General features: G+C 37.0%; 1 protein-coding gene across 3 annotated transcripts; it reads right to left on the bottom strand.

The window, feature by feature from the left end:
• Positions 1–227: 227 nt before the first annotated feature.
• Positions 228–108,038, bottom strand: PPP4R4 (protein phosphatase 4 regulatory subunit 4). 3 transcript variants are annotated; one of them, XM_063091765.1, is made up of 25 exons: positions 107,919–108,038; positions 106,304–106,377; positions 71,292–71,394; positions 51,842–51,989; positions 51,271–51,344; positions 49,335–49,441; positions 48,170–48,277; positions 42,175–42,296; positions 39,470–39,592; positions 37,744–37,913; positions 37,284–37,403; positions 34,897–34,974; positions 33,919–34,002; positions 28,261–28,443; positions 24,556–24,661; positions 22,791–22,938; positions 18,814–18,958; positions 16,430–16,471; positions 16,261–16,335; positions 6,372–6,441; positions 5,843–5,929; positions 5,440–5,533; positions 4,308–4,378; positions 2,972–3,116; positions 228–252 (listed from the first exon to the last, which is right to left on the bottom strand). In XM_063091765.1, the coding sequence occupies exons 1-25, from the start codon at positions 108,036–108,038 to the stop codon at positions 228–230; spliced, it is 2,622 nt and encodes an 873-aa protein (XP_062947835.1). The 3 variants fall into 3 exon arrangements, with proteins under 3 accessions (XP_062947835.1, XP_062947836.1, XP_062947837.1); XM_063091766.1 differs by lacking the exons at positions 228–252; positions 2,972–3,116; positions 4,308–4,378; ... (17 more) ...; positions 51,271–51,344; positions 51,842–51,989 and adding exons at positions 55,619–55,682; positions 55,787–55,890; XM_063091767.1 differs by lacking the exons at positions 228–252; positions 2,972–3,116; positions 4,308–4,378; ... (17 more) ...; positions 51,271–51,344; positions 51,842–51,989 and adding an exon at positions 55,811–55,879.
• Positions 108,039–144,179: the final 36,141 nt, after the last annotated feature.

Here is a 144,179-nt window from a genome sequence, read left to right on the forward strand (position 1 = left end):
GAATTCTGTAACGACATTATTACTCAAGAAATACATATTATACCACCTAGGGAATCTAATTTCAAATGTGGAAAGTTTAACATCAGCTGCAATTATGTCTCTTTTCCCATTCATTGAAAAAAAAAAAAACTAAAAAATAAAAGGTCTCAGCCTTTGCTTTAGCTTTTTTCCACCAATCACATTATCTCCGGCTGTCTTTGTTTTGCCTCCTTCATCAAGCAGTTGATTTAAGGATTGGATTTTCTGGATTTTCTTTGAAAAAGAAGGAAGGAAGGTTGGGAGGGAGAAAGGAAGGTAGGGAGGAAGAAAAGTGGGGAAGGGGGACAGAGGAAGAGAGGGAGGGAGAGAGAGAAAAAAGAAAACAAACAAAAAATTTTATCCATATAATGCTTACCAAGTAAGTGAAGAAATATAGATGATCTACTCTGTATAAATCTAATATAAGAAAGAATTCTGATTAAGGGAAAAAATGAATTACGTGTTAAAAATTACTTAGAACTACCTTAAATTACCAAAAATCTTGTGTGCACCTAACACAGCATTGAATTTTATTCATACAACTTTTCCTATATTTTAAATTTTTTATAGCCATAATAAAAATCACACATACCCTAATGTATCAATTGTCGGGCCTTAAAAGACAAAGATATAATGCATACCTATACTTCCTTTAAGACATTAATACTGCTAGATACTAGATGTGTCATCTCCATGACACTGAATGAAAAGTTGGAGAACGTACTGCATAGAATTTTTTTAAGAAGCAAAAACAGATAATACTTTCTGAAATCACTTCATAGGCTTATTTTAAATAAAAAGGACGTATTTTCATTTGGCTATGGCATGGCTCTGAACTGAGAGTAATACTTCACAGAAAAAAGACCAATATAGAAATCAATCACCTATTCCAGCTGTGTGGCAGTGCAAACTCGTGAGAAAGTCCAAATTAGAACCACATTATATGAAAATGTAGTTATAGACTTGTATATCCAGTCACATGTTTAAAAAGCAGCTGTGGATACCAACTTTCTTCTTCTTCAGAATATTCAGAAAAGAAGAAACAAATCAGATATGATTTGCTATCAGAGTGTTTGTTTCTAGGTTCATCTTTTAATGCACCAATTATGGAAGGATTCTATTATCGTGTAGTTCTATTTTTCCACAAACTTTTTGAAGTACCCTTGTATATAATTGATTATATAAATAATTATATATTATATATATTGAGCAAGAGAAAATTCAGTCTATAAAAAGGAAAACCATGCTCAGCAATGAAAGATAAAGATAGTAATCTGCAATAAAGGAGAGCTGGTTTTAGTGGTCTTTACTTTTAAAAATGCCTATGGCATGTAGAAAAATAAGTGGAGAAGAGAAGGCATTGCTTCTCATGTTACTAAATATGTTCCTCAACAGAAGAATTCCAGGGCAATTGTTTGAGAAGATGAGGACCTTGGGTGACAGAGAGGAAGAACCTTAGGATGCCAGGACTAGAAGGAGGCACCCTAGAGGATGAACCATGAGTCAGCCCTGCCATTTTACTGATGTGTACAGTGAGGCCCAGAGTGCTGAACTGAACTGTACACAGCTAATTAGCTGATACTGAAACTGGGACACAAGGATCCCAGCTCAGTGCTCTCTATAGACCCCTGCCCTGTCCTGCCTCTACTCTCATGACTTTTAAATAGAACTTCCATAGCACAATCATTGAAGCAATAATTGTATGGGTAAAGAGTACTAGGGTACTTCAGAAAGTTCATGGGAAGATATGTGTTTTCTTTTAATTTTCTCCATGAACTTTTTGAAGTACCCTTGTATCCTCTGTAAATTATGTACCCTCTGTATTAACACTACCAATCTGTAATATCAATATTACTTTTTTCTATTACTATTGCTTTTTTGTAGTATATAGTCCTACTCTGTCCTTGAACTCCATTCAATAAATTTATTTCTAAATTTTGAAAGAAGTTTGATATATACACCTATATTTGTATATACCCAATGGCCAATTAAAATTTAGAATAAATTACAATATAGTTGTTAGTTTAGTTCCTAAAAGGGACTCCAGCATGAAGTTTCTGCAAAAAGATACATTTGATAAACTTTATGCAAAAATGTCCATAAATTAAGTGGTATTTGTTTAAAAGAAAACCTGAATCTTGTTTAAATTCTGTTCTAATAAGAAAGTTCAGGTCTCCCAGATGGAAGAGGAAACTGTAACTATACTTTGGACACCCTGGCTGAACCATTTCTACCTTGATATGGTCTCATGGTGATTTTTATGGTACTACCCTCTTAAATGTTCAAGCTGAAAGAAACAAAGGTTCCAACAATTCAAACAAGATACATATAGAACATAAAAAGAAACCACAGGGGAAAAGGAGAATAGAGGCCCTTTATAACATCAACTTCAAGGCATAGGTATAGTTTGTAAATATCTCCAGTTGACTGAACCCACAACTCTGGGTTCTATGCTGTAGCAATTTTTCTTAAGTGGCATCAGTTGTACCCATCTTTTCGAGCACTCAGTGATTAAATACTGTATACTTAAGCTAGACGTTTTAAAAGGATACATTTACACTTGGTGTCTCCTTAGATATAAATTTCCTGAATGCAAATATTTCACAGAAAAAATAGTAGATATCAGTTATTAGTGGAAGCCATTTAAATGTTTCCTGTTGATTCCCTAAGGTCACATTGTCTTTGCCATATACAAATCATCTTATATACACTAGCATAACAGTCACAGGTGATAATAACACCTTTTAACTTATAACATTCCCTCATTGTAGACATCTTCTATTCTTTGGAAAGTACAAGCGTACTTCAAAAAGTTCATAGAAAGATTTATATTATCTTTTAATTCTATTTTTCCACGAACTTTTTGAAGTACCCTCGTATTGAACTAGGAAGGGAAATGCACTGAGAAAAGAGTAGGAAAATACACTGAGCAGTACATCAGTTGATTACTTACAAGGTAGCCTTCCGTGGTTGTGTATCTTTACTTCCACTGCTCTTCGGATCAACTGAGTTACCTGTTCCACGGGAGGTACTTGGTAAGGGGCTATTAGAATAGGAACTTGTAACACTACTGGCATTACGAGTCCGGAATGAGTCATCTGAAAGTAATACATGCAAAGTCAGACATACTGAATATACTAAGATGTTAATCTAAGGAAAGAAGAAAAGGTTAGTGATAGCTGACTCTTTCTCTTTTACATCAGTTTTATGAAGGTATAATGTATACACAACAAATTGTATACAGTTAAGGTTTTGACATACGCACAGTCCCATGAAGCCATTGCCACATGAACATGTACACACACCCATCACTACCAAACGCTCCCTTGTGCCCACTGCAATCCCTCCTTTTCCTCCCTCCCCTTCCCTCGCTAAACCACTGATTTGAATCCTGTCACTACAGATTAGTTTGTGTTTTCTAGAATTTTATATAAATGAAATCACACCCTTTTTGTCTGGCTTCCTTCATTCAGCATAATTATTTTGAGATTCATCCATGTTGTGTATATAGATACTTCATTCCTTTTTATTTCTGAATGGTATTGTATGGATATGCAAAAATTTGTTTACTCATAGTATCTGTTTGGATTTTTTTTCCAGTTTTTGACTATTACAAATAAAATATTCATGAACAAGTATGAATATTCATGTACAAGTATGAACATTCATGTACAAGTATGTGTGTGGACATACATTTTAATTTCTTCTTAGTAAATACCTAGGAGTGGAACTGCTGGATCATATATCAAGTGTATATTTAACTTCATAAGAAACTGCCAAATTGCTGTCCAGAGTTTTTCTCTTTTCTTTTCTTTTTCTGCATTTTCGCCAGCAATGTAATTGTGACAGAGACCAATTTAGCCAACAAAGCCTAAAATATTTACTATCTGGACCTTCACAGAAGTTGGCTGACCGCTGGCACAAACTTTCAAATATATAATACTGTAAATGTTTATCTATAGATGATTTACAGTGAAATCCTATTGTTATTAACTTACTTAAAAATTACTGCAAAAACTTTCTGTCTGCTTCAGCAGGACATCAGACTATGGTAAAACCTGTCCTATCATTTTGTCCTTTTTCTCTTTTAAAACCATTAAACTCTGGGTCTTGGCACAATGAAAACAAAATAACATAGACAAGTATTTTCTCAATTGCTAGGGGAAAGTTTAATTTCTTAGGGATTTGAAAAACATATAAATTTAGGAAAAATACTGTATTTAGAAATATAGAAATTGGTCATTTAAACAAATTTAGCAAGTTTTTGAAGAGCTTCGGTTATTACTTACCAGTTAGTGAAAGCACAGAAGTCTTTGCTAACCCTGAGGTAGAAGGTGAATATCCTGCTGTAGAACTTTTACTAGAAGAGAACATGATTTAGTTTAAAGTACAAGAAAATGCTTTTTTCACTGTCAGACATCTAACACTTTTTTAAATGCTTTCTTCTACTTCTTATGAAACATGCTTATTGCTCTTAATTTCTCATTTGTTTTTTACTTTCCATGCCTCACAATACTTACTTTGACAATAACTTTAAAAAAGCATTTCCTTAAACTTTTGCTTCATCAGAATTACAGTTTTTCTTTTGATGCTCAGCCAAGACAGGTAAGATGGGTAAAATTTTCTTGGAAATAACTTAACTTTAGTTATAATCCCTTTTGTCCATCTTGAGATCAGCCTATTGGCTAGGAACTCTAGATGGATCTATTGATAATGCCCAAAAATACAGCTGAAATTCTGGAATAAGCTATCTTTAATAAAAGAAAAACATGTTTTTGTTCGTAATATATTATTTATCTGGATAAATGAATAATAAATGAATCCTTTTAAAGATATTTATGTTTTCTTAAAATTACTTTGCTTGTCAGTTGATATGCATTTGTTAAATACTATATGTGTACAGCCATATAAAAAATCATAGTAATTTAATTTATGCTGATTCTCAATCTTAACTTTATAATTTTATCTTCTCAGCTAAAGGAGAAACTAGACATTCATCTTTTCTCAGGAGAATTCACATATGAACATGCCAGTGGCTTCTTTATAGACAGAAATAATATTATTAGCAAATGGATGTCCACAGCCATTTACCAAATGGGGCATCCTCATACCCATTTAGAAGTTAAGTGGCATACATGATACAGCACTACCTTCCTCCTAAAATGGTATATGGATCCATGATGCTATTATATAGTGTCATGGCAACATCCTTCCTATAATGCCAAGATACCTATTTTTATGCAAATTGGTAGATTCTATTATTTTTAAATATCATGGTCTTTACAGAAGGAAACTGACAAATTATTGGCCTATAAAAACTCAAAATTAATTCTGATTTTTATAATAATGTACATATTTTACATAAATAAAGATGTGTGCCTATAAAATAAAGTTTAAAAGTGAATAGATGACAGATCATACCTAGCACACTTCTCTAAGTTGCCATATTTTGCATGAAAAGCTTGATTATTAAAAGACTGGCTTCGAATCAGTTTAGATTTCTTGATTTCTTTGCCTAGAGTAATAAGCAGAAAAAGGGAAAATGCATTCACTTCGTCCTTAGCTGTCCCAATCCCCATTCCCTCCCCAACTACCACCATTTTCAGTAAAACACAGATGGGTCTATCTTTCTTTCCTTAGTTTGAGCTGATTGGAGTATCTCATACCCATAATACCCATTAAGAACTACCAAAACAACTAAAGATAAAAGGCAAAAAGTACTTCAGAATAATATACCTGATCTAATAGAGTGACTTCCCCTGAAATTAATTTTTATCAAAGGAAAAATTTTTTATAAAAAAAGCATAAAGAGGTTATTTCTTACTTGTTGATGGGGTGACAGAAGAAGGTCCAGGAACAGAAATGGGAATGTTCTTGGGCAGACTCTGCGTAGGTGTCTTAGTGTCTCTACCTAAAATAAACTCTGTTTTAAGTTCTATCATTTCCTCTGAGTCCCTACTAATCTCCATAAATATACAAGACAACACAGAGAATATGGATCACCATCCTTAGCTAGGCAGCACTCTTTCCCAAATATTCTTACTTTATATATTTACATATTTCAATCTTTGTTATTCAGTGACCAATTTCACAATCTTACAGCTGCTATTAAACTTTAAGCTTTCCTTTTCAAGAATATGAACCTCCACACTGGTTCCTACCATTTATTCATGTATTTCTAACATCTGTACCACATTAAGCAGCCAATTTTTGAAGACAACTTCTGAAAAATGAAAGAAAGTGAAGCAACTTTTCATATCAAATTAAAAACTCAGCACGGTCTTTCAGAATACCAGGATGCATGCAACATTAATTATGTAACTGAGTGGTGAAGACACAGGAAAACTACTTACGTTTCTTTTCAAAGATTTTATCACTCATGGGTCTTCCATCATTCTGTTGCTTCTCTTTCTCTAATTGTTCCTGTTATTAAAACAGTGTCTTTGCATTAAAGATATTCTCATAAGCAAAATATTTGTTACCATTGACTATTACAATTTCTGATTGGTAAATGGCAAAATAATATTTTTCTTTAAAAAGAATGAGAGAAAAAGAAATGGTCTCTTGGATACTTTTTAAATGTCTTATTGAAATACACAGAGAAAGTGCATAAATTATAAGTGAAAATAGCTCAATAGATTTTCCCAAAGTAAACACACCTGTATAACCAGCTCCAGTAACAAGAAACAAAACATTACCAAAACTCAGTAGCCCCTTATCCTAATAGAACAAATAGGCAAGAAAATCAATGAACATAGCAAGTTCTGAACAAACTTGACATAATTGACATGCATAGAACACTACACTCAACAAGCAGAGAATAAATATTCTTTTCAAGTGCACATATAAAAAAGAAAAAGATGGAGAAAATCGACAAGACAAAGAATTTCCACATAGAATTGGGCTGTATAAAAAAAGAACCAAATGGGAATTCTAAACTTGAAAGTGAAATATATAAAATTTAAAAATATCTTTAGGTGTGCTTAACACAGTTATCTGCTTTCTCCATCTAATCATAGCTATCTTGAAGTCCTTGTCTGCTACCTCTAATATGAGGTTCATCTGGGCGTATTTTTCTATTGTCTGTCTTTGTCTTGGGTTTAGCTCATTTGGTCCTAAAATTTCTTGAGAGCCTGCTTATTCTCTACATCTTCTACCACTGGCAATCCTGAACACTAATCTTTGTCCTAGAAGACTGCTGAAATAAGGCACTTTGCTTCTCAGAGGATTTCCGCTTACATTTTTAATGTCTCAGCACACAAATTCTCAGCAGAGAAACAGAAAATATAAAAAAGAACCAAACGGAAATTTTAGGACTGAAAAATACAATATCAGAAATAAAAGAATCACTAGATAGGCTCAGCAGCTGAATGGAGATGACAAGTAAAGAGTTGGTGACACAGGATAGATTGACAAAAGTTATTCACTGAGTAGCACAGAGTTTTTAAAAAAACAACAACAACAAAAAGCTTCATGGATGCGTAGGACAATAATAAAAGATCTAACATATATTTAATTGGAGACCTAGAAATAAGAGAAAGAGAGAAATTGGAACAGAACACATATTTAAATAAACAAGACCCAAATCTTCCAAATTTGGGAAATGACACACATTTACAGATTCAGTAAGATGAGCAAATCCAAACAGGATGAATTCAAAATAAATCATGCATAGATACATCAAAAACAAACTGCTAGAAACAAAAAAGAAAAGAAAAAATCTTGGAAGTGGCCAGAGGAAAAACAACATTACATACAGAAGAACAAAAACAATTCAAATGACAGCAAATATTTTATCAGAAGCTATGGGGGCCAGAAGACAGAAATACTTTAAAATACAATAAAAAAAAAAGGCTGTTGGGGCTTCTAGTCAAGATGGCAGAATAGACTGTCCCCAGCATCACTCTCTCCCACAAATCAACCAATTTACAACTATAAAAAAGCAACAACAGCCAAGTGGGGGCTGCTAGAGCTCAGGGGAAGAGTAGCAGAAACCTACAGGGTGTATGAAGGTTGGAAAAGCCACGATGAGAGAAAGAAAAAATTGCTCAAACCATTTTGTGCTGTGGCCACTTTAAGGCTGGAGCTGCTGAGTGCATGGAGCAGGAGCCAGCAAAAGCCGCAGCTGTGCCCTTCGGATGAAGTTGCTTGGAGGCGGCAGGAGAAAAAAGGGACTTGGTGACCCCCAGGACAGCAAGACCACTAATAGGGTTCATACCCACACAGGAGTGAGGAGCCACAACAACTGAAAAAAGGAGCCACTCAGAGGTTGGTGAGTCATCATAAAGGATCAGCACACAGCCCGTCCCATGGGAAGTATTTGCAGCACAGGCAGTAGGGGAGACAGGCCCACTGGGGGAACACTGGGGCACAGCAAGGGCAGCTGACTGGCACCCCAATCAGCAAAGGACTGCTCAGAGGAGACTGGTCAGGAATATAGAATTGCATGGAGTGCAGTTTGATAAAAAGACTCAAGCCCAGATCAGAGTTTCTACACAACCCAGGTGCACTGATCTCTTGAGAGCTGGAAGTACCCATAAGGTCAACCATGAAAACCTGAGCTGCACAAAAAGCCTTCCCTAGGGAAACAGCAGCCAAACTGCAATTGCTAACCCACACAGCTCAAGTACTGGTTCCCACAGGAAGTTCCCCCATTTTAGAAGTAAGCAAAGGACAAAAATAGTTTCAGCCCAGGCACACTGCCAGCTCCACAGGGCCCGCCCAGGGACTGGAGGTATGGAGCCGGGGACTGGACAACCCCCCCCCCACAACCAGGCACACTGCCAGCTCCACAGGGCCCGCCCAGGGACTGGAGGTATGAAGCCAGGGACTGGACCTCCCCCACCCACAACCAGGCACACCACCAGTCCCAAGAAGCATGATAAAACATCACCTCCATGTGTGGCCCACCACAGCCACCACAATAACCACAGCTGCTGTGAAAGCAGCTAGATGCCACCACCACCATGCAGATGGTCTGCCAGCCACTGCAGTGCATTGACACAAGAAGAGTCATTAGTAGAGACCAAAGAAAAGAAGAGGATGTCTCTCTCCACAAAGCCCATTCCAGAGTGACAGAAAAAGTATCTGCTCTCTGATAATATTGGGGGACCTGAATACACCTGTCAGCACTGGACAGATCATCTAGGCAAGAAATCAACAGAGTAACCATTACTCTTTCAGTAGGAGAGAAGAAATCTAGGGTAATTAAAGGGGGAAGGGGGGAAGGAGAGGGGAATTGGGAGAGACTGGACAAGGGGCATAAAGAATAAGTACGATTTGTAACAATATATATGCTAGTAATATTGATTTGATCAACATATGTCAATGTTGAACCCCCAAAATATGTATAATCAATTATGATTCAATAAAAACAAAAAAATTTAAAAAAGAAAAGAAAAAGGCTGTCAACCCAGAATTCTATACATAATGAAACTATCCTTCAGGAATGAGGGTAAAAACAAGACATTTTAGATAAAGGAAAAGTAAGAGAAATTGTGGCCAGAAGGCATGAACTATATAAGATCTGCTAAAGAAAATTCCTCAGGCTGAAGGGAAAAAAATACCAGAGGAAAATTGGATCCTAAGCAGTGAATGAAGAGCACTGGAAATGACAAACATCCAAATAAATATAACAGTTTACTCTCTTAAATTCTTCAAAATACAAATGACAATTTAAAGCTAAGTTGTCTGGTGGGGTCTTCAATACAGATATAACTCATATAACAACTACAACATAAAGAATGGTGTGGAGTCATACACACACACACACACACAAACGGGGGGGGGGAAGAAGATATAACAACCACAATTATTTGAAGTTGATACAACAAGCAAACAGAAAGGACATTGTTGGGGGGGTGGGGGGGAGGGAGAAGGGAGGGAGGTTTTGGTGATGGGGAGCAATAATCAGCTACAATGTATATCGACAAAATAAAATTTAAAAAAAAAATTTATTAACTCTAACCTGATAAAAATAAATAAATAAATAAAAATTAAAATTAAAAAAAAAAAAAAAAAAAAAAAGAATGGTGTGGAGTGGGTAAGGGGAACCATATCATTGTTAAATGAAGTGGTCCAATATTAACAATATGCAGACTATAAAAGGTTAAGTATGTGTATTATAATCTCTAGAGAAACCACCAAAAAAAATCCCCCCCCACAAAAAGGAGGGCGAACACAATTCACTAATATGAGAATGAAACAGGAGTTATCACCATAGATTATCACCATACATTAAAAAGATAATATAAGAATATTATAAACAACTTTATGCTAACACATTTACAGCTTAGATTAAATGAACAAATTTTGGCAGGGAGGTGGAAGGGAGAGGGGGAAGTGACTTACCAAAACTGACGAAAGAAATAAAAAAATCTGAATATTTTTATATCTAAAAAGAAATTGAAACAATGATCAAAATCCTTTCCAAAATGAAAACTACAGGCCTAGATAGTTTCACAAGTGAATTCTACCAAACACTCCAAGGAAGAAATAAAACGAATTTTACACAAACTTTGTCAGAAAATACAGAGGAAGTGGGAATACTATCCATCTTGTTTTATGAGGCCAGAATAACTCTAATACCAAATATGACTCCAAAAATAACAAAAAAGTAAATTATAGACAAATACAGATGTAAAATTCCTTAACAAAAACATTAGACAAGAATTCAACAATGGAGAAAAAGGTTAATACATCATCACCAAGTAGGGTATATCCCCGAAATACAAAATTAATTTACCATTTGAAAAATCAGTGTATTAACAAAATGAAGAAAAACCAAATATCATTTCTAGATATGACAAAATTCAACAGCCATTCATAAAAACTCTCAGAAAACTGGGAGTAGGAGGGAACTTCCTCAGTCTGGTTAAGGATATCCACATAAAACCTGCTGCTACCATCATACCTAATGATGAAAGATTGAACTATCTCCCCTTAAGATCAGTACAAAGACAAGGATGCCCACCGGAACCACTTTTATTCAACTGGAGATCTTTAATTATACTGGAGATCCTGGACTTTGCAATAAGACCAAAAAAAGAAAGAAAGAAAGAAAAGTAATAAAAACTGAATAGAAGAAGTAATTGTGCTGTATTTAAAGAAGATATGAAGACTTACATAGAAAATCCTAGTAAATCTAAAAAACTACTAACTAGAACAAATAAATTTATAAAACACAAGGTTAATATGCAAAAATCAATAGTATTCTTATTATTCCAGCAACAAAAAATTGGAAAGTGAAATTTAAAAATTATAATTCCATTTACAATAATGCCAAAAAACATAAAATACCTAGAAATAAATCTACTAAAAGACTTTCTTGAGCTCTACATTGAACGTTACCAAAATTACTGAGAAAAAAGTAAAGACAACTAATTCTCCAAATTGATCCATAAATCAATCCTAATTAACAAAATGTTAACTAAAATTCCAGCAGGCTTTTTATAGAAATTGACAAACTGATCCTAAACTTCATATCAAAATGCAAATGTCCTAGACTGGCCAAAGCAATTTAAAAAAGAACAAAGTTGAAAAACTTACCCTATCTTATTTCAAAAACACTATGAAGCTACAGTGATCAAGACAGTTTGGTATTGCCAAAAAGATAAACATATAAATCAGTAGAACAGAATAGGTAGTCGAGAAATAGACACATACATACATGGAACACTGATATTTTTAAAATGTGCCAAAGCAACTGAATGAGGAAAGGAAAGTTTAACAAGTGGTGCAGAAATAACTAGATATTCAGATGGAAAAAACTAAACATACATAAAAATTAATTTGAAATGGATCACAGACCTAAATGTAAAAGCTTAAATTAAAATTTCTATAAGAAAACATAGGGAAAAGTCTGTGATCTTGGAATAGACAAAGGATTCTTGGAATAAAAAAGAACCAGAAGAGAAAAAATATGTATGCATGACAGAGAGGTTGTATTTAGAATGTATAAAGAACTCTTACGTCTCATAATAATAAGATACTTAAACTCTGAAAACAGACATCATCAAATAAGAGATAAGAATGATTAATAAGCAAATAAAAAGATGCTCAACATTTCTGGGCATCAGAAATATGCAATTTAAAACCACAATAAGATATCATGACATATCCACTAGCATAGCTACAATTAAGAAGACCGACCATATCAGACATAGAGGATATGGGGCAACTAAAGCTCTCCACCACAGACAATGGGAATGTAAATGGTACAGTCACTTTGGAAAAGTTTTTTTTTAATTGAAAAATAATTGATTATACATATTTGCAGGATACAGAGCAGATCATCATGGATCATCAGCATTTGTTTGCAATGCATGATGATCAAATCAGGATAATTAGTATGTTCAGCATTACAAAACGTAATCATTCCTTGTGTCCATTAACCAATTTCTCAGTAACCCTCTCCCTCCCACTTTCCCACTTGTTCTATTCTCTCCTCCTAAAACTTCAACACATTGTGATTGTTTTTGTCTTTCTTTTTGTTGTTGTTTTGTTTTTTTGTTTGAAACATAATTGATTGTACATGTTTGTGGGGTACAGAGTTGAATATCAATGCCTATGTACAATATGTGATGATAAAATCAGGATAATTAGTATATACAACACTACAAAACATAAGCATTCTCTGTGTCCATTAACCAATTTCTTGCCAACTCCTTTCCCCTCCCCCTTTCTCATTTCCAGTTACCACAGTTCTGTTCTCTCCTGAAAGTTCAACCTATTATTGTAATTGTTGTTTCTTCCTATGTTATGTATTTATTTATTAGCTCCCACTTGTGAGGGAGGACACACGGTATGTCTCTTTCTGTGCCTGGCTTTTTTTTTACTTAATATAATCTTCTCCAAGCTCATCCATGTTGCTGTGAATGGCAGAAGTTCATTCTTTTTTAAGGCTGAGTAGTATTCCATTCTGATATACACCATTTTCCTTATCCAGCCATGTGTTGATGGACATTTAGGTTGATCCAATATCTTGACTATTGTAAACAGAGTTTCAATAAACATAGGAGTGCAAGTATCCCTTCAACATGATGATTTCCATTCCTTTGGGTATATATCCAGTAGTGAGATTGCTGGATCATTGTTCTGTAGTTGTTTGAGGAACCTCCATACCATTTTCCATAACGGATGCACTAATTTACAGTCCCACCAACAGTGTAGAAAGGTTCCCCATTGTCTGCATCCTCACCGGCATTTGTTATTCTGTCTTTTTGATAAGAGCCAGTCTAACTGGGTTGAGATATTATCTCAATGTGCTTTTGATTTGCATTTCCCTAATGATAGGTAATGTTGAGTATTTTTTCATATACTTGTCGGCCATTTGTATGTCTTCTTTTGAGAAATGTTTATTCAGCTCCTTGGCACATTTTTAAATCAGATTATTTGTTTTTTCACTGTTAAATTGTTTGAATTCCTTGCCGGATGTATAGTTTGCAAATATGTTCTCCCATTCTGTAAGTTGTCCATTCACTCTGTTGAGTGTTTCCTGTGCTGTGCAGAAATGTTTTAGTTTGATACAATCACATTTGTTTATTTTTTCTTTTGTTGCCTGTGCTTTTGAGGTCTTATTCATAAAGTCTTTGCCCAGTCCTTCATCCTGAAGTATTTCCCTTATGCTTTCTTCTGGGAGTTTTAGTTTCAGGTCTTTTTTTTTTTTTTTTGGAACATAATTGTTATACATATTTGTGGGGTACAGAGCAGACCATCAGCACTTGTGCACAATGTGCTGATCAAATTAGGATAATTAGCATATTCATTGTTACAAAATGCAATTTTTGAGAATCCTCCATACTGTTTTCCAAAATGGCTGCACTAATTTACAGTCCCACCAACAGTGTAGGACGGTTCCCCTTTCTCCACATCCTCTCCAGCATTTGCTATTTTCTGTCTTTTTGATAACAGCCAATCTAGCTAGGGGGTGGAGGGGGGAGGGCTGGTATCTCAATATGGTTTTGATTTGCATTTCCCTGATGACTAGTGATGGTGAGCATTTTTTCATGTACCTGTTGGCCATTTGTATATTTTCCTTTGAGAAAGTCTATTCAGCTCCTCTGCCCATTTTCTAATCAGGTTGTTTGGTTTTTTAACTGTTAAGTTGTTTGAATTCCTTGTATATTCTGGATGTTAATCCTTTATCATATGTAGAGTTTGCAAATATTTTCTCCCATTCTGTAGGTTGTCTTTTCACTCTGTTGTTTCCTTTGCTGTGCAGAACCTTTTTAGTTTGATAAAATCCCATTTGTTTATTTTTTCTTTTGTTGCCTGTGCCTTAGGGATCTTATTCATAAAGTTTCTGCCCAGTCCTACATCCTGAACTGTTTCTCCTGTTTTCTTTTAGGAGTTTTAGAGTTTCAGGTCTTATATTTTAGTCTTTAATATATTTTGGGTTGATATTGGTATATGTCAAGAGGTACAAGTCTGGTTTCACTCTTCTACATATTGGTATACAGTTTTCCCAGCAGCATTTGTTGAAGAGGCTATCGTTTCCCAAAAGTATGTTCTTGGTGCCTTTGTTAAAGATCAGTTGGCTGTAAGTAGGTGGACTGATTTCTGTGTTCTCTATTATGGTCTATTGGTCCATGTGTCTGTTTTTATGCCAGTGTCATGCTATTTTGGTTATGACAGCTTTGTAGTATAATTTGACGTCAAGTGGTATAATGTCTTCAGCTTTATTTTTTTTTGCTCAGGATTGCTTTGGCTACTCAGGGTTTTTTGTTGCTCCATATGAATGCTAGGAATGTTTTTTCTATTTCTATGAAGAATGTCATTGGTATTTTTATAGGGCTTGGATTGAATCTGTAGATCACTTTGGGTAGTGTGGACATTTTCACAATATTAATTCTTCCAATCTGTGAATGTGGAATGTCTTTCCATCTTTTGATCTTTTGGTGTGTCTTCTTTAATTTCTTTCAGCAGTGATTTGTAGTTCTCATTGTAGAGAACTTTTACCTCCTTGGTTAAACTGATTCCTAGCTGTTTTATTCTTTTGGTAGCTATTGTAAATGGGCTTGCTTTCTTGATTTCTTTTTCTGCTTGTTTGTTGGTGATGTATAAAAACACTAGTGATTTTTATTTGTTTTAATATTAAGCGTACCCTACAATATGATCCATCCATTCTATTTCTTGGTATTTACCCAAGAGAAATGAAAACATATGTCCACCAACACATAACTAATGTTCACAGCAGCTTTATTTGTAATATCCCCAAACTAGAAGTAATCCAAATGTGTCCATTAAGAGGCAAATGGATAAACAAATTGTGGTATATCCATAATATAAAATACTACTCAGAAATAAAAAGAAATGACCTATTGATACATATAGAAATATGGATGTCTCAAAAAAATTATGCTGATGGAAAGAAGCATGACAAAAAAAGATACCTAATATATGATTCAATTTACATAAATTCTTGAAAATGCAAATTAATCTGTAGTGACAGAAACTACATCAGTGGTTGCTAGGGACTGGAGCAGAAAAAGATATGGATTACAAAAGGGCATGAGGAAACCTTTGGGGGAATAAAAACGTTTGGTGTTTTGATTGCGGTGATGGTCTCACGAATATGTCCATATGTCAAAACTCATCAAACTGTACACTTTAAATATATGCAGTTAATTGTATGTCAATTATACATCAATAAAGTAGTCTTTTTAAAAGGCTCTCAAATATAGTTTTTCTTCCAGTTCATAAAATAACATTTCAAAAAATCAGCACTTTTATTTAGTCATTTAGGAAGAAAAAAAAGTAGTGCGAAATTTAAAAGAAATTATTTTTTAAGTTTAATAACAAAGCACAGTTAATATTAGTTAGCAAAGAGTATGTGAGCCAGGCACAGAAAGAAAAATACCTCATGTCCTCACTCATATGTGGGAGGGAGGGAGGGAATGAGGAAGGAAGGAAGGAAGGAAGGAAGGAAGGAAGGAAGGAAGGAAGGAAGGAAGGAAGGAAGGAAGGAAGGAAGACAATAAAACTTTGAACTTTCAGGAGACAACAGACCTATAGTTAATACAGGTGGGAAAGGGGGAGGGGAGAGGGGTTAGGGAGTAATTGGGTAAGGGACACAGAATAATTATGATTTGTAATGATGAACATGCTAATAATATTGATTTGATCATCACATACTGTACACAAATAGTGGTAGTCAACTCTGCACCCTGTAAATATGTATAATCAAAAATAAATAAATTTTTTTTAAAAAGAGTATGTGTGTTGCATGAGAAAACAACATACCATTTCCAAAAGAAGTAGTTCTTCTCTTTCTTTCTCTTGATCCAACAGATCTTTTTCATAAAACTTTTTCTGAAACTGTTTAAAGTTTAAAATGAAATTGGGCAACATTAGTGGTTTCTGCCAATTTTTAAACATTCCTTTCAATAAAAGGAAAAGAGAGTGTACTTACAGCATCCATAGACATTTCCATTCTGTCCAACTCTAATACAGTCTATAAAGAAAGTTTTAAAAATTATTCAACAATAATTAAATTAAACCAACCAATCATTTCTCACAGACTCCTTTTCCAGAGGTAGGTACAAAGAGGAGACTTCTGCACTATGTGGAAGGCTAAATGAGAACACTCTGAAGTTCTGCCCAATTCCACATTATATTTATAATCAACCTTTATACATTAATGCTAGGATCCATTTTAACTTTAAAAATTTTCCAACCTTAAGAAGAGTAAGTCTAGAGGCATATTTTAAATACCCACTGCATGCAATTTAATTTCTATTATCTCCCAGTGCCAAGCTTTCCTAAATTTTCAGAAATACAATATAGTTTATGAATTTTTAAAAAGTATTTTAGCTAAATATATGAGGGCACCTCAAAAAATTCATGGAAAGATTTGTATTTTCTTTTAATTCTATTTTTCCATGAACTTTTTGAAGTGCCCATTTATATTGAAGCAAGCTATCGTTTCACTTAAAATCCCTAGTTCCCTTCCGCAGAAATTTTTTATCATTCTGACACTCTAACCAATAGAAGAGACTTTGCTCTGAAAGTATTCTCTCAATTTAGTATTTGTCTTTCACAATACAGTAGTCTGAAACAAATTACTCCAAGCAAACAATGGCCAATCTCATCTAAGGTTGTGTTTCTGAGAGAGGACAGTACCTCTAAAACTTATTCAACAAGAGTAACTCTAATCATCAATATAAAGTACATTTATATATTCAAATGCCCAAAGCTATCCATTGCAAATATAAAATTTGAAGCTTTATTTTTATGCTCATATTTATGAAAAACTACAATTTATGCCATGAAATATTCCCTTTTTAAATAAAATTACTTCCCATGTTAAAAAAATAAAAAGTGATTTGCGTAAGCTACTCCATTTTTATCCCAAACCTTGTGTAGCTGCCTCAGAGGTTCCTATATTAATACCTCAGTTTGATAAACATTACATTACGGAATTTTCATGGAACAAATTGACATCATTATTAAACCATATTTAAAATAAGAGTTATACTCCAGAATAATCCATTGTAGATTAATAATCCATTAATTTAATTACATCATTGTTGTACTTATTTGTGGGGTTAGCTTGTATTGTCTCTTGAATTAATAAATTCTTTTGGAAAAGTAACTAACCCTCTCATGTTTATAATCTTGACAACTTAACCACTGCCTAAACTTCTATACTGAAATAGTAAGGACAGAAATATCTCTTAGAAACAAAAAATGTGTGTGTGTGTGTGTGTTTTCAGATTTAGATGCATATCCAACTCTGGGTATTTCTGGTTATTTCAGTTCACAAAAGACGAATTCACATTTCAGTAAAATAAAATTATATTTTTTAATATCAAATTATCAAATCACTTTATTAAAAAGTTCCTCATTAACACCAAAGTCAAGGGCTTGGATCCCCAAACCCTCCAGCTACCGGAAAAAAAAAGTGCCTCATGACATCTGGCAATGATCTCTAGAAAAAAAAAAAAAAATCAAAGGATTCTTTTTCTCACCATTGATGCTAATTTATTCACAACATTAATAAATTAATTTTTCTCACTACAAGTAAGTGTTCCAAAACTATGCATCCTGAAGTTCACATTCACATTCATAAAAATAATCACTTTAATTTTACTTGACCTTATAAAAACATTAGTTATATATTCAGCATAAAGAGTTGTTGAAGATTATAAAGTATTTTAAAGTTTGACCCCAAATTTTTACTGTTTTAGTTTCCCAGCATTCCCAATCCATATATAATACATCATGCTAAAACAAAAAACAACCATAAGATACAATGTTACATTATTACAAAAAGGAATGTGCTCAGGGGTAGGTAAGAGATCTATATTCTAGTCCTGGCTCTGCCATGTATTATTATCAAGCTGGCACTTAATATTTCTAGGTCTAGAGCTTCTGTAAAGTCAAATGGATGGCGAATTAACTCTGAGGGCCCCTTCCAGGCCTGAGTTTCTATAAAATGTGACTTTCCCAATTTTACCAACAAAGTTTTACTGGATTGTAAAACTTATAATAATGTTTTAAATAAAGTCTGGGAATAAAGTATTCATTATTAATTGAGCAGTGTTTATTGAGCACCTAACATGTGCCAAACTCTTACAGAGCTCATATTACTAGTAATAAAAGCTTAATATTTAAGTGACCTTTAGAAGGAACTTTCATATCTAGTTGTGGCATACATCATTTACAAACCATTTACTTATTCATGCTACTCTAGCAAGGATGTATGTATTTTAACATATTAAGCTAAAATAGTGAAGCTACATTTAACATAAACTTAATGCAAGAAATGCAATGTGTGGGAAGAGAGAGACTTACCCTTTTTACAATAGCCAGAACATCTTTATCTTTTTCTTGACATAGGAGTTTTCTCACACACATTTCTAACTGCTGAAGTAGATGCTTATCTGCAGGAATCTTCAGGGTAGATTTCACCTTGGGCAATAGGTAGCAAAGTTTCATTCTATAATAAATTAAATAGTATTTACTTTTGAGTGAATTTAACAACTAAGAATAATAGTAGCATGAAACTGAAAGAAAATTCAAGTTTTAGATAGCTTGAGAGTTCATTTATTCATTTATGGAGTCCCTATTTTGTGCCAAGCATTCATTTCTCTGGGTGCTGAGATACAACAGTGAATAAAACCAACAAAATTCTCTGTTCACATGGAGCTCAGCATTGGGGTAGGTAAAAGAGAGTGAACAAATATGTAAAATGTCTGTCAGATAGTGGTAAGTGCTATGGAGAAAAATAAAGCAGGGAAAGAAGAGGAGGGAGTGCCAGAGGAGCAAGATTAATCTATTTTAAAGCAGGTGATCCAGAGAGGGTGTCAGTGAAGGTTTCACTGAAGATGACATTTAAGAAAAGACCTAAAGAAAATTAGGAGATGAGTCATGTGAATACCTGGGAAAGAGTATTAAGGGCAGCAGCAGTAAATGCAAAAGCCCTCTAGGGGAAGCTTGCCTTGGTGTTTCCCCAAATTAACAAACTGGACATTGTGGTTGAACAGAGTGAAGGTGAGATTAGCAGGAGACCTCCGAGTGGTAACAAGAGGCCGGCTCATGAAGGGACTTAGAGGCCACTATAAGGAGACCGACTTTTTTTTGACTGCGATGAGAAGCCACTGGAGGGTTTTAAGCACAAAGGTGAAATGATCCAATTTAAAATTTTAAACATATCACCTGGCCACTGTGTTGAGATTAGACAATAGGTGGTCAGGGACAAAAGAAGGGAAACAACAGAGGAAGCGCCTCAAATAATTCAGGCAGGAGATGATGCTGGATTGAAGCAGAGAGAGGTGGTGAGTAGTGGTTGCATCCTGGATATATTTTGCAAGTAGCAGGATGTGCTGAGGGATTGGAGGTGGAGTAAGAGAGAGAAAGGATTTAAGGTTTTAACCTGAGCGAGTGGGAATTTAAATCTTAAACATTCACTTAAGGAAAAACAATTGGTTATTTACCTAGATGGAGAAGACTACAGAAGAGGCAACGCAGATAAAGAAGGTCAGGATTTAATTTTAGACATATTAAGTCTGACATCAGAGAGTAATAAGTGCAGTTAAAGAAGAAAAGAGATAAAAGGATACAGTCTAAGGCACCACCACAGTCTAGACTGGGTTGAAAAGGAAGAGACAGGAGGCCGAAGAATGCCAGGGAGGTAAAAAGAAATCCAGAAAAGTTTTAAAAACCTTTCAGGAGGAGGTAGTTCAGAAGAAATGTTCTGCTTTGCTAAGCTAAAACTCTACTTCTTTGCCAGGGCTGGTTTTTGGAGAGGGATGCTAGGTGATTGTCTATTTTATAGCTGCTATATTTATTCATTCATTCACCTGAGTGCTCCCCAGATTATTATTTTTTATTTCTACTGCAAACCTTGAGACAACTAAATCCCATTCCTAAAGCTTCCAGGACGCCTTCTCAGCTGAACCTTCAGTTGAGGATTCTTCATTTACAACAAAATTTGCTTTTTATTCAACCAGAAAAGGTAAAGAAGCTCATCCTCTAGAATTTTTAGCCCTGTAAATAGCAACAATGGCCTCAATCTCATTCAGAGCCCACCACACATACTGCTAAGCCTGGTGATGGTTTCCCTAATTAAGGAGTTCCAATTTCCCCAAAGAGAAATTATTTCCTTTCTGCAGCTGGAGATAAGACTTCTCTAAATACCAATTGTCTTTTTCTAGCCTTCATATTGTCTAAACTCAGTGAATTTAAATTTTAAACATTCACTTAAGGAAAAACAAAAACACTTAACAGTCCATGCACACTTCATTCTTTATAATCCAAAGTATGTCTAGAAAAAATATAGTTAGCAGAACCTACATAAGCCATAGTAGTGATTCATCTCTATGAGACTCCTGGGCCATGAGATTATAAAACTCTTGAGATTAGGGGCCACACCTTTCTGGTAAACTAAATTCTTTATGTACATTACCTCAGATATTTATTCTTCAGAAAACCCTATGAATCAGGTACTAAGGAAATCAATGCACAGGGAGATTTTGTAACTTGCTCAAAGATACAAAGCTAGTATAGAACTGGGATTTCAGCTCAGGCAGTGTAGTTCCAGAAGCTGTCCTCCTAACCTGTGTGGTCCTACTAGTCTTACTTGTGATAGCTTTCATTCTATCTGCACATCTCTATAGCATTGGGTAGAGGCTCAAAGCCAAGTGATGCTGGGCCCATTTCTTTGGCTGGCAGCTGCTCAGGCAAGGGAGTGGAAACCAAATGGGAAAATTGCTATGCAATAGCCTCTTACCCCAAAAAACCTCCAAAATTCATGGAGTGATATTCAACTAACCTTAATCTGGTTTTCAAATTGACAGACTGCTTTATCATATTATAGTCAGTACTATGCTATTAGTCACACTGACCAAAGTAGAAATGACTTCATCTCCTTTTAAATTATTTTAGTCAAATGTTTGATGAGTGATAATTCATCACACAGGAAATTGCTTTTCTAGAAGCACAACTTCAAATTACAAAATGTTAACAATATAGTTGGACTCATAAGTTGATTAGGAAGAGCTAAATTCTAAAGAACTATAACAGGCTCTTTTCAATTTACTTTAAATGTCAGGGATACTTTACCTCTTATTTATATAGCACAGGTAAGAGAAACAAAAAACCACATCCTGTGTAGTTGCGTTTTCTGCATTTTCTCACATTAAAAATACAAAACAAGAACCAAACTCTAGATTTGTTCCCATTAAACAATGCCCATAAATTTCTTAGATTAAACTTCTCAATACCTTTTCACAGTTCTGCTTGGTATATATCTCAACAGCAAGACTATCAATCTATTCTCATTTATTGCCTCACCAACTCCTCCTGTATTGCCTACACAATTTAAGTCAGTCGTTTACAAAAGATGCACATATGTCACACAGCATAAAATGAAGTGTGGCTAGCATGGAAAAACTCAGCCGGGAGCTCTAGAGTTGTGTTCAGGGAAGCTTTTGGCCAATTGACTCTGACTACGTCACTCTTTGCTAAGGATCTGAGTTCAAGCTCAGAACAGAGACATAAAGCTTAGAACACAGAAATCTAACAGCTGAGGATTTAAAATTCTTTTCATCTCATTATCAAACGTACAAATAACTCAAGTAATAACATGCATATATACTTAATACCTCTGAACCATATACTTAAAAATGGTTAAAATTGTAAATTTTATGTCACATATATTTTACCACAATGAAAAAAAGGAAATAATATGCTTATTCAGAGAGGTAAAAAAGACAAAATATACTTATTCTTTTTTTCAATTGCTAAGCAAGCCATTTTCAGGCCTGTTACATGTAACTTAACAGTTAATCAAATCCAATTAACAATTAGATTTCAAAAATGTAAGGCAGTTGAACATGGAAGACAGGACAAAGACTTCAAGGCACCCCTACTCCTCTGAATAAACGGGATTCTAAAACTGGACAGATGCTCAACTTTGAAGTGACAAGGCTGCTGATTATTTTTTCTTTAGTCTTAATAATAGATAAATTAATAGTATCTACTCAATCTTCTCCTGATCCCAATATGTATATCCAAATTGTCAGAGAAGCTTGCCAATCTGGCTTTGGCTTACTACTCTCAACTCAATAAACAAAAAATCTGAGACAGTGTTAAAAAATTATACTTCGAAGTCTTATTGATATTTATCAATTACGATTACTAAGAATGTCAAAACAAGTCTAAATTCTTCATTTGATTTTTGAACTAAGAAAAAGATTTTGCATATATTCACTATGGTAATATATAAAAAATGCAATGCTTTCAAATGTTTTCTTGGATTAGTAACATACCTCACATTTGCTACTGGATCATGTGTCAGTTCAATAGCAGGTAGAAAGAAATATTTACAGAAAAATGATTTGGAAAAGATCTCTATAATAAATTCACAGGTATCCAAAAATCGAAGTCTATTCCAATAACTTTTTCCTTGTCCCAGTTCTAGAAATAAAAACAAAAATTATCATGTTAATTTTTCCTACATGAAATTACATGTGACAACACAGACACGCAAACTCTGTGACAAGTTTCTTTATGCCCACAACTTTTTTAGCAAATACAAAAGGTAAGAGGAAACAATCATATTATATACCCCAGACTTGCAGACCCTAAAATACTGACACTTCAAAAATCAGCAAAACGTTTTACTAGACATTACATTCAATTCCATAAGCATTTATTAGCTATTAAATGACTATACCTACTATTTTTTGATCAGCCACTATGTATTACTTTACACATATTATCTCATTTAACCCTGAAAAGCAATCCAATGGGACACACATACGTAATCCCTCCCAAAACATAAAGATACTAAGATTCAGAGAGGTTAAAGTCACATAGATAGCAAGTGCAGAGCTAGAATTCAAAGGCAGGAATAATTTTTCTTAAATAGAATCTTATAAAAGTATTCTAACATTTTTAGAAAGTGGCGATCATACTTAAAATGGTAAACTCCAATAACCAGAAAATCCCTTTATCTGCCTATACTGGATAACAGGGTTTAATAAAAACATTAAGACATTATAGTCAAAGCAAGTGTACAAAAATTAACAAATTTACTAAGTAAATATAGTGTGTGCCACTATTTCTAGAATTACCACTCTAACTAAACGTTTTTGCCTTGATTTTAGCCCTTATCAAATTAAAATAAATTTGCTTTAATTGACTTAGTTTCTTAAGACATTATAAACCTAGGCTCACGAGATTCACATTCATCTGTATTATCACCTCTATTCAAGGAAAAAAACAAAACCCCACATTCTGTTAATTCTGTTAACACTGAATATAGGACCATAAATTAAATTATTAGATTCATGGATAGTCTATTCACAGGGGATACATTTCAAGATGCCCAGTGGATGTCTGAAACCTTGAATTATATGACCCATAGCCAAGGTCTCCTAGGAAGCACTTTATGTCTTCTCTTTGGCATATCCAAATTGCCAGCATCACTACTCTTGCTCTTTGTGTCCATTATTAAGTAAAATAAGGATTACCTGAATACAAGCACTGCGATTCTGGGACAGTACCTCTGAAAACCAAGATGGCTACTAAGTGACTAATGGGCAGGTAGCCTATACAGCATGGATACACTGCACAAAGGGCTGATTCACATTCTGGGCAGGACAAGCAGGATAGTGTGAGATCTCATCACTCTACTTAATATTTTCAGACAACGGGTGATCTCAGGTTAACTGAAACCACAGAAAGTGAAACCATGGATAACGGGAGACTACTGAATTTTAGTTTCAAATTCTATTTGATCAGGGTAGAAACTGGACTTTCAAAATGTGTACATATTTTAATTGCTCAAATGTAGAAATTCACAAAAGAGGCCTCTGAGTAATTACTACTCTCATTCATCACAGATCTGATCTTGCCACAAGATTTCTAAAACAACCAAAAATTAACCTATGAAATTCAAATAAAAGTGCACCCTAGATATTTACCAACATCAGCCTATTCATGGCAAAATGATGCATAATGTAAGTTACAGCTAAGGCCAACTAGTTTGTTTAATTTCATTGTTTCAAATAGGAGACAGTGATTACTTACGTTCAATTAATTTTTGAATGACCTCATGTCTCTGTTCTTGTTTACGATTATAACGTAGAAAGATGCATAGAGTTCGTGAAGCTGCCTTTTGGACAGGTAAGACATTCTTAAAGAAATAAACAAGAAAGACTATTACACTAGCCTAATATTATATACTCTGAATAATTTGGTCCCACCAAATCAATCTTAAGTTATTGGCTAAAAGTAAGAGGAATGTTCACCACTTCTCAAATCACTGAACGTATATCCTTCTGGAAGTGTTAATTTAATGTTAATATCACTCAGGCAAATCAACTAATACATTGCATTACAAAGTCAGTTCGGCACAGTTATGTCCAAATCATCCACATTTGACTGTCATTCCCTTGCCACCTCATTTTAAGTGACATTCTCCTCAAATACACATTAGCCACCATTCTTTTGGCCACTCCCTAGCCTTTGTCACTTACTCATTCAACAAACATTTGCTAGAACATACCATCTGTCAAGTATATTACAAAAATATGTCACTTCTCAAATATAAATTTAGAGATCCCATGAACAGGTGTACTCTTTGATCCTTCTGTCTTAATTTTGGCTTCTGGCTCTTCAACCTCAATGGCATTCACTGAGATCTCTGGTCCATGATACAGATAAAAGCTTCGAATCTGAAGGACACCATGTCAATCACTCTTATCACTATTCCAAACCCCTTTGTCTTTTGAATTTCCATCACACTGGGCAGAATCTTAATTCCAAGTGAATTCAGCCATTCATCTTTATTGGGTTTGGGTTCAAACCAGATATTAGAGAAAAATCTCTCAATCAGGTATATTGTATCCAGTATAAATTCATGTTCATCATCCTGACTTAAGTATAAATATTATAATATTCAGTTACTGAAGATTCAGATTATTATAGTGAGGATCCTTGAAATTCAAGTAGAATGAAACTTTATGTTGCTAAGAGAATACTGCCATGACCTCCTCTCATATTTTACAGAAGCTATTTCCATTCTACTGGGTACTATTCTGTGTGGTGTTTTTAACCTGTTCAATGTAAAAAGAGGATATTTACTATGAATTAGAACAGAAAATCTTAAAAATGAAATGTTTAGAGATCAAATATAATGATACCTATAATTTAAAATTCTATAGCACAATGAAACAGAAAAAGCAAATATATAGCAATATGCTATTTGTTACATCTAGATGATGGGTATACGGGTGTTCATTGTAATATTTTCTTTGCTTTTTTTGTACCTTTAAATTTTTTTCATAACGGAAGTAGGAAATAAAAGTCAACTTATATCATTCCTTTACTCAAAACCTTCCCAAGACTTCCCTTGTCTCAAAGCATACAACCTAGAGTCCACATCACTACCTGCAAGAGCCTGTGTGCTGCGAACCCAGCCATGTCTAGCTTTACTCTCTGCCACTTACTACACTGGCCTTCTTGCTGCTCCTCACATGGCCAAACATACACTGTGTCGCACATTTGCATTCACTGTCCCATGTGTCTAGATCACTTGTCCTTCAGACTGCCGCATGGCTCACTCCCTCATTTGCTCAAGCCTCTGCACAAAGCATACTTGATAAGAGAGGACTTGTTCCTGACCACTATATCCACAATAGTGTCCTAGTAGCCACCATCACCTTCTTCCCCACTCCACCCTGCTTTTATAGTTCTTCATTGCACTTTTTATCCCTGACTTACTATATATTTATACGTTTGTTCATCACAAGGTATAGATCTTAATTGGATTCTATATGCAATAAAACAACTATAAAATAAACTTGGGGGATAATTGGTAAAATTATAATATGGACTAGATATTAAATGATATTAAAGAATAATTATTAATTTTGTTAAATGTCCCCAATAAAATATAAGTTTTATGAGGGTAGGTCCTTTGGCTCTTTTGTTCACTGTTATATTCCTGGCACCTAGAATAGTGCTTTGCACATAGTAAGTACCCAATACATTTTGCTGAATCAGTGAACAAATGAATGAATATTAGGTATAGAACTAAAAACAAAAATCTTTGTTTTTATAAGTGACTTCTCTAAGCACAAAAAAATGTGCTATAATAATCATGTATTTCCTTTAAAGTATGGAACTAGCTCCTTGTAAAAGAAAATAGTAAAACAAATCTCTCAGGCGGAAAAGTACTTGTCTACCCTCTACATTGTAAATCATTTCTCTTTCCTAGCAAAAGAAGCTACGAATACAGAATAATTATGTATTCGTAGCTTCCTAAAAACAAACATGCCTACTAATTAGGTTGACACCAACAATTAAGATTAAACTTCACAGCACTTACCCCAGCTGTTAATATATTTATTTATTATTATTTTATTTTCTATCACTCCCCACCACCACTACTTTAGGATGCAAGCTCCATTAGAGCAAGATTCTGTCTGCTTTGTTCACTCCTATGTCCTCAGCTGTTAGAACAATGCCTGACACACAGTAGGCACTCAAATTAAGTAACTGCTGAATAAAATTAATAAATTCTGCTCAATTTTATGTGAAATGTCCTATATGGTACATTCATGCTCTTAAATGTAAACTGGTAAGGATGTTACTGTCAAGTCGCTTTTTATATTGACACATCTACAATATAACTTCAATCTCCAGGTTTTGCTTTGATATATGAAACAAACTTGTAGGGGTGTTTATTAAATTATGCTTATTACTTTTTCACTGAAGTTGTAAATAACGCCAATGATATAATTTTTTCTCTTTTTTAAGTCTTTGAAACAAAAATTGATTTTGGGTTTTTGAGATGGCTGCTAGAATTCATAATCTCCCTTTTATTGGGAATAAACAATGAGAATTTAAAATACTTTTTTAGCAGTTTCTAAGATAGAAAGATTATCTGGAACTTTTTTCTTTCTTTTTTTTTTTTTTTTGCTGGCCAGTACAAGGATTGAACCCTGGACCTTGCTGTTGTCAGTACCAACTCCCTAACCAACTGAGCTAACCAGCCAACTGGAACTTTTTTATACTTCAAAAATGTTAACAGGATGTCTCATTAAATGTATAGTGAACTGTGGGTTAAAGAATCCTCTCTGGAAATTTTTTTTTAAGAAAAGTAGACAACTAACTTTATGAAAAGCTTTGAGCACAACCCTATTTTGAGGAATGAGTCTTTTTGTTCTTTTTTTTTCTTTTTACTCTAATTATAAGGATACCCATATTAAGGCATCCCCATTTCAGGTATAAACTTTATCTGTTACATAGCCACCCTTTCAGTACCATAAAACAAGAAGTAACCAAACTAATATAAAGATGCTTAAGGGATGCCTTGGCAAAATAGCACAGCTGAGGTAAGACCCCCAGGCCGTGAGTATATCAAAGGTGCACGTCAGAGCAGAAGGTCCTTTGCAGTTGAGACCCACTGAGATCTGTCAACTTTCCTCCTCAGAAGAACTACATGAAGATTGAAGTGAGTGAATTAACACTCTCCCTGGCAGTATAAGGTAAGTGAAGGTACCACCTGTTCATTCCTCTCTCCAGCTAGGTAGAAGATGATCAAGGGAGAACTAGTGGAGAAGCAAAAGGAAACCTGAGTTCCCTCCTCAGGGACCTGGGAAGATGACATCCTGCTGGGCAAAATGGAATGAATTGAGTTTGTTGTATTATTTTGAGAATGTGAAGAATTTGGTAATTCCAAAATTAATCATGAGTTCAAGAGAATAAAATGAAAAGTCCTGAGCTCACATTTGTCATCACAATCGTGAACATTCTTTGTAAGAAACGATAATAAATCTGATCACTTGATATGACATGTGGCAGACAAGCATATTTCTGTAGTAGCTTCTCATGAGTTCTCCATTTCAAAGAGCCTGCAGCTCGCTGTTCAGCGGCTGTGAGTGCTGGAATCAATTCAGGTAGTGAGGACAACTGAAAAAGAAACACACCAAAAGAATCAATGAAAATTAAATAAATTGCAGCATTCAAATTATTCAGTCTTATATTGGGGAGGAAAATATTCCTGCTCATTTCAGAGTTTAGGAGGCATCTCAGTTTGTCACAGGGAGATAATTATCTGATGAAATTATCAGATATCTTTTAAAAATCCATAAATAAAATCTATGGTTACTGGAAACTAAATTTTGAAACACAGACCGGGACTCATCATTCTTCCTGTCAGATTGATAACCACAGCAACTCTTCTAACAAAAGTAAAATTTATTATCTATTACTGTCCACAAGCTCTGACCATCTAAATTCCTACCATTTTGTCCTCACTATTTGTGATTCTTGGAATAATCATTATTGCCAATGAAAACTGAAAATATGAATATAAACTCTAAAGACAATAAATAAAAATCACAGTAACACAAGAATTGCTAATGTAAGAACTGCAGAGGAAATTCAAGCTGTTCAAACACCAACAGACTTCTATACTAAGAACCAACTACGTGGCAAGCAGTATTTTAAATGCTTTCCACATTTCACCCAACAACTAAAGAATATACTTTCTTCTCATCAGCTCATGGAACATTCTCCAGCATAGACCATACATTGGGTCACAAACCTAGCCTCAGCAAATTTTAAAAAATTGAAATCATTCCAAGTATCTTTTCAGACCACAATGGACTAAAACTGGAAATTAGTAATAAGCAAAACTCTGGAAACTATGCAAATACATGGAAACTAAACAATAGGCTTCTGAATGACCTATGCATCCAAGAAGAAATTAAACAGAAAATAAAAAAAATTTCTTGAAACTAATGAAAATAAAGATACATCATACCATAACCTGTGGGATACTGCAAAAGCAGTACTAAGAGGCAAATTTATTGCAATAAATGCTTATATCAAAAGAACAGAGGGCAGGCCCCGTGGCTCATTTGAGTAAGTGCGGTGCTGATAGCACCGAGACCACAGGTTTGGATCCTATATAGGGATGGCTGGTGTGCTCACTGGCTAAGCATGGTGCAGACAACACCAAGCCAAGGGTTGCAATCCCCTTACCAGTCAAAAAAAAAAAGAACAGAAAGACTTCAAATAAACGACCTAACACTAAACCTTATAGAACTTGAAAAACAACAACAATCCAAACCTAAAGGTAGTACACAGAAAGAAATAATTAAGATCAGAGCAGAACTAAGTGAAATAGAGACCCAAAAAAGATCAACAAAACAAAATATTGGCTTTTCAAGAAGATAAATAAAATATATAAACCATTAGCTAGATTAACAAACAAAAGAAGAAAGAAGACCCAAATAACAAAAATCAGAAATGAAAAAGGAGACATTACAACCAATAACACAGAAATACGAAGAATCATTAGAGACTATTATAAACAGCTGTATGACCAAAAAATACGAAAATCTGGAAGAAATGGATAAGTTTCTAGACACAAATAAATTACCCCAACTGAACCAAGAAGAGATAGAAAACCTGAACAGACCGGTAACAAGGAACGAGATTGAATCGGTAATTAGCAATCCTCCAACAAAAAAAATCCAGGTCTGGATGGCTTTATATCTGAATTCTATCAAACTTTTAAAGAGGAGTTAATACCAATTCTCCTCAAACTATTCTAAAAACTTGAAACAGAAGCTACTCTCCCAAATTCATTCCATGAGGCCAACATAACTCTGATATCAAAACCAGATAAAGACACAACAAAAAAAGAAAATTACAGGCCAATATCCTTGATGAACATAGATGCAAAAATCCTCAACAAAATATTATCAATCAGAATACAGCAACACATTAAAAAAATTATGCACCATGATCAGGTGGTATTCATCCCAGGGATGCAAAGATGGTTCGATATACAAAAGTCAATAAATGTGATATATCACATGAACAAACTCAAGGACAAAGACCATATGATTATCTCAATAGATGCTAAAAAAGCATTTGACAAAATTCAACATCCTTCATGATATAGACTCTCAACAAATTAGGTACAGAAGGAAAATATCTCAACACAATAAAAGCAATATATGACATGCCCACTGCCATTATTATCCTAAATGGAGAAAGACTGATGGCTTTTCCTTTAAGTACAGGAACAAGACAAGGATGCCTACTCTTACCACTTCTATTTAACATAGTACTAGAGGTACTAGTCAGAGCAATCAGACAAGAGAAAGAAATAAAGGGAATCCAGATTGGAGAAGACAAAGTCAAACTGTCTCTATTTGCAGATGACATGATACTATGTGTAGAAAAACCTAAAGACTCTATCAAAAAGCTCCTGAGCTGGTTAATAACTTCAGTAACATTGCAGGATACAAAATAAATGCCCCCAAATAAGTTGCATTTATATACTCAAATAATGAAGTAACAGAAAGAGAAATAGAGAAAGTTAGCCCATTTATAATTGTCATGAAAAAAATAAAATACCTAGGGATCAATTTAACCAAGGAGGTGAAAGAGCTCTATAATGAGAACTACAAACCACTTCTGAAAGAAATTAAAGATGACACAAAAAAATGGAAAGATATTCCATGCTCTTGGATTGGAAGAATTAACATTGTAAAAATGTCTATACTACCCAAAGCAATCTACAGATTCAATGCAATCCCCAATACCAATGACATTCTTCACATAAATGGAAAAAACAATCTTACCTTTCATGTAGAACAACAAAAGACCCTGAATAGTCAAAGCAATCCTAAGCAAAAAAAATAAAGCTAGAGGCGTAACACTACCTGACTTCAAATTATATTACAAAGCTATTATAATCAAAACAGCATAGTACTGGCATAAAAATAGACATTCAGACCAGTGGAGCAGAATTGAAAACCCAGAAATCAACCCTCAGGCTTACAGCCATCTGATATTGGACAAAGGCAACAGAAATCTACATTGGGGAAAAGACTGCCTCTTCAACAAGTGGTGCTGGGAAAATTGGATATCATATGCAGAAGAATGAAACTAGATATGCACCTCTCACCATATACTAAAATCAACTCAAAATGGATTACTTAAGTATAAGACCTGAAACTGTAAAATTACTAAGGGAAAATATAGGTGAAACACTTCAAGAACTAGGTCTGGACACAGACTTTATGAACATGAGCCCAAAAGCACAAGCAGCAAAAGAAAAAAATAAACAAATGGGACTATATCAAACTAAAAAGCTTCTGCACAGCAAAGGAAACACTGACAGAATGAAACGACAATTTACAAAGTGGGAAAAAATTTTTGCTAACTATGCATCTGACAGGGATTAATATCCATAATATACAAGGAACTCAAGCAATTACACAGTAAAAAAACAACCCAATTTTAAAATGGGCAAAGGAGCTGAATAGACATTTTTCAAAGGAAGACATACAAATGGCCAACAGGTACATGAAAAAATGCTCAACATCATCACTAGTCATCAGGGAAATGCAAATTAAAACTACACCACCTCACCCAGTTAGACTGGCTATAATCAAAAAGACAGTGAATAACAAGTGCTGGCAAGGGTGTGGAGAGAAGGGAATGCTCCTGCCTTGTTGGTAGAACTGTAAATTAGTACAACCACTATGGAAAACAGTATGAAGGTTTCTCAAACAACTACAGATAGATCTTTCATACAATCCAGCAATCTCACTTCTGGGTATTTACCCAGAGGAATGGAAATCATCATGTCAAAAGGATACCTGCATTCCCACATTCATTGCAGCCCTGTTTACAATAGCCAAGACATGGAACCAACCTAAATGTCCATCATTTGATGATTGGATAAGGAAACTGTGGTATATATACACCATGAAATACTACTCTGCCATAAAAAAGAATGAATTCTCCCATTTGCAACAACATGGATAAGCCTGGAGAAGCTTATGTTGGGTGAAATAAGCAGAGCATAGAGGGATAAATACTGAATGTACTCACACATATGCGGGAAGTAAGAGAGAAGGAAGGAAGGAAAGGAAGACCACAGTGGTGTGTTGGACATACAGAGGGAGAGAACAAAGTGGAGTGGGGGGAAAAAGAGAAGGGGGAGGGAAGTTGGGGATAACTGGATGGGGGACACAGGGTACAAACGCATTTGTGGTAATGTGCATGCTGCCAGTATGAATCTAGCCTTCGCATCTTGGGCACAAGGGGTGACAACTGGCTTTGTATCTCATGAACATTCATAACCAATAAAATTAATAAACAAATAAAAATTTTTAAAAGATTAGCAAGTACTCGAATTTTACGTAAATAATTGAGAAATCCCTGATGTTGCAATTGTTAACACAGCATCAGCTGCCCTAAGGGTTAACCTATTTCTTGTGCTTTTTCTCCATGAAGAGGAACTAACAAGGTTTTGTTCTATTCTAAAGAAGATTATTTCAGAGCATGAGATGCTTTGTTATGTTTACGCAGTATTAGCATTCTCAATTCTATAAATATACGCTTTAAAATGTAGCAGTGAGGTATAATTTCAGCACCTTATCAACCAAGTAAAGAAGTATGTACCTAAATTATTACCACCTCACTGACAATTTGCAACTTTAAATTATTCACAAAGTTTGAAGGAAATATATTCCAACTTTATATTTATGGATATTTTAATACAAAAAGTAATGTTTTTAGTTTGTTTCAAGTAAATCTTTCCATTTCTAACAATCAACACATACTGAGGAATAAAAATAGCAAAATTCCACAGAGAAAAAAAAAATACATCTCCTTCAAAAATTCTGCTGTCAAGATTCTGAACAAGACTGAAAGCCATTTTTAATAGCCAAGATTTGAAAGAAATCTAAATGTGCATTGATAGATGAATAAAGGAAATGTGATATATTTATATAGTGGGATATTATTCAGCTCTAAAAAAGAAGGAAATCCTTTCATTTGTGACAACATGTATGTACCTGGAGGACATTATGCTAAGTGAAATAAGCCAGGCACAGAAAGACAAATACTACATGATCTCACTTATATGTAGAATCTAAAATAGTCAAACCCATAGAAACAGAGTAGAATGGTGATTGTCAGGGGCTGGGGGAGGGGAAAATGGAAAGGTGATGGTCAACGGGTACAAAGTTTCAGTTATGCAAAATAAACAAGTTCTGGAGATCTATTATATAGCATAGTGCCCATAGCTAATGATACTGTGTTGCATACTTAAAATTTCTGAGGGTAGATCTTATGTTAAGTGTTCTTACCACACACTCACACAAATAATAATAAAGTGGGTGGGAAGAAACTTTGGAAGGTGAAGGATATGTCTGTGGCTTTGATACTGGTGGTGATGTACAGCTTAAATATGTACAGCTTTTTGAATATCAATCATACCTCAATAAAGTCATTTTTAAAAAGATTTTTTTAAAAAATGCTTTCCATACAGTCTTTCATGATGCCTGAAAACAATCCTGCAAAGTAGCATAATACTTATAAGTTTCAGAAACTTCTTTGATAAGTGGGATTTACCTTATTTTCTTGAACACTGCTTTCTCCGCCAGTAGACATAAGTTCCAAGATTTCTGGAAGATGATCTATAAGAGCATCTAGTACCTTTTAATAGAAATATTGTTTACTCTCACGGTGAATACTGTGTTTTCTCAGGTTAGTTAACTCCACATATCAATTTCTACACAGAAATAGAGTTATTTACCAAAAAGCATTTTAGGGGTTCTGTTTTCTTACTCTGCCATCTTCTTGCTGGAAAGCCTTAGAAACATGATCAATGGCCTTAACCAATTGAAAATGATCAGCATCATCAACTGCCTTCCTCCCGATACTGTTTAAATCGTCTAAATCTGAGACGGCTACGTCCACACCACTAACGTGCTCAAAAACTGCCTCCCGGCTTTTGAAAGGTGGTTTAAATCAGATAATACCCTAAGTGATAACAAAATTTTGATGAGTTGAGCTTTGGCAAGCTAATAATCATTTAAGCAAGTGGGATATATTAAATACAGCATAAAAGAAAATATTTCAAAGTCTTCATTAGTATACACTAGATGGTAAAATATTCCCCAAACAATGATAAGAGAAAAAAAGATATGAAATATGATCTATGATTACAACTGTGTAAAATAAAAATCTTTATATAGAAAAATATAACAACATTTATATTGAAAAGATATATAAAGAAAAAACATAACAAAATAGTAACAGTAACTGGAATTAAAGGTACTCTTTTGTCTACTTTTTGGTACTTCTTAAGTTTTCCTTAATAAGCAAATATACATATACATTTTAAAACTGAATATATTTCAAAATCTAATATTTTTTAAAGATCTTCCCAATTTCTAGTTTATAATACAGTAATACACTGATTTGAGGCCTCTGGGCTAGTCAACTAAAAGAGTTCATGCAATTCCCCAGAAGTAAGAAAAAAAAAGGCATTGATATATTTGTATTTAATAAAAGGAATAAAAACCAAAGAGTAAGAAGATATATTACCTCCAGTGATTCATCTTGTAATAATGTAATTAATTCTTTATGTATTAAATATACTCCAGAATTCAGAAGTTTAGACACCTAAAATGTAGCAATAAAGTCTCTCAGATGTGAGAATACTAGACATACAAAAGTTAGAATTAAAATTTTTTAAAAATATCTTTGTTAGATACTTCTAAAATAAAACTAGGTTACAACATAAGTATACAATTAGAATTCTAAAAAAATTATTTGCTGGCATCATCAGCTTTTTAGTCTGCTTTATAATATGCTAGAGTGTATGGACATATGGGGGATGGGTAAGTACAGAAAAATGGGATTTGCCAGAGTCATAACTTTTATATCACAAGCAGTAATGAGCCCAAAGATGCCTCTAGTTCACATGTGAAAGCCTTAGAGCAGCCAACAGTGTCTTAAAGGATTTCCCAGGCATAAGAATATTTATTATAGTACACCACCAGAGCTTCCCAAAGAGGGTAACTTCTACTGAAGGCCTATAGTGATATCAGAGTAGAGGGTAACTTCTAAGGAGGCAGAACAACTTTTCCCCACCAAAAATTTTAATCAGTGTGAGAGGAATTGGGAAAGTCCAGAATAATCCAGCTCCCCCTGCATACAGGTTTTTTTTTTCCTCCAGACAAACTCAGAGCCCACAATGGTTGATGCACGAGTATCTATTTTACTTTCTTTTTTATTTTAACATAGTGGGCTTGAGTGAAATTTTATTTGGGAAAAAAATGGTTCTTTGGTAAAGAGTGTTTTAAAATCCTTTGCTCCAACAGGATTATTTTTTACTTGAAAATATTTTCAAAATAATATTTTTCTGAGAAAAGAATAAAATTACAACATAATAAAGCAACTATCAGAATCTAACATTAACACTGTTAGGAAAATTTAAGTCCACCAGTGAGTTTTCATTATTTAAAAGGACAAACCTAAACTACCCCTTCATCTTATGGAGTAGATCATTCTTAGCCTACCTATGTTGTATCGTTGTGAGAATATGAAAACTAGCCACCCAGCAAATATGTACATTAACAATCTCCAAACTCACTCTTACCAATCAAAATATTTGTGTATACACATGTATATGCATTTCAATATGTTTACTTACATGGTGTGATATTATGTCCACTATAAAACATGGATTAAAATGAAATATTAAAGAAATGAGATAAAAATAAACATAAATAGAAAGTCTAATACGGCATAAATACTGCATTCTCCAATCTTGTGCAAACCTCTGTGGAGACCACTGATCTAGCAAATACATGTGTACATGGTAACAAAGCCTAAACGACCACTTAATGCATCTTGGTGGTGAATATTCTGCTCAGCTGGCCAATGCCTTCTGCCCTCTCCCTTCCTCCAAAAGCAGATTTCTATATGTATATTTACAAAGATGACTCAATTGTGTAACACTGAAATTATTTTAAATAACTGTACCATTTAAAGGGAATATTTCCTAGATTTTGTACAATGAACATATATTTCATTCATACTGGAATTGTTATTTTAATGAAGCATAGACTATCACCCAACAGCCAAAAGAATCTTAATTAACGTTTATAATGATGCTGTGTATATCCTGCACATTTTTAGATAATCTAGCAATACTCTGACACAAGAACATAGTGTGAGGAAGAGGATGAAATGTTCTCATTGAGAATAAAAATGTACTATAACACTTATAAAGAAAGGAAACATTATGCCACCTATAAAGAAATTTTTAAGTAATAGCTTTGAAATTGACAAGTTTATAGCTTTATATGTGCTTACTGCAACTATAGCATACAAGTGTTTATTGGGATCAGCCAAGAAACATACTCCAAAATTCAACCTCAAAGGTTTAAAAGTTAATTACATTTATCATAAAAGTTTAAATTCACGTCTGCTCTTAGTTTATGGAGAGTTGTAATAGCTATATCTAAAAGCTATGCTCATTAAACATCATCCATTTGCAGTAAAAACAATAAATTTAAATAATTTGTCTCTCAATTCTATTTGTTCTGAAGTGCTTAAGTTTAGGTACAAGCATAATTATTATAAAGCATAAAAAAACTAATTTTACTTCCAAGTTTGCAACACGCATATCTACCACAATGCCTGGCTTAAAGAAAGCATTTAGTATAGATACACTGAACAAACAGGTTAATAAATGAATAAATAAATATAATGTATTTATGTAAATAGATTCCATAAACATAATGAAAGAGAAGTGAATTATGGGAATTTTAAAACAAGATTTAGGACTAGATCATGAAAGAGATATGCAGCCTATATCTTAAAATAAATTTATCAACAGAAGTATACAAATATCAAAAAAAGCATCTGGTACACATAGGTACAATTAACAACAATGTAAAGTGGTATCGATTCTTCAGACTTACTTCATAAAAGCAAATAGCAATAGTGTTTCTGACAGGTACTTCAGGGTCATGACAAAGGCAGAAGAATGTAGGATACAGTTCCATGTGGAAGTTTTTAGGATCAACAAAAACAATCATGGCCTAGTAGAGATTGAAAGGGGAAGGTGAGTGGGAAGGAGAGTAAAACATGCACCAATACCTAATACTACAATCATTTCACTTAAATTGAAATCATGTCTTCTGAATTGCAATTTAATTAGAAATCATATTTGGAAGATCCAAATGCATGCACATAATTCTGATTTATACAAGGAGAGAAATACACTTTCACAAATATTTACTCAGTACCTACTACACATACTAGACTTAATGCTAAGCAGCAAGTGTCAAAAATGGCAATGTTTTTAATGTTATCTATGCACATATTTTAAAACAGGTTATAACTGAAATGCTCAGTAAACATAAATACATGATTTATTACCGGAAAGTTATAAGCACAGTTCTTCCGTACTGAAATATATTTCTTCTCCTGCTCTAGGATTTGGGGGGGAATCTGGTTTTCATTGTGTCCATTTTCTTGTTGTAAACCCAATGTACAAAGTTTCTTATAAAACTCCAAAAATCTCAAGTGTTGATCTGGAGTAAAAATTCCTAAAACAAATGTAAAAACCTTTGTTCAACATTTCATTTGAAAACAAAAATTAAAAAGAGAAAATCGAAGTACAATAAAAATATAATTGGAACCAAATATTTAACTAAATGGTTACAGATAGTTCATAAATAAAAGCAAGGAGAAAACAGTAACTATTATGAAGAAATCTAACAGGTTATGTTGTTTCACCTTATGTTAATTTTAATAATATTTTAATTTTAATTTCAAAAGTATGAATTATATAATACAGGAATTATGCCTGTATTAATTTCTGCAGCATGTATCATATTGTAGACCACTACTAACTAGTTGCTATGATAATAATATTGTGGCTATTTATACATATTGCTATTTACTTATGGGAAATATTCTAAAACTGCCTGCAGAAAAGATGTGTATGTGTCTTTAAAAAAGGAGCTTAAAAATAGAATCTGAAAGATGGCAAAGAGAATTCAAAATATTTTTAATGAATGGAATGGTTCCACATTCATTAACTATCTTGGGGAGCTAGGAACTCATTATACAAGAATATTGCAATACATTTTTTAAACAGTCTATTAAATGTCTACAATCCACGTAAAGAAAATGTATCACTATCCTAGATGGGTATAACTTAATTCTCACATTATTATAGTAAGCTAAGAACTAAGTGTTAGCCAATTATGTTTTGACCAATGTCAGTCTAAAATGGTGGCAGGTGGACAGGAAGAACACCCAAAATGGCTGCAGAAAATGTCACATTTTCCGAGAACCACAAAAGACCCCCTCTCCCGCTTCTCCCTCACCACCATGTCACCTTCCCACACACGTGATTTTCCCCACCTATAGGAAAGTCCCAGCTCAGCTTAAACTCTTGCTCTGTCCTCTCGTCCAATGACAATGAGACAGCTCTATCTATTAGGATATATAAGGCACTCCCTAGTTCCGCATGCTGCTGCTCCCGCTTTGAGAGGACAGCCCACCTGCTCCCCCCTGAAGCCCTCCAATGTACATTCTGGCTGAGTATCTATCTGTCTCTCGGTGTAATTCTTTGCAACTCTGGACCATCTCTTTTACTAAGTAATACAAAGTTACTTCAAAAAGTTCATGGAAAGATTCCTATTATCTTTTAATTCTATTTTTCCACGAACTTTTTGAAGTACCCTTGTGTGTTCAAAATTCCAAGAGTTATGAGTATTATCTGAAGCTGAATTTCTCACATAATATTAATTATTGAACAAATGGTTAAGAAGAATATACTTACTATGCACCAAAAGTTAATCTACCAGAGTGTCTATATTATCACATACCAATTAATACATAAGTATAAAATACTAAAAAATTTAAAGGGCTATGCTTCTTTCACTCTGTCATTGTTCTTCCAAATAGGTTTTCTATTAGTGAAAGAGTTATTTTCAAATGTGCTCTAAATTATGCTATCAAAATTCTAAGAACTCATAAGATTTTATACATTTAAAAAATAGATTTTACAAGTAAGAGCTAAAGTTTAATGGCTAAGGTAAAAGAAAAAGGGAAAATTTATCTACAATCTTGAAATTCTTGGGATACATCATACCATATAGTCCATGGCACAGTTTTCCTAAATAGAAAGATAAAGAAATAAGAATTGATTCATCTGCTTTGAAAGATTTTTCACAAAATGATTTCACTAAGGGAAGTATAGTTTGACTTCTGTCATCTGGAAAACAAAACAAAATAATATACATTTTAGATTCAGTTAACCACACTGCACATGTGGACACTAATACACATACACAAATTCCAGAAAGAAAAATTACTATGTTAGCTTCATAGTAATAGAAAATATCCAAAAACAATGATAATGGAAGTGGGTGGTAAAGAAGGGATAAGATGAGGGTTGAAATTATCAGAAAGTTTAATGTCATGCAAAGGGACTTGGACTTCATACTGTGGGCCCTAGGGAATAGAATATAAAGAAAGACTGAGTACAAATTTCAAAGCTAAGGTGATCATGGTTTTGAGTCTGAATAACTAAAAGAATTCTAACACCCCTCGTATAAATAGATGAGCAGGAGGCACAGGAAACTTCTTATTCTCTTCTACATATATCTCATACCATGCTGCACCGTAAGCCCATTTTACCATTTCATTTTTTATTAAAATTAAATTAGCTTATAATATGTCCTGTATATTGAATTTCATCATTTTTACTTCTTAGATGACTCTTCTTTAAAAGTTAATCAATTCTTTGAGTACATCTGCTTAGGTCATAAGTTTTTCATATATTAGCAATATTTAAGTTTCAATTCTAAATACTCTCCAAATTTCCCATATTTCACTTAAACTTTCAGAAATGGATCACTACTTTTTTAAGAGTCTGACAATACTAAGTAAAATGCTATAACAGGCTTATCAGTATCATTGCTATTACTGTTACTATTATCACATTTCAGCACCATATCTACTGTTTTTATTAATTATCATTCAACATCTATTGAATTTCTTACAGAATAAGCATACGCTAAGCAGCAGAAGCAGAAAGATTAATAATAAATGGTATCTGAACTTGAGAAACTCAAACCAGCAAAGAAGCCAAACACAAAAAATATAAGATAACGTGATCACTGTTTCAATCGCTGGTATGAGGCAGGGGTATGCAAATGTTTTTGTAAATGTTCTACACTTGGCAGGCTATCTGTCCCAACTATTCAACTCTGTCACTGTACCACAAAAACAGCCACAGAAAATACATAAACAAATGAGCATGGCTCTGTTCCTATAAACTTTATTTACAAAAACAGGTGACAGGCCAGATTTGGCCTATAGGCCATAACTTGCCAACCCCTGGTATAATTTGGAAAGATGTCAGGGAGGAAATTATATTCAAACTGGGCACTAAAGAGGAAGAGAAGTTGGCTAAGAGAAAAACAGAAGGAAGGGAACAACAAGTATAAATAATTTATATGTTGTGGGGCGAGGAGACAAACTTTCATCAGTAATATTAGAAGAAAAGCCAATGAAGTGTTGACAATAAGTAACAGCACTGAATATACAATTAACATGGGTGAAAATGAACGCACTAATCAAGGCATATTATTTACACCCATATTGTAAAAGAAAATTCATTGCTAGCTTAACTGAGACGTGACACAGTCATCTCTCTACCCCAGCACTTGTAAGGCTTTTTCTCTGCTTTAGTCCAAACACTTTATGTGACACTTTGAATGTACCACTTGAAGAGGGGCCTTTAATCGCTCCCTCCTAGCCCAGGTATAAAAGCAAAAATCTTCCAACTCGAGGCAGAGAAAAGACTGTGAGGAAAGGCTAGATGTGTGAAAGAATCTGATAACAGCAATTAGGACTGGAGCATCAGATACGAGAGAAATGGGGAAAAATGGTAGGAAATCAAGCCATGAACATGAATGAGGCCCACATCTGTGATAACAGACTGTGGGGCAGTGAAGGGAAAGAGATCAAAGATGTGTTTCTAGTCTGGAACCTAGGGGTGCCCCATCATTAGGGACAAAGAGATTCAGTCATTCACTTATCATGTATTGCAGTTTTTACTCCTCTGGTTCGTCATGTTGCCTAAATGATTCACATCCACACACAACTATGGTTCACATTGCAATCATCTTTAAGAGGCTCTCCTAGATCAGATAAAATGTTGGTAATCCAAGTAAATTTAATACAATTACACAATTGAGTTTTGCACCTAATTACTTGACATTTACCCCTCCAAATTTCACCCTATCCAAACGGTTCATGTTTACTGACAAATGTCTAGCATTAGTTAAGAGTCTAGTCATACACTGAGGAGAGCAGCTAATTATCTTTGTGACTTGATTTGCATAACATTAAATTCCCATTCAAATATCCCATCCCAAATTTCTCCCCTCAAAGCCATGAGATTTCTAGCATTAAAATATTATTAAGGAGAGGAAATTCATTCAGACATTCTTTCAGCCAAGATCTGTCTTAATGTCGACAAGTTGAAAAATTTAAAGGCTAATTACCAAGCTAAATTCTTAGGCCTATACATCAGTCAGTTAAATTTTGATGACAGAAAAAGAAGTATGCAATATGTAGCAACACTGGATGCAATGAGGCTAAAGTGGAAGCAGAGAAAACACCAAAAGAAAATAAATCATTAAGAAAGAGAGAGGAAGGGAGGCTTAGCATTAATCATAAAACTTAACATAAGAAATTCTGAATTTAACTTTACTTCTTATTAATGACACAAAAGATATGGAAAAACACTGCTTGCAGAAGCAAAGATGTGTGCACATAAAGATTTACCTGTATCAAATATGTCAAGCAGATTTACCAAAGTTTCAAAAGCTGCAAGTCGCACACTGCTGCCTTCATCCCTAGAGAGTTCTATTAACTCAGGGAGCACCATGCTTTTTGTAAGTTCTGTCCTGCACAATAAGCAACAGTAGAAAATAAATCAAATCAATAACTCTGTAGTAAGAACTTACTGAAAACAAGTAACTAGACTAGGTGCTGCAGAAAATATGAAAAATCATAAAGATACTGTTCCTGTTCTCCAGAAGCTTGTAGTCTGGTTGAGAAAGCATGACATAAACATAAGAAACATGGCACTGCTGGGAATAGCTTTTACATGGACATGATAATGTAACCACTTATTATTGATCTAACCCAAACTCTAACATAAATATACCAAGAGGAAAAATAAAACATTAATAGTAGTTTCTTAATTATTTTAACCAATTCCATTCCCCCCCCAGCATAATATCGCTACCTACACAGATCTTGATGACTAATAGTTTATATTAAACTTTATAAATTGTAACACAGTTTTCCATTTTAAGCAACTTCAGCAAATGATCTGGGCTAATTAGAAAAACTTAGTAGTAACTGGAGAAATCCAAACAAAATCTTTTTATCTAGATTTCAGGGCATAAATTATTTTTCCATTCATGTAAAACATGATATTGCAATAACTAATTTCTATATAGAAGAATGATATGTCACTGGATGCTCCATTCAAAAAAATGAAACAATATAAATGCTTTTAGGAAATATATACTATTTATTATACAATCACAAATAGTTCTCATTTAACACTTTGTTTCTGCTTATTCCTCATTAGATGTCATTACAATGACACATGCTCTGAAAGGGGGGGAGCTCATGATGTGGCCAGCTTTCTTGGATATAAGATAAAAGATGGTATGAATTATAATTGAAATAAGATGTTGATAGAGTCCAAGAAAGTCAATACGAGCTGCAGAAAACCAAAAAACAAAAATTCAGGGCAAAGCTCAAAGACTCTAAGACAATGCAGTCAATTAGAACTTTCTACAATGATAGAAATGTTTATAATTTGCACTGTCCAATAGGATAGCCACATGTGGCTACTAAGCATTTTCTCACTAAGATTCAAAAATATCAACATAAAATGTAAAGGTACTGACTTCTTTGATTAAGTTTGTCTAGTATTTTATGAATTTTTTTAATATTCAGATTCAGGCATTGAAGGAAATTTTCTTCTGCTTTGTCTCTAGTTCTTGCATCTCTGTCATATGATGTGATCACTTCATGATGAATATCAGCTGTTCATGTTATAGATCACTTTTCCTTTTACCACATTTCTAATATCTTGTCTCTGAACAATTTCACATATTTATCCTTTTGTCCTGAACTCTGACAAGGCTCAGAATCACTGATTAACTATAGTTTTTAACCAGTGCTTAACTGTTTACTATAATCATTTGAATTTTTCTATTCCATTTTTAATGTTTCTTAATTTTAACTAGATTTTAAAGTTTTTTCTTCCTCAGAAACTTTTTCAGATCAGCAAGTCCCATCATCAAATTTTCAGTCTCATTTTACAGCAGGGAGGTTTTCTAGAATTTTTCTGAAAATAAGTAGACGTTTTTTTAATTTTATCTATTAATTTTATTTTTGGTTTTTTGTTTTGTTTTCTTGGTTGTTAGCTATATAATTTAAATGGTATTAAATACAACTTTATTGTGGGTAAAGTAAATCGCATTTGAAGTGCACACTTACTTATGATTTCCAACAACAGTGAAACACCTGTTAAATTACCACCATATCCAAGATACAGAACACTTCCACCATTCCCAGAAGATTCCACAATCTGCCTCTGACGAAGGATGGATCTGCTTTTTGTAACTATCTGTTTGCATTTATCATACAGTATATATATTCTTTTGTGTCTGGCTTCTTTCCCTTAGATTTACCCATGTATAGTATTGCATATATAATCAGCATTTCATTCCTTTTTATTGTTGAACAGTATTCCATTTATGGACATACCACATTTATTTTGTTTATCCACTCACCTGTTGAGAGACATTCAGATTGTTTCAGTTTTGCCTATCACAAATAAAGCTGCTATAAATATGTGTGTACAATTGTTGGTGTGGATATATATTTCCATTTGTCTTGGATAAATACTTAGAAATGGAATGGCTGAGTCGTATAGTAGATATATGCTTAACTTTTTGGTAAATGCCAATCAGTTTTCCAAAGCAGCTTAACCATTTTACATTCTCACCAGCAGTGAATGAAAGGTCTAATTGCTCTAAATCCTCTCAACACTTGGTGTTGACAGGCATTTTAGTTTAGTCATTCTAGAGAATGTGCAGTAGTATCTCATTATGGTTTTAACTTGTATTTCCCTTTATGATTAATAATGCTGAATATCTTCCCATGTGCTTTTCAGTCAATGTGTTATATCTCCTTTTGTGACAAGTCTGCTCAAATGTACTGCTCATTTCTTAACTGGGTTGTTTGTAAGAGTTCTGCGTTATTGAGTTGTAAAAGTTCTTTATATGTTCTGGATACAAGTCATTTGTCTGATATATGTATTGTGAATAGTTTTTCCATCTGGGATTCTCCTTTTGTTTTGGAGAGCAAAAGTTTTTCTTGGACAAAGTCTAATTTATCACATTTTTATTTTATGGTTTGTGATTTTTATCTAAATAATCCTTGCCTACCCCAAAGTCATAAAGATTTTCTCCTGTATTTTCTTCAAGGAGTTTTAGAGTTTTAGTTTTCATGTTTAGGTTTATGAAAGATTTCAAGTTAGTCTTTATGTATGATGTGAAGTGATGATCAATGTTCATTTTTTTTCACTTATAAATATCCAGTTAGTCTGGTACAGTGTTTTTAAAGGACTTTCTTTCCCTCATTAAATTGCTTTGGCACTTTATTGAAAATCAGTTGACCACATATGGTGTGGATCTATTTCTGACCTTTCTCTTCTGTTTCGTTGACCTATATATGTCCATCCTTTGCACCAACATTACAGTCTTTTGAGCATTATAGTTTTCTTGTAAGTCTTGAAATCAGGTAATGTAAGCCCTTCATCTTTCTTTTAAATTACTTGGCTATTGTAGGTCATTTGCAGTCCCAAATAAATTTTAGAATCAGCTTTTCTACACTACAGCCCAATTTTGACTGGGATTGCACTGAATTGCCAGATCAAATTGGAAAGAATTGATATTTTAATAATACTGAAAATATTGAGTCTTCCAATCCATAAATATGGTATACATCTCTTTGTTTTTTAAAAAATTTCTCTCAACACTTTTCTGTAGTTTTTCAGTGTAGAGATTTTAAACATCTTTTTAAAAATTTATTATAAATGAAATTTTAAGACTTTCATTTTCTGAATATCTTCTACTAGTATATATGAGGGGTCTTCAAGAAGTTCATGGAAGGATTCATACTATCTTTTAATTCAATTTTTCCAGGACCCTCTGAAAAATATAACTGATTTTTGTATATTAACCAGGTATCCTGAAACCTCCTTAAATCTATGTATTAGTTATAATAGTTGTTTTGCAAATTACTGAGAATTTTCTATGTAACTAGTGATAGCATCTACAAATAGAAATTGTTTTACTTCTTCCTTTCAGATCTTTAGGCCTTTTAAATTTTTGTTTTCTTGCCTTCCTTCAGTGGCTAAAACCTCCAGTTGAGTAGAAGTGATGAAAGCAGACATCCTTGACTAGTTCTGAACTTATGGTAAAAGCATTCAATGTTTACCATTAAGAATGAGGTTAGCTGTAGTTTTTCATACATGCCCTTCACCCCTGGCTTTCTACAAGTTTTCATCATGAACGATATTATAATAGGCAGACTTTAAGGTTATCTTGTTTGCCATATTACCAGAACTAGAAGTTTGATCGGCTTTTTTCAAAAGTATGTTCTTCCTTTGCAATTTGAGTGCTGTATGTTCTTCTCCTCTATCACTGAAGGATCTTTTTGCAGATCGCATGTTTGTTTCTTTTTTTATTTTCTTTCTCTTTAGTCGTCCCAACAAGGAGAGTTTTATTAGCACTGTTGTTTTCCTGTAATGAATGTGAACTTTTTCTTTTTTTTTTTTTTTTTTTGCTGGCTGGCCAGTACAGAGATCTAAACCCTAGACAGTGCTGTAACCAACTGAGCCAACCAGCCAGCCCTGTGACCTCTTCTGAATTCACTATTCACTATCAATCTGATTATCGTAAGAATTACCCTCTTTGATCCTAAGCTAGTAATCCACAGTTAGCTTTCTAGTGTTTTTCAGCTTTTATTTAATATGGGTATTCTACCTGGAGAAGAATCTCTTAATTTTGCTTCCTGATCATCTTACTAGTGAGTAATAGTGCATATTTCTGCTTAAATTAAAGGAGTAATTCTTCCCTTGCCAGCAATAGCAAATAGAAAATCACAAGCCCCAGTCTGTACTGTTAACAGACCTCTTCCCAGGTGCCTTAGAACGTGACTCCCAGTGCAGTAGTGGGGTGCCTGCTCTTTGTCAAATCAGTAACAATCTCTAAAGTAATCTTTTCCAAATTCATTTCACCTATCTCAGGGCTTCACCTAGCCTTGATTGTAGAAAATTCCTGGTGGTAGATATGAGATCTTAACAATATTCCTAATCTCCAATACTGAAAGAAAAAAACTGTGTATCTCTCTGTTTTTTAATGTATTTATGAAAAAGAGTATAGATCAGGTATTAGTAGTTTTCAGCTATCATAACATGACATAATAGAACATAAGAACTCAAAATTAAATAAATGTGCATAAAATCAAGCAAATTTGTTTCTTAAGAGGATCCTAATTTAACAAGCTAGGTAGGCTCTTTCTAATTTTACTTTTATAAATTAATCATAAGCAATAATCCTATATTAATTTTCAGAAGACTAATTTGAAAACACTTAACTCACCCATTTTTGACAGTGGCAAAATGTCATATGGCAAAAAATAAAATGCATATTCTACATCCTGACAGAGTGATTGGAACAGCAGTATGTTCTCATAATAAGTTCTGATCCTGGTTGATCAATACAGATCTGAGCAAGACTGAATTAATTATGGTCCACAATGACCCAAAGAGAGTCACCTATACTTAGAAGACCCATCAGAAAGACGATTCTGAGATCGAAATAAGGGAATTGAATACTCTGTTAAAGCGTTAAGATTCCAACGCAACACTTAAACCCTACTTAGCAAGAGGGAACACAGGACAGAGTACACTGCTATACCCTGAGTCTGTATAACATTCTAAAGCTTTCCCAAAGTATTAAATATTTGCAAAGATTTTTTTAAGAAACTAAAAATGGTACAAATGGCTATAACCTGATTATCCTTGCCTGTGAAATGAAAATCCAGTGCAACCTCTACTAAAACTGAGAGGCTCCAATGTTTTTTGTACCAATTTAGAATCCTTTAAAAAAAAAAACCCAAGATGGTTTTTAGATAAGATTCGCTTTAATATCATACTTATAGCTTGACATGAGGTCCATTTTGGGGGGTTAAGAGAAGAGACTGGCTGCCCTATGTCTCTCCTTTCTGAGCTTCACACATTCAAAGGGCAAGGAGCGCAACAAAGCAGAGAGTGGAAGCCTGGAGTCACACAGAGACACAGAAAGACTTCCATTAGAGTGATCCCATTTGAAATGACCCAATAATACAGCTAAAGAATAACCAGCCAAACAAAGTGCTACAACTCTATTCCAAGCCTGGGTCATATTGGGACATTTTCCTTTCCTGGATCTAGGCATTTGGAACTAATCAGGTAACTATGGTGAAAAGGAAAGAAACTAACATTAATTGAATGCCTAACACCATGCTAAGCATATTCTTTTTTATCCCTTTTAATCCAATCAGTAGGTACTTGTTATGATCATTTTTAAAGAGCACATAAAGTGTAGCCTTTGAATAGCACGCTTTCATGGAATATGGGAACAGGATATACTTGTCTGGCAATCTAGAAATAAGATATGGCATAAGGAATTGAAAGTAAACTTACCCAATGCCCTGAGCTATATTTTCTAATTGCCGACACATACAAGATCGAACTTCATATTCTACATCTTGACAGAGTGATTTTACCAAGGGAAGTATTTCTCTCGTAATACTAAGGGAAAGGAGGAAAGAAACATGCAAATGGGTGAGTGATCAGAATAATTACTATTTTCAAACAATTATCATCAAAATCTTAACTTACCTTAATAATAACAAATACACTTTAATATAAAGCTTTATGTTTTTGTTTTTGTTTTTTATTGGTTATGAATATTAATGAGATACAAAGTTGATTGTCACCCCTCGTGCCCATGATGTGAGGGCCAGATTTATATGGGCAGCATACCCATTACCACAAATTACATTTATACCCTGGGTCCCCCACCCAATTATCCCCAACCTCCCTCTCTCTCCCCCTTGTCCCCCCACCCAATTTATAGCCCTAGGAATGTTCTCTCCCTCTGCAAGCTTAATGGTATACAATGTATTTTTACTTATGTTATTAAATTTGGGTGTTATCATCAGCTACTTGTAAATTATGTATATGACAGTCTTCTTAAAATAATGGTTAATTTTGGATTAGCAGTTAAATGAGTTAAATGTCTATAGCTAAGATAAAAGGCTGTAGCAGTGGAATATCTGATTCTAGCAACCGTCAACCAAAATACTCTTCAACTTTATATTTTACTCTGTGTCACAATTATACAACATTCCATTCTTTCCACTTGGTATTTATCATCTGGACAGAGAGCAGCAAATGAATTATAAGCAAGTTTTGTACAACCTTGAAACAAGATAAATTATTCAAAGCAATGAATTTATAACAATAACATAAAAAAGTAGAAATTCCATTTTTATGTCACGTTTACTAGTTTTGGAAGTCTATAAGATAATGCCATTTTATCCTCAAAAGTACACTAGGTATGAGACAGGGAAGACCAAGATGGGGAATAGAAAAAAGTTAACCTTATTGATTTAGAAAAGCCCTGAGACGGAGAAGAAATGCATCTTAATAAGTAGTAGACATCTGTCTGAAAATTCTATAAAGTTAAAATAGCTAAACTTGCATGCAATATGAAATAATACAAATCTAATTGTTAATCATACAGTCCCTAATATTTTAAATTGATTTAATAAAAATAGATGGAAGATTATATACAAATACTCACGTATGGGCATCAAATTTGTTGGTCAATTTTCCTAAAATTTTACAACTAACTAAACGAGACTGGACTGTTTGGGAAAGTTGTGCCTTGGAAACAAGTGGATTCAAAATCTAAAGAGAAAAGATTTAGAGAACAAATTCACAAAGTTCTATACATTCTTGGAACTAATGTCAGCTATTTTCTACAAATAGTATCTTAATGTTCTAAATATTTTTAAAGAACCTGAATTACAATTTGAGGTACATGATTGTTCATAACCTGGATCACCTTGTTTGTCTTCTGGGTTAGTAAAATAAAGATGATGATAAATTATACAATTAAAAACAATTGGGAACAAAAAATTAAAGTAAAGCTTATGGTGAATTCTGCAAATGATCTGTATGCATATGAAGTACAATTTTGAAATATGAATTTTCAAAAGAGAAAAGCAAAGTACTTACAGACACTCTAAAATTTATTTTATTCCATATAGATTAATTTTTTATATTTATCCTAATGGGATGGAAAACATTAGTTTCAAAGAAATTCTACTGAATGCATAGTGACAAACACAATTTAAAAGTGACAACTGGTCAGTTAGCTCCTTTGAGAGAGCATGCGGCTGGCAACAACAAAGTCAAAGGTTTGGATCCCCTTACTGGCCAGCTGCCAAAAAAATAAAATAAAATATTTAAGTAAATAAATTAATGTGAAATTAAATTAAACTAAAATCTGAAAAATCACATGTTAAATAATATATGGCATTATAGAGTAAAAACTGTATTCTACTGCATATCACTCTTCAAAAAACATAAAAGTGTCTATGTTATGTTATGCACTTAAATATGTGTAATCATTTAGATGTTTGGCATCAAGTATACAAACATCCTTATAACTTGATAAACCTTCCCATTTTCAAGCAAGTATATTGGCATTGTGATAGAACTATAAACTGTAGGAGGACAAAGAAAGAACAAAAACATTTAATGAAATAAATAGAAGACATTTCATTGATAACTGGTTTTTTCAACCATGACATGTTTTAAAAGAAATATAGAAAGAGATAATGTTCATATAATGTAAGAGCATTTCATTAGTGGATGAATTTCCTTTCTGTTTTTCCTATTCTCTTATCTTAATTCACTTAAAAGTTTTACTGAAGGGTATATTGAACAGTGTTGAAAATTAAAAGGCAAACAACAAATTGGAAATAATATTTGCAATAACATTTGCAGGTATAACAGAGAACTGGCAACCTTAATGGGTAAATGGTATGTATAAACAGTGCCCAAAGGTTAGGATCAGACAACTCCAAAAGAATAAATAGAAGTAAAATAAATGTATGAGAAAATACTTAACATCATAAGAATTTTAAAATTCCAATTAAAATGTAATTCTATTTTTGCCCCATCAAATTAAATTGGAACACTGTCACTGACAAAAGGCCAGTGAAACAGCATTTTCACATATTGTTGGCCAACAGCTTAAGAATACTAGTGCCATCTGACCTAGTAATTTCATATTTTTGGAAGTTATAGTTAAAGAAATTATCTGAAAAACAGAAAAGGCTCTACAGAGATATTCCTTAATGCTTATTTTAATTGTAAAATTTAAGTCTGAAAACAGGCTTAAATGTTTAACAAGTAACATATTTTGTAGCTACTACCAAATGAATTTAAAATAATATAGAAAAATAATGCTAAGTGAAAAACAACCATATGTAATTTCAATATAATCATGAATATGGCAAGCAGCAATCATATGTAGAGGGAAATCTGATAGGAAATACACCAGAATCTTAAAAGTGGCCAAGTACAGAACCACAAATTATTTTTTTTTCTATTTTCTGTATTACTTTCAGAATGCGAAACAACTTTATTCCTTTTTTAAAAGAATTTTTGACAAAAAACCTTACAATGACTTACTTATTAATATTTACCAAAAAGAAAAAAAGTATTACCTCATGCCTTAGGGTTTCTTTTGGCAACACTTCTATCACAGACAGAAGAGTTTCCAGCCATGCATTGCTGACACCTGAGTGACACAGACATAACATGATAAATTAAAAGTCTTATTTACAAATTCAGTGTCAACTCAGTCATTAATAGTTATAACAGCATTTAATGGTAAAATGGGAATAATTATTTTTATTACTATTCTAAGAAGTTTCTCTAGTTTTTGTCTTAGCCAACATCTACAAAAATTTTTATTTTAAAACATAATACTGGGGGGATATCTTTAACCCAAGGTGTGCTTTCTTGCATTCAATAATACTATAAACATAAATGTCATAAAAGAAAAAAATCCAAGAAAAAAGCACAAAACCCAAGTCTTCAACTTTCAAGGATAGTGAACTTTGTGGTTTTTGTAAGGAGACAGCACGGCTGATTTAAGTCATACCACCACTCAACACTTGGGCAGCATGTCCTCATTCAGTTTTCCCTCATCAAGCTAACAGGCTTCAAATAACATCAAGGCCACATTCAAGAAACAATAAATAAATATATAATTAAGCATGCCAGGCCCCTGACCTGCATCCCTGTGCTCCAGATGCAGTAGAATGACTTGGAGGAAGGAGTGGGCATATGCATGAATTGACACTGATTCTTCCTGTAGAATGGTCAAAAATGATACCGCGGCCGTTAACTGCATTTCCACTCCTGCAACATGCAGGACTTCCTGTATAATCAGAAAGAGTTTGCTATTTATGTAGATAAGAGATCAGAAGTTATGATTTTTAAAAATTCAAGGTTATAGAAACCAAACATTGTCATATTTCACAAAATTACTACATATGACCTTTAAGGGTATGTACTACTTATCATTTTATTTAAGAAAACGATAATAATCTATTCCTGATCATTTAGCTCATTGGACCACATAAAATTTAAATGTCTTAGGAATTTATAAAATAAAATAACATTCCATTGCTTTACTGAATGAAAATTATAAACAGTACATAAACCTTCAAACAACAGAGTAGGCGTTTTTGATAGGTTTCAATTTCTATTTTCCTATTTGTATTGTACAGTTTGTCATCCTGTCGAGAATGATAATGTCTAAACTCAACCACATGTTTTCATTACTTATACTTCTGCTTCAAAAAGTAAACATTATATATGCTACTATAAAAAGAAATACATTTAAAAGCATATAAATATATTTTCCTTTTTAAGCAACTGATAAGAACATAAATTACCACAAAGTAAACTGTTTTTAAAAGAGAATTTCTAAAATATGTTTTTAAAAATTAATTATATTCATTCATAGTCATCTCCATTCACCATTTAAAGAATTTTTCAAAGTACATTCAAAATTAAAACCTACATTAGAATATTAGCTTTCAACACAGCAGAGTCAAAAAAACAAAAAGAAAAAACTTCCTGAGTAGGCCTCATCAAAGATATTACAGTACCTATACTTCTCTAGAAGTGTGTGTGGGTGTGGGTGTGGGTATTTGTATGTGTGTGAAATATTAAAGGCAGCTACAAGTATTACTTTGTTCAATTAAGTATGGCAATAATGGGAATTTTCTTTGAATGCCTTAACTAATACAGTAAAGTTAGTAGAACAACATGGAGCTTACAGACATAAAACAAAGTTTCCTATCTGTAAATTTAGGAAAATTAATCTTTCTGCATTATTTCCTAATGCATAACATATGAATTATAGCACTGTCTTCATAGAGGTTTAAATCATTTAAACAGAACTTTTGTGACTTAACTTATTATGCAAAACGAGCATTTAAATAATGACTACTGTATATCCAACTGTCTCCTCTCTACAGCACCCACAGATATCTAGTAGGAATCTCATCTTGTTCACACCTTAACTGATCTCTCCCCAGCACCTGTTTCTCCATCTTCTTCTCTGTATTACTTCTTGCTTTATTACTTAGTCTTCTCTCCCATCTTCTTCATCTCTGCAAATAGTAAATGACAACTCTGCCCTCCCTGCTGCTCAGCCCGAACACTTTTGGTCATCCTTAATTCCTCTCATTCCCTCACTCACCCCAATCAAAAGAATAGTAAATCCTGACGGACCTACCTTCAACACAGATCCACAGTCTGACCACTTGTCACCTTCATCACTACCACCCTAGTCCAAATCACCATCATCTGCAGCCTAAATTATTCTAATAACTTTTAGTCCCTGATTCCACCATTGCTCCTCTACTATCTATTCTCTATACAGCAGCCAGAGATTCTTTTAAGAAATAAGTCTGATCATGTCACTATTCTGCTCAAAAACTTTCCAGCTGCTTTCCATCTCACTCAAAGGAAAAGTCAAAATCCTTTTAATGACATGTAAGATCTGTTCTCAATTCCCCCTTTTTCCAGATTTCCCCATGGCTTACTCCCTGACCTCTTTCAAGCCTCCACCCATATATCACCTTTTCAATGAGGTCTTCCCTAATGACCTTATTTTAAAACTGAAAACTACCCTCTTACCCAGCTCTCACCACCCCCTTTACAGATTTATTCATCACCATCATCCAACACACAATATATTCGTTTGTTTGTGGTCTATCTCCCACAACTAGAAAACAAGCTTTATGACTGCAAGGACTTTTGTCTGTTTCTTCACTACTGTTAGCCCCAACTCCTAGAACACAGCAGACACTCAGTGAATAATTGCTGGGTGATGTTTGTATAAGGAAAGCAGAAAAAGTTTAGTCAGGATCTCTCACCTCACACCTATTACAAATGGGCAAGATTCAGCACATTCATTAGAAATAAGTTATGAGTAGTGTAATTGCACATGTGTGCCCACTTACTGATTCAGCATGATTGTGGTAATTATGTAATAATTGGCTTGTGGCTGCTACTGTATACTAAAAGTATAAAAGTAACTGCTCTGAACTGCTGGTCACCAGAGCCTGGAATGTTGGCAGAGCATAGAGGGTCAGTGGAGTAGAGCCAGAACTCGTGTCTGAGAATAAAGCATGTCTGTAAAGCTCATATCTAAAGAACAAAGTATGTCTACCTTGCTTAAAGCTGCCAGAATCTTCTTTCAATTACCTGACTCATGACCTGCACAGGAAGGGGCAGAAGGATCTGAGATTCTTGCACCACAATTCGTCTTTCACCCCTTCACCTAAGCTTTCTGCTCTTGATGCTCTCTCCCTTCACACATTTCCCACATCTCCTAAAAGGTGGCTTCAAGAGATTTTGAGGTGAGTCCTAAAGATTAGGGATTGGCAGAATTAGACAGAAGGCAAAGCAAAAATGGTTCATATAGAAATGCATTCTCAATCTTCTTCCTATCATGTCTGTAAGGAGATGTTACTGCTATCTTCTTCTGCAACATCTCTGCAACCATGATTTAAACCATGTACCCAGACTCCTTGATTCAGCACAGTGGCACCACTGCCAGTGATTATGCTAGCAAATAACATATCTATTTCTACAGCAGAAGAAACAGACTCAGAGCAGTGAAGGATTTTGCTGAAGGCCAGTAGCTAATAACCAGCAACTCTAAGACTTAACCCTTGGCTGCCAGATGCCAAAGCACTCCTAAGCACTGACTTCTTCTTCACAGATGCTGTACTTCCATTCATCATTGATGAAGGCATGGCTTAAATTAATTCTAAGACTTCATGTGGTAGTGTGGGAGATCTGGCAGCAACATCTGTTGTGGCAAATGTTTATGTGCTATGGTTAATTCCCAGAAAACCTATCACATATTTGAGTAGCTGATTTTTGTTTTGTTCTAAACGTTTGTATCACGTGCACAAACATTATTTTATAAGTTTTTTCAACCAATAGTACGTGCAACTATTGAACTAATTACATATCTTAAGAATTCTTGGCTGAGAGAAAAAGGGAAGGAATGTTAAGGCATAAAGCAGACAAAAGAAGTACTACTGAAATCAACCCTCCCCTACCCCTTTGTTTTACTGATTCCGAAACAAACATTTGCTCCACGCTAACAATTTTGGATTTGGAAAACACTTTTAAAAGGTTTGATGTGGTCAGTACACATCACTTACAGGTTTCAGAAGGCACAGCTTCTTTTAAGAAACAGAAATGGCTTTGAAAAGAAATATTGAAATAAATTGTGAGGGCCACATCACAATTGTACATTGTACATTCCAGTTCACATGAGTCTGCTGTTTTAAGGTCCAAGAGATGCAATTCTGCCCCCTTGTGAAGTCATTAAAGTCCTGGTTTTTACATATGCAAACTTTATGCAAAAGAAGAACAGGAGAAGGTCTCCAACTTCATATCTTCTTACTGTATTACTTAGTCTTGACTCCCGCAGCAACATTTGCCCCAACTATTTTGCATTTAATTTTCGAAAAATCCTCAAGTCTTATCAGGATTTGGGTTTTTCTCTTGTTGTGCTGACTTCAACATCTGGGACTGTCCACTGTTAAGAAACCAGCACAGACTAAGAGATTTTATCACTGCTAAAAATCAGTTGATTTCTAGACATATTTTTCTGAAACAATACAATAAGAATTTGATACTTACCAATAAGTGCTCTCCTCCACAGAGTCACACCCTCTGGACAAACATATGTGAGATCCATACTCTCTGGATAAATAAGTGTGCATCCTCATGGACCTTGGAAGACACTGAAAAGTAAATTCCTCTATTGCTTAAGTGCATGCCTTAATGCCAGTTACCATTCCTCTTACATACTATCATATGGCTGGCATCCAAACTTGAATTCCTCAAAAATGAAATGAGACATTCTATAAATGAGTTAATGGTACATTTCCAAATTTAAAAATTACTCCCATTCAAGGAAGGAAAATGTACTGAAAACCTCTGTGTTTAAATTCATTCTTTAGTTATAAGCATGAATGGTGCAAGAAAGCATTTTATAAAACAACATAATACATTACTCTCAGAGAAAGAAATAGCTCTGTCTTCAATAAACCTGCACTATATCTATCAAGAAGATATTTCTCTTTACAATACACAACATAGAGAACCAGTAAATTAATCATTGGCTTATTCCAAAAGAGCAAATATTTTGGATTCACACATTCTGAAATCAATCTTACTAGATAAAACTGGAAAACACATTTACAGTGAATGGTGCTAACAAAAGGTAAAGGAACTCCAAAATTATGAAGTATGTTTGTGTATTTTTAAAGATAATATCACTGATTATTTTGCAATTAAATAATAGGGATTTAAATATTGAAATATTGAAGATCTAGAACATATAAAATATCTTGGGTATTGAGGGTCATAAATGTGGGAATTTTCAGTAATTAACAGGGAACAGCTCTTTTGACTATAAAATTATTGTGTTTATAAAAGACTTTAAAATTGGGTTAAATATGAATAATCGGAATATATCAGCTCTAAGATACCTTTTACAATTAACTATGATAACTCATTCTTTTCCCTTTCCCTAATTGCCACATTCCATACTAAAACAAAGGATGGTGAGAACTAGTTGAGAACACTGAAAATCAAAATCTGAGAGGGAAAATAGAGTGGAGACAGTAAACAAGAATAAAAAAAGAATATGTTTTATCCTTTTTAAAATCTGTATTTCAGTGATTAGCAAGGTTCATGAGGAGGTACACATAGAATATCCTGAAGATCTCTTTCCATAAAGGAAATACCAAAACCAGTAGCAACTATTATATGACTATTGTAAATGTACAATTAAATGTCCTGCCATGCAAAATCACAAGACCACCAAAACAAATAAATAAATTTCAAGACTATGGTTTTGAAACTGAGCTTCTAGCTGGACTACTCTGCTAAGTCATTTTCACATATAATAAATTCAAATTATGGGTAATTTCATGATTAAGGCTTAAAATCTAAATAAGAAGCAATTTAAAACTTTGCTTAGAAAGGATGTGCTTATCAAAGAAATATCTATTTAACGGATGTGATAGCTATAAACCACTTCAAATGATCCATTATAGCAATATTTGTTTAAATATTTTTTGAAAAAATATTCTAAACTGTTTTCTTGTGGGGAAAAAAGCAGCAATGGGAAGTCTGGCAAATTTCTATGAGCAAGTGGAAATAAGGCTTTTTTCAAGCTAGTCGTAACACTTTTACTTGTTAACCTAATCTCTCTCTAAAGTAGCCCAATGGAAATCTAATTCTGAAGATAATATAATTTTAATTTCATTCAAAGTTATTTATTAAGTTCAGCATCATACTAAGTGTTCTGGGAAATTGAAAAAAAAGTTAAAGATATGGCTCTCTACCTTTGAGTGACTCCTGCTGATTATATACAACTAAACAGTCAACGAATATTCATTTAGTTATGTTCAACGCACTGTGCTAAGTGCTGGAGACCTAGCAATAAGCTGGACTAGCAAAGTACCTGTCCTTATGCAGATTATGTTCTAACAACACTGTTAATTCTGTAATTGAAATGGTGATAAGAGCTAAGGATGAGAAGCACAAGATGTCATCAGAGCACCTAACAGGTGATCTCCTTCAGGGTGTCAGAGAGGGCTTCACTGAGAAGTAACAACCGATCTGTGTGAAGCCAGAGAAATAACTAGACAAAGGCAGGATAAAGAGAGATAGGAAAGCAAGAAGAGGAGGAAAGAAAGCATTCCCAGCACTGAGAAGTAAGAAGCAGCATGTAGAACCAAAGAACTGAAAGATCAGTGCAACTAGAGCACAGAGCGCGAAGGGTAGTGAAACAAACCGCCCAAATTATGCAGGGCCTCAGATGCAGTAAGCAAGAGAATACTCAAATTGTAATTTTAAATGCTTTGAAAAACCATGCTGACTATAAAGTTGAAAATGAATCAGAAAGGAGTGAAGTAGGATGGGATGGGAGGGAGGCAGGGGGTGAGGATCACTTGGAAAGCTAATACACTTATCTGAGCAAACCCTCATAATAGCTTGGACTAGGGTGGAAGTGTGGTTGGAGTGAGGTGGATGGATTCAAGAAATACTTGAGACAAAAAAAAAAAAAAAAAGGATTATATGAGTACAGTGAATAACAGTGGTACACTAGGACAGGGGACAATGGAGGAAGCCTGAGTATCAGGGGAAATACCATGAGCTCAATTTTGCACTTGTTAACTTCGAGATGCCTTTGAAATGTTCAAGTAGAGATTACAAACAGGGAGTTGTACATATAGATCTGATACTATGAAAATGTTTGCCTATAAATAAGCAAATTTATACAGATGATATTTAAAGGATGGATATGGATGACACTGCCCACAGAGAAAATACAGACCACAAGTAGTGAACTGCTATTATAAACATAATTTCAACCCAACAAAATAAGAAAGTTTAAGAACTCAAAGTTTGTTTTTCTTTTTCTTTTTCTTTAATTAATTAATTTTTTTTTTTAACATTCTATGATGTTGCAGAGCAGTTATGGAGAGGGAGAGAGGGAAAAGGGGAAGGAAATAGGGTGGTAGAAGGAGGAAGGAGGAGGGTGGGGTTGAGGCATGTGGAACTCCCCCTCATTCCTGCATGGGAGACCAGGGGGCTTCTAGTGGTGGCTTGGTCATTGCCGGGCTGGGTGCCAATGTGAGAGGGATGTGGCTGAAACCCTCACCCCCAACCACCCTGGCTCAGGAGAGCCTGGGACACTTCCTGCAGCAGCTCAGTGGTAGTCGCTGGGCTGGTTGTGGGTATCGGGGGTGTGGCTGAGGCCCGAGGCCCCCCACCCTCCTGACTGGTCACAGGTGTTGGAGGCATGGCTGAGGCCCCCCCCCCAGCCCTCCTTCCTCCCTGGCTTTGCAGCCCAGAGGACTTCTGCTCCTTCTAGGTTTTGTAGGTGTTCTCTGGTGATGTGAGACCTTTACTAGTTAATACCAAACTTTGTCTCTGGTTGCAGGTACTTTGATTCTTCTTTCAGTTCTGTGTTGGATTATTTGCTGTTCCTAGCACTTCAACTCTGCACTGGAACTAATTTGTTGTCCTTTGCTTACTTCTAAAATGGGGGGACTTCCTGTGGGGACCAGCACTTGAGCTCTGTGGTTGAGCTAAATAGCCGCTTTGCTGCTGATTCCCTGGGGAAGGCTTTATGTGTAGCTCAGGTTTTAATGGTCGACTTTATAAAGTATTCCAGGACTCCAGAGATCCAGTGCACCTGGGCTGTGTAGGAACTCTGGCTGGGCCTGAGTCTTTTCAGCAAACTGCACCCCCTGCAATTCTATATTCCTCACCAGTCTCCAGTGAGTGGTCCTGTGCTGACTGGGGGGCAGATCAGCTGTCTTTGCTGTGTCCCAGTGTTCTCCCAGTGGGTGCCTCTCTCCCACCACCAGTGCTCCAAACACTTCCATGGCACAGGCCTCTGAGTGGCTCCTTTTTTTCAGTTATTGTGGCTCGCGCTCCTATGTGGGTCCTTGGGAACCCTATTACTGGTCTCGCTGGACTGGGAGCCACCAAGGTCCTCTTCTCCCCTGCCACCTTCAAGCAACTCCATCCAAAGGGCACAGCTACGGCTTTTGCCAGCTCCTGCTTGGTGTACTCACCAGCTCCATCCTGGAAACAGCCGGGATTCTATACAGTCGGAGTGGTTCTTTCTCTCATTGTGGCTTCTCCTGCCTTCATGCACTCCATAGGTCTCTCCTCCTCTTCCCCTGAGCTCTAGCAGCCCCAGCTTGGCTGTCGTTGCTTTTTAATAGTTGTAAATTGGTTGATTTGTGTGGGAGAGTGACACTGGGGACCATCTATTCTGCCATCTTGACTGGAAGCCACCAAGAACACAAAGTTTAAATAAGAAGATACATCACAAGTGTTCTGGCAGAATATTTAATTTATGTTCTGAATTATTCCTAACATATCATTAGAAAATAATCGATTGATCTGTGTGGACATGGGAAGGATAACAGGGTATGATAGAGGGGTATATGAGTATGTAGAACCCATGAAGGTATATAAACAGAAACACTTTGGGGTTAATATTGTTCTAAGATTAAACCAAGAAGGAAAAACAAAAGGAAAGGTAATGTCCTCTTTCCATAATGGCAGACTAGAAAATTGTAATCAACTCTCCTGATAAGGACAATTTTAAAAGCTAGGCTAAATATAAAAATCACCCACATAAAAGCATATGGAAACTAACAAAGTAGTGAAAAATTATCCTTCCAAGACCTAAGGGACAATGGCAATCCAGAAAAGTGAGCATGTCATTTTGTGCCTGCTTTTCCCCTTGGGGTATCTGCCAATTCTAAAAGAGTGTCCTGTGAGATTGACCGCCCCTCTGTAATAGGTATAAGGGTAAATCCTGAAGTAGACTACAGAAGAGACCAGCCCAGCTTCTAATTATCCAATACCTGAAACTGGGTTAAGTAAGACTTTACTGCTAGTCAGTTAAGTGTCTTCCAGAAGAAAACAAATTCCTTTCTAAAGGAAGATATCACCATAGGCCCCAAATAATTTGTCAAATAGAAGATAAAGCACACAATCAATAATATCCAGGCACTTGAAAAGATAAGATGAAGGAGAACCAGAAGAAACAACAGAAACTAGAAACACATCAAAAGGAGCTCCAAGCATTGGTGTTATGTGATACATACCTAGTTCAAGAGAATAAAAGATACAATTGAGAATTTCAACAGAAAATTCTAAGATACAATAAAAAAGGCATAGCAGATTCTAATAGGCTAAAAAGAAATTCTAGACCAGAAAACTATAATAATCAAAACCAAAATCAAGTTAAACACAGATGAATAGTGAACCAGAAGCAACCCAAAATAAATCACAAAGAGAGAAAAGGATGGAAAAGAAAGTAGATAAAAAACATAGAAGATAGTATGAAATGGTCTAATATATGTGAAATTGGAGTCTCAGAAGGAGAAGAAAGAGATTAGGCAGGAGCACATTTGAAAAGATAATGTCTGAGAATTTTCCAAAACTAAGAAAATAAGCCACAGATTCAAAAAAGCTATAAACATACCTACATATTTCTAGAATTGTACATTTAGGAGTGTAAAATCCTATTCTATGGAGCAATGGAGCCAGATGCCTGGGCTCTTGAGATGAGAGACATGGGCCTCAAGCCCACCCCTGCCCACACAACGAGGCAAGCAACAGAACTAGCCACAAGGGTTCCTGAGACAGGAGCTGAGGGCCAGCCCCACGCTCTTGCCCACAACATCTTAGAATGTTCTCATTAGCCACATGTGTTTCTTTGGGTTGTGTAACTTATCTGCTCATGTCTTTCACCAAATTTCTGCTTAGATTTTTCTAATTCATTTTTAAGAGTTCTTTTTGCTTTGAGGATGTTTATCTTTGAGTGTTAAATTTGTTCCTTATCAATTGACTTTAAATTTAATTTGTGATGTTTTCCTTAAAAAAATAAATAAATAAGAAAAAATAAATAAAAATAAATAAAATTAACATGAAAAACATTTTCAGAACAACAAAAACTGAGATAATTTGTCACCAGTAGACATGTATTGAAGAAAATACTAAATAAAGGCTGTTCTTCAGGAAAAAAAATGATTCCAAATGGAAATACTACAGGTAACAAAAAATAATAAATACATGAGTAAACCTAAATAAATATTAGTTAGATAAAACAACAATATCTGTGAGTCTTGAAATATATAAATAATTAAAACAATTGACAACAATAATGCAAATCAGAAGAGGATTACGTGGAGTTAAGAGTTGTGAAGCTCTCGTATTATACAAGAAAAGGGTAAAAATATCAATGAACGTGAAACTTTGAAAACATGTCTTTGTGGTAATGTCTAAGGTAACTAACAAAAGAAAAAGAAAAGAGCATATAACTTCCAAGCTAACAGAAGGGGAGAAAAGTAGAATAATAAAGCTACTTAATTGAAATGAAGTAACTAAATCAGAGAAAAAGGAACACAGAGCATTTGGCAAAAAGAAAAAGCAAATAGTAAGATAACATATGCAATTACATTAAATGTAAATGGGCAAAATATTCTAATAAAAATAAAGTGTCAGATTGAATTAAAAAAGAAAACCAAATCATGTTGTTTACAAAATAAAATCTAATATATTAGGATAAGCCACAGAATGGAAGAAGACATTTCAACACATAACAAATAAAGGTCATGGATCCAGAATATAAAAAGAGTATTATTCCACTGAATAGTTATATCACAATTTATCCATCACTTGCTGATGAATATTTGGGTTGTTTTCAGTTTTGTCTATTATGAATAAAGCCACAGTGAACATTCACATACAAGTCTTTATGTAAACATATGCTCCAATTTCTCTTAATCCTTAGGAGTGAAATGGCTGAGTGACACAGTAGATGTATGTTTAAATTTCTGAGAAATTGTCAAACTGTTTTCCAAAGTGATTGTACCATTTTACATTCTCACCAGCAGCGTACAGCAGTGGCCAGATTCTTGCCAGTACTTGGCATGGTCAGTTTCACTGTTCTTCAGGACAGATATTCTAACAGAATATTAGAATATTAGGTATGTATTGGATTTATTTGCATTTCTCTAGAGATTAATGATGTTGAACATCTTTTCTTATGATTATTGGCCATCCACAAATTGTCTTTGTTAAAATGTCCTTCAGATTTTTTCCCCCTTTTAAAAAAAAATATTGGGTTGTTTTCATGAGTTTTGAGAGTTCTTTATATATTCTGAACATGTCTTTTATCAGATATGTGACTTACAAATATTTTCTCCCATTCTGATTGTCTTTTTCATTTTCCTAAGTGTCTTTTAAAGAATAGATTGAAGTTATCAAAATTTTCTTCAAAAGATCATTCTTTTTGTACCACACATACATGCCAAAGGATTTTCCTCAATGTTCCTGCTCCACCCTCAGCTCTTGGCAGGGGCTCTGTCAACACTGTTGTCCCTTCCCTAGCAGTAGACTACCGCTGCTTATCAATACATGCGAGGCTAATGGTGGACATAAGGATCCTCAGTTACCTTGGTTCAGCCTCATTTTAGGCAGGGCCTTTGAACCTGGGCCTCAGTAATGGGGCTTTTTCTGTGTTCCTATCCTCTGACTTTGTATCTTGGGGAAGAGGTGGGAGGTTTTGGCAGGATCAAGTTTCTTGGCCCTTCCACACTGGTGGCAGACCTCTGCTTCCTATCAGTGTAGTGTCTCAAGACTAACATCTACTGCCCCTCTGATGAGGTCAAAAAACTTATGCTTACCACCCTCTTTCCAGAAGTAGTCCTGGCAGAGTGAGGGTTTCCTCTCTTTCTTTCAGAGGCAAGTGGGTTTTGCTTCTGCCACTCCCACAGAAGCAATGGATCTTCACTGGGCCCTAGAAGCATAAAGGTTCACTACTCCCCCCAAGGGGCTTACACTTTTGCTTCATAAGAGAAAAGGTTCTGAGGAAGTGGGCAGAGTTGGTTCCTGTCTCTCAGCAGCAGCTAATTACCACCTCGCCCGCATCACCACAGGGAATTCTCTGCAGTCTCCTGCCTTGTCCCCCAATCTTTCTCTTGGAGCAAATGATAGAAAACTGTGGAAAGAGCTTACAAGTGAGTGCAAAGCTCCCTTGTGTCTAGTGCTCCAGGTTATTCTAAACTGATATAAACTGTGCCGGCCCACAGTCAACCTTTAAAAATTTGCTAAAATCTTGGCTGATTTTTCTCTAACCACCTTATGTGGTGGCCTCCTCTTCCTCCTATATTCTGCAAAAAGTAGGTGTCCCTGTGTCCCATCTTTCCTCAGAGAGGTTTCTTGCTCTTTGAATTCAGTTTATTTTGTTGCCTGGTGACCTTTTCTGATGTGCTCAAGAAAAGTTATGATTTTGTGGATTCTGTGAACAACCTATTGTTAAAATGGGAGTGATGTTTTTTTGCAGCTTTCTATAGACTAAGTTGAAGTGGAACTGACTGCTTTGTTTTGGAGCCCTGGAACTATTCCCTCTTACAAACTTAACTACACATTTAAATGAACATCAGAAGTTCCAGTTCCTTTGTATCGCAGGCAGGGTAAAAATAACAAATGACTAAATGGCTAAGAAGCACATGTGAGAACACTGCTATATACTAAAATTTACCAAAAGGCAAATTTAAGATCAACTAGGGATATTAGCTTATATAACTCTTTCTAAATGCCCAGAAAAACTACATACTCAGTAAATGTCTCCATAAAACTTTTATTATTGTTGTGATTAGTAATGTTAATTTATTTTGTCCTTAAATACAAATAAATATACATAGACAGAAAAAACATAACCTACATTATTTTCAAACTGCATTGTGGTCAATATACAGTATTTTTATTTTTAAGCTGTAAACCACAGAGGAAAGAGCAATTGGTTTCATCTGTTCATGCTCTCTAATTCCTTTGGATAATACTAGCTCTCTTTTTTTTTCTTAGTGAACTGGAAAAATAACACATAATTTTATGCTGCCTAAACCATAAAACTTCCTAGTGAGGTCAATTTTGACTCTGATGATTATCTTCCATCAACCTTACTTTTCCGGAAGTTTATTCTACTTTCTTCTTTACCTTCTTTCGTATCAGAGTGTCCTTAAATGTTTACCCTGTCAATAGAATACTATACTCCATTGTGGGTTTTTTATGGTCTGTAGGGCATCTGGAACATCATGTTCTGATTATTATGTATAACTGTGCCTTTCACAAATCCTTCTGTTTTTCTCAGAACTTAACTTTTAACTTATCTTGGAAAACATTTTCTACAGTGAGAAAAACAGGTACTTTTTTTCTGAGGTGCACACCAAAGAAGTAAGCAATTTGTATTGTTTGTTTATGCCTTTTAATTCCTTTAGTTAAGACTATTTCTTTTTCTTGGTGAACCGTAAGAATAAATTATATAATTTCATGCTTCCTAGAAACCTCCCAACAAAATATTCATAGTCAAACACTGAATTGTTTAGGCCTAGATTTTCTCAATAGTAACATCATGTGGAGTTGTTACAGGATTTTTAAAAGGATGTGTCTAAAGCATTAAGCATGGTGTCTGATCTACATATTATTACGGTTCATCCACTTAACTATGCTACTTGAAATAAGACTTTTAAAAAATAAAGTCCAGCTTTTTATTCACAGATATCTTTATTTACAAAATAAATGCTTAAATAAGATTTTTAAATCTATATTCAATAGATACAAAATACTATAATAAATAATCACATCAGGAGAAATTATAATTTTTTCTATTATTTCTATAAATGAAAATAAAGTCTTGAAAAATTAGCAAAAGTAGAACAAATCAATCTTTTCAAAATCAGAAGATTGCTAGGTCACATCCACTTGATTATTTGATCTCAAATAATCAAATTTCATATTAATTCATTATGTCTCTTTTATCCTTTCTGTATTATGTATCCCATCCTTCTCCCCCCAGCCCCCCAACTCCCTGCTCCCAGTCCAAGAAAGGCCTCTCTAGGAATATAAATCAGCATTATACCACTCCACTATTGTGTTTTTACTTATCCACTGAATGCTATCAGTGGATCTGACACTGTACAATTGGTCTTTCAGGTAGATATTTATTATCCCAGAATAGTAAGTTCAATCAATGCTCATTTTTTTAAAAAATCTGAGTGACTATTCCTTGTCAGGTACTGTTCTAGGTTCTAGGGATACAGTGATAAGCCAGACTAAGATTCTGCCCTTATGGAAGGAAGGGAAAACACCAGTAGATGATGAAATTAGAAAGCTAGATGGGGTTGCTTAAGGACATGGAAAGGAGTTTTATTCTATCTGAAATGGGAGGTTAAGTGTTATTTGTTTCCTGTGGCTGCTGTAACAAATTGCCACAAACTAAGTGTCTTAAAACAACAGGAACTTATTTTCTCATAGGTCTAGAGGCCAAAAGTCCTAAATCAGCATCACTTGGCTAAAATCAGTGTTGACAAGGCCACACTCCCTTTGGGGGTTCTAAGGTAGAATCTATTCCTTGCCTTTTTCACCTTCTGGTGGTTGCTTGGCTTGTGACCACATCACTCCCATCTCTGCCTTCATCTTTACATTGCTTTCTTCTCCATATGTGTCAAATCTCCCTCTGCCTTCTTATAAATGCATATTTGAAGGCATTTAGGCCCCACCCGGATAATCCAGGATTATCTCAAGATCCTTAATTTAACCACATCTGTATAGACCCATTTTCCAAATAAGGTAACATTTACAGATTCCAGGGATTCGGGCCCAATATCTTTGGAGGGAACATTATTCTGCCTACCCCACCATGTAAGCAATTTTCATGTAAGAGGGCAGTAAGATATGACAGATGCTTTTAAAAGATCTCTCTGGGTGAGTGCACTCTAGGAGACAAAGTGTAAGCAACAGATCCAGTGAGGAAGCTGTTGTCATAACCAGACAAGAGGTGATTAAGGCATGAGAAGTGAAATTACATATTATATACATCTATTATAGTCAAGGTCAGCTAATGAGACTGAGTTAGTTAAGAGGGAAGACTTAGGAGTCAGACTTCCAGTTCAAACCTAATCATACTTTTTGTCAGCTTTGTAATTTTGGGCAAGTTACTTAACTGAGTTGTTTCTTCCTATATCAAGTGACCATTATAGAACTGCCATGAGGATTCAGAGATAAAAATGTGTGAAATGTTTGACAGAGTACAGTGCATAGTAAGACCTCAATAAATACACACTATAGTTATTTTATCTGTGCCTGGTATTGTGCATTAATTTATGATACATATTTTGGTTCCCAAGATATAAGTGAAAAAACAATGAAATGAATTTAATAACTCAACAAGTAGACTTTTTTTCTGTACTACATTATAAAGCATATACCTGTGCTACATGGTGCAATTATATTATTACTATTTTAAACTTTATCAAGGAGCACAATATTTTAGAAATTTATCTTAACAATCAAATTCTTTTGCTTCTAGATAACCAGAAGTTCAAATCAAATATCAAAATCTAACAAATAAGATTTCAATTTAACATATTGTGGAAAAATAATTAAAATCTAATAAAGACCACAGAAAAAAATTATTTCTTTTTCAAAAGATATCCTAGGGTTAAATCACATAACATAAATATATTATAACATTTATATATAAAAGTTTTTCCACATTTAGGGAATTTAAGTTGGAGGTCAAAATATTTCCTTTCTGGAGTTTTACTTACATTTAACCTTGAGATGACTGACTGAATCACACTATCATTCATTTTCCACTTTGGATACAATTTAGAAAGTAAACCGTGAAAATACTATGAATTAGCTCAATTCTAATCCTGTTTCTGCCACTTTATTTTTAACATTAAATTCTTTCATCTCTAAAACAGTGAAAATAGAAACCTATTTTAAAAACCACTTTTTAGATAATACATTATTGTAAGGATGAAATGCAAATGCAATAAAACAAAAATATCATTGGTGAAATTTTATACTACTGTAGTGGATTGGATTATGTCCCCCCAAAACTTCCTTGAAGCTTGAATTGTGTTCCCCAAGTTTTATGTATTAGAAACTTAGCCCCCACCATGACTATTAAGAGGGTGGGAAATCCTATTATGGTAGTTGAAAGGTGGAGCCTTGAAGAGGTGATTAGATTGCAGAACCATGCTGTAGTGAATGAATTAAAAACGGTGGTCAGGGGCAAGGTTCTGAGGGCTTTAAGAGAAGAGAGAGGAAACTCTCTCTCTCTCTCTCTGCCCTGTCTCTGTTTTCTCTGCTTCCACCATCTTGCAATGTGAGACCACTGGGTCACTATCGCCACCACCAGATGGACTTTGGACTTCCCAACCTCTGAAACTGTAAGAGATAAACTTCATTCTCTTTATAAATCACCCAGTTCTGTGTATTCTGTTATAAGCAACACAAACTAATACAAATACATAAGGCCAGCGAAATCTCCAACATCACCTATCTGATATTCTTTAAGGTAAAGACAAGGCAAAGGTTGAGCTCTAAAAGCTGCTTATATTACTGTTATAAATGTGGTAAGAATCTTCAGAATGATTAACTTTTTGCATAAAATATTTATTATTCATATCTTTAAATTCTCTAAAAGTAAATCACTCATAGAAGACCAGTATTAGAAAGTACTCAAATTATTTTTCCTTATGGATTTAACAGACTATGAACTAAGATACCGAAAATCAGCAAAACCATATATATGGACGCTCAAGCCAGAAATCTGGAAATCATTCCTCACTACCCAAATCTAATCCATTATGAAGTTCCATTCATTCTACTTCAATAAATGTATCTCAGATATGTCCACGACTCTCTACTGTCCTAATTAGTTGTCCTAATCCAAGCCACCATTAAATAACACAAGGACCAATGCTGCAGCTTCCTAATTATACCACTCCAATCCACTCTCCATAACCAAAATGATCACTGTAAAATGTAAATGGAATTAAGTCATGCCCTACTTAAAGCCTTCAGTGGCTTTCCACTGTCCTAAGAATGAAAACTCTCACATGCTCTATTACTGATCATTTGTCTAACCTCTTCTCAAGTCACACCCCAACCCCATCCACTGGATGGATGCCAACCACACTTGCCTCTTTCAGTTCCACCAAGCTCTTTCACCCTAGGGCTATAAGCTCCTCAAAGAGGCTTTCTTTGACCTCCCAATGCACACAAGTCTGCCCATCCCCCACCCCATTACTTTATTACTTTATCTCATTGTCTCCTGTTCTTTACACTTGGAACCCTTATCACAATTTGCGGTTATACCACTTTAGGGGTTTTTTTTGGTGTACTTGTTTTTATGTCTGTTTTCCCCTCTGGACTGTAGCCTCCCAGAGGATGAGTTCCCTGTTTTGTTCACCTCTATTTTCCCAGTGCTTAGAACAGTGCCTGCCACACGGAAGTACCCTGTAAACATTTATAAATAAATGAGAATGCCATTATTACTAACTGCTCACTTTTGGACACAACATTGCTTTTCTAAAAAATTAAGAAATCACGGCCATGGCAAAGGTGAATAAAGTGGCTACGCAAGATTGTGTCATGGTTCTGTCACTGGAAAGTAACCACTTTCCAAGGCAAGAATTAAAGAAGGTGCTAACCAGGAAAACCAATAAGTCTTAATATTGGAATACAGTGCTTTTTTAAGTGATTTGCACAAAAACATAGGTTTTGTAATTTGAAATGGGGTTGATTAAATGTTTGGCTGCCTACATTGTATATTAAACTCCCTAAAAAGTCATTAACTATCGGAGTTTTCCCCATAAGTTCTTTCTCATTTGCTTCATTCTTCAGTATTTTTACAGAAAGTCAGAATCACACAGTACTCTGATATACACATTCTTTAATTGTCTTCTATATAGTCTTTAGGCCATCCTAATACAGAATCTAATCTGGGACTCTTCTACCTTTTTCATATCTCTTTCAAACAGTACAGAACAAGATAAATGAGGATCCTAAATAAATGGTTGCTTCTTGATTAACTAAAGAAATGAAGGAAATGAAATCATTCAGCAATAAAAGTTTTCTTAGTACATATTCATCAGTGTATACTTTGTCTCCATTTATTCAGTTAATCCTCTCTATCACAGATTAATTTTAATTACTTTAAAAGCTTATTAAAGTCATATATTCCATAACTCAGGTATACTTTATAGTTTAAGAACATACATTTGATTCTTTGTATAAATACACCATATATATATGAGTGTACATAATATTCTTTATACACTTCCATAAAATTAAGATTTCCTGGGAGTTACTACTTAATTATTACAAACTCATTATCAAATCAAAAGGATATCAGCAAAATAATTAAGAGACATCTAAATGTCACTACTCTCTTTCATCTTCTATTCTTGCATTATTAAACTTTGGACACCCAATATGCTCTCTGTGGACCAGATATAGCCTGCTCTCAACACAGAGTTTGCGGCATACTCACTATTTTTAGCTTTAAATTTGATTTGCTTATTTACATTAACTCCATAGCTAAGAGAAGCTAAAAACACCTGTTCCTTTCTGCTACTGTTTAACTGGCACTTCCAGGTGTCTTGTTAACATGCTTAGGTCAGTTAACAGCACTGAAGTTAAACGTGAAAATAAACCTAGTCTGTGTAGGCTTAATTTCTTTGAAATAATGGCATGATTCTTGGAAAAATAGATATGAAAAAGCTTGATTCACTTTTGAATCATAAGCAGTGCCAAAATAAACATCATCTCAATTTACCATTGTAATCAGTAAAACGAATTCATATTGCCTGAATAGAAATGCAAGCATCTTGTGAAAATAAGACACATCCCTGATGTGTAAAATCATAACTATGATGCGTAAATCATAACTAGAACCATGCTAGATAAGCCTAAAAATAAAACCCAAGGACACAGTAATAATTATGGTATTTTAAACACATATAAATTTAAAAGTATGAAAAAAGTTATAGGCAAACGGGTAGACAAAGCAAAATATACAAAATTCACTATTAACAAATATAATCTCCCTTAGTATGTAATCTCTCTGATCCCATTAGTAGGTAAGCTCTTGGAGGACACACAGACTATTGTCTGCTTTGTTCATTCAAGTTCTTATAAAGAACAGCACTTTGCACATAGGTGCAAATAATAATTATTAAATATTAAATATTTAATGTGATATATTAATCAATAAATATTAGGAGAAAGAAAGTGATATCAAATCAAACATTTTTGTTCATAGCAGGAAAACTAATTCTGAAGGAATTTAGGAAGCAATAAAATAAATATGAAACTAAAATTGTGATGGCCATAATCAATCTTTATTTGAAGATTCTTCAGAAGTCAGCACAGGGTCATTATTAGGAATATCAGTTAAGTTATATTATTGATGTAGAAATATTATTAATATAGATTTAAGTCAACAGGATATCAAATAACATACCTATGATTTTATAAAAATAATTAAGATTTTTTTGAGTTACTGAAAAGCTAACTTTATTAAAATGTCTCTACCGAAAGAATGACTAAAGAAATCATTTCAACTTAATTTCCCTAAACATTTCCATCATAATTCAAAATCTATATAATAATACTTCCTCCACTCAATTATTAGGTACAAAAGATCAGCCATACATAAAAGCTCCAAAAATTTTCCTAAACAATGACAACATGCTACTGAGAAAAAGATGGGAAATTCAAATCTTATTTCATACCAACTTACTCTAACTTTTGGCAAAACTCTCCGAAGTGTCTCAGCAGGATTCTGCCGCATCAAAAATGGAAGATTTGCAATCACACTTGTTCCTTGGATATCTTGACCAGCACTTACAAAGAAAACACAAATTTAAAATTTATAATTATAAGCTGAATTCCTGGTTTACAATTATAAAAAGCATGGATTAATTTGAAAAATGACTACTTCAAATGATAAACACATTTCCAATAAAGTCTTAAATATAAAAATAAAACCAGAACTGCATTTTCATTAAGTAAAATATTATAACAAATACATGAAGATATTAATTATGTTTGTGCCAAAACAATTGTCTATTTGTATACATGGTAAGGGGATCCAAACCTTTGACCCTGGGGTTACAAGGCAGTACTCTAACCAACTGAGCCAACCAGCCAGCCCTATATACATGTCTTAAGTCTAAAAGTCTTGAGACTTTTACAAAATACTTACTTTAAATTTCTACCTCATTTTTTTCTGTGACCTGCCAGTATGTTGTATTTATAAAAAAATATATAAATAGTAAAACTGTATTGTGGTAAAGTATAAATAATCATAGTAACAGGAACAGCAATAAAATCAACTACAGCAAAATCATACAACAACTTTGTTTTGGTACAATGAAATTACTTGTTGCATTAGACTGGCTCCATGATTCTTAAAGATACACTCAGTACTCTTAAAGATAAGTAGAATATATTTATAAAATACCTTTTTGACATAACGCTCATTTAGGTTTTACTCAGATAATCTCAGTGATAATCCAGTGTCCCAAATACCACAGAAAAAGTGCTCAGATTCTTCTGAAAAATTGTTTCCATAAACTTAAAAATTCTTTATTTTTAAGATATAAACTAAGTGAAATAAGTTTTGCAGGTACTTAAGATATATATCAAAAAGATACTAGTAAATGTGCCAGTGCCTCAGAGGGAAATTCTACCTATTCTTAACTGATATCAATTTAAATACTAATTGCTGATGACATATTTACTTATTTACTTAACTAAAATTGTTTTTACTTAGCTATTCAAATGTAACTATTTATACTTATATGTACACAAGACCTTAATATGTTTTAAAGAGTTTTTTAAAAGTAATATATTTTTGTTTCAGAGTTTTATAAATTCTGTTAATAAGAGACATATTCAGATTCTAAATGAAGCTGCTCTGTTCTGAAAAAAGGCTTTTTTTCTGTTGCAGTATGGCAGGCTATGAAACACAGGGCAACGTAATCATTCTACTATTTTCGCCACTAAGTGTATCCTTTTACTGACAAAATCCAGGAGGAAAAGAGAAGGGTGTGCAATAGGCAACCCATGCCAAGATGGGCAGAGGATCAAAAAAAGAAAAATCAAAGTTGCATATGTAAGTACTACCAGTAGTCAGTTGAATGGTGGCACCCTAAAGATATGGCCACGTCCTAATCCTGGAACCTGTAAACGTCATCTTAATCTTTAAAAGGTTCTTGAGATGAAGAGATCATCCTGGATTATGCAAGTAGGCTCTAAATACAAAAACAAGTGACCTTAAAAGAGACACTCAGAAGTGAAGACAGACAAAATAAGGAGGAAGCAATTTAAACATGGACACAGAGATACGAGTGATGCAGCCACAAGTCATGGAATGCTGACAACCACCAGAAGGAGGAAGAGACAAAGAATGGATTCTCCCCTAGAGCCCTGTTGACAACTTGATTTTAGACTTCTGGTCTGCAGTATTGTGAGAAAATAAATTTCTGTTGTTTTAAACCATCCAGTTTAAAAGAAAGAGAAAAGAATTATCTGAAAAAGCAATGTTTAATATGACAATGCCTGGCCCAGAGTGAAAGTTTAGTAAATATCTCTTGAAAGGATAAATGAATATATAACAAGCTGGATGAATGAATGTCAGTAATATTCAGTATTAAGCATTCAGTGAATTTTATTCACTAACTTACAATTAAGGGGGAAAACTGTGACCTCTAATACCTTGCAGATGTGAATACTAAATATTTCACAGGGCAAAACAAAAAAAGAGAGAAAACACAAAACATAAATAAAATGGCAGACTGGAGCCCTAAAATATCAACAGTTACATTAAAAACAAGTAGTCTAATTACAACAATTAAAAGGCAGGGATTAGCAGGGTGGATTAAAATCCATGCCTAACTACATGCAATCTACAAGAAACCCACCTCAAATATAACAATATTAGCAGGTTGAAAGTAAAGGATGGAAAATTATATATCATGGAAACGTGAATCAAAAGATGCAGAAGTAGCTATATTAATATCAGTTAAAGCAAACCTCAGAGAAAAAAATCACAAATGGGGATATTACATAATAATAAAAGAGACAATACACCAAGAGACATAGCAATTCTAAATGTCTATGCACAAAACAGGATGGCAAAATATGTGAAGCAAAAACTGATAGAACTGAGAGAAAAAATAGGCAAATACACAGGTACAGGTGGAGATTTCAATACTCATCTCTCAACAACTAGTAGAACAACTGTAGAGAAAGTCAGAAAGGATATAGCAGGGGAGGGAACTTCCTAAATCATTTGGTGAAGCTAATATTACCCCAATATCAAAACCAGGCAAAGATTAAAAAATAAACAAAACTGTGGAGCAATATCCCTCATGAATACAGATGCAAAAATCCTTAATAAAATATTAGCAAATAAGACACAGTAATATATAGAAAGAAAAATTATACATCATGACAAAATGGAGTTTATTCCAGGGATGCAAAGCTAGTTCAATATTAAAAATCAGTGTAATCCATTACAGTAACTGACTACAGAAAAAGAAAATCACATGATCATATCAATGCAGGAAAAAAACTGACAAAAATCAACATATGAACACTGAAATTACAAATTCAATATCATTTATAATCACTCAAAAAAATAAAATCCTAACAAAATGTGGACAGGACTTGTATGCTTAAAATTACATAATGTTGATGAAAGAAATCAAAGGAGATCTACACAACTAGAGAGACATGCTATACTTGTGCATTGGGAAATTCAGAATGGTAAACATGTCAATTCTCCCCAAATTGGTATACAGGTTTAACAAATTCTTATAAAAATCCTATTAAGACTTTTGGGAGACATAGATAATATTTTTCTAAAATTTATATGGAAAAGCAAACAAACGAGAATAGCGAAAAACAATTTTGAAAAGAAAAATAAAGTGGGAGAAATCTATCCACCCAATTTTATAGTTATCATAACCAAGACTACATAGTATTGATGCAGGGATAGACATATAAATCAATAGGACATAAGAAAGAAGCCAGAAATAGACCTCCACAAATATGCTCAACTAATTTTTGGCAATGGTGCAAAGGCAATTCAATGGAGAAAAGACAGCCTATTCAACAAATGGTGCTGGAACAACTAGACATCCATAGACAAAAGAAAAAAAGATGAACCTTGATCTAAGCCTCACACTAACTCAGATTTAAATGTAAAACATAAAACTATAATACTTTTAGGAAAAACATAAGAGAATAACTTCTAGATCTAGAGCTAGGCAAAGAGTTCTTAAACTTGACACCAAAAGCATGATCCTTAAAAGGAAATTCAATAAACTGAACAGCATTTAAATTTCAAACTTTTGCACCATGAAAGATTCTGTGAGAAGATAAAAAGACAAGCCACAGACTGGGAGAAATATTTACAAACTATATGTTTGACAAATAACCAGTATCTAAAATATATAAAGAACTCTCAAAATTCAATTGAAATAAAACACACAATCCAATTAGAAAATGGGCAAAATACATGAGGAGACATTTCACTGAAAATGATATATAGATTACAAATAAACATATTAAAAGATGTTCAATAACATTAACCATTAGGCAAATACAAAGTAAAACCATAATGAGATATCACTACATAATTATCAGAATGGCTAAAATAAAGATAATGACAACAACAAAGGCAAAGAAATTGGATCACTCATTCATTGCTGTTGGGAATGTAAACTGACACAGCCACCCTGGAAAACAGTTTGGTAGTTTCTTAAAAAACCAAGCATGCAACACCGTACAACCCAGAAATTGCACCATTAGGCATTTATCCCAAAGAAATAAAAACTATGTCCACACAAAAACCTGTGAATGAATGTTTATAGCACCTTTATTTAAACAACAACAACAAAAATGGAAACAACCATATTGTAGCAGACTGAATTATGTCCCCCCAAACCTCACTGAAGCTTGAATTCTGAAGCTTGAATTGTGTCCCCCAAGTTTTATGTATTAGAAACATACCCTCCACTATGACTGATAAGAGGGTGTGAAATCCTATTATGGTAATTGAAAGGTGGAGCCTTGAAGAGGTGATTGGGTTGTAGGACCATGCAGTAGTGAATGGATTAAAAATGGTGGTCAGGAGCATGGTTCTGAGGGCTTTAAAAGAAGAGGAGAGTCTGTCTCTCTCTCTCTCTTGCTTCTTCTCATCATGTGATCTGCTTGTGCCTGCTGGCTGCCTGCCGCTTTCCACCATGAATAGAAGCAGCCTGAGGCCCATGCAAGATGCAGCTGTCCCAGAATTGTGAGCCAAATAAACCTCTTTTCTTGAGACTTCTGGTCAAGATGGCAGAATAGATGGTTCCCAGAGTAACTCCCCCCAATAAATCAACCAAATTTGCAACTATAAAAATATAACATCAACCAAGCTGGGGCCACTGGAGCTCAGGGGAAGAGGAGAAGAGACCTATGATGTTCATGAAGGTGGGAGAAACTACAATGAGAGAAAGAAAAAGCTGCTCTGAGCATTTCGGGCCATGGCTGCTTTAAGGCTCGAGCTGATGAGCGCATGGAGCAGGAGCTGGTGGAAGCTACAGCTGTGCCCTTGAGATGGAGTTACTTGGAGGCAGCAGGAGAGAAGAGGACCTTGGCGGCCCCCAAGGCAGCAAGACCACTAATAGGTTTCCCATGGACCCACTCAGGAGGGAGGAGCCAGAACAACTGAAAAAAAGGGAGCCATTCAGAGGCCGGTGAGTCATTGTAAGGGACCAGCACAGGGCCCATCCCATGGGAAGTGTTTGGAGCATGGGCAGTAGGCAAGATGGGAACACCAGGAGAAAGAACATTGGAACACAGCAAGGACAGCCGACCTGCCCCCCAATCAGCACAGAACCACTCAGAAGAGAATGGTCAGGAATGCAGAATTGCATGGGATGCAATTTGATGAAAAAACTCAGGCCCAGATCAGAGATTCTATAGAACACAGATCCACTTGGTCTCTGGAAAGCCGTAAGTACTTATAAGAGTAACCATTAAACCCTGAGCTGCACAAAAAGCCTTCCCTAAGGAAACAGCAGCAAAGTAGCAATTTAACCACACAGCTCAAGTGCTGGTTCCCACAGGAAGTTCCCCCGTGTTAGAAGCAAAGAACAAAAAATTAGTTCCGTCCCAGGCACACCACCAGCACCTTGGGGCCTGCCTGGGAACTGGAGGCTTGGATCCAGGCACAGGACCCCACTCCCACTTCCAAGCAAACTGTGCCAGTGCTTCAGTGCCAGCCCGGGGACCCAAGGAATGGAGAAGGGGACTGGACCCTCCTCCCACAACCAGGCACACCAAGCCAGCACCTTGGGGCCTGCCCAGGGACCCAAGGCAAGGAGAAGGGGAACGGACCTCTCTTCCACAACCAGGCACACCGCACCAGTGCTTCAGAGCCTGCCCGGGGACCCAGGGCATGGAGAAGGGAACTGGACCACCGTCCCACACGATGCACACTGAGCCAGAGCCTTGGGGCCCACCCAAGGACCCGGGGTATGGAGTCAGGGACCAGACCACCCTCCCACAACCAGGCACAACATGCCAGCACCTCAGAGCCCACCCAGGGACCCAGGGCATGGAGAAGGGGACCGGACCTCTCTCCCACAACCAGGCACAACATGCCAGCACCTCAGAGCCCATCCAGGGACCCAGGGCATGAAGAAGGGGACCAGTCACCCCTCCCACAACCAGGCACATGGCGCCAGCACCTTGGGGCCTGCCCAGGGACCAGAGGCATAGAGAAGAGAACCAAACACACCCCACAACCAGGCATACCACCAGTGCCGAGGAGCATACCCAAAACAGCACCTCCACGTGGGTGGGCCACCACAGCCACCACAATAACCATGGCTGCTGCAAAAGCGGTTAGACACCACAACCACCACGCACATGGTCCACCAACCACTGGAGTGCATTCACACAAGAGTCACCAGCAGAGACAAAGAAAAGAAGAGGATATCTCTTTCCACAAAACCCATTTCAGAGTGACAGAAGAAGCATCTGCTCTATGATAATATTGGGGGACCTGATCACATCTCTCATTGGACAGATCATCTAGGCAACAAATTAACAGAGTAACTATTATTCTTTCAGAAGCAGAGAAAAAATCTCAGGCAATTAGAGGGGGGAGGGGGAGACAATGGGGGAAGGGAAGCGATTGGACAAGGAGAATAAAGAATAATTACAATTTGTAACAATATGTATGCTAGTAATACTGATTTAATCAACATATCTCAATGTTCAACCCCAAAAATATGTATAATTGATATTGATTCAATAAATAAAATAAATTTTAAAATAATAATAATAATATTTCCAAGATAAAAAAATAAAAAATAAACCTCTTTTCTTTATAAATTACCCAGTCTGAGGTATTCTGGAACACAAAATGGACTACTACATATATGTCCTTAAATGGGTGAATGTTTAAACAAACTATGTTACATCTATACGATGGAATGCCACTAAGCAATAAAAAAAGAACAAACTCTTGATATATATAACAACCTGGATGAATCCCCAGACAATTATACTAAGTGAAAAAAAGTCATCTTCTGGTAAAGACGGTGGAATAGACGATTCCTAGCAACACTCTCCCCCACAAATCAACCAATTTACAACTATTAAAAAGTAACAAAAGGAGGCCAAAGAGCTGCTCTGGAACAGGCAGGAGCCACGCACTGCAGGACCCCCAGCCCAGGCCAGTCCCCACTGCCCAAAATTGGCAGTCCCTTGGGGATCCAGGCCAGACATCAGGGTGGAATGAGTGGACCATGATACCCCCTGCCACAATGACTAAACACCAAAGTAAACATACCAGAAATATGAAAAATCAAGAAAGTATGACACCACACCAAAGGAAAATAATAACTCTCAAGCTCTAGATCCTATAGAACAGGAAGTCCTTAAAATGACTGACAAGGAATTTCGAGTAACAATTCTAAGGAAACTAAATGAGAAACAAGAAAACTCAGTTAGACAACACAATGAAATGAGAAAAAATATACAGGGACCTGAAAGAAAAAATGTACAAAGAAGTCAATGCCCTGATAAAGAAGGTAGCAGAGCTTGTGGAGCTGAAGGATGCATTCAATGAAATAAAAAACACAACAGAGAGTCTAACCAGTAGGCTAGAACAAGCAGAAGAGAGAATTTCTGACCTTGAAGACAAGCAGTTTGAATTAATACAAGCAGATAAAAAAAAAAAAGAATTTAAAAAATTGAAGAAAATCTAAGAGAGATAACAGACAACCTTAAGCACTCAAATATAAGGGGAGGAAAAAGGAAATGGCATTGAAAACATATTCAACAAAATAATAGCAGAAAATTTCCAGGTGTAGAGAAAGTCACATATATTCAGATTCAGGAGGCCAAAGATCCCCAAACATATTCAACCCAAAAATGTCTTCTCCAAGACATGTTATAGTCAAACTGGCAAAACTCAAAGACAAAGAGAGAATCTTAAAAGCTTCAAGAGAAAAGCAGCAAGTCACCTATAAGGGAGCCCCAATCAGAATAAGATCAGACTTTTTATCAGAAACACTAAAAGCCAGAAAGGAAGGGGATGATATATTCAAAATACTAAAGGACGAAAATTGCCAGCCAAGAATACTTTAACCAGCAAGGCTATCCTTCCAAAATGAAGGACAAATAGTATATTTCTCAGACAAACAAAAAATGCGGGAGTTCACCACCACACGACCACCCTTACAAGAAATTCTCAAGGGAGTACTGGGCTTGATACCTGAAAAACAACCATCACTGCCATGAATACTCAAGAAAGAACAAAACCTACCAGTAAAACAAAAATGCTAACAATAAAGAGAAAAAATAGTTTATCTAACACCTCAAGAAACCAACAAACACGGAAGACAAACAAAATCAGAAAGAAAGGAACAAAAGGTACTTAAGACATTAAAACAAAAATCAATAAAATGCTAGCAGTAAATCAACACCTTTCAATAATAACTCTAAATGTAAAAGGATTAAATTCTCCACTCAAAAGACACAGAGTGACTGGATTAAAAAGATAGACACAACAATATGCTGCCTTCAAGAGACTAACCTCACCTGTAAAGACACACATAGACTAAAAGTGAAAGGATGGAAAAAGATATACCATGCAAATAGAAATGAATAACGACCTGGAGTAGCTATTCTTATGTCAGATAAAATAGATTTTAAATGAAAAACAATAAAAAGAGATAACGAATGCCACTATATAATGATAAAAGGATATATCCATCAAGAAGACATAACAATCACAAATATACACACACCCAACATTGGAACAGCCAGATTTATAAAGCAAACACAATTAGATCTAAAGAATGAGATAGACCCTAATACCATAATAGTGAGGGACAAGAACACTCCACCCTCAACATTGGACAGATCATATAGACAAAAAATTGATAGAGAAACACAAGATTTAAACAGCACTTTAGACCAATTGGACTTGGCAGATATATATAGAACATTCCATCTAACAACCTCAGAATATTCATTCTTCTCATCAGCACATGGAACAGTCCCAGGATAGACCACATGTTAGGTCACAAAGCAAGTCTCAACAAATTCAAAAAATGTGGAATTGTTCCATGTATTTTTTCCAATCACAATGGATTAAAATTAGAAATCAATTACAAATGAAACTCTGGAAACTATACAAACACTTCAAAATTAAACAACAAATATACTTAATGACATATGGGTCCAAAGAAATTAAACAGGAAATCAAAAAATTTCTTGAAACAAATGAAAATAATGATACATCATACCAAAACCTGTGGAACACTGCAAAAGCAGTACTAAGGGGGAAATTTATCACATCAAATGCTTACTTCAGAAGAATGGAAAGATGGCAAGTAAACAATCTAACACTTCACCTTAAAGAACTAGAAAAACAAGAACAATCCAAACCCAAAGTTAGTAGACAAAAAGAAATAATTAAGATCAGAGCAGAACTAAATGAAATAGAAATCCAAAAAACAATACAAAAGATCAATGAAACAAAAAGTTGGTTTTTTGAAAAGATAAATTGACAAACCTTTAGCAAGGCCAGCTAAGAAAAGAAGAGAGAAGACCCAAATAACAAAAATTAGTAATGAAAAAGGTGATATTACAACTGATACCTCAGAAATGCAAGGAATCATTAAAGACTACTATAAACAACTATATGCCAACAAATTTGAAAATCTGTAGGAAATGTATAAATTTCTGGATACATACAAACTACCAAAACTGAGCCAAGAAGATACAGAAAATCCCGAACAGACCAATAACAATAAAAGAGATTGAAGATATTATCAGAAGTCTCCCAACAAACAAAAGCCCAGGACCAGATGGGTTCACTGCAGAGTTCTACCAAACCTTCAAAGGGGAATTGATACCAATTCTCTACAAACTATTCCAAAAGACAGAAACAGAGGCCATTCTCCCAAACTATTCTATAAGGCAAACATCACCCTGACACCAAAACCAGAAAAAGATGCAACAAAAAAAGAAAACTACAGGTCAATATCCTTGATGAATATACATGCAAAAATCCTCAATAAAATACTAGCTAACAGAATACAGCAACACATGCTCAAAATTATACACCATGACAAAATGGGATTCGTCCCAGGGATGCAAGGTTTGTTCAACAAAAAAACAAACCAATAAATGTGATACACCACATCAATAAAATCAAAGAAAAAAACTATATGATCATCTCTATAGATGCTGAAAAAGCATTTGACAAAATTCAACATTCATTCATGATAAAGACTCTCTACAAGTTAGGTATAGATGGAAAGTATCTCAACACAATTAAAGCCATATATGATAAGCCCACTGCCAATATCATCCTGAATGGGAACTAGAATGGGAACCAGAACAGAAACTAGACACGGATGCCCACTCTCACCACTCCTATTCAACACAGTGTTGGAAGTATTAGCCAGAGCAATCAGAAAAAAGAAGGAAATAAAGGGCATTCAGACCGGAAAAGATGAAATCAAACTGTCCCTGTTTGCAGATGATATGATCCTATATACTGAACAGCCTAAGCCTCTACAAAAAAACTCTTAGAGTTGATAAATGATTTCAGCAAAGTTTCAGGGTACAAAATCAACAAACAAAAATCAGTAGCATTTCTATACTCCAACAGTGAACATGCAGAAAAAGAAATCAAGAAAGCTAGCCCATTTACAATAGCCATCAAAAAAATAAAATACTTGGGAATAAAGTTAACCAAGGATGTAAAAAATCTCTACAAACAGAACTACAAAGCACTGTTGAGAGAAACTGAAGAAGACACAAGAAGATGGAAAGATATCCCATGCTCTTGGATTAGAATAATTAACATTATGAAAATGTCCATATTACCCAGTGATCTACAGATTCAATGCGATCCCCATCAAAATTCCAATGACTTTTTTTCAGAAATGGAAAAAAACTATCCAGACATTTATATGGAATAACAAAAGACCACGAATAGCCAAAGCAATCCGGAGCAAAAAATATAAAGCTGGAGCCATAACACTACCTGACTTCAAACTATACTACAAAGCTATAATAACCAAAACAGTATGGTACTGGCATAAAAACAGACACGCAGATCAATGGAATAGAACAGAGAACCCAGAAATCAACCCATACACCTACAGCCATCTGATCTTTGACAAAGGCACTAAGTCTACACACTGGGGAAGAGACCACCTCTTCAGAAAATGGTGCTGGGAATACTGGATATTCATACGTAGGAGAATGAAACTAGACCCGTACATCTCACCATATATCAAAATCAACTCAAAATGGATTAAAGAATTAAATATACATGTGGAAACAATAAAACTCCTTAAATAAAATGTAGGGGAAACACTCCAGGAACTAGGAGTGGGTACGGACTTCATGAATATGACCTCAAAAGCACAGGCAACAAAAAAGAAAAATAAACAAATGGGATAATATCAAACTAAAAAGCTTCTGCACAGCAAAAGAAACAATCAACAGAGTTAAAAGACAACCAACAGAGTGGGAGAAGATATTTGCAAAATTTACATCTGACAAAGAATTAATATCCAGAACATACAAGGAACTCAAACAACTTTACAGCAAAAAAACAAATAACCCAGTTTAAAAATGGGCAAAGGAGCTAAATAGGCATTTCTCAAAGGAAGATATATGAATGGCCAACAGACACATGAAAAAATGCTCAACATCACTCAGCATTTGGGAAATGCAAATCAAAACCACTCTGAGACACCATCTCACTCCAGTTAGGATGGTTAATATCCAAAAGAATGAGAATGATAAATGCTGGCGAGGTTGTGGAGAAAAAGGAACTCTCACACACTGTTAGTGGGACTGCAAAATGGTGCAGCCTTTATGCAAAATGGTATGGAGGTTCCTCAAACAATTACAGATAGATCTACCATATGACCCAGGTATTCCACTGCTGGGAATATACCCAGAGGAATGGAAATCATTATGCTGAAGGGATACCTGTACTCCCATGTTTATTGCAGCACTATTTACAATAGCCAAGAGTTGGAACCAGCCCAAATGTCCATCATCAGATGAGTGGATAAGGAAACTGTGGTATATCTACACAATGGAATACTACCCTGCGATAAAAAAGAATGAAATACTACCAGTCACAACAACATGTATGGACTTAGACAAAATTATATTAAGTGAAACAAGTCAGACACAGAAAGAGAAATACCACACATTCTCACTTATTTGCGGAAGCTAAAAATAAATAAATAAATATACAAACAAACAAATGGTGTGGGGGGGAAGAAGACACAACAATCATAACAATTCCTTGAACTTGTTAAGACAAGTGAACAGATATGATGTAGTTGGTGGGAGGGGAGAGAAGGAGGGGAGAAAGAGGAACAGGCAAAGGCACACAAAAATCAAATACAATGTATATGGAGAAGTTAAAATTTAAAAATTTAAAATTTAAAAATTTAAAAAGTCAATCCCAAAAGGTTACATATTGTATGATTCCATTTATATAACAGTCTTGAAATGACAAAATTATACAAATGGAGAACAGATTAGTGGTTTCCAGGGATTAAAGAGGAATGTAAAGGCAGCAGGGAAATAGATGTGACTATAAAAGTGTAACATGAGGGCCGAGCCCGTGGTGCACTCGGGAGAGTGCAGTGCTGGGAGCGCAGCAACGCTCCCGCCGTGGGTTCGGATCCTATATAGGAATGGCCGATGCACTCACTGGCTGAGTACCGGTCACAAAAAAGACAAAAAAAAAATAATAATAATAATAAAAGTGTAACATGAGAGATCCCATGGTGATGAAAATCTTATGTATCTTGATTATGTCCATGTCGATATCCTCGTTGTGGTATTGTACTAGTTTTTCAAAATGTTACTACAGGGAAAAGTGGGTAAAGAATATGCTTTGCATTATTTCTTACAAATGTATGGGAATCTACTATTATTTCAAAATAAAATGTTTAATTTTCAAAAATCAAAGTAACAAAGTTTTCAAAAACACATGAATATCTCAATAGATGTAGAAATCCAACAAATCTAAACTCCAGTTATGATTTTAAACTATCAGCAAACTAGTAATAAAAGGAAACTTCTTCAACCAAACAAATAGTATCTATGAAAAACTTAAAGCTAACATCATACTTAATGGTGAAAGAATAAATGTTTTCACCCCTCCAATCAGGAATGAGTCAAGGATGTTCACCTTACCACTTCTATTCAATATTGTGTAGATCTGAACCAGTACAATAAGGTAAGAAAAAGAAATAAAAGACTTACAGATTGGAAAGAAAAAAGTTAAATTGTTTTTATTCACAGACAACATAATTGTCCACGGTGTAATCCTAAACACTCTACAAAACAGCCAGTAGAACTAATAAGTGAGTATAGCAGTGTGGCAGGTTACAAGGTCAATACATAAAAGTCAATTGTATTTCTACATAATAGAAAAGAAAATATGGGATCCAAACTTGTGACCTTCGGTGTTATAAGGCTGCACTCTAACCAATTGAGCTAACCAGCCATCCTAGAAAAGAAAAATCATAAATTGTAATTTAAAAAGTAATCCAATTTACATTAACATAAAAATATAAAATATACTTGGAAATCTTGACAAAAGATATGCAAGATCTGTAGGAAAAAAAAATCACAGAATATGCTGAAATAAAGACCTAAATATATGGAGATATGTTAAGCACTCAAGGATTAAAGGCTCAATACTGTTAAGATGTCAATCTCCCAAACAGAAGTGCAGATTCAATGTGATCCCAGTCTAAATCTCAGTAGGCTTTCTGTAAAAATGAACAAGGTTATTCTAAAGTTTATGTGGAAATGAAAAGGATATAGAATAGCCAAAACAAATTTGAAAAAGAACAAAGTTGTAGGGCTAACACTGTCTGATTCCAAGACCAATTACAGAGCTACAATAAACAAGATAGTATGGTACTGATATATACATCAATAGAAGAAGAGAGACCAGAACCAGACCTAAACATATATGGGCAATTGAATTTTGACAAGGTGGTAAGACAATTCCATGAGAAAATAATCTTTTCAACAAGTAGTAGAACAATTGAAGAGCCATAAGCAAACACAACGAATCTCTCCCCACCTTGAAACCATATACAAAAATTAACTCAAACTGGATCACAGGCCTGAATGTAAGAGACAATATTATAAAACTTTTAGAGGAAAGCTTAGCCAAAAGTCTTAGTGACTTTGGGTTTGACAAATATTTCATAAATAGAATGCAAAAAACATAAAGTATAAAAGAAAACAAATCAACCAAATAAACATCACAATTAAAAACAGTTGATTTTGAAAGGTATTGTTACAAAAATGAAAAAGCAAGCCATAGACTGGCATAAAATATTTGCAAAACATATGCTTATTTGGGACGTGCTCCTTTTCTAGAATACTCACTCAGAAACAAAAAGGACCCAAGCCCACTCAAAAAATCATTTCTCTAAAACTAAAAAGAACTGGGTTAATCATCTAATCTGTACACTAGTGGCTAAAAACGAAAGAGGAGAGAAAAAAAAAAGACTAGTTAAATAAGTGAATTTAGGACAGCTATCTTTTAAATTCTAAATTAATGTTACTAATTATTTTATTCCCACTGGGAGATGCACCTATTTTAAAGAGCCATTTATAGTAATATCTTAAACCAATGAAAAACAAGTCAATCCACTCAAGCATTCTTTGCTGTAATAAAAAGTCTCGTTGTCTTTGTTGTTTCAGCTTCTGCCACTGTCATGGTAAACATCATAATTTAGGTGAGTGACCCACAGCTGGTTTCAGACCCACTCTAATCCAGAGAAATTTTGCCCAATTTTTACATTCCCCAATGCATAGCACAGAAGCACACAGTCAGTGCTGCATAAATATTTGTTGATTTAGGACAAATTTGTCTCCACTTCACATCAACAATCCACCGCTATTGTCAAAGCCTGTATCTTATTATCTGGAAATGCTCCATCTATAGAATCCCAAACTCTGCGATCTCACTTGTTGTCCATAAACTCTTATCTTTACATTTTCCTATCACTAAGCCCATTTTTCACCCTCATCACATTTCTAATCCCTTTATTCCTCCTTATTCTCCAGTTTCTAACATTCCTCCTACTTTCACTTTCTTCCTTGCCAGCCTGAACCTCACAGACTATTATTTCAATTAGACACTTACCAATAACCTTAATTATTCAATTCTCCTCCTCCTAATAACAACAAAATAAAAATAGTATCTAATACAGGTATACTATATGCTAGGCATTTTCTAATAAGCACGTTACTTTCATTCATTTTATTTAATTTTTACAATAATCTTATAAGTAGGTAGATACTATTTTTAGCTCCGTTTTATAGAAGAGGAAATTAGGGCTGAGAAAGATAAAAGTACTTGCCCAAAGTTATCCAGTCTGGACAACTCCAAAACCCATGCTACTAACCACTACACTGCACTGACTCCCTTCCAAACTGTGCATCCAGCCAATACTAAACCCATCCATCTGTTTATTCCATCCCACTCCTGCTCCTAAGCTATGTAGAACTACTAGAGAAAACTGTATAACTATGCTGCTTAATGCTTTTAAAGACATACGGTTTCAAAAAAAAAAAAGCTGTTCAATGATGCCAGAAGAAAACACAAAATATAATCAATGTGTGTCAATCAAAAGGGACGAAAAATTCTTAGTATACGACATTGCCTAAATTACTTTCAGAAACAATATCTTGGGTCTCTCAAAATGAGGCTGTCTGTGCTAGTTTATGAAACTCTTGCCATTCCCCAAAAAGAATAAGCCACATGTTAGAAGAGCTCTGAATACTAACAATATTATCTTTCTTTATTCCTGTACCTTGCACCTACCATCGAAAATCTGAAAATCTAATGAGGAAGACAGATTCACACACTAAGAATTTTAACTATATAGCAGAAATTCCTATCTCTTTTCCTAGCCTGGACAACCCTCGCAGCTTATTTAATGCTAAACCAACTGGAAAAAAGAGAGGAGAAAGAACAAAGGCTATCCAAAAATCATGACATGACACAGTCATAGTAACTGAGAACGCCAGCTTTGCTACTGTTCAGCTATGTGTGGGATATTAAATGATTTGTATTTATACAGAACCAGCGACCCTAATCCTAGCAGCTCTCACTTAAAATCCAAAATATAACACATAAATTGCTGATATTGTGCTTGAATTTACAACAATGAAGCAGATGCCATACAGACCTTGCTTTGAGTTCACAGTGAAAGCTCAACTTTACATAGCTGATATTCAAATCAAATTACTAAAGTTTGTTTTAATGAACAGAACAAAATTAATTAAATGATTAGAGAATTAGCCTTCCAGGAAAGACAAAACATTTTTTTAAAGCAACAATGACTGATTGAGGGACTCAAGAATCTAAAGCAGAAGACACATAATACCAATTCCTAACCTCAGTGATTTTGCAAATATGGCATATTCCCATGTTAGTACTATAAAATAAAATCCTTAATAATGTTAAATCTTCAAACACTGCCTTAAAAGATTTAAACAGTTAGAGAACCATTCAAACTTGATTATAGTCATCATGCTTAGGATCACAGAGAAACAAATTATGTTTTTTAATAGGAACAAAGGAAGGGCAAAAGAAAAATTAACATTTAAGGGCCTACTATTTGCCAGACAAAGCACTTTACGTACAGCATCACACTGATCTCCACAAAATATGAGCAACATATTTCTATACCTACTTTACAGTTAAGGACATTGAGGCCTAGAAAACAAACAAACAAAAAAACATGATGCACCCAACATCATTCGACTAGTAAAGATTAGAGATAGGATTCCAGCCTATGACTTCTAAGTCCATAACCTATAGCCACTACACCACCTCAGATCATGGTCTCATCACAAGAACTGGCTTAACTGTTAGCCTAAAAAGGTCTCTAAATTGATAATTTTGCAAGAGTTAGAATGTGGTTTATTTAATAATATTCATGTTATAATAAATTATCTTACTGATAATGTCCACAATATATCTTTTACTATCAATGCCACATCAACATAATATGCAGAAATTCCATGTTCATTGTAAAGACACAAGCTCCTCTTTTGATTATATCTGTATCACCAGCTATAAAGAGATCATTGCCTTATAAATGGCTCTGCAACTTCATATATCAAAAATTGAGCTTATTTCCCCCCTCCCTCTTTTTTACCAACAGGAGTAAAAACAGCCTTCTCTTTCCTCAGGTACACATCTTAGAATTATTTCAACCTTCCCTTTCTCCCTCACAACCGACAGCAAATTTCACAACAGTGTATAAGATGAGCACGATCCTCACTTGATCTGTAATGGAATGAACTTATTAAGGTGCACGCGTACCTGTGGCATTAACAAATCTTTCCTTTTTTGTATTGTTTGAGTTTTTCCGTATAGTAGTTTAATATTAACAAGGTAATATTCGACATTAACTTTGATATGATCTTACTGCATTATACATAAAAGGATAATTACTGTTTTAGTTTCAGAATATACATTAATATACATGCACACAAACATGGGCGTGTATATGCCAGGTCACAATTTAAAATGTATTCCTTACTGTGCATTATGGTAAAAAATAGTTGAAAATCACTGTTCTGCAGTATTTTGCAAGCAGTAAAATGGAAGATTACCAAAGTCTGTCCTAAATACATGAGCTATAGCAAAAATATTGAAATGTATGCAAAATATGAGTTTAAGAATAAGTATATAAACTTGGAAGGTTTCTGGAAACATTGGAAGCCCCTCCCCATTATTTTTTTAAAGCCTTTCTATTCCTCCATTAACAAATAGAAGTCAAAATTCTTTAGAAAACACTTTTTAAGAATATATAGATATGTTAGGCTATAGCAGGGTAAAGGGGCTAGCTAAGAAGACATACTGCCAACCCAATAAAAGGAAAACTCAGGATAGAAAACAGAATAGTAACCAACAGCTATAAAAAAGAGATAAAAGCAGGCCAAATCCCTGGCATTTTGAGGAAGAAGGGGTGATAAACCGCTATCACAGAAAGGGGAAGAGACCCAATTACTTAACGTATAGAGGAAAGGTGGATTAATATGTTCAATCATTAACGAAGTATTTATTGAGGAAGTGCTGGGTGCCAGGCACTAGTTTTGGATTCTCCAACACAATCTAATAATGCTTTCTACCTAGCATAGAATTTGTCAGACAACAAAGATTGACTGAATACTCAGAGTACGAACAGAAAAAGGAAGAGTATAAAATTACTCCCAGGTTTCCCTCCAGTATGATTTTAAAGATTGTCAGGCTTCAATAACAAGTGGAGGTATATGTAGATAAAAAGTAATGAATTCAGTTTTGGGTGCACTGAGTTTGAAAAGCCACCTAAACATTCCAGTTGATATATCCAGGTGTTGATATATCCAGGTGGAGATACCCAGCAAGCATTCCTGGTCCAAAGTTCAGGAGAAAAATCCAAGGCTGCAGCCACAGATTTGGAAATCATGTCACGGAGACAATGACTGAAATCTAGAGCAAATAATGTGACCCAAAAAGAGAGTCCTAAAAAATGCATCGTGGTTCCTCCAGTCTGCTCATTTGAGTGATTATTACTGTAAATGAGATGCTGAATCAGAAGAAATACAAACAAATAAATTGTAATATTTAAAAGCTCATCAGTCAATCAAAAATCAATCCGTAAAAGCTGTGCGAAATAATTATTCCTTTTCTCTAATCCTAAGGACTGGATAATATTGGCTATAATGGAATGTTAGAGTTAAAGAGGGCCTTAGAAACATAATTCTCCTCCTTCACATTGTGACAATGAAGAAACCAGCATCTAGAGACTATGGAACTTGTTCAAGGTCAACCAGCTAGTTACAGTTGGGGTTAAAACATCATCTCTACAAAGCAAGAATCTGATTTCTCATGGGTTCCTAAACAACTATTCATCCAAATTAATTTCACACATGTATATTTTCTTCTTTAAGAGAAAAAAACAATTTTCTCCCTGATGTCCCTTATAGCAAAAGAACTGTTTAAGACATTCTTATTCCTCTCAGCAATATATGAATCATGACTCTTCTAGTTATCCTAAAAGAAAAAAATATTTTTTAGTTTTATTGAGGTATAATTGACAAATAATAATTGTCTATAGTCAAGATGTACAACATGATACTTTTTATCCTTTTTTACTGTAAATTGACAAATTATAATTACACATATTTATGGCGTACAAAGTTATCATGATGTTTTGATATATGTACACACTGTGAAATAATTACCACAATCGAGCTAATCAGCATATCCATCACCTCACTTACTTACTTTTTTTGTTTGGTGAGAATACTTAAGATCTACTCTCTCAGCAAATTTCAAGTATACAAATGACTAAGGAAATATAATTGTTAATTACATCATATGTAATTTGGTAAGTAAGTAACTTAGGTAAGATATCTATAGATATAGATCTCTATATATTTGTGCACACACATACACATATATATCAGGTAGGATATATATATACACATATATCCCTAAATGTCAAGATTTTAATATGTTGTCAACTAGACTAGGTCCACATGCGATTTATGTGGGAATCACAAAGAAACTAAGCAGTATAATGGGACTTTTTAAATCACAACAGGTAATGATTTTTACTACAAAATATGATTTCATAAAATAGAAAGTCATTCTGTTCTTATTTATACAGTTTACCTGAATGAAACAAAAGGACTTAAACCACCACACGTTAAAACGTGAAAAAATTTTAACAACTTAATACTTTTAAAAAATACTAATCAAAAGAATCAGAGCTGACTAGTACACCCTGATCTTTTGTTTTTTAAACTAGAAATAGTAAATATTTTTGAAGGAATGGAGAAATGTATGTATTAACCACCTGAGATACACTGATAACTGGGGTGAGCAGTAAGTTTAGTTTACAAAGTCACAGCGCAAAAAAGAATCTTAACAACTAGACTAGTGTATCTCTCTCACTTTATTGACAGAATACACAGAAGCTAAATGATGTCCCCAAGGTCACACAACTGGATACCTGCTGTGCTCTGTGGTTCTTAGTAACAGGATTAAAAGAAAAACACAAGTTATATAACTCTTACTGCTTAATAATAAGAAACATAAAATAAGTCTAGAGACTGATTTTATATACATATTCTTGTATTATAAATAAGAGACTAGAGGTTAACTAATAAAATCTACCCTATTCTGGAATATTAAGAAATATTTTTCCTGAAGAAAAATGAAGAAAGTCCCATCTATTTATCCACTAGTATACCAAAAGAAGAAATGAGTGTTTTTCAAATTAAAAACACTGAAATTTTGGCACTCCCTTCCAGCAGCTTTCTGCTAATCAAGTATTTGAAAACCATCTTGACTAAATAAATGTTTATTTTTTAATGTGTAGATCAGAAAATCACAGAAATCTTGTGAATAATCCTATTTTGTAAAAGAAAGAGTTAGTGTGCTTAAATATCAGAAATGAGAAACAGGAAAAATTTTGTATACTCCCGGGTTTTTAACCTGTGACATTAAGTAGACAGTGGTGCCATTATCTGAGATAAGTGAGCAATCCACATTTGAGTAAAGATATGGAGGAAATAATAGAGCCAGCAATGCAGATATCTAAGGAAAAAGGCATTAAAAGAGGGAACAGAAAGCACAAAAGCCCTGAGGTATGTGTGTACTTGGGGTGTTTAAGTATTAGCAAATATGGCTGGAGTACACACCATACAAAGAAGGGGACAGTAGGAAATGAAATCAGAGCTGTAATGAAGAGAGCAGATCATAGAAATCAGATGAAGTACACTCTCAGACCGTAATGAAACTAAACTAGAAATCAATAACAAAAAGATATCTGGAAAATTCTTAAATATCTGGAAGTTAAACACACTTCTAAGTGACTCATGAGTCAAATAAGAAGTCTCAAAGAAAATAAAACACATATTTTTTCAACTAAATTAAAATGAAGATACAACATATCAAAATTTGTGGGATGCAGCTAAAGCAGTGCCTAGAGGGAATTTGTAGCATTCTATGCATATGTTAGAAAAGAAAAACTAAAATCAATAACCTAAACTTCTACTTTAAGAAACTAGAGAAAGAAGAGAAAACTAAGTGCAAAACAAGCAGAAAGAAGGAAATAATAAAGATTAAAACAAAAGTCAATGAATCTAAAAACATTAGAGAAAATTAATAAAATCAAGAACTGGTTGTTTGAAAAGATCAATAAATCAATAGAATTCTAGATATGCTAACAAAGAAAAAAAAGTGAGAAACATATTACCAAATCAGGAACCAAAGAGGGATATCACTACTGATCCCACAAACATTTGAAGGACAGTAAGGGAATATTAGCATAGCATAACTTGATGCCATACATCCAATAACTTAGATGAGACAGAGTAAGTACGTGAAAAATACAAACTACCAAACCTCACTCAGGAAGAAATGAACAGCCCAAATACCCCTACATCTGTTAAAGAAATTTAATTTTTTGTTAAAAAATTTTCAAAAAACAAAATTTCAGACCTGGATGATTTAATTGGTGAATTCTTCCTAACATTTAGGGAAGGAATAATACCAATTGTACACAACCTCTTCCAGAAAATAGGAAACCACTCCTCAAATCATTTTATGAGCACTACTCTAAAACCAAAACTAGGCAAAGACATCACAAGAAAAAGACATCACAGAACACTGTACACCAATATCTCTCATTAACATAGATTATAAAATCCTCAACAAAATCCTCAGCAAACAGGGTCCAGAAATATATAAAAAGACTAATCCATCATGATCAGGCAGGATTCATTCTAAGAATGCCAGGCTGGGTCATCCAAAAATTGATCAGTATAATTCATCATACTAAAAGACTAGATTTTTTAAAAAGCCATCGAAAGATTCAGAAAAAACATTCCACAAGAGTCAGAAAAAAGCATTCAACAAGATTCAATAGCCATTCATAAAAAAAAAAGTCAGCAAAGTAAGAAAACTTCCTTAACTTAATATCATCTATAAAAAAACCTATAAATACATCATACTTAGTGGTGAGAGATTGAATGCTTTCTCCCTCAGGTAAAGAAAGGCTGGGAAGGCCTTGCTCACCACTTCTACAGTGAAGAATCCCGGCAGATACTACCTTAACCAAGTGATCAAGATTAACATCACTGGTGATAAGTCATGTTGACAGTATATACCCCTTGATATGATGGGATGAGAAACACATTTCACCTCTACGGTACTCTTCCCAAAAGCCCATAACTCCAATCTAATAATGAGAAAAACATCAGACAAACCCAAGTTGAGGAACAGCTGCGAAATACCTGACCAGTACTCCTCAAAACTATCAAAATCATGAAAAGCGAGGAAAGACTAAAAGTGTCACAGCCAAGAGAAGACTAAGGGAACATGACAACTAAATACAATGTGATATCCTGGATTAGATCCTGAAACAGAAAAAAAGGACGTTAGTGAAAAAACTGTGAGATCCAAATAAAGTTTTCAGTTTAGTTAATAGTGATGTATCAATGTTAATTTCTTAGTTTTGACAAAGGTACCATGGTAATATAAGATGTTAGCATTAGGGGGAACTGGTGAAAGGTATACAGAAACTCTCTATACTGTCTTTGCAACTTTTCTGGAAATCTAAAATTATTCCAAGATAAAAAAGGGGTTTTTTAAAGTAAAGGGACAGAAAAAGGTATGTGAACACTACCCAAAACCAAGCTGGAGTGAGTACATTCATATCAGATAAAGTAGAATTCAAAACAAAAAATATTTCAAGGGATAAAGATAAACATTACATAATGATAAACGGTCTATTCATCAAGAAAACATAATAATCCTAACTGTATATGCACTTAACTACAGAGTTACAAAATAGATGAACTACTAGTAAAAAAATGTTAGATCTGAAAGGAGGAATAGACAAATCCACAATCATAGTTGGAGACTTCACCACTCTCTATAGATATATATATAATCAATAGAACAAATAGACAGGAAATACCCTTATAGAAATAGAAGACCCAAACGATACCATCAACCAACTTGACCTAACTGACTTTTATAGAACATTCTATGCAACAACAGCAGAATACACATTCTTTTCAAGTACACATAGAATATTCACCAAGATCAACAATGTTCTGGGCTATACAAAAAAACCTCAGCAAATTTAAAAGAACTAAAGTCAAAGAAAGTATGTTCTGTGAAAATTACAGAATCAAACTTTCTAGAAATCAATAGCAGAAAGATATCTGAAAAAAAATCACCAAATAATTGGAAAATTATGTGAGATACATATATACTCCATCCATATGTGTACATCTTGCTTCCATCACCAGAGACACAAGAGGCACCCTCTCTCCCAACATACCCAGCCTCTCCTCTTATAAATCCTTTCTCTCTTCAAGACTGTCCACTTTTTAAGCAAATAGTTTATAACTTTATTATCAAGAGAACTTAAAAGCAAATACAGTGTATAAACATTACCAAGAGAATTTATAACCTACACAGTTTATAAACTTATTACCAAGAGAATTCCTATAATTCTAGTCCACCAGATTTCAGTCTCATTTTTCAAACTTGAATATATAGACATTTTTATGCTAGCCATAGAACTCATTCTGCTCAAAACATACTCAAACCAAATCTACAATTTGCAAAACTCTTTATTTATTATTGAAACATAATTAATTATACATATTTGTGGGGTACAGAGCTGACTATCAATACTTGTGTACAATCAAATCAGGATAATTAGCATATTCACCTTTACAAAACATAATCATTCTGTGTGTCCAAAAAGAAATTAAAATATTATTCAACTCCAATTTTTTTCAGTTCAGCAAAATTGAAAGGTATTTTTGGTTTGATTATAACATTATTGCATACAGTCCTTAAAGAAACACAGGCACTTTCTGAATTATGAATATCTACCTTACACATGATCCCTCTTTAGAAAGGCTCTGAAACTATTCACCTATCCAAGGAGTTTCTGCCCTACAGGCATTAGCACCATCTAGTGGGCCAAGTAAGACCGGGGTTCAACATTTATTCCTTATCCTCTGTCTTGGAATCGAGAATAATCTGCTGAAGCAAAAGGAAACCTTAAATTCTATCAGGCCCAAGCTATGATTTTACAAACCAGCTGGGGGAAAGAGGAGAAAAACAGTGCCTGAAGAATTTAGTGACTTAAATGTTAGCACACAGATAGAAGCCAGGTCCCCAGATTTTTACTTAGCAAACTGGCCCCTTCTATTGTACACTATAGTCATGTGGGCGGAAAAAATTAACCTCAACCCTTACCTTACACCACATACTACAAAATTTAACTGGAAATGGATCATTAAAATGTACAAGCTAAAACCTTAAAACTTTCAAAAGAAAACATAGGAAAAATCTTAGTGACCTAGGGTTTGGCAAAGACTTCTTAAACACAACACAAAAAGTACTAACTATAAAGAAAAAAATAAATAAATTAGACTTCATCAAAATTAAAAACCTTTACTCTTCATAAAACACTCTTATGAAAGGCAAGCCAACAACGAAGAGAAAATATTTGCAAAGCAAATATCTAACAAATGGGCAAAGGATTTGAAGAGATACTTCGCCGAACAAGATATATGGCTGACTCATAACACATGTAAAGATGCTCAATGTCCATTGGTCATTGGGGAAATCCAAGTTATAAACACAATAATATACCACTACACACCTACTAGAATGGCTTAAAATTAAAAAGACTGATCATACCAAGTGTTATCAAGTACATGGAGCAACTTGAATGCTCATATACTGCTGGTGAAAATATAAAATGGTACAATCACTTTGTTAACACACACCTTCTATATGACCCAGCCATTCTACTCCTAGATGTTTACCAGAGAGGAAAGAAATCACACGTTCACACAAAGATTTGTAAATAATATTTATAGCCACTGAGTTTGTAATAGCCCAAAACTGGAAATTACCCAAATGTTGATCAACGGATAAATGGATAAACAAGATGTGTTATATCCACAAAACAAAATTAGGCCGACCCCGTGGCTCACTCGGGAGAGTGCGGCACTGGGAGCGCCAAGGCCGCGGGTTCGGATCCTATATAGGGATGGCTGGTGCACTCACTGGCTGAGCACAAAACAAAATTATTATCAATAATAAAAATGAGTAAACTATTGATATATGCAACATCATAAATGAACTTCAAAATAATTACATGAGTGAAGGAAGCCAGACAAAAGAGTATAGAAACTATAAAATTCATTTCCGTAAAATTCTAAAAACTGCAAACTAATCTATAGTAACAGAAAGCAGAACACTGGTTGCCTGAAGTGGGAGAGGGGCTCAGAGGAAGAAGAAAGGGATGACAAAGAGGCACGCAGTAATCTTGGGGAGTGATGGATATGTTCCTAATCTGAATTGTGATGATAGTTTTACAAGTGTATAGACATATATGTCAAAATTCATCAAATTGTACAGTTTAAGTACATGCAATTTATTAGATTTCAATTGTATCTCAATAAAGCTGTAAAAAGAGAAAAAATATATACTCACCATATGACCCAGCATTCTATTTTTAGGCATTTATCCAAGAGATATGAAAACATTTATCTGCATTCTAGAAAAGGCAAAATTAATCTGTAGTGACAAAAAGCAGATCAATGGTTGCCCAGGGTTGAGGTAGGAAGTTAACTGCAAAGGAACACCAGTGACTTTTGGGGGATGATGAAAATGTTCTATATTTTGACTGGAGTACTGGTTATACACATGTATCCATCTGTTAAAACTTATCAAATTAAATACTTATTTAAATTATGCTTCAATAAAGTAATTTTCCAAAAATGGCATGGGGGAATAGGTTTTGATGGCTCGAATTTAAAAAACTAATCATCTGGTGAGAAAACTTTATAACAACATGAAGTTTCTAGACGGGAATTTTCCTATATTCCAAAGTAAAATATGTTCTGAACTGCAAACAGACTATTCAAAAGAACAATAACAATTATCCTTTATTGAACACAACTCTGTACCAAGCATTGTGCTTGCTCACTGCATACATTTCCTCTAATCTTCTCAACAATCCTACAATGTAGAAATTATTGTTTCCATTTTATTTCTCCATAGGAGACTTGGGTTCAAAGAAGATAAGCAACCAAGACCCCTCAGTAAGTAAATGAGCAAGACTTGGCCTTCAAGAATAAATCTGGGTCTGTCTTAATATAAAGTATTTCCAACAAAACATACTGACTCTCTCAATGCCCAACATACTTGTTAATTGAGGATGACCTCTGTTCTATTGAAATTTAAGAAAAATGCATTTGCTTTCTTAAACAAGTACCTCCTTGATTACAAATATCTGCTGGTAGAATGTCATTCATTCCCCAGGAGATGCCAAGCACATAAGTACTCAACAAGTTACTTCATATGTTTTAACCTAAAGTCATAAGATTTATTGTAAAGCAAGTACTAGTTACAATTCAAATCTTTTCCATTATTAATATCTCTGACTGGAGGGGAAGTTACATTGGAAGACACGTCTATAAACAAGGTTTTAATCGATTTTGCAATTATTTCAAACATGATTATCACATACCAGTATTCTATAAGTACAAGCCAAAAAGTGGTGACTATAAAGATCTAAGTCTGAACATTTTCTCCATGCCTCCCAAATCTAATGGCCAACACAGTCAACTGTAATAACCAAAATATACAAGTTGAAAGATGTACAGATTTGAAAGACCATTGAAACTTATTCAACGGTTTAATTCCCTTCTTGAAACCTTAATTCTAGGACAGCTATGATTTTTACCATTTGGTTCAGTCAGTACTTTAATTCTTAATGTGAATACTAAGAAACCACTGCACAATTCACCTTAACAAGACTTGGAGTCAAGCAATACAATTCCCAGTTTTCTGGAGAACTAGTTAGCTATGATTTCAGACAAAACTCAATCTCCCTGTCTCACTTAACTACTTCCCAAGAGAGTTGGTATAAGTTAATTGTTCATGAAAATAAATACATATACACACATACATATACATTTATAATACACATAAATGTTATAATATGGTTACATTGTAGTTAACATAACTTAACCTATACATTATACAGACCTGTATAAATCATTCATTGCAGTATTATTGTATAGATATATTTTGTTTTATAGATATGTTTTAATATATTGCATGATTTTATATTATAAAATATTATTTTATTGTAGAAATTCATAGGTATTTTAACTAAGTAATCAAACAGCTATATTTACAAGATGAAAACTTTGCTCAACTCTCATAATCACATCATGTTATTAAGCTCCGGGTCTTTTCAATGACATTATATGGGTCATTTTTACATTGATAAAAATAGTTTACTTTTTATTTTAAAACTTTTCCTACAGATCTCATGAGAGTATTCTGCTTTCTACTGATGTCACAGAGACAGTCTTCTAAAGCTTCAATAAGTAGGAAAAAAGAAACAGATGCCTCCCATGGTTGATCTCATAACAAAAGACAAGTGAAAGGAGATGTGAAATAATCTCCAAACCCCTTATATTCAGAAACCTAGTACTTTTCCAAAACAGGGAATTCAAGATTTGACAAGGATTAAATAATTTGGCTTTAACAATAATGGGATATATACAGCTGGAATCCATTATATACTAATATGTGAGACAGTGATCCCTCTGTCCTAAATTTAAAACAAAAAAAAAGGATGCCTGCAATTTCTACGTAGAAAGACAAATCATTTGTACATCATATTCAATTCACAGAGGATGACAACTTAAGAAATTTTTTTAAATAGGACCTCTTGGAATCATTACAAGTATAGGGACTGGGGGTGGCACTCCCAGAAACAGGTAAAGGACTCCAACATCTACTTTCTCTTTCTCAAAGAAAACCTAATACATAAAATGCCTCATCTCCTAAAAGACCACCTTACAACAGAGAGTCTTCTAACCAACAGTTTAGCAGTATAAACACTAATTGTAAAAACCTGTAGAAACTCTCCTTCTTGTAAGGAAAGAAAAAAAAGCTAGATGATGTAAGTAAATCATGCAGAAACATCTGAAGGCAATTAACTAGGTAGCTCACTACTGATAAGCTAGAAATTATGTACCAGAAAGTTTATCACTTTTGTTTCCTAAAAATATAGACTGAGACCACCCATACACTGCTGGCAGAAGTATAAACTGGTAAAAGCACTTTAGAAAACTGTTAAGCAGTATCTTTTAAGCTGGAAAAACTAGAAACAACACAAATGTCCATCAAAGTAGAATGAATAGTGGTATATTCTTATAATGTAATACAATACAGCAATGAGAGTGAATAATCTAGTGTTCCATACAACGATATAGATAGATCTCTTTTTTAAAATGTAGAGCAAAAGAAGCTAGACACAAAGAGTACATACTGTGGCTCCTACAATATAAAGTTCAAAGTCAGGCAAATTAATCTATGGTATTAGAAGTCAGGAGAGTAGCGACACTTTGCAGGGAGTGGGGATGACTGGGACAAGAGTACAAGAAAGGCTACTAGGCTATATTAATAGATAATGTTCTATTTCTTAATCTGGATGCTGGTTACACGAGTGTGTTTACTTGTGAAAACTCAACCAGCTGTATATTTATGATTTGTACACATTTCTGCATATATTCAAAGTTTGCTTTTAAAAAACAAAGAAAACATGCTTATTAGAGTACCTCTTTAAGTGAGATTTCAAATTCATTAATTTCTTTTTTACATATATAAAGGCCAAGGAAGAACAGATCAGACCATGGGACCAAATTCAATGGAGAGACAAAAGAGCATTATCAAGATAAAGCAAGATCATCACAGAACATGCTTTGAAAAGAGATAGTATCTCTCTCAAAGATGCATTTGAGGTGTTAAAAGACATCAAAAGACTCACCCAATTAAGCAACCCTGTCTACTCCCTTTCCAATGACAAACTAAAAGTTCATAGCTAATAGGCTACTCTTTAGAATGTCCACAGACTTCAACTCTCACTAGTAGAGTTGTAACCAAGAGTCAGCTGAGTTTTCTCCAGACTAGCCAATCTCAATTTCACTTGCTATTGCAACTGCATAATTTAGTTAAATATTACATAAATATGTGAATGCAAAAAGAGAGTTCTTTCTATGAAAACTAAGTTGAAAGTTTTAGAAAAACTCAATAAAGATAACTCGCCAAAGAAAATTGCTATTGAAGTAGGGAAGAACAAGACAACTTTAAAAGACAAGTAGAAAATCATAAAAACCGAGAACCATTCATTAGCATATTTAAATTCTTACTTTAAAAAAACCTGAAATTGACATTGTAAATGTATTATGAGGGTGATTTATGCAAGAAAGAGGATTCTGAACTGTAATCAGCGGACCCATACTCAAAGAAAATGTCATAGCTCTATATCAAAAGACTGGCCGATAAAAGACATTTTTATCTGTTTTACATTAAAATAAAATGTTAAAGGTATGTATCATTTTTATGATTCCCACTTTAACCAATTATTGGATTACCTAATCACCTATCCATTCCAATTATCTATTTAATCCCTCTCCTGTATATCACCAAAGAAACCTGGCCACACAAAAGTAGCCATTCATGGCCAGGCACATACACAAACGTTCATGTGTTCTCTTGCACTCTCACACACTCACTCACACACACACACACTCACACACACACACACACACACACACACACACACACACACACCAGGCACATACACAAACGTTCATGTGTTCTCTTGCACTCTCACACACACACACACTCACACTCACACACACACACACAAACACCATGCTTCACTGGAACAGTATTAAAAGGCAAAAAGCATCAAAAATAGTTATAAAGACAATAATGAAAGAAAAACAATGTGGGAAAACAGAAGACCTTAAAAACAAGGGCATACGAAGGAGTTTTACACACAAGTTTTCACTTCTGAATAGCAAATAGAGTAAGTATTTTGAAAGATAAAACAATTAAAAGCTAGCCAGGGAGCAAGCTAATCACTGGAGTTCTTCCTCACTGATTCATTGCTACCCCATTCTAGTCCTGGAAGTGAGAAGAGGTATGCCAGAATTCCCAGATGTGAGTAGTTATAGCCATAATTTTCAGCATTTTTGTTTATTTCCACAGATTTGGCTGCAGAAATCTCACTCTGTCATATCACTAGGGGGCACACTTACTCTTAAAAAAAAATGGGGAAAAAAAGGGGGAAAACATTCTTAAAGATGAACTTTATCTGACCATCCGTCACTAGAAGGCAAAGTGCAAAATGTTTTAAAATTCACAGCACAATAAGCAATATAAAAGTTAGGTACGTTAACCAATCAACACATTTAATACATAATATAAATAGCAAATATTTCTTAAGGTAAGGTCGTTTAGTAAGAGAATATAAATCAAAAGGCTGACTATTATCACTGTTAAAAATGCTTAATTATAATTTGTGAAGATTCTGGTTTCTGATAAATACTATTAGCAAAGGAAGTTAATGGATATCTATCACAAACTTCTGTTGATATACTTTACTTGCCTGTTACCTTATTAAATTATTGAAGGCAAAATTAATAGCATTATCCCTTTAAAAGTTTGAAATGTAACTCGAGCATCTAAGTAGCAATGAAATAGGGAAAGGGGAAAGGAGACAAAGGAAATTAACTTTAATTGGGTACACGAGCAGAGGGTGCCCAGTCCTCCACACAAATACAACCACTCTGGGAAACAGAATTATTATTTCCATTTTACAGATGAGAAAACCAGAGCTTAAAAACCATAAGACTTTTCTATGGCCACACAGATAATAAATTGTACAACAGGATATAACCTAAATCTGCCTGATTCTATTGCCCACTATACAAAAAAAAATCAGAAGTTGCTTAATTCAACTGGCATTTTGTCAATCTTAAATATGCTTCATTCCTTTATGAGGTATATATTTATACCACAACAAAGAACAAGAAAGAACCAAAACAACAACAACATAAAATATGGCTTGTCCTCCAAGACCTTACAATCTATCAAAGAAAATGTAGGGCCGACCCCGTGGCTCACTCGGGAGAGTGAGGCGCTGGGAGCGCAGTGGGGCTCCCGCGGCGGGTTTGGATCCTATATAGAGATGGCCGGTGCGCTCACTGGCTGAGCGCAGTGCAGACGACACCAAGCCAAGGGTTGCGATCCCCTTACCAGTCACAAAAAAAGGACAAAAAAAAAAGAAAAGGAAAGAAAAAAGAAAATGTACACACACGTACAAGAAATGTAAAGCAGTGATTATCTGCCAGTTGAGGGATGCAGCCATTAAGTAATATGGGCGATCCAGAGAAGCCTGGGATCCACGTGGCTTCAGCAGTTAGGGAAGAACTTATGGAGAATGCAAAATTACAGCTGGATCCTGGGGATGGTAAATGCTGGATAGGTACAACGAAAGGGTATTCTAGAATGGGGAAAAGCAGAGTTAAGGATGAATACAATGTATCTGAGTAACAGTGAAGAGGCCAGCAAGACAGCTTCAAAGAATAAGGATTGAGTGGCAACAACCCAAGTGTCCATCAGCTGAACGAATAAACAAAATGTGCTATATCCAGAAAAAGGGATACTATTCCGTGATAAAAAGGAATAAAGTAGTGATACATGCTACAACATGAATGCACCTTGAAATCATTACGCTAAGTGAAAGAAGTCAATTAGAAAAGGCCACATATTGTATTCCATTTATAGGAATGTACAGAATAGACAAATCCATTGAGATACAAAACAGATCAGTGGTTCCTAAAGGCTGGGAGGATTAGGAAGTGAGGAGTAATTGCTTGTAGTACAGAGTTTACTTTTGGTGGGGGATGAAAATGTTCTAAAATTGACGGTGGTAATGGTTGCACAATTCTGCAAATACACTGAAACCCACTGAACTGTATACTTTAAATGGGTGAACTATATGGAATATGAATTATATCTCAATAAAGCTGTAAAGAAAAAGTGACAGACTAATGGGACATCACCTTGCACAACTAAGAAGGAGTTTCTTATGGAGAATTCTGAATGCCACTAAGGGTCTGGAATTTATCTGGTAGGCAATTAGAGATATATGAGTAAAGATTTACTTAATGAAAGCACTTCAAACATACTTACAACTCTTCTCTAATACACTTATTTGCAGTTTAAGTATATTCCTAAAATAATGCCAAAATCACGAAGGAGAGATCAAGAAAAAGATGCTGTGATATGATTTTGACTAACAGACAAGCTGTGACTATTAGGAAAGTTGTTTTGCTTCAGTGCTAAATGCCACAGATGGGTATATCAGCATCATATTTATGCAAAACCACAAATTCATCTGTGTCAAATCTTCAAATACCATAATGTTCTAAACTTAATTGTAAAAATAGCATTAATAATTGACCTGTCATATTTTAGGGTAAAAAAATGAACAGTGTAATTTGTTTTTCATTGGATAATGGTACTCTGTATACAAGAGTACTACCAAAAGCTCGTGGAAAGACAGAATATGAACCTTTCCATGAACTGTTTGAAGACCTTTCATATAATGCTTTTTGTTAGATACTGGATTCAATTTAAATGCTATCAGAACCTCTACTAATATAAAGCATTTCCTACTGTTGTTTACATATTTGACTCTAAACTTTAACAATATTTCAAAATGCTTTTAAAATACAAAATAGAACTAAAGAAACAAATCTGACACACAAAAGCAGAGAGCAAATATATATATTTATATATATATAAATGAATATTAAATATCCAATACTGAGGAATAGGTGAAGCACTCTAAAATAAGCCTGAAAGTCATCAACAAAATAAGCCTGAAAATCATCAACAGAGGAAGAAAACAGAAATCTGTATTAGGTACTATAGCACTGAAAAGTACAAATTTTAAAAAGACGGAATAAATTACATTTAAAACAGAAGGCTCAATACACACAAGCAGATGGGGAAGCTTTTAACAGAGGCAAAGTTTTGAGCATGTCTATGAGACAATCCCACTCCCTCCCCTGAACTCCAGGGAAGAAAGAACCTTTCAGACGGTCCTGCCATTATCCCTCCAGAAGTTGGCCTAAAGGTGAAATCCCACTTTCCCCCAGGAGGTGGTGAGATGGTAAGAATACAAAAGAAGAATTCAGCTGGAAAAACCATACACAACCAAATTAGTGTTCCCCTTCTGAGTCACCTTGCAAATCTCCTTCAAGGTATGCGAACCACAAGACACTGAAGGAGATATCAGATCTCTTTTAAAACTCACTTGTCTAAGAATGAGAGCGCCCATGTGTCTCTACAAGAGCTTTGTAATTTCCAGAACTGGGCAAAACTTATACTCTGTGTCAGAAATAAAGACAACTTATACGACCTGGTTTGCTAACAAACAAAAGCAAAGTAGAAAACAAATAAGCTTTCCTTAAAAAAGAAGCCTTATCACTGATATCTAGAATAAGGTGTCTGCTATCACAAGTAAGTAGAGCAAGACTCTCCATTTCCTAATTGTAAAATAGTGTTTACAATTAGGAAAAGAATTACTAAAGAAAAGAATTCAGTAGAAATGAGTATGCCAAAATCATACTTCAAAATATGAGCTTTTTTCAAATCATTAGTGACTGTATGTCAAAAAAAAAAAAATTATCCAAACTTTCATCAATTATCTACTTAGAGTAAAAGAATTGTGGGAAAAGGCAAATGTTGACAACTATTGTTTATCATATTAAACATGTTAATTATTAAGAAATAAAATACTTGAAATATAATAAAATATCAAAATGGGTTAAAAGTTGGATTAGCCTCTAAGCAAACACCAAAAACACACACTGTTAATTGACACATAAATAAAAGTTTTCTTTTAGATAAATAGGTAGAAATGAAAGCATGCTACCACAAATGACCAAAACAGGAGGAAAAATAACATTAACATAAAATCTAAGATCCAGAAACATTTTTAAATGACAGAGTTATTGAAAGAAATGGTTAATGGTAAGCATGCTGATAGTCTGACTAAAGTAAGAAAAGAAATTCAAGGGCTGACCCCGTGGCGCACTCGGGAGAGTGCGGCGCTGGGAGCGCAGCGATGCTCCCGCCCCGGGTTCGGATCCTATATAGGAATGGCTGGTGCGCTCACTGGCTGAGTACCGGTCACGAAAAAGACAAAAAAAAAAAAAAAAAAAAGAAAGAAATTCAAGATCTAGTAAGGCTAAAAAATAATTAAGAAAATGGAAGTCCTGGAGAGGGAATTTTCATTATAGGATCATTCAGTGAGTAACATGGGACTGGAAACATGATCTATAAACAAGAAAGGAGAACAAGAAGGCTGCCAGTACCTGAAACTGGCACTGAGCTAAGGAAACAAGGATGGCAAACATCCTAGGAGGTAAATAACACCAGTTTTGAAAATCTGATTCTGAAAAACAAAAAGTGAGGACTAATTTTGCCAAAAGGAGAAAAAAATGTTGTACAAGTTAAAGAAAAATTTTAGGGTAAATATATACAAAATACCCCAGGAAATTCTGTTTCTGAAGTATTTTCATCAATATGTTCATTACTGTTCACTGTATTAGTTTTTAAGAAGCTAAATCTACAACACAATTTTTAAAATAGCTCAGAGAAATCTTGATAATATCTGCATAACCATGTGCCTTAAGCAACTGTGTAGCACTTGTGAGGTGGTTTGAAACTTAAATGAGAGTAGATTCAATTAAATTTAAAACCTCTCAGGCAAAATTATAAAGCTCACATAGCAAAAGTAATATAAACAGGATATCCTGAGCAGCAAATTGAACTACCGTATTTGTGGATTTTTTTCTTTATAGTAAGTGGCATATAATGTTCATACTCTAGATGAAAAAATTAATCACTGGATACTCTTAAGTCTCATCTAAACTTACTGAATCTTATGTGAGAAAAACCAAAGCCAGAAAAGAAAAAAAGGATGAGGTTCAACTCAAACCATTAGTTCTGCTCCTCTTCCTCCAAGCAATTTTCTATTAGTTAGGTATCTTATTTGATTTCAGTTCTCAAATCCATAAATCCATACCTAAATCTAATTCACAACATAATTAAGTGTTATGAACGCTATGTTTATATGGTTAAGTGAATCTGAACATAACCCTAATATGACATTTCAGAATGCATTCATCCATGCTGCCACAGGGAAAGAGGAGGAATTTCACAGAAAGATTCGGAAATACCTGAGCAGATAAACAGCTCTTTCAATATCACTGAGGTCTTCATCAACTGTCAATCTTTCTATTTCCTCTGGTGTCTGTCAAGTGTAAAATACAAATTATGCACACAAACACAGGGTCAGTCTTTCCCACCCCACCCCTCCAGTGACCCTTTATGAGTACAGACTAATAAAAAAGTGTCACAATTAAGCAATTAACAATGAAAACTTTCAGGGTTCTAAGGATTCTAGTTGACATCAACCACAGAAGTCTCTAATTGGGTGGTCGAGTTTTGGGAGATTTTTTGTTTGTTTGTTTGTTTTCTGGTTTTACTCTTGTAGCTTCTAGACTGCAGCTTGAGAATCATATCGTGGCTTCAGAGCCTTGCTGAAATCAATTTCATACGCATACATTATTTATATATATGCATATATATATATATATACACACACATAAACACACTTTTTCATCTCAAATACCCCAAGTCTGTTTCTCCAGCATTTTCCACCCCAGGATATGCTAAAAGCGGGGTGGAGGAGACTGCAACCAAGTAGGAATGAAAAGGACGAGGTCTGGAGTTGGGGGAGGGAAGGGAATAAACTGGGGCTGGAAGGAAATCAAAGCTTTGAGATACTGCGGTGGGAGTGAGAAGAACTAAAGAAGCTATTAGGAGAATGGCCAGCGGAGAAAGGGGGGGGGGTCCCCGTGAACTAGGTTTGCCAGCAGTGAGGGTTGGAGCCCTGGGAGGCTGGGAGGAAGATGACTCTGCGGGGTGGGGAGCGAGTGGGGGTGGGGGGAGCAAGCTGACGGTTGACTCCCTCAAGGGGGTTGGGGAGCAGGGTCCAGCGAGAGTCCTGGAGGGGCTGGGAGGAAAGGACGTGTGATGACTCGGGATGGGGGCAAAGGGTCAAGAGGGCTTGAAAGACAGGGACCGGGACGACGATGAGAATGGGTGCTGGTTGGGAGGGGAAGGGAGGTCGGGATGCCCTGGGGAGCACAGGGACCCTAGCTTGATCCGATTTGGGGACGGGAGGCGGGGAGGGTAAGAGGTGGAGACGGGGGTTGAAAGGATAGAACCTGGAGTGTATCAGGGAGAGGTGGGGGGAGTCAGGGCCGTGTGGACCGAGGCTGGGCCTGGGGCCAGAACCGGGGTGACACCAGGGGGCCGGGACGGGGGGTGCTACTCAGAAAAGGACAGGGAGAAGCGGGCTGCGGCTGCGAGTGGCAGCTCCTTCAGGAGGCGGGAGGAAGGGGGGCCGCAACTGAGGGGCCACGGCTGCCCGAAGGGAAGGACGCTGGGGCCGGCCCGATGACAGCGGCTCGGCCATTCCCGGGGCTGTGCCGGGGGGGACAAGGACGCCTCCCCGGCCAGGGGTAGAGCCAGAGGCCCGTCCCTCGGGGATGGGTATCCGGACTGGGAGAACCCGAGGCGCGTCGAGGAAGGGGCCCTGGGAGGAACCAGCTTAGGGTGACACGGCGACCGAGGGCTAGAGGGGGACTGAGGGGCCGGTCCGACTCGGAGAGGGTCCCGGGCCACCTCGGGGAGGGGACCGTGACGGGGTGGAGCGGGGTCGGCGTCGGGCTGCTCGGGGTCAGTCGGCCGGGCGTCCTGAGGGCAGTTTTTCCCCCCGGGGCGCACCTTGAGGCACCGGCGGACCGGCCTCTCGATGATGGTGAGCTCCTGCAGATCCTCCATGTAGCCGAACAGGCTGTTCTGACTGAAATCCATCGCGGCGGCGGCGGGCGGCGGCGGATGCATGGACTGCCGGGCCCCCTCGCCGCGGGCCGGAGCGGTCCCGGGATGCCGGACGCGCGCAGCCCCGCAGCCGCCCACCAGCAGGACTTTCTCCCGCTCTCGACCGCTGGAGCCAAGCGTGAGGCGGGCGGGCGGCGGGAGCAGGAGCGGTGCCCGCCGAGGGGGCGGGGCGAGGGAGGGGGCGGGGCCGCCAGCGCTGGCGGACCGCGGGGGCGGGGCCAAGGGCGGGGGAGCCGCAACAGCGCCCGCCTCAGCCCCGCCCCCTCCCGGGCGGTGCGCGCACGTGGCCGGACGCAACTGCCGCCCAACGTCGCGGCAGTGCCTGTGGCCGCTCTGCCTCCACGGCTCTCTGGCCTCCTCTTCCCTCGTCCCGTCCCCAGTCGAGCGCGCCCCACCCCGCAGCGCGTGCGCAGAGCCTCCCGCTCCCTCAGCAGGAGGAGGTGGGCTCGGAGCGGGGGCGGGGGACAGAGTGGGGCGGAACGGGGGGTTGGGACCTGGAGGTTGAACATTGGAGAGGAGGAGAGCGAGGTGGGCTGGGGTATCGCTTAACCTGCTGGGGTAACCATGCAGATTATTCCTCAGACCTCCCACTCCAGCTGGCGGGCTGGGACCGCAGAAACCACTCTAGCTCGGCTCGATCCCTGGGGGAGGTGTGTGTCCCCAAAAGAAGCAGTTATGACGAGGTGTGCGCTCGGATGGTGGGGGAGGGGGTGTGGTAATACAGTTCTGGAGGGGCTGACATTTGGAGCGGGGCAGCCTTCATAAAAGGCCTCCTGGAGCAGGGTCACTTAAACTTTGAAGACTTTGCCGGAAGAAATAAGAATACGCCCATTGGAGATTGAAGCCTGGGCCTGTTTGGGTTGTGGGAAGTGCAGATTAGTGCTTGGGCTACAGGGAGCGTGCTTGACGAGGTGGGTGGAAGACAGAGGCATCTCTGTCCTTTATGGAGAAAGGCCTTGCTCTGGGCAGCCACGTGGAGTCGCTTGCACTTGGTTCTGTTAAGAATAGGAAGCCATGGAAGGAGGGGACTGGGGCGATTTTTTGGACCTTGAGGACAAGAGTTACGTTAGTCATACTCTTCAGCTCCTCAGAGTCAGCAAGACCCCCCCTCTCTTTTATTTCCACTCATTCCCTCTCCACACTCCCATTGCTCTACCCTCCATATGCACCCTTTCTTGTATATTTAAAATATGTCCCAGTACATGTGTATATATCCCCAAAATATACATGGTTTATATATCTATTTTTAATATACACGAATGGTATTGTGCTAAGAATTCATTCTATTCCTCGTTTTTCCTTCAACTTAATGTTTTAGAGAGCTATCCGTGTATCTCTATACTCCAGGAGATCATTAATTCTGACCCCTAAAAATATTTGCTCTGTGTCTAACACATTTTATTACTTACCAGTTCCTCAAATAATGGACAGTTAGGTTGTCAGCAGTTCTTTGCTTCCACAGACAATGTTGGAATGAGTATTAAACATGTCCTTTTATAGATCATAAGAAAGAACTAGAATGGCAGGGTCATGAATTCTACAGTGCTTGGTTTCACTCTCTACCACGTTGCCCTTCAGAATGGCTTTGCCAGTTACACTTACCAGTGGCACATGAAAGTAGGAAGATTCCCATTTCCCCATTTTATACTCTAGCATTTGATATTATCTGATATCCTAATTTATATCAACTTGATACCAGTAGTATCACATTATAATTTTTACTTGTATTTCTTTAATGATTGATGATCTTAACCATTTTTCCTTTTACAGTACTTAAAAACCATTGAGATTTTTTTCCTTCATGAATTACCTATTCACATCCTTTGCCTATTTTTCTACTGAATTACCTATTATTTTTCTGAATGAATTGGAGGAGTTTCTTACATTTACTAAATATTAATGCCTTGTTTGTTTTGGACATTGCAAATATTTCTCCCAGTCTTTCAAGCATCTTGTTAGCTTGATCTTTGCTATCCTACAATGGAGAAGAAACCCTCAATTTTGATGTAGCCAAATGCATCAAATTTTAGCCTAGAGGAGTGTGCTTTTTGAGTCTTAAGAGTCCTTTCCCACCTACAGGTGCAAAACATTCTCCTACATTTTCCTTCATTTGGCTTCATACTTTTTTGCCTATCGCAGTTAGGTCTTAATCCATCTGGAGTTCACCTCACACATAGTAGAAATACGATATTATTTTCTCTACTTAGTGAGCCAGTTTTCCTGGCAGCACCTGCCAAACAATCCATCTTTTCCCTGCTGCTATGTGATGGTGTCTCTACCATATGCCAAGTCCCCATAGACACACATGTCTGTTTCTGAGCTCACATTGCTGTTCTATTGATCTAGATCTGTTCTTGTGCCAGTGCTGTGCTGATTTTATTGCTATAGCTTAGTTAGGTGTCCTAAACTCTGGTAGAGTGAATCTCCCCACTCTTTGCCTTTTTTTTTTTTTTTTTCAACATTGCCTTTAAAGTTCAAAGCAAAAATGGTCAGTGGTGACCCCCACAGCTAAAATTCAGGTTTTATGATCCCTACTCCACTAAGGAGGAGTGGAGGGAAAATGGAGGGGACAGAAACATGAGGGGAGGAGGATGGAGAAGAGGCAAAGACATGGGGGAGGTAGTTTTCCTGAACAGATGCCTTGAGGCCTCCCTTTTCTATCAGTTTCTGAAATTCCCCTCCTTTTCCCCTTGATTTGTAACTGACACTAAGTATTACTTGTAAACTTTACCCTGCTCCAACTAAGAAGTATTACCTCCTATTTAGATTTTGTAACAGTACCATCTAAGACTTGATGACATTCTAATGAACAATTAATTGAATAAACAGACATAGCTTTAAAGGAAAATGCTCAATTCGATGACTGGACTCTGTAACTGCTCTAATTACCACCCTGTGGTGGAAGTAGCCCACCCAAGCCTGGCTGCCAGAAATCCTAAGTCCCAGTCTCAGCTCTGCCAGTGACATGTAATAGAACAACTCTTGGAGTCCTGTTTTCCTTGTCTGAAATGCTTTCATACAAGTCTCAATGTGCCATCACAGCAGCCCCATGAAATGCAGAAAAAATGCATCACTATTTATTGCAGTTTTACAGGTAATGAAACTGAGGCTTGGAGAAGTTAAATGACTTAGGTGTGAACACACAGCTAAGGAAAGCTAGATTTATCCACTTCGTTTATTCATTTAACAAAATAGCACAGTGCTAAGCACGTGGACCTTGGAACCCAACTGCATGGGTTTTAATCCAGACAAGGTACTTAACCTCTCTGTCCCTCAGTTTACTAATCCCTGAAATAGGAATGATAAAAGTACAGTACTTAGCACAAAGTGTTGTTGCGAGAATTAAATGAGAGAGTATGCATACAATTCTTAGAAAAATTCCCAGCACAGATGTTTGCTCTTGACAATAACTTGTAAAATGGTATATATACTTCTTCAAAGTGTATACCCTTGAGACACTCTTTCACATTTTCACAAAAACATATGCACAAGAAAGTTTATAGCGGTAAAAGTTGTAATAGCAGAAACCTGGAAACAACTCAAAGGTTAAACTACAGGAAAATAGATAAATTAATTGTATTATACCCAATCAATGGAAAACTGACAGTGAAAGTGAACCACAACTGCTTAATTCAACTAGGATAAATCTCACAAACATGTTGAGCAAGAAATCCAAACTGCCGAAGATTATCTATAGTGCAATACTCTTATAATGTTCAAAAATAATAATATATAAAATATCCTTACATGGTTAAAATCAAAAAAAGAAAGGGGATGGTAAATACAAAATGCAGTCTATTATTTATCTCTAGGACTGAGATGTGATGGGGGCAGGAGGTGAAGCCCACAGAGGGCGTTGGTAATGTGTTATTTTTTGAATTGGGTAGTGATATGTGAGTGTTTTATTGTTAGGCTTAAAATATACATATGTATTACATATAATTTCAATGCATGGAATATTTTAGAATTTTTTAGGTGGGCGATTATTTGATTTCCAGTTATAGTTTAGCTACTTCATTTATCCATTCATTCAAAAATATTTCAAGAATTCTTGCTGTAGGCATTGTACTAGGGCTTGGGATATATAGTAAGCTAAACAGGTACAGGGCCTATCATCAAGGAGTGCATCTCCTAGTGATAACAATCAAAATGAATCCAATAAACATACAATTAAATATATAATTACAAACTATGATAACTGCTATGGAAGAAATACACGGAATTATGAGACTAATGGAGAAGGGCCACCCCACCTATTTTTCCATGAATGAGAAATAAACATTCATTGTGTTAAGCCACTGAGATTTCATGTTTTCTGCTACTGCAGCATTGGCTATCTCTCCTGACTAATAAAAGATTGTAGGCCCTGACAACAGAGACCAGGTGGGAAATGATAGTGACTTAGACTAGAGTCATTATGATAGAGATGGAGAGATGTGAATAAATTCAAGAGAAGCTTTGGAGGTAACGGAATGGATTAGAGGTGCAGGGGATGGAGGTCAGGAAGGCAAAGTCATTAAGGATGACCTCCAAGTTTTTGGCTCATGCAACTAACCGAGTGAATGGAAACATCACCCACCCAGTTCTTTCTGTAATGTCTGAGGAGATGGCAACTGCCAACAACTGCCACAGAGCTCTATCTGCAGCCCCACATGGACATCACCAGTGCTCCTCAAGACAGCAGCTGCTCCCTGCAGCTCCTTTCTCTTCAGCTTGGAGCTGGGTGAACTGGTCCAGGGTCCTAGTGGGCCATACCTGTTGGAATCTGCCCATTGCCTGATACAGTGGTTAGCACCTAGTAGGTCTCTGTTCGTGTCTATTGAGAAAGTGAGAAGAGAAAGGAGGAGGAGTCAGGGAGCAATGCATTGGCATGTCAGGAGAACTTCTATCATGCTGGTCCGAGCCACCACTGTTTTTCACCTGGATGAGCGGTGCCTCTGCCCTTCCTCTTCTAAAGTCATTCCCAATGCAGCCAGAGTAAACCTGTAACTGAAGTCTGAAAAGTCAGACTCAGTCACCGTATCCTCAAAAGTAGGGTTGCTCAACCTTGGCATCATGGATAATGTGGGCCTGGTAATTGCCAGAAAGGGGGAGAGAGATGCTGCCCTGTGCATTGTAGTATGCCTAGCAGGATCCCTGACACCTACACTCTAGATACCAGTCGCACACCTTTCCTCACCATTTATCAGTCCCCCCACCACAGCTGTGACAAAGGAAAATGTTTTCAGATATTGCCAAATGCCCCTGTGGGCAAAATCCCCCCCCAAACTTGGCAATATCTCCCCATCTCACAAAAAGAACGTTCTTCCCCACGCCCTCACCTCTCTGTTCTCATATCCTCTCATTTACTCCCTTATCCACTCTGCTTCCTTCGTGCACACTGGTCTCCTTGCTATTCCCCGAACACTCAAAGTATGATCCCCATCAGAGCTACTGAGCCCACCGTTCCCTCCGCCTGGAGTGCTCCTCCCTTGGATTTTCAAATAATTCACTCCATCACCTCCTTTAGAGTTTTACTAAAATGTCACGTTCTTGATGAGTCCAACTTGGGATGCCTTTTATGAAATAAAAATTCCACTATAATTTGTTTGCTAGTGATGCCATAACAAAATACCACAAATGGGCTTAAACAACAGAAATTTATTTTCTCAAAGTTCTGGAAGCTGGAAGTTCAAGATCAAGGCATCCCCAGGTTTGGTTTCTCCTAAAGCCCATCTCCTTAGTTTGCAGATGGCCACCTTCTCGCTTGGGCCTCACCTGGCCTTTTCTCTGTCTGCAAGCAACACAGTTGTGTGTCCAATTTTCTCTTCTTATAAGGACACTAGTCAGATTAAATTTGGACCCATTTTAACTTTTTTACCGCTTTAAAGGCTCAGTCTTCAAATACAATCACATTCTCAGGTACTGAGAATTAGAGCTTCAACATATGAATTGGTGGGGGAGGGGGGACACAATTCAGCCCATAACACCCACCATCACCACAGAAATTATCAGTCTAACATTCTCAGTGTTTGATTTATTCATCTTGTTTATGTTCTTTTTCTCCTCCAAATCTCCATTAGAGTGTTGTATTCCATAAAGAACAGGGATTTTTGTCCACGTTATTCGCCACTCCATTCCCAGTGCCCGGGATGATGCCTGGCATGTAGTAGGTGCTTGTTAATTGTTTGTTACAGTAATGAATAGGCATAGCTTCTCCATTAACTAGCTATAAACTTGGGAAAAATCACTTAACTTCTGTGGGCCTCAGCTCCCTCTGTCAAATGAGGGAATTAGACTAGATAATATAGAACAAGAATGCTATTTGAATCCGAGGCCCAGGTTCCCTAGAAAACAGTCTGAGGCAAAGCTTCAGTGCTAATGCTTTATGGGGAGGTGCAGTCCCAGGGCATCCAAGGTGCAGGAGAGTGGAGTGAGGCAGGGCAGGATGGGAGGTGAATAGAGGGCACTCTGCTGCCAAGCTGGCCCCACTTAACAAGGCACAGCCAGGTCCTCAGCCACACAGGACATCTCCAGACAGGCTGTGCAGAAACCGCAGACCTGGGAAGGGTCCATTGGAAGGAGGCACGTAAGGCTCTCTCCTACCTTCTACCTGCCATTGGTCAGAGTTGGCTCCTTGGGGAGTTAACTTCCTCACACTGTAATGGTCTCACCTGGCTCTTTCAGCAGTCTCTGGGGAGCCAGATCCCAAGCCCTTAGGAGGAAGGCTTCATTCCGGTGAGGATGTGGGTGCAGGAGCCTGAGGGGGTTGGCTCCAAGCTTCAGGGAACTAAGGAAGAAGAGTAGTCCAGACTGGAATCCCTGATCCCTGGGGCTGAGCAAGTGGCTCAGAGCCCAGAAGACAGGTGAGACCCAGAGAACCTGAGATGCCTTAAATGTGTCCAAGACAGGTGGGATGGGGGAAGGAATGAGTGAGAGGAACAGCTGGAGCACCCCGAAGGGAGGTATATTAGTCTGTTTCTGTTGCTTATAACAAAATACTTGGAACTGGGTGATTTATAAAGAAAACAAAATTTGTTGCTTACAGTTTTAGAGGCTGGAAGTCCAAAGTCCAGGGAACACATCTGGTGGGTGTCTTCTTTGCTGGTGGCCTTATAGCGTGCGCTGGTCTCACATGGCGGAAAATGGCAGAGCGGAGAGAGAAATAGCTCGTCCTGCATTCTCCTTTTAAAGCCTTTGGAACCACACCTATGACCACCATTTTTATTTTGTTTTGTGGTGAGTGGATTAATATTCACTACAGCAGCGTCCTACAATCTAATCACCTCTTCAAGGCCCCATGTTTCAATTACCATAATAGGATTTCCTACCCACTCAATAGTCACGATGGGGGCCAAGTTTCTAATACATAAAACTTGGGGCACACAATTCAAGATTCGATGAGTTTTGGGGGACATTCAGTCCATAGCAGGTCAGGATAGAACTGGTCAGGAGCATTAATGGGCTCCAGCAGTTGAGGAAGGGGCCGGGAAGAACATGAGCACAGCATGCAGGCCTTTGGACCCAAGGAGCTGGATGGAATTGGTCTTTTCACTGTCCTCACAGAGAATCCATGTCCCCAGCAGCCTGGCCTCATGAAACTTTTCTAGCAGGAAAGTGAAGAGGGAGCCCAGCGTCCTTACCTGCTGGGTCAGACTCAAGGTGTCTGTGGTCACAGAAGGGGCTCTGATCTCAGCAGGGAGTCCCAGGGCTCCGCAGCTGCAGCCGGGAGCTGCTTTATTAGCAACAGGCTGTGGGTGCCCAGCTTCCCCCTCCTCCTGGTTAGCTGCCTCAGCCTCTCTTCAGATCTTCACTTGCAAACTCTTCCTAAACTCCAGCCACCTCCTCAGCTGTATGGGGGGGGGAGGGGAGAGGGCGTTCACTGCCACCTCTCCCCTTCTCTGGGAGGGGGTACTTTTTCTCATGTGTGGGCCGTGTGTGTTGGGTTGTGCCTCAACTGGAGGGCAGATTCCTCCCTCCAGAGGTGATGATACGCGCCAGAGCAGATTGCACATTTGTCTCCTGGGAGGCAGTGGGCGAGGGAAGCAGATCTCAGCATGTGAGCGTGGGGAGGGGGTGTCTGCAGAACCGTGATGGGATGATGGGCCCGGAGAGCAGGGAGCTAGCTGACTGTCTGACTGCCACTGCTGACTGCAAAGGCAGCAGGAGGCTGATTGTAGGGCTGGGTCCCTCAGCCCTGGATGTGGGTGCAAGAAGCTGCCTATGCACTTGACTGTCAAGGTGGGGGTGATGGTTGCCCTGGTGACCGGGCTAGGAAGTGGGTTGGCCTTGCCGACAGAAATGCTGGAAAGAAAATCTAATCACCACCAGTTAGGGCTTTTCTCTCTCTCTTCTTTTTCTTGATTGGAGCACGAGTTCAATGGAGCTTTGTCATTATAAACGAAGGACAACTTTCAGTGGTTGAACCCACCGTATCCGGTACTGATTCCCTGTGAAAACCTCACTGTACCCCACTCTAAGCCCACTGAGCTGGTGTAGAAGACCTGGATTCTAGTCCTAACTAGTTAGCCCTGGGCCCTGGAACAAGGCCCCTCTCTAGCCTCACTTGGAACATGTGCCCTCCAAGATCCCTTGGGGTTCTGATTCCTGGGCGCCACCCCCAGACATTGTGATTCAGTAGGCTCGGGCCTCAGGATCTGCATTTAGCCATTCAGCACACTGCACCCCCAGATGCAATGTGCCTGTGTTTCAAAACCACTGCACTGAGAGCGCTAGCTTTGGGATCAGACAGGACAGTTTATCTGTAGCCTATCTGAGCCTTATTTTCCTCACCTCTATAATGGAGGAAAGAGGACTGCCAGCCACACAGTTATTCTGAGGATCAGACAAGACGAGGCCAGGAGCATAGCACAGTGCCTGGCACACCAAGCAGGTCCAATAAATATTACGCTTTTTTAGCTTATTATTCCATTTGAATCTGTGTCTCTACTATCCTCTCCCCTTCCCAGTAGCTCCCTCCCATATACTTGCTCTTCTCCAGCCAAACCCCACATCTAGTAAGATGGTTTCTGCAGTAAGTGAGGAATCAGCCAGGCTTGAACTCAGGCAGAGGAGGAGACAGCGCTCACAGCTGGGGTGCTCACACCCTAGTTCCAGCTCCATTTAATCTGTTGCCATGACGATCATGGCTATACCAACCTCTGTGGGGTAAAATGACTTCCTCCAACATCTGAGGGCTCTAGATGTAAATGGTCATTTTACCAAGACACCTGGAGATGGGAAGGCTCCACAGCCACCCCTCTCCCAACCACCATTTCATATATCATTTCAGGATAAACTGAGAGCTTCTGGAGGACAGACTTAGCTGAATTTTGCTTCAAAGTCCCAGCACCTAACACAGTGCCTGGCATACCGTAGGCACTCAATAAACGCTGATTGAATGAATAGATTTAGTGCAGATCTGATTCTGTTGAATCTCTTAATCAACAATGAGCTTCATTTAGGGGAGAGGAGAAATGGAATGAGGACTCCAGGCATCTGTCATCCGATTTCTTCTCCACCTATCTCCTTTGGGAAAACTGCATTTCAGCCTCTTTAAATGGCATTTACTCACCGTGCCATTAATCTGGGCCCCCCAGGAAAGCCCAGGGCATGCGGATATAACCCACCTGCCCCAGAAATATTTGAAGTAGTGTTGCCTGAATATATTTGTTCATGTAAGTTCTTCTGAGCCAGAGTACTTATTAATACATCAAACTCTTTATGCCACAAGAATTAATCTTTCTCTTGCAGAGACTTGCTTCCCCCAACCATGAATTTTTCATGCCTCGTCAATTATGCTCTTCTCTCTTGAAGACCGCCTCTCTCTAGCAAACTCAAATCTGCTCAGAATTGCAGCTGATTAACCAATCTCATGTAAGAAAAGGAGATTAAAACTCTTGGCTCAGAAGTTTAAAAAAAATTATCCAAAAGATTAATATATTTTCTTCTGTCTGCCATTAATAGAATATTGAGTTTTGGTTAATGAGGCCTGTGCTTAAGAAGTAAATTTGTTCGTTCATTAACCAAATATTTATTGAGTCCAGTGCTTACGACGTGCCAGGCAGGGCCAGCTTCATGGGTTTTCAGCTTGGGCAGTTGTACAGGCTTGCAAGCTCAGAAGAACCCTGAGCTTGATTTTCTGCTGTGGCCATCTTGAGATTCTTAGCAATTTTATCTTTGAACTTGCGTTTGCAAGCGAAGTCGGATGGTACACTGGAGCACACACGTGAGCGGAGGAGGTGAGCGCCCTGTGTGAGTCCGCCTTTCCTTGCCGCCCCATTAGCCGCGTGTGCAGGATGCCCCTTGAGCACAGAATTCCAGTGGACCTGCGATGCGTGGGAGTCAAATAGACTCAGAGTGAGTCCGAGGTAAGTGTGTTGCAGATTTATTCATCAGTTCCTTCAGCAAGGAGAGTTGAAGGCTGCTTTCAGTTTCTATCCTGCATGCTCAGCTCTGTTGCATAAACGAATTGACTCCTTTATTCAAACCCAATGTGGAAAAGTTTCCATCTAGCAAAAATATTTATAAAACTTCACTCCACTCACCTATCACCATACTTGGGTCTAAGAGAGAACAAAAAGGATATAAATGAGTTGCAGCCCCTGCCTATATGAGCTTATGATGTGAGGAGAAACAAGGTATACCGTTAACAAGTGTGGCTTCATAAAATGCACATATAAATGTTTTGAAACCAAAACTGATTGTAGTTACACAGAAATTATTTCTAAGGGGCAGAACAGGGGTGGGAAGGGAGGAGAAAGTGTGTGATATGACTTAAATCTACAGGTGATTTAAATCTTTATACAATTCGCTCCTTCACTTTAAGAAGATGTAGAGGAGGAATAAGGCCTAAGCGGGGTGCTTACTGTTTAAGGAGATTGCATCAATGAATCTTTGGCCATCCAGGTCTTTCCTGAGTCATTTGGGAGACAGAGATGGGAGTCTCTTCCTCTGAGGGAAGGGAGAGAGGGAAGGTGCCTAAGACACAAGGCATAGTAGTAGAAAGATCTTTGAAGACAATGACATCCAATATTCAGTACTAAGTTGTTTGCATTGCTGAGTTAGTTGTAAATGCCCCTCCTTTGCCAGTAAATCTTCAATAAAATTGGTCTCAGAGACAAAGGCACTGTGTCCCATGAGCAGGGCTTCTTCACCGTGAAGAATGACTTAATCATTTTTACATCTCTCGGTGTGTCTGGCCCTTGGCAAGCAATTGATGACTATTTATTATGAGAGAAAAAATAGAAAAAATTTTTAATGAATAGACACAAATAGGAGAGTAAATGACGGTCCTCTAGCACAGGATTTCTCTAAACCTCACATCTGGGAACAGCTTGAAAATAAAGGATACATACAGTGAAGGTGCTTCCAGAGGGTGTAGAACGGGAAGGGAGGCAGAGCTCCTGTTCATCTGTGTTTGGAGACCCAGCTTATAAATAGATTCTGTGGCCTCAAAGTCTCAAAGCACCTCAGAAGCCAGCCTGTGTCAGAATGGCTCACATTCAAGATGAAATGGACTGAGCTGGCATCCAAATGCTTCTGCACAATTTCTCAGCAAGACGATGTGAGAATCTTTAAAGCTCTGTTCTGTGACAACGTTTGTCTTGGCAAACAGAGCTATAGGCAGTCCGTTGCCACCTGTTTCGCCACAACACCCGCTAATGCTCCCTCCTGACTCATGCCGGCTCACTGTTTCATAAGAGGGGGCAGCTCCGCTTCTCTCCCTGTGTCACCACAATAATTATTGAGAACAACAATATGAACAATGAAAACTTATAATTCTCCAGTAACGTGCAAACGTAGTGTGGTTTACAGAAAAATAATCTCCTGAGTATTGGGTAATGGAAACCATTATGTTCTGCTTCACTTTGCATGGCAAGTGTAAACCTTGGTCGTGAATGAAATTAGAATCATTCATTCACTCATTCGTTCATTCAGCACATAGTAACAGAGCACCAGTGACGTGGCAGCCTCTGTACCCAGTAGAGCCTAGAATCTGGCCTTCTTCTCTCCCACGTTTTGATCCAAAGTGAATGCCTGCCAGAACAATGACTTTGTGATGGTGAGTTTGGGGAGAGTAAAAACGCATGTCATGAACAACCAAGAATACCCTGGCTATTGTCTTTGAGGGGTCACACTGTAGGGGTTTAAGCATCAAATTCCACAGACATGACAGAGTGGACAGATGTGGGTCTGACTCCCAGTGCCACCCCTCACGAGTTAGCTGTGCAACTTTGGACATGTGTCTTCTCTCTGAACCCCTATTGCAGGAAGTAAAATGGAAATAAAGTATGTTCTCTAAGGTCACTCAAACAACAGAATATAGGAGGGACTGATGAATTTAGAAACTAAGGCAGATCTTAAGAATAGCTATTCTGTGCTACTCCAGGAAAATTGTTATCACTCACAGCATAGCACATATTAAATGGCAAACATAAGCAGATCAGATTAGTTCCTCTTAAAATTAGCTCCAGACCCATGGAACAGTTTCAGGAATACTATAGCCTTTCAAATTCTTTGTTAAGTACATTGCAATCAAGTCTGGAGAAGAATTCAGTGCATGCACAAAATGTCCATCTACCTTCAACAGTGACTGCTGCTGTTAATACATGTGAACCTGGACACAAACAAGACCTACCTGACAGTTTCTAGTTTGTTGCTAAGTAACCACCTCTGCCTGGTATAAGTGTATGACCATGCTGTTTCTTGTGTCAACTCATTATGCCAACATAGCTAGAGTGAACTTAACGTTGGAGAATAGAATGTGCGATTTCATTTTTCATCACCTACACAGTCTATTATTGTGTAGAGGCCTGAAGAATATTTTCCAGAACAAGGTGAAAGAACAAAGGAAAGGTCAAGGAAGAATTGAGATCATATAGGAGGAGGGAGGGAAATATGATTCTTCACATGACAATCCACAGAGGCCTACCAATGGCCATGCTTAACCCAGGTGGCAGGCAGCCAAGTATCTTTTGTCCTTTTTCCCTTCCAAATTCTGTGTTGTCATATTGGTTGAACATGAGCACCTAAAATGTGATGCCATGATATACATAGACCGGAACAGTGAGGGGCAGTATTTCCACAGTTAGGGTCATAGTCACCCTAAGCTACTTCCCACTCCCAGTCCTGGGGGCACAAAGGCTACAGGGAATGCAGTGGCATTCTCCTCCCCCAGGAGTGAGAGGATTAAGGGTGATACTCGTTTCCTCCTAGTAGCTCTGCCACACTGTCCACCCCATCCCAGACAGCTGGGCATCCATGAGCCTCTTGTTGGCTCAGTTTTCCAGAATTCCACAATCATCCTGGAGCTCAGAAACATGCAAGGTGGTTACTTTCTGAGCTGCTGGAGGATGTCTTGAACATCACTTCTCTTAGGAAAGCAAATGGTCCCAAGATAACTCAAAATTATTTTCTTCCAGCTTTATTGAGGTATAATTGACAGACATTATATATATTTAAAGTATATAAGGTGATGTTTTGATATACATATACATTGTGGAATGATTACCACAATCAAGCTAATCAACACATCTTTCACCTCACATAATTAGCTTTGTGTGTGTGTGTGTGTGTGTGTGTGTGTGTGTGTGTGTGTGTGGTGAAAATACTTAAAATCTACTCCCTTAGCAAATTTCAGTATACATTATTATTAACTGTAGTCACCATGCTGTACTTTAGGTCTCCAGAACTTACTCATCGTATGACTGAAAGTCATACCCTTTCACAAACATCTCCCCGTTTCCCCCATCACCTGACCCCTGGTAACCACCCTTCTACTCTGTTCCTATGAGTTTGACTTTTTTAGACAAAATTGGGCACATTCAGGGTGGTATGGCCATAGTCCACCTCAAAATTACTCATTCAGTCTCTCAACTGAATTTAAATTCACTTACCCCGTTTCACCAGACAATCAATTTTGTAAAACATTGATCCCAGCAATGACGCCCACAACACTGGAAAGAGCACAGGAAGATGGCTAAGTCAGCAAATGACCATTTAGCGTGATGGATAACGTGATCAGTATCAACACACGGGTCTGCGGGACTCAGATAAGGCACCGATTCCTGAACAGGACAGAAAGGGTCTTAAAGAGGTGACTTCTGAGGACCTAGAGCTGTGGCTTCTCTTGAGAGTGGAGACTTGGCTCAGTCATCTTTGCATCTTCCCTGTACCTAGCACAGAGCTCCATGCAGAGTGGATACGTGATAACCATTGGCTTGCACTATCACCTATTCAGGCGTTTCAGATGACCGCCTATCACCCCAGTGGCTGGTTTCACTTTTCCCTCACTTGTTCATTGACCCCTAGGGTAAGTTCATTTATGTGCGTTTGGGTCTGATTTGACAATTTTGCGAAAAACAAATCAAAACCAGCTTCCAGGCTCTTACCACATCTGGGAAGAAGAGCTCTTCCGCTGCAGGTGTGAACAGAGCTTGCACCCCACGCCCCTTCATGTCCTGCAGCGACCCAGACCAAGTCTTCCTTTTCAGCCCCTGCTGAGGGGCTCATTTGAGCCAGGCAGCCGAGGGCTAAGGATGTACCTCAGGTGCCCGCGATCAATACTGTCAGGGCGACAGCTCCTCTCACAAGCTGTGTGGGCACCACACACTCAGAGGTTTTGTTTGTGGGCAGTAGTTTTTCAAAAAAGGAATACAAGTGTCAGTTAGACTCATTAAGTCAGAAAAGGAAAAAAATGCCTACTTTCTCTGTTAGCTACATTTTACATGACAGCCCTCTGTTTTAATATGCCTGATGCTGAAGGAAAAACTTAGACTATGACTGCATTGAAGAGCCACTTGTCATGAATACCTAATTTATATTGCCATATCACATGCATTCTGCAAAGTCCTGTCTGGGGTGGTAAACTGTGTTCCTTGGATTTTAATCTTCCTTAATCACTGCTTTCATCATGTCACTTTTCTGTTTAAGAACTTGAGCTGCTGCCTAAGTCCTATTGAAAAGCCTCACCCCCATATTTTGTTGCAAAGTTCCTCCCCAACTTGGCCTCTAATCAGCACTGTCTCTTCTGCTGTGCACTATGAACTGTGCTCATTCCTGCCTCAAGACATTTGCTTATGCTGTCGCCCCCCACGAATGCTCCTTCCCCTTCTCCCCACTGACAGTAATTCACCTTGCCCCTCTAAGTTCAACGTGCACCTGCCTTCCTCCTAGAACTGTTTTGGATAATCTTACACCTCCCTCTCCTCTTCAGTCCTCCATCATTTATGCACATGGTGTGTTCCAGTGTTCTACACTTTCCTGTGTTTTATGTCTGTTTCAGATGTGGAAAGCAGCATGTATAATAGGAAGCTCATTGGATCTGGAATTGAGTCTCAGCTTTGTTCCTGTTAGCTGTGTGACCTCAGGCAGACTGCTTAATCTCTCTGGGCCTCAGTTTCCTCATCTATAAAAGAGACAATAATACTTACTTTCAGGATTGTGCTTATTAGAACTAATGGGCATAAATGCAGCTGGCACACAGAGAGCTTAATAACAATGGTCAGCATTGGTGTTAATGACCTCCAAGACCTCCTTCTTTAGGCCTGGACTTCTCAGAGGTCATAATTAAAGACAGCCAGCTGGCTGCGGCAGGGACACACAGGCAGTGGCTTCGTCCTCTCCCAATCGGGTCTGAACATGCAAACCCCTCTTACCTCCCACCTTCCCTCCCTCCAGCACACACACACAAAATGCCACTCGACATTGTTAGTTCATGAGCTAAATTGTTCACTTTGATCCAGGAGTGTTATTTGCTCCTCCTTTGTGCCTCAGTCTGGGCATTTCAAATAAGTATATCCTCTTCAAGCCACTCCACCCCGTAGGGCCCAGCTCAAAGCCACCTCCCCCTGGAAGCCCTCTCTTATCCTTTCAATCAGAAGTTGCCTGGAATGTCTCTGAATCCCCCCCTTACTCTATGTGTCCTTTGCTCATGGCCCTGAGAGGATTAAAGGAGTTAAGCTACGAGAAGCCTTAGAATGATTCCTGGCACAGAGTGAGCACTGTGGAAGCGTTGCCTGTTATTATCCTCATCCTCCATCGCCCACAGTGCTGGATGCCTTCCATGGGCCCTTCTGGACCCATGTTGGCCATCTCTGTCCACACAGGGACAAGGAACACTGACAAGTGATAGGAGGAGGGAGGAAGGTGTTGTATTTGCTTCGGTGACTTCTCTGTAGGCTGCTGGGGGCTGATGTCACAGCATCTGTCAGAAGCCCCTCCTCACAGCTCTCTCCCTCTCCTCCTCTCACCCGCTAATCTCTGCTGTTACCAGCCCCCCAGAGTGCTGCACCACCTTTGTGGTTTCCCTACACCTGTCCTCACCGGTGTCAGTGGTCTCTTTATCAAATTCTCTGGAAATCTCCCAAATTGACTGCGTCATCTGTTTCTTGCTGGGATTATGGTTGAGACACCTACTTTCTAAATATTATACGTAACAATGTTTTGTTTAGTCAAATGTCATAGGTTGGTCAGGTTCCCCGAGGTTTCTCTGTATATAGTTTTTAAAAAACTGTTTTAAATATATAAGTATTTTAAAAATTATTCTTAGTATGAATTTTATAATTTATACTGATTTTGAATAGTTAACCTTGAGGCTCCCTGAGAATATGTCAAGGACCCTTGGGATTTAGAGGTTTCCTCGAGAATCAGAAATTAGTCCTGTTGCCATGAAGTGCCCTGAAGCCACAGGCCCTGGTGAGGAGTGGCTGAGAAGATGCTGTAGAGGCCCTACTATGAAGGCCATGGCCTTCATGGCAGGGGCATGCGTCCCTGTGGCCAAGCCATCAGGGAAGGGTATATTCTTCTGGGAAGAGCCCTTTCCTCAGAGCCCCAGTACCCCTCAGAAAATGAGGGAACCACGCTTGTCAGTGGCACTGAGCAGCAGAGGGAGCAACACATGAGACCAGGGGTCTGTCTCCCCATGTTGCTGTGGACAGCAGGGTGAAGTCTGTTGGAGGGAGTCCCACAGTCCAACTGATAGTCAGCCAGTCCCAGACCTTGACAATGGCAGCTCCAAGCCAGATTTGATGATTTGTTTTTAAAAGTAAAAAAAATTAGACGTTTCTTGAACCTCATTGTTGTGGCAGAGACTGCCAACAGTCACCTCTCCTATTTTATGAGAGAGACTACAGACACAGTTGTCCAGAATAAGGCCCTTATTTCCCAGTATCCTTCGCAGCTGGGTGTGAGCAGAACTCTAGGACATGACCTCTCCTTCCTACCCCACTGGAATGCAGATGTAAGTGTGCAGCCGAATCAGACCCTGCAGATGGAGGAAAAATACTGGGGATAGAAGGCTCAGGGGCCCTTGAGACTGCACAGAACAGAGCTGAGAATAAACTACTGTAGTTTAAGCAACTGTTGTTTAAGGCCTTTGATAGAGATAGTTATGAGGCAAATTTTATAATGTGAAAAATACAAGGTGCTATTATCCATATAGAAAATCTCAAAAAAAAAAAAATTAAAAACTTTCCCCAAACTAATAAGTAAATTTAATAAGGTCACAGCAAACAAGGTAAACACATAAAAATCTGTTGTATATGTGTACACTAGCAATATGTGGTTGGAAACAGAAATTTAAGACAATACTATTTAAAATAGCTCCCAAAAATGAGATACTTAGGTATATACCTAAAACAGAAACAGGTACCAAAGAAATCAAAGACTTAAAAAAGTGAAAGGACATACCATGTTCATGGATTGTAAGACTGAACGTAGTAAATATGCCAATTTTATCTAAATTAATCTATAGATTTAATGCAATGCCAGTGAAAATCCTAGTAGGATATTTTTAAAGATATAGACAAACTATAAAATTTATATGAAAGGATAAAGGAATTAGAATAGCTAATACAATTTTGAAAAAGAAAAATAAAGTTGAAAGAATTTCACTTTCTGATGTGGCTTACTATAAAGCTATAGTAGTCAAGACAGTGGTATTATCAAAGGGATAGAGGCTTAGGTCAATGGAATAGAATAGAGATGCAGAAATAGACCTGCACAGATATGGCCTTAAGGTTTTACAGAGGTTCAAAAACAATTAAGTAGAAAAAGTAGAATCTTTATATCAAATTTTGTAGACACAATTGAACATCCATATGCAAAATGTGAACCTAAACCTCACAACTTACACAAAACATGAATCAAAATTAATTTAAATTTATCAGTAAAATCATAAAACTTTTGGAAGAAAAGTCTGGAGAACATCTACCTCTATGTGCTCTTGAATTTAGCAATGAGTTCTGAGACATGGCACCAAAATCTGTAAAATTAAAAAGTGGTAAATTGGACTTTATCAAAATTAAAAACTTTTGCTCGTGAAAGGCACTGTTAAGAGGATGTTGAGACAAGTTTTAGATGGGGAAGAAATATTTGAAAATCACATATCTGACAGAGGACTCATATCCAAAATATATAAATCTCAGAAATAAGAAAATAAATATCTCAATTTTAAAAAATAGCCCACACCCAGCACAGGACCCAGCTCATGGAGAGATGTCAAATCAGGTTTATAGGAGAAGAAAATCAGAACCCAAATGGGTAGTGACCTGAACATACAGCTCATCCACTCATTCGATTGACAGACATCTACTGAGGGACAGACAAATAATGCATGGCAGAGTAAAATGCCAGCTGAATAAGTGGCCGAGGAAAAGAGCTCTGCACAGGGACCAGTGCCCTTGGCACAGCCCACAGTTCTCCGGCAAAGAAGTCTGTCATCTCCACCATCACAGACCTTCTGGCAGATTGCAGCAGACTCTATTATTTCAATGTATAATTTATATGGCCCATTTTCACTGCCAAGGACAGCCCACAAAGCACACTTGATCCTGCACAAGAAAACAGTGAGCTTTGCCCTCTGGGATGTGTTGCTTTCCACCTACGGCTACACACAACTTTTCCAGAGTCTTTTGCTTTACTGGGGCACCTCACTAGGACAGGAACAATGGGACTTCAGAATAATAGGACAGTCACCACAATCTCAAGGCTGCTCTCAGAAGCAAGGGTGTAGGTGACACTAAACACATAGGATGGTTTGCAGCAGCTGGAGAGCCGTCCCTGGCAGGCCAAGGTCCACACTTCATGGCAGTCATGTCTTTGTAGGCAAGCAATGTGATGGACCAGGCACTGGGGTCCTAACCCAAAGCCTGGGCTCTAGTTCCTTGATGCTGTCTGCTACCCAGGGTTTCAAACATGGCATGCCAACTCTCTGGGTTTTAGCCTCCTCACCTGTGAAATACCAGTGCATTAACCAGCCTCGCTGCCCTGCCAGCCTTGCTGGGATCCAGAGGAATAAAAAGTGTGTAGGTTTTTTGCAAAACACTATACCTTTCTACACAACATTTGGTCCATGACCAGCAGCATCTGAGAGCTCGTTAGAAATGCAGAATCCCAGGCCCCTCCCCAGACCTACTGAATCAGAATCTGCATTTTAACAAGACCCCCACCAAAGTCTCTTGGCATGGACTCTTGTTAGCTGTTGACCAAAGGCAGCTGAAGAGTGGACAGCACCCACTTGGTGGTCAGATATCCAAATGGGGCACCAGGAGGGCTGGAGGGTTTTTAGCCTGCCCCCAGGCCACAGAGTATCCCCTCTATGGTACTGGGAAACTGAGGACTGAGGCCAGTGAGTGGATGGGGGAACCACAGAGCCACCCATCCTCCAGGTTGCCAAGGGGGCAGCTAAGGGGATCTTGCAGGCTATCCTGGAGGTATTGTCTGCACATTTAATGAGTGACATTCTCATTACACTGGCTTTTCTATTAAGCAGGCTTCCTGATATAACTTGAAGGAGAAGGTGCTTGACCTGTCTTTCAAAAATTTCCAGCAATGCTGGGAAATGGATTGCGTCACACTCAACAAGATTCCATTCAAGTAATTACCCAGGGAGAGATATTATAATTGCAAGGATGTAAGTGCTCCATTTCGTGGGTTTAAAAATACCAACTTTATGGAGCTGTGGTGAGCATTAAGTGAGATAACATGCGGACCACTCTTGCCACACGTTTATTAGTCTTTTCCCCATAGTCTTCCAGATGACTTGAAAGCTTTGCTCTGGTCCGGAGGCCCCTTCCTTGGCCTTGGCACTGGAAGCTGCAATCTAATGGCTTCAAGTCCTCGGTGATGGAGCCCTATGCCCTGATCCTGAAAGCCTCGACTCCTGACTGCTGGCATTCTTTTCAGACAAAGCTCTTCCGTTCTTTTCAAGCACCTCAAGCAGCATGGCCCTCTGTGCTTTCTGTAACTGACCTGACCCCTTGAGGAAATCAAGTTCGAGAAGTCCTCTCAGACAGCAGTTTTAAATGCTCCTGCAGAACATGCAAATCAATGTGTGGGATAAACGACAAGGACTTACTGAGCACTGAGCAGGTGTGGCAGATTAAATCACTAGCCCCCATTCCTCACCCCTCCCCTCATCCATGGCCTTGCCATGGCCTCATTTTGGGCAAAGTAGTTCGATACCCCTTGAATTTGGGCTTAACCAGGTGACTTGCTCTGGCCAATGGAATGCAATAGAAGTGTCAGTTCCAAGTTGCAAGAGGCCCCATATGTTTCTGCCATCACCAAAGAAAGGTCCTCCCTGGGGTAGCTGTTATTCATCAGGCTGTCCTCCAGAATGAACACACGTGGAGCAGAGCCACCCACCTGACCCACAGGCCATCAGCGAACATCAAAGCTTCTATGGCTGCCACAACTCAAAGCAGAGCCACCTGGCCAAGCCCAGCCTGGATCCGCAGCACAGCTCCAGCCTGCCTGCAGATCTACCAGAAGAAGAAAAAAAGATGGTTGTTTTAAGTCACTGTTGTTTGGTATAGTTTATTGTACAGCATTATTGTGGTCATGGCAAATCAATACACCATGAAATATATGTGAAAAGATAAAATGGGAGGAAAATAAATGAGGAGGGAGAAAAGGAGAACAGGAAGAGAGAGGAGGTGAGTGTTCCTTCTACTGCGTTAGCTCATCGTGGCTTAAGAGTGGGATAACCCATTGCATGTTCTCAACTCCAGACAGACATGGTGATGACATGTCTTGATGTCACATAGACCAGTTACACCAGCCATGCATGATCCCAGGAACCAAGGTAAGACCCAGTTCAGAAGGAGAGGCAGTGTGCAGGGATGCAGGAAACCGACTACAGAGTCAGGAGCATGCAGAGAGCAGTCAACAAGGACCAGATCTGTACTGGCAGCAAGACAAGATCAGGAATCTGAAGCTACATCCTACTGGGACCATGTGCACAGCTTTGGAAGGCAGGACATTGCTGGTCAGAGGGTTAGCCTCCGGCCACAGCAAGCAAGGGAGAGCCAGAATTGAGCCCATTTCCTGTGAGTGGGGGCTGACAGGGACAAGGCAGGAGCCAGGTTTTAGGAGGCAGGAACTTGAGACAGCAGGAAGGAGTCAAGTAGGTAGACAGGGCACCCCGTGGTGCCACTCAGGGAACATGGGGCTGCCGGGTACTTGCCCACTATAGTGGGTTGAATGGTGGCTCACCAAAGATATGTTCACACCCTCACCCTTGGAACCTGTGAATGTGACTTATTTGGAAAAACGGTCTTTGCAGATGTAATTGAATTAAGTACCTCAGGATGAGATAATCCTGGGTTATCCAGGTGGGCCCTAAATCAAGTAACAAGTATCCTTTTAGGAGGCAGAAGAGGAGAAGATACTGACACAGAGAAGTCCATGTGAAGATGGAGGCAGAGGCCGGAGAGATACAGCCACAAACCAAGGGACACTGGGAGTCATCTGACGGTGGCAGAGGCAAGGGAATATCATCCCCTGGAGACTTCAGAGGGAGCGTGTCCCTGCTGACACCTTGATTTCTGACTTTTGGCCTCTAGGATTACAAGAAAAGGCATTTCTCTTTAAAGCCATGCAGTTTGTGGTCATTTATTATGACAGCTCTAGGAAACTAATACGCCCCTCCACCCTGAATCACAGCACAGAATCAGCTACTGAGGGAAGGATTCCCCCCAAAAAAAATCCCTCAGAAGAGAGTCCCTTCGTATTGAGCACTTATAAAGCGTCTCATCCTAAGAGATAGCCCCTCATTTATTTCGTACAACAGAGGACTGTGCGGCCCCCTCAATCAAGGCTAGTTTCAGATGCACACAAGGATCACCTGGCAGAACTGGTAAAAGGGGTTTCATAATTATTCCTGGGGACATAGTCTCACTTATGCAAGTGCTGGACAGAGGTAACAAGACTTCTAAAGACAACTTTTAGAGCATCATGGTAAGTGGTTGTGTCACGAGATCATGAACACTTACTTGAAGAGGAGCTGTTCTCACATTACACAAATGAGGACTTGTGGCTTGGGATTAATTTTCCAGTGACAGCATCTTTTATAGATTTAAAAAGTGGGAAAATGGAGCATCACTGAATATTCAGAGTCACCTCATACCCTGCATATACAGTATTTCACACACTCCGCGAAAGGCTCTTGATATAGGCTCTATTAACTCTGCTTTGGGTCTAAACGTGTAGCAAATGTAAACAGATATTTACATTTTAAATGAATAAATGAACTCTGCTTTGATACAGGCTCCATTAATCCTGCTGTGGGGCCACGAGATGTCATCTCACAGGCTGATGGGTGCTTCACCTAATTCTCCGGGATGTCAAGGAACAGATCAATAGAAACAAAATAAACTAGTCACCTCCAATACGAAGAGAGAAATAGATTGTTCAGAGGGACGCAGCCTTGGCCCCCATGGGCATCAGAAGGAAAGACTAATGCTGGGGGCAGAGGGAAGCCTTTTTCCCTGAGGCCTGGCACCCAAGTCTGGCATCTGCAGGCTGATTTCCCAAGGCTGGATTGGGCCCATGTGGTTGCCATTGTTGCTAAGACTGTCCGGAGACTTCACTTCTCTTCAAAACTCAGAAGATCCGGACCTATTGGACGCCCATCCCACAGGGCAGCATCTCAGATCTGTCCTGTCCTTTACACAGGACAGGGACAGCTCTTTAGGATGTTCAAGTCCTCCCCAGCCTCTGTTGCCATTTATCATGGATTTGGACTGTAGTTTTTCTTAGAGTAAGAAACTATTTCTCAGTACACATGACTCTATCAGAAGTGAAACTATGAAGGATGTGCTGGGAGGATCCTGTGTGTCAATGAAACAGAGAGAGGATTATATTGTGAATTTAAGGAAGGTGTCCGATTGTTTGATACTCACCCAGGAAGGTCCCTGACCTGTCGCTGTCTGGATGTGACATGCTCAGGCCTACTGCACGCCTCCCCTCCCCCACTGCCACACAGTTCCCCTTGGGATTTCTCCCCCGCAAGAAACAGCAGACCAGACTGGACTTAAAAGAGAACAAATCAAGTGTGCAAAACTCTGGAGATATCAAGTGGCCAGTACCCAAGACCAGCTTGTTTGGGGGAGAGGCCCCATTCTTCCTACAAATACACCTCAGCTGCTGCCAAGGATCCAGGGGGGGATTAACCCCCATTCCTGTAGATGCTTTTGTAGTTTCAGAGTCTTGAATGGATCTCCCCAGGCTCCCAAAATGAACACCAATGTCTGATTATTATCTTTTAAAAATGTACTAGGATCCTAATGTATACTTAACCCTCCAATTATTCCCTATCTCGCTCAGAGCAAAAGCCAAAGTCCTTTTGAATGCCCACAAAGCCCCACACGCCCCCAACACACACAGCCTGCCCCCCAATAATTCCCCCCACCACTCTGACCACATCCATAGCCCTCACTCACTCCTGTGCTCACACTCACTTTCTTCGTGCTCTTCAAACACCTCCTGCCTCAGGGCCTTTGCACTTGCAGCTCTCTCTGTCTAATGGTCTTCCCTAAATTGCTACATGGCTCCTCCCTCTGCTTTCTCAGTTTCTTCAGGTCCTCACTTAAGTCCTACCTTAGGAGAAAAGCTCTTCTTGACCCACTATCTAAAGTAGCAGCCTCCACTCCTCCATTTGCTATCCCTCTTTCTCCACTTTTCTTCATAGCCTTAACACCATCTGACACGTTAGGTTCTTATTAGTTTGTTTGTCTAATGTTCATCTCCCCTACAGGAGAGCAAAGATTTAATTTTGTCCACTGCTCTTTCCCCAGGTTCTATAGCAGTGTCTGACATGTAGAAAATTTTAGTAAATATTTACCAAGTGAATAAATGAATGAGTGAATGAATGAGTAGCACTAAGAAGCAGCCACTACAAAGGGATTCGTTAGGACTCTGGGTAGCTTAAGACACACAAGGCATAAGTAATGAAGTCAAGGAGCACCTCAGAACCTGAACACAGGAAAGATTCTCTCTGTTCCCCACTCTGGCTGCTTTCTGAACATTTGCTGCATTTCCCTTTCTCAGCAGACTATTTCTTTTTCTCTTAGCCCCTGTGGAGGGCAGAACACAGCTGCCTATACTTCTTCTTTATTATAGATCCAGCTACCCAGTTAGTGTCTCTGTATCTCCCTCTTTCCAAATCTCCAGGGAAAAAACCCTGGTTGGTCCAGGTTTGCCAAGTGTCCATTCCGGTCCTGTCATGTGGTCAGGGAAGTGAGATCATGTTCACAAACATGGTTTCCAGGAGCCCACCTTTCCAATAGAGAAGAAACAGTTAGGGGCATCCATGAGAATGGGGGAGACAGCCTAAAAGAAGGTACTGAAAAACTTCTTCCAATGCAAGATCTCTGCTCCCTCAATACAAAAGTTTGCTCCAGGAAAGGTTTGAGGTTCAAGACAAGCCAGCTCCAGCCATCAAAACAAATCTCCATCACAACCAACCCGGGTGCTGTGGGTGTATTATCCAGCCCACCTGCGACTGCACTTGCCGTGTGAGATATTGCCACTCCAAAGCAAGAAGCTAATTTTCCCAAAATCCAGTCCTCCGAACACAACTCAACCGCCATAGGCCCACCTAGGTTGCAGTCTGCAAGAATGACAGTCTGAGAGGATAGGGACCAACGATCTCAGAATTGGGGGCCTGCTGCCCATCCCTGCCACATCTCTTGATGGATGGCACATCCTGGGCACATCCATTCTTTATTATCCTTTTAATGTTGTGACAATTACTCTTTTATTCTTGATGATCGCAGTGTTTGTTTTCTCTCACTTTCTCATTGATCAATCTAGCTAGGGCTTAAAAATTGTCTACTAAAAAAAAAGTTACGTGCGTTCATTTTTTTCTATTGTTTGTTTTGTCGTTTATTTCTGCTCTTTATTATTTCTTTTCTTCCACTTACTTTGGACTAAATTCTTTTTCATTTGAAAACAGATCATTCATTTTTAATTTTTCTTTTCTTCTTATATAAATCTTTAAAGCTATACAAGAAAATCTTTCTATGTAGCGATTTAGTTGCATCCCAAATATTTTGGAGTTTTCCTTTCATTCGATTTAAAATATTTTCCCACTTGACTTGTGCTCTTTTGAATTTGTACCATGGACTTTTCAAAAGTGGACTGCTCAATTCCCATATCTTTGAGGAATTCTTTATCTATCTTCCTGTTAATGATTACTAATGTAACACCTCAGTGGTCAGATAACACTCATATACTCTGTGTGTTTTCAATCTTGACAAATTCATTGAGACATGTTTATGGCCCAGCATACAGTCCTTCTTGGTGAATGTCCTACATCTTTTCTTTATAGTCTGCCAATCTCTGCTTTTTACGTGCAGTCAGTTCATTCATATTTAAATGATTATTAATGTGATTGCTTTTAAGCCTACAGTCTTGGTTTAGTTTTCTATTTGTCCCTATTTTTTCCCCCATTTATCCTTCTCTGCCTGTTTTGGGGGTGAATTAAATGTCATTTAATATGCCATTTATTTCCTCCATTAACTTTTCAGTAAAGCCTCTCTGCATTGCTTCTAGTGTTTTTGCTACAAACTGAATCATACATATTTAACTTACCACATTCTATTTTTAACTAATAATACTCCACTTCACAAACAATTTAGAAACTTAATATAGGGTCCATTTGCCCTTTCTTGCCCTTCGTGCTTTGTCATATGTTGTACTTCTATGTCTGTTATAAACCCCACAATACGTTGCCACTATTTACAATAATTATTTTTCAATTTACATTTATACGTGTAAAAGAATAATTGAAAAGGTCTTTTTACTTACTCCCATATTTACTCTTCCTTACGCTCTCCATTCCTTTCTGCAGATACAGGCTTCAGTCCGGTGTCATTTCTCTTCAACCTGAGGATATTCTTTTAGAATTTCTTAAAGTATGCATCTGCTGCCACCAATTCCCTAAGCTGTGGTTTATTTTTATAGTGTATTTTTCTTTCATTTTTGTAAGACACTTTCACTGGATATAGAATTCTAGATTGATAATTTTTTCTTTCAGCCCTTTAAAGTTCTCATTCCGTTGTCATCTGTTCATCTTTGTTTTTTATAAGAAATCTGCTGTTAATCTTATTGTTTCCTTACACAAATGTTTCTTTTTTTCCTCTGACTGCTTCTAATTTTTTTTCAATTTTAATCTATTGTCAGAGGTTTGACAATGATGCGCCTAGGTGTGGTTATCTTTGTATTTATCCTCTTTGGGGTTGACTGAACTTTCTGATCAATGAGTTAGTTTTTGTTTTCATCAAATTTGTAAAATTTTAGCCAGTATTTTTTCAGATATTATTTCTCCCCCATTTTCTCTCTTTTCAACAATTATATGTATTTTTGGCCGCTTAATATTGTTCCACAGGTTATTGATGCTCGGTTCATTCTTTTTCCATTTTTTTCTTTTCTATGTTTCAACTTGGATTATTTTTATTAATCAGTCTCCAAGTTCGCTTTCTCGTGTTTTGTCCAGTATGTTATTAATCCCATCTAGTAAATTTATTATTTTATGTACCATATTTTTCAGTATTATGATTTTCATGTAGTTCATTTTATAGCATCCACTATCTCCTGAGATTTCCAATTTTTCCAATCGTTATATTTATATTGTCTTCTAATTCTTTAATATATTTATCATAATTATTTTCAAGTATATTTCTGATAATACCAACATATGGGTCAACTGTGGAACTGTTTTTATTAAACTGCGATTTTTCTTGGTATAGGTTACATCCTCCTGCTTCTTTGTATGTCTTATAATTTTTTTTTTTTTTAGCGGAATGCTGGACATTGTATTTAGGAAGGGCTTATTCCTCTAGAGCTTAGTTATTTTTGTGTTTCTTTGTCCACAGTTCTTTGATGGCTTTAAAGCAGGGGTTGGCAAACTATAGCCCATTGTCAAAATTCAGCTTACAACCTGTTTCTGTACAGATCATGAGATCAGAACCGTTTTTAGTTTTATTTACTGTTTCTTCGGTTTTCGTTTTTGGCGGCTCATTTCCTGGAATCAGCCGGGTAAGCAGGGGTGGGTGTGACATTTTTAAAGGATTGTTACGAATAAAAGAAGAATATGGAACAGAGACTATATGTGGTCTCCAATCCCAAAATATTTACTCTTTAGCCCATTACAGAATATTTGACTTTTGTTTGTTTTGGTTTGAGTTTTTCTAGATAATTTATTAAACACACATGTGGGGTAAAATGTTGATTTTCAATAATCGTATACAATGTGTGACGGTTAGATCAGGATACTTTGCTTATTCATCATTACAATACACAATCATTCTTTGTGTCCATTGACCAATCCCTCATTAGCCCCCTCTCTTCCCCCTCCCCTCCCCTTTTCCACCTCTAGTTTTCTAAAAGTTCAACGAATTACTGTCACTGTTGTTTCTTTCTTTCTTTCTCTCTGTCTCTCTTTATTATTCATTTGTTTATGGATTCAATTCCCAGTTATGAGTGAGAACATGTGGTATTTCTCTTTCTAGTCCTGAGCTGTTTCACTTAGAATAATTTTCTCCAGGCTCATCCAGGTTGCTGCAAATGGTAGAATTTCATTCTTTTCTGTGGCTGAGTAGTACTCCTTTGTGATATATACCACAATTTTCTTATCCAATCATCCATTGATGGACATTTAGGTTCGTTCCATTGCCTGGCTATTGTAAATAGAGCTGTAACAAACATTGGAGTGCAGGGATCCCTTTGACCTGATGTTTTCCAGTCCTCTGGATATATCCCCAGTAGTAGGATTGCTGGATCATATGGCAGTTCTATCTGTAGTTGTCTAAGGGAGCTCCATACTGTTTTCCATAATGGCTGCACTAATTTGCAGTCCCACCAACAGTGCAGAAGGGTTCCTCTTTCTCCGTATCCTCTCTAGCATTTGTTATTCTCTGTCTTTTTATAATAGCCAGTCTGATCGGGGTGAGGTAATATCTCAAAGTGGTTTTGATTTGCATTTCCTTGATGTTGAGCATTTTTTCATATATCTGTTGGCCATTTGTATGTCTTCCTTTGATAAATGTCTACTCAGCTCCCTTGCCCATTTTTAATTGGATTATTTGGGTTTTGCTGTAAAGTTGTCTGAGCTCTTTGTATATATATTTTGGATATTAATCCCTAGTGTACAGAATATTTGTTAACACCTGCTTTAAAGAAATATATATATATATATTTTGTTTACCTGGTGATTTTTTTCTTTTCCAGCAGTGGCTAATCTCTTTCCCTTTCTTCTCCATCTTAACTAGGAGTAGAACTCCTCATATTGTGGTTTTAATTTATATTTCCCTGAGTTGTGATGAGATTGCCCATCTTCTCAATTTGTATGTATTGGTTACTTGAATAGCCTCATTTTGTACTTTCCTTTGAAGTCTCTTGCTTTTTTTCTGCTAGATTGTTTGCCTTTTTGTTGATTTGTAAGAGTAATTTATATATTCTGAGTATCAGTTCTTTATTGGTTATGTATGGAAAATATTTTTTAAATTAGTTTATTTTAATTGACATGTATTGATAGTATGTATTTATGGGGTACGGAGTTATATTTCAATAAATGTATACAATGCATGATCAAATCAGGGTAATTATCATATTCATCATCACAAAAACTTATCATTTCTTTGTGATGACAGCAATCGAGCTCCTCTCTTGTAGCCATTTGAGAACATACGTACGTATGGCAAATATTTTCTCCTACTGTGTGACTTGACTTTTCATTCTTGTCATGGTGCCTTTTGTTGAATAGAGATTCGTAATGTTATTGTATTCAAATTAATAACCTTTTCTCATATGGTTAATTGCTTTTTTATGTTTGGTTTAAGCTTATAGTCTTTATTAGCATATTCCAGGAAATCAGAAAAGGCCTGAGTGGCACTACGCAGGGGAACCTAGAAGGTAGCTAGTATACATCTGAGTTTTGGGTTATCCTTGAAAAAAGCTTTTATAAACAGTAAAGCCTATTTCGATTTTGCAATTAATATTCAATTTATTGAAATAACAAATGAAGAATCATCTAGTAATCCTTAAGGTTTAAGTTTTAATTAGACTCTTAATATTCTATTCTAAAATCTAAGAAGACTTTTACAATTTACTTAATCAAATTCCCCTAAATACTTTAGGTTGAATATATATTAACACAACCAATTGTTTTAAGTTTCTGTGTATGTGTGTGTATAAACACAATTTTCATTTAAAACATTACATCTGTCTCTAATAAGCAAAAAATTTCCATGAACATAGGTGAGTTTTATAAATCCAATAAACTTATATAAACTTATATAATTTAAAATTTTAAAGTTTTAAAACAATATTTATTTACAAAATTGTTCAAAAATAAAATACTTTTCAACGTTATAATCAAAAGATTAAATAGCTTACTGAAGTACACCATTAAAATTGAAATTATAACTCTAGTCTGTCACATATACCAAGTTCTTATGCACAAGTTAGAAACTCAATATGCATCTATGATTCTTAAAACTAATCCTAAAAATGTTAATATTATTGGTTTTATTTTATTTTATTTTCTCTGTAAATAATTTATAAATATTCCTAGCTTTAAGTTACCTTCTAAAGGCGGTAGTCTTTAAATAGGGATCGTACTGCCCCCTAGGGGTTATTTTGGAAATTTGATGGTGTGCTTTTAGTTGTCACGATGTTGGAGGGATGCCCTAGAATTTAGCACATAGGGGCCAGGATGCCTGACATCTTGAAATGTATAAGACAATATTGCACAACTGAAAGTTATCCCGTACACATTTCAAATGTCCCTTCTTGTAAGCAAAAACTTGTATTTATCTGAGCCTAGAACTACGTTTTACATGTAAGTGTTAAATAGTTTTTGCATAAATTTAAGATAGATGACATTTTCCAGGAATACAGTTATCTTGCAAATCAGGGAGAGACTGTACTTTGATTTGTCCTGTACTTTACCAAGAATTATTCACTATTTCAGAAAATCATGTGGCCGGTAGCAATGTCACTCATGGTACTTCAATCAGTCTGTATTTGAATCTGGCACATTCATGGTGATTAGATATAGATGTACAGATATGGGTATATAGATATATTGCTTAAGTCCTTGTTTAAAAATATCAAATATAAAAAAGTGTCAGGAATTTTCAGTCGAATATCGCTAATCATCTTAATTCAAAACTTATATGGATGTAAGCAACTGATTCTTTTACTGTATCTTCTGATGTAATAGTGCTTGAGCATAAACATACTGAAATACATGCTATTTTATTATACATAATTTCCTTTTATTTCTCTTTTGTATTACAGTTTGAGCAAAATGTTGTATGTAACTATGATATTATTTATGAATTTAATTTCAGGATAGTAGAGGGATTACAAAGTAGTTTTAAACTTTACAAACAACATATTAGCCTGGATTAACAATTCTAATACTGTTTTGCTGTGTACCAGAATTGAATAATTAATTAAGTGGATGACAGATGCAGGGAGCAATGCTTTTCCCCTTTGGAATGGGGAAAGATAACTTAAAATATAAGAAAGGGGAGGAGGCTGGAATGACCCATGTGGTAATGGATTAGTGATGGAGACATCAGTATGAACTCATGTTTAGCTTAACACAGATACAGATGGTCACAAACAGAAATATTTACAGATATGTGTATATACATAGGTTAGTATACATACATGTATTTTTCTGCTCTCTAGCTGAAAGGGCCTAGAAGCAATGAGTACAGCTAGCATGCTGATGTTTATGTCTAATATTATTCTCCCATAAAGGGAATCAGGATGCCAATTCTAGGACTGGGGCTGGAAATATACAAATTCAACCTGGAACATCTTATAGTGCCAAAAGGTAAGGAAGTGCTAACACACACACACACACACACACACAAAATGATGGGGGCATGTCAAAAAGGCACAGGAGCCAACTGAAAGACTCCCAATGGCCAAAACTAGAAAACTCAAAGCAACAAAATAACTAAAATGATATTAGATTATAAACCAAAGTATAAAATGAATATCAATGAGTCCATATTGAAATAAATAATAAATACCAAATGACACAAATCTTCCATGCAGAAAAATTCTGAATAGTTTATGTAGATACTCCATTCTCAAAGAGGTGGAGTGTAACTTCCCACTCCTTGAATGTGGTCGTAGTGACTTCCTTCCAAAGACTACAGGATGGAGGCGCTTTCCAGTCAAGATGGTGGAATAGACGGTCCCCAGCATCACTCTCTCCCACAAATCAACCAATTTACAACTATTAAAAACCAATGACAGCCAAGCTGGAGCCGCTAGAGCTCAGGGGAAGAGGAGGAGAGACCTATGGAGTACATGAAGGTGGGAGAAGACACAAGGAGAGTAATAAGAAAAAACCCCTCCAACCATTTTGAGCTCTGGCCACTTCCAGGCTGGAGCTGCTGAGCACATGGAACAGGAGCTGGCAGAAGCCGCAGCTGTGCCCTTTGGATGAAGTTGCTTGGAGGCAGCAGGGGAGAAGAGGACCTTGGTAGCCCCCAGGCCAGCAAGACTACTAACAGGGTTCCTGTGGACCCACATAGGAGTGAGGTGCCAGAACAACTGAAAAAAATGAGCCACTCAGAGGCTGGTGAGTCACCACAAAGGACCAGCATATGGCCCAGACCTAACACTAGGGCACAGAATGGACAGCTGATCTGCCCCCCAGTCAGCACAGGACCACTCAGTGAAGACTGGTCAGGAATACAGAACTGCAGGGGGAGCAGTGTGCTGAAAAGACTCAGGCCCAGACCAGGTTCCTATACAACCCAGGTGCACCAGATCTCACAAGTCCCGGAAGCACCTATAAAGTCAACCATTAAAACCTGAGCTGCACAAAAAGTCTTCCCCAGGGAATCAGCAGCAAAGCAGCAATTTAGCTCAACCACAGAGCTCAACTGCTAGTCCCCACAGGAAGTTCCCCCATTTTAGAAATAAGCAAAGGACAACAAGTTAGTTCTAGTGCAGAGTTGAAGTGGTGAGAACAGAAAATAATCCAAGACAGAACTGAAAGAAAAAACAAAATACCCACAGACCTGAGACAAAGTTTGATATGAACTAGTAAAGGTCTCTCATCACCAAAGACCACCTATAAAACATAGAGGGACCGAAAGTTCTCTGGTCTAGCAAGCCAGGGACGGGGGAGGGTTGGGGTCCTCAGCCATGCCCCCTGACACCAGCAACCAGCCAGCGATGACCACCAAGCTGCTGCAGAAAGTGCCTCAGGCTCACCTGAGCTAGGGCAGTTGAGGGGCCTCAGGCCTCAGCCACAGGCCGACACCCACAACCAGCCCGGCAATACCACCAAGCCACTGCAGGAAGCACCCCAGGGTCCCAAGCTGGGGCGGTGGTGGCGGCAAGGGCTTCAGCCACACACCTCTGACATCTCCATGCAGCCCAGCAATGATCGAACCACTGCTGGAAGCCCCCTGGTCTTCCATGCAGGAATGAGGGGGGTGCCAAAGGCCTCAACCCTGCCCCTTCTCCTTTCTCCTTCTCCCACCCTATTTCCTTCCCCTTTCTCCTCTCCTCTTCCCCCACAGCTGCTCCACAACATCATGGAATGTTAAAAAAAAAAAAAAAAAAAGTAATATTAATAAATAAACTTTAAACAACAGTACAGGATGGAAAGTGGGGAGGAGGCAAGTCACGTTACAGTGGACACATGTGACAGACACTACCTCAGCCAGGTGATCAAGCTTGACATCAACAGTGATACATCAGGTTGACAGTGTCTACCGTTGACATGATGCAGTGAAAACGGCACTTTACCTCTATGGTCTTCCTCCCCAAGACCCATAACACCACTCTACTCATGAGAAAAAGAAGATCAGACAAATCCCAGTCAAGGGAAATTCTCCAAAATGCCTGGCAGTACTCCTCAAAACTGTCAAGGTCCTCAAAAACAGGGAAAGTCTAAGAAATTGTCAAAGCCAGAAGGAGCCTAAGGAGATATGACAACTAAATGTAATGTGGCATCCTGGATGGGACCCTGAAACAGCAGAAGGACATTAGGTAAAGGCTAAGGAAATCTGACTAACGTATGGGTTCTAGTGAAGAATAATGTGTCCACACTGGTTCATCAATTATAACAAATGTACCCTACTAAGATAAGATACTAGCTGTAGGGGAAACTGAGTGCAGCATGTACTTGAACTCTCTGCATCATCTTTACAATTTTTCTGCAAAGTCTAAAAGTTTCTAAAAATATAAAGAACATTAAAAAATATGTAGTCCTATATAAAGAAAACTACAAAATTTTACCAAGGGATTAAAAAGAAAACTTGAGGGCCGAGCCCATGGCGCACTAGGGAGAGTGCAGTGCTGGGAGCACAGCGACACTCCCGCCGCGGGTTCGGATCCTATATAGGAATGGCCCGTGCACTCAGAATAAGTAGAAACACTTATTATTATGTTCCTAGATGTAAAGAATAGTTGTTGTGAAGATAATATTTTTCCCTGAATATTTATTCAAAAATCTAGCCCAATTTCAATCAAAATAGCAAAGGCTTGTTTTTTTGGAAACTGAAAAAATATTTTTAAAGTTCATCTGAAGAATTAATAGGTAAGAAGCAGCAGCAAAATTTTAAAACCTAAATCGAAATGAGCATGGTTGTATTTTAAATGGAATAATACTTTTATAAACATTAAAACAGTGTGATATTGTTGTCATAAGATATAGCTCATTGGAACAGAATGGAAAATATCAAAACAGGCATACTGGTATCTATATACCAGCATATAAGTTCTGAACATCAAGATGGAATTTCAAATTAAAAACGAAATGAAAAATGATTTATAAATGGTGTTGCAGCGACTGGCTAAAACGTGCACATATGTACAGCACTGTATATTACCAAACTAAATTCCAGATGATTAAAAGTTCATTTTAAAAGTGAAATCCCAGAAGAACCTAAAGAAAATATAAGTGATGATGTATCTGATAGCTGTCAAGAATGGCTTTTTCAAGCACACATAGACAAAAATAATACAGTAAAACATTGGCAAATTTTCACAAATATTAAACACTCTGGTGTAAAAAAAATCACACACAATGAAAAAAAAGAGTGATAAACTGGAAAAAAATCTGCAACATCTATAAAAACGGGTCGGAATAGTTAATATATAAATAATTACTATATATTAGTAAAAAAAAAAAAAAAAAAAAAAAAAAAAAAAAACCACTTCAATAGAAAAAAGGTCCAAAATGTGAGAAAACAATTCACAAAATAAGAACTGCATAAACCTAACAAACTTAAAAATAGTTTAGCCTTACTAGTGGTAAAAAGAAATGTAAATTAAAATGTCACCGTTTCTTACCTCTAAAATCAACAGAGTGTTTTCTAAAAATGGCAAAGCTAACTGTAGGTGAGGAGTAGATAAAATGCATTCTCCCACATCCTTTCGGGGGGCGTGTAAACTGATAGGATGTTTTTGGAAGGCAACATACGCAGAAGTATCAAGTGCCGTAAGAAAAATTCATAGTTAGTTTCTGATCCACCAATTCCACCTCTGCGAACATATTTTCAGAAAACTTTCGCGACTCATGAGATTCACTTTATGACAAGATAACTTAGAAGATCAAACATAAGAAAGAGTTTAAACCCATAAAAAGGAGGGTTAATACATGAGCTGTACAGCGCATCCGCGGGACAGAATAGTTGGATGACAATTAAATATCATGTTGAAGTTCTGGAAACGGCAAACGTGTAGGGACGGAAAAGGGCGCAGAGGTCTCCAGGCATGGGGACGGATAACTGCAGAGAAGCGGGAGAGAACGTGGTGATGAAACGTCCGTATCCGAGCTGGTGCTTTCACGACTATGATCACGAAAGTGCACACTAACAGGGTGAAGTTTACTTTGTGTAAATCATACCTCGATAAACTTGACTTTAAAAAAGTCGTGCTGAAGAATATTGAGCAGCCTGGGGAAATCTACAGGCCCGATTTTAATCGGAATGACCAGTTTCCAATGAGCAGTCCGCGCAGTGGGACTGCAGCGGGGCGCCGGGGGCGCGGCTGCTGTTTGCATATTCGGGGATGACAGAGACTGGAAGGGAAAGCGCCCAAATGGAGCAGTGTCTCCCTCTGGAGGTGAAATTAAGTATTGTCGTTCTCCTTCTGGTTTGTTTTCTGCACTAGGCTCCTACTTGTGCTGGGGGGCGCGGGGGGTAAGTTAACGACTTGCACCCAGGGCCCACTTGCTAGGCTTTCAGGTGCTTTAGCTCTTTTGTCCTTGGTAGATCCATCTAGCAAGACAGAAAGCCACCGGAGGGCGACCACTAGGGGACAGGTGGGCCAGGGGGCAGGTGAGCCAGGGGGCAGGTGAGCCGGTGGGTCAGTGGGCGGGCGAGTGGAGTGCGGACGGGGGGACGATGGCAGGCGAAAGCAAGGGGCGAGTGGGGGCCGGGGGACAGCTAAAGACGGGGTGGCAGGCGAAAGCAGAGGGGCGAGTGGGGGCCGGGGGACAGCTAAGGAGGGGTTGGCAGGCGAAAGCGGAGGGGCGAGTGGGGGCCGGGGGACAGCTAAGGAGGGGGTGGGAGGCGAAAGCGGAGGGGCGAGTGGGGGCCGGGGGACAGCTAAAGACGGGGTGGCAGGCGAAAGCGGAGGGGCGAGTGGGGGCCGGGGGACAGCTAAAGACGGGGTGGCAGGCGAAAGCGGAGGGGCGAGTGGGGGCCGGGGGGCAGCTAAGGAGGGGGTGGGAGGCGAAAGCGGAGGGGCGAGTGGGGGCCGGGGGACAGCTAAGGACGGGGTGGCAGGCGAAAGCGGAGGGGCGAGTGGGGGCCGGGGGGCAGCTAAGGAGGGGGTGGGAGGCGAAAGCGGAGGGGCGAGTGGGGGCCGGGGGGCAGCTAAGGACGGGGT

The sequence above is a fragment of the Cynocephalus volans genome, chromosome 3 (genome assembly GCF_027409185.1).
Source record: "Cynocephalus volans isolate mCynVol1 chromosome 3, mCynVol1.pri, whole genome shotgun sequence".
NCBI lineage: Eukaryota > Metazoa > Chordata > Mammalia > Dermoptera > Cynocephalidae > Cynocephalus > Cynocephalus volans.

Bases quoted from the DNA above. Each gene is read 5' to 3' on its own strand.
- PPP4R4 (XM_063091765.1), bottom strand. From the start codon at position 108,038: ATGCATCCGCCGCCGCCCGCCGCCGCCGCGATGGATTTCAGTCAGAAC. The intron at 49,442-51,270 runs GTAATACTTTTT...TTTTCTCTTTAG, and splicing joins AAGAAACCCTAAGGCATGAG to ATTTTGAATCCACTTGTTTC. The intron at 6,442-16,260 runs GTATGTTGTTTT...TTTTAATAACAG, and splicing joins AACTACTTCTTTTGGAAATG to GAACAATTAGAGAAAGAGAA.